Source organism: Acipenser ruthenus, chromosome 1 (genome assembly GCF_902713425.1).
Source record: "Acipenser ruthenus chromosome 1, fAciRut3.2 maternal haplotype, whole genome shotgun sequence".
Taxonomy (NCBI): Eukaryota; Metazoa; Chordata; class Actinopteri; order Acipenseriformes; family Acipenseridae; genus Acipenser; species Acipenser ruthenus.
In genome coordinates, this window is record NC_081189.1 from 98,015,373 (window position 1) to 98,137,268 (window position 121,896).

General features: G+C 38.3%; 2 protein-coding genes and 1 long non-coding RNA gene across 9 annotated transcripts; 2 read left to right on the forward strand and 1 right to left on the reverse strand.

Moving 5' to 3' along the window:
* The first annotated feature begins 11,360 nt into the window (after positions 1-11,360).
* Positions 11,361-18,384, forward strand: LOC117420414 (neuronal acetylcholine receptor subunit alpha-9-I-like). Its single transcript, XM_059032635.1, has 3 exons — positions 11,361-11,636; positions 15,975-16,507; positions 17,479-18,384. The coding sequence occupies exons 1-3, from the start codon at positions 11,497-11,499 to the stop codon at positions 18,042-18,044; spliced, it is 1,239 nt and encodes a 412-aa protein (XP_058888618.1). The 5' UTR covers positions 11,361-11,496; the 3' UTR covers positions 18,045-18,384.
* A 21,550-nt stretch (positions 18,385-39,934) lies between these two features.
* On the reverse strand, positions 39,935-92,874 carry LOC117420402 (RNA-binding protein 47-like). Of its 7 annotated transcripts, none has more exons than XM_059032637.1 (6): positions 92,793-92,873; positions 92,475-92,635; positions 45,802-46,958; positions 43,854-44,057; positions 42,600-42,787; positions 39,935-42,345 (listed from the first exon to the last, which is right to left on the reverse strand). In XM_059032637.1, the coding sequence occupies exons 2-6, from the start codon at positions 92,561-92,563 to the stop codon at positions 42,109-42,111; spliced, it is 1,875 nt and encodes a 624-aa protein (XP_058888620.1). In that variant the 5' UTR covers positions 92,564-92,635; positions 92,793-92,873; the 3' UTR covers positions 39,935-42,108. The 7 variants fall into 7 exon arrangements, with proteins under 7 accessions (XP_058888620.1, XP_058888619.1, XP_058888621.1 ...); XM_059032636.1 differs by having other exon boundaries at positions 43,854-44,060; positions 92,793-92,872; XM_059032638.1 differs by lacking the exons at positions 92,475-92,635; positions 92,793-92,873 and adding exons at positions 75,092-75,163; positions 91,347-92,033 and having other exon boundaries at positions 43,854-44,060.
* Positions 92,875-99,571: 6,697 nt separating this feature from the next.
* On the forward strand, positions 99,572-104,484 carry LOC131697470 (uncharacterized). Its single transcript, XR_009307330.1, has 4 exons — positions 99,572-99,629; positions 103,949-104,078; positions 104,212-104,249; positions 104,381-104,484. It is a non-coding gene; the product is annotated as an uncharacterized LOC131697470 (long non-coding RNA).
* Positions 104,485-121,896: the final 17,412 nt, after the last annotated feature.

A 121,896-nucleotide genomic window follows, 5' to 3' on the forward strand; every position in this document is an offset into this window, starting at 1 on the left:
ATCATAGTGCCCGACACCGAGAATAACCAGGACCGACTAAAAAAAACTCAGTTACCTGCTGGATCACCTCAAACAGACTTGCAAAAAACTGTATCAGCCAAATCAAAATTTAGCAGTCAATGAGCACATGGTAAAGTTGAAGGGTCGTTCAGGGTTTAGGCAACACAGGACACCCAGACAGTTACTTGCCTCTCATCTTTTCACAACTCAACCAAAGTATCAAGGCTGGTTAGGAAAGATATAGCTTGGAATAGACAGGTGGTGTGCCAGCCAGCCACCAATTTATGGGTGGGGATGATAAGTCCAACCAAAGAATTGGCACCTACCACGTTTTAATGAAGTCTATGAAGTGGTGGAAAATGCTTTTCTTCCACTTTTTAAACATTACGATTTTTAACAGTTTTCCGCTGTTCCAGGACTGGCGAAGTAGTCATCCAGAAGCTGGGAATCCACAGCGATGAAACACATATTCACACCTTAATTTCAGGGAAAACCTGTGTCAGCAGCTAGCAAGTATAAATATAGATGATGACATTCCACTTTACCACCTGGCCGTACACATCTCTAAACCCCTCTTGTCTTTCCACACTCTCCACGTGCCAGAACTGACAAGCTCTACTAAGAATTGCTGGCTTTGCTACCATAGAGATAATAGTAGAAAGGAACGAAAGACCCAATATGCTGGCATGGCACTAGAATGCAAAGGGAAACCACTTTGCTTAGTTAAGAATCGAAACTGTTTCCAAATTTGGCACTCACTCAAAGGTGATTTTTTTCTGTTCATAACAAAAAAGTAGGTATTTATATAAGTGAATAACAGGAACAGGAACAAGATTGTTGTTCAGTTTCACCATTTATCTTGCTCACCTTATTGCATGTTGCCTCAAAATTTAGACTTTTTTCCTATTGCATGTTTTCTCTTTCACCGTTCTACCCTACTGACATCACACTACATGGGCATTGTTTCTGTAAATGTTTACTGATCATTATCTTGTATATGTTATAAAATATAACGTTTTTTAAGTAAAACCTGACGATTTCATTCTGATTTATTTATTCTAGTTTTGAAAATAAAAATCTTGCTATCAAAGTTTTGTCGAAGACCAATACAGTAGAGTCAATTATCTGATCTTTGATGAACCGTACCATGTAATCCAGTTCTCAATTACTTAATTTAACCCTTAATTGAACTATTCATTAGCTTAATTGAACCTTTTTGATTGTTTTCAGCTCTTAGATTGTAGATTACAAGTTAACTATACCATATAAGTAACTTTAAATCTGCAACTTTCTAGGTCTAATTAAGCTTTGTAATGTTGTAAGTTTAATGTGATAGATAGGTTACTAGCTATATATCATCAGTAGGTACTTGTGTATGTTAACTTTATTTTATACATTATTAAAGGTACAGTAACTGTTATTAATACCTGTTCGACTATCCATACAAATTGATTATGCAAACTAGTATCGGTCCCAATTAGTTTGAATAATTGACTCTCAGTTTTTGGAAAGTCTTAGAGCTGGTCTACGTTTGCCATTTTGGAGGTTGTTTTTCATAAAATACCGGTACCATGCACCGTAAAACCTTGTGTATCTCTGCAACTGTACATGAAATTTAATTTCTGATTTCTTATTTGAAATCCTTGGAAAACTGTGCATCGCCTATGTGCGCAAAGGTTTTTTCTGTATAACTTGGAAAGGTTGAAATTGGCAGTTTTAAAAAATATTATTTGTTATTATACATTTTAAAAAAAATGTTGGGAGACGTGGTTTATATGAAAAAAAATATAATATATTCCACAACAAAATACATGATATCATTTGAAACAGCTACTTAATGCCTTTCTGTTGATATATCGGGTTTTAATTTCTGATTTAAGGTTACCAAACTACAAGCGCTAAAACACAAAGTAATCATATGCATGCCCATATATGGTCATTCTGCTTAGGCGTCAAAGGGTTTCTTTAAGTCCTTGGCTGTTCTTTTTTTTTTTTTTAGCTGCTCGGACAATTCTCCTACTTGTTGTACCCATAATTTTCTTTGGACGTGCAATTTTTGTCAAGCGTTTCAGTCGAATTTGTTTGGTGGTACTTCTTGTTTATTGTTCTGATTGTGGATTTTTGTATTCCATATTTCTTTGATACTGTTCTGTAGACATATATTTTGCTGTAGTTTGGCTTTTAAAGTGCTATGTGTAGATTACTAGGCTGGGTCGACTGCTTTTAACAGCAGCTGGTAGGAAGTTTTCATAACACCCTGACACCCTCACACACAAACACGTGCACATCTATTAAAGTTTACTGAAAACTGTTTTACTTGTTCTCTTATTAAGAACATAAGAAAGTTTACAAACGAGAGGAGGCCATTCAACCCATCTTGCTTGATTGGTCGTTAGTAGCTTATTGATCCCAGGATCTCATCAAGCAGTTTCTTGAAGGATCCCAGAGTATCAGCTTAAACAACATTATTGGAGAGTTGGTTTCAGACTCCCACAATTCTCTGTGTAATGCCTCCTATTTTCTGTTCTGAATGCCCCTTTATCTAATCTCCATTTGCCTTTTAAACCCGGGATCATTCTGGTTGATCTTCTTTGCACTCTTTCTAGAGCAGCAATATCCTTTTTGTTAAGAGCTGACCAGAACTGAACACAACATTCTAGATGAGGTCTTACTAATGCATTGTAAAGTTTTAACATTACTTCCCTTGATTTAAATTCAACACTTTTCACAATATATCCGAGCATCTTGTTGGCCTTTTTTATAGCTTCCCCACATTGTCTAGATGAAGACATTTCTAAGTCAACATAAACACCTAGGTCTTTTTCATAGATTGCTTCTTCAATTTCAACGCGCATTTTTATTGCCTGCGTGCAGTACCTTACACTTTTCTGTATTAAATGTCATTAGCCATGTGTCTGCCCAGTTCTGAATGCTGTCTAGATCATTTTGAATCTTTGTTGCTGCAAGTGTTTGCCACTCCTATTTTTGTGTTGTCTGCAGATTTTATAGGAGGCTGTGTGGTCCAGTGGTTAAAGGGCTTCTAACCAAGAGATCCCGGTTCAAATCCCACCTCAGCCACTGAATCATTGTGTGACCCTGAGCAAGTTACTTGACCTCCTTGTGCTCCGTCTTTCAGGTGAGACGTAATTGTAAGTGACCCTGCAGCTGATACATAGTTCACACACCCTAGTCTTTGTAAGTCGCCTTGGATGAAGGTGTCTGCTAAATAAACAAATAAAAAATAATTAATTTTAAGTTTGCTTACTATACCAGAATCTAAATCATTAATGTAGATTAGGAATAGCAGAGGACCTAATACTGATCCCTGTGGTACACTACTGGTTAACTCTTTCCATTTTGAGGTTTCTCCTCTAATCAGTACTTTTTGTTTTCTACACGTTAACCACTCCCTAATCAATGTGCATGCATCTCCATGAATCCCTACTGCGTTCAGTTTAAGAATGAATCTTTTATGTGGGACTTTGTCAAAAGCTTCTGGAAATCTAAATAAACCATGTCATATGCTTTGCAATTATCCATTGTCGATGTTGCATGCTCAAAAAAATCAAGCAGGTTAGTTAGACACGATCTCCCTTTCCTAAAACCATGCTGACTGTCTCCCAGGATACTGTTACCATATAGGTAATTAATTTTCCATTTTGGATCTTATAGTTTCCATAAGTTTACGTTTGCAATTCTCCAGTCTATCGGTATAACCTGTGTCAAGAGACTGTTGCATGATCTTGGTTAGCGGTTTGTAAATAACTTCTTTCATTTCTTTGAGTACTATTGGGAGGATCTCATCCTGTCCAGGGGATTTCTTTTAAGAGCTCCTAGTCCCTTTAATACTTCTGCCTGTTATGCTAAAGTTATTTAAAACTGGATAGGACCAGGTCGACATGTGGGCCATGTTGTCCGTATACTCCTTTGTAAAAACTTAAGTAATCATTTTATTTGCTATTTTATTTTTCTTCATCTATGATTTTGCCATTTGTAACTCTTAGACATTTAACCTCCTCTTTGAATGTTCTCTTGCTGTTATAATATTGGAAAAACATTTTGGAATTGGTTTTAGCCCCCTTAGCAATGTTCATTTCTATCTTTCTCTTGGCCTTTCTAACTTCCTTTTTGATATACTCTTTTATGCCTATTACAGAGCGAAAGTAGAAAAAACGGGATGTTATTGCTCACTGCTTTTATAAGGAACAGGGAAATTCAAGCAGAAACCCCCCAATTATTATAGATGTTCAAAACAACTCCTACACAGAAAATAAAAAGATTGTAAAGTGTGTTAACTAATAATGAAGTGAACCTTCCTACATGATGCTATATTCATTTATTTTACAAAACCATATCCTTCCACTTCCACGTACTTGACTCCCAACTACAGATCTTGCTCTTCAGCTGAATGCTGAGCCGTTTGTCTTTGAACATTATGGTTTGCAGTTCGTGTCCTGCACTCACCTTTCCATTCAGTTCACTGGGCTGAAATGCCGATTCATTACAGCAGCACTGTACTTCTTGGTAAGGCAAACCTTCAGGATTGGTGTACATGATTTTTGACAGATGCTGGATGTAAAAGTAACAAAGTGCTGGGAAGACAAAATAATGTTTTGCTGTTTTTGGGCAGCTTTGTGAAAAGCTGCTGCTTTGATAAAAATCCTTCATTTCAGAAAATACAAAAATTAAAAAGTATTACCACGTACATATTAATATTGTGGTGGTGGTGGTATTATCTCTGTTCAGATAAGACTCTTAGAAGCTAAATTCCTGAAGTCAGGTGGTTTGAAAAATCACAAGCTGTAATTTATGTCCCTCTTGATTTCAGAAATTCCGCTGTGGTGCTCAATAAAATAAATGTCTGAACATTGCAACATTAGCAGGGAAACACAGCCAGCTTTTAGACTCATAGCCTTAAATCTTTTTTCACCAGATCCTGTTCATTTTGATGCTTATCTATCGCTCACATATTGTTCATTCACACCCTACTGCAAGTGTGTTCTGTTAGTGTGTTCTGTTAGTGTGTTCATGTTCATGGGCTGTGCTTTGGTCTGTGTTAACAGCTTGCTTTATAATAGCATTTCAAAAAGTTGATAGATTTCATGGGCGTTTACTGCATTACACTGCCGTAAAAGAATAGTAAAATAAAGTAAACACATTTAATGATGATAAATCACAGAAGTATGGTATTCTAAAAATGTCAGAGTAAATACACAGTATAAGCTTGGCTTTGTGGAATTGTGTGAAATAAGAATAAAATTAAGGGTAAAAGGCACACATTTTCAAGTAATTTTCATTTTATTATTATTCATTCAATATATAAATTATTATTATTATTATTATTATTATTATTATTATTATTATTATTATTATTCGTGTATTTCAATTGTGAAATCCACAATATTGAGTTAAGTTTTTCTGTTGGTGTTTTACTATATAAGTTTTATTTTGGCCAAGGTGCATGACTAAATTTGTTTTTTGTAACACAAAACTGCAATTGTGAGACTGGTTTACCAGAAATTACATGTTCATAGCCAGAAAAATAGCAAGACAATTGCCAAAAAGATCTCTGTAAACCTGCCTGACACCTCATCAATATAGACAGGTAGTAACTTGTACCCAGTGGAATGCTAAACATAAAGTGCCTCAAATAAATATAAATATGAAGAAAAAAAATGAAATGCACATTGCATACCTTCTTTGACGTATAATTGCCAAAGCAATACAGAATCTTTGACAGTTCCCTCTGTGTTGGATATTATTGTTTTTTTAAAACTATCTATGTATAAATCTTCTTTAACTTTCGTTATGTCCATTCTCTTCCCTGTTCACGTTTTGTACACTTGGTTGCTTTTCTGCAAGGAGAATCCGCCCCTAACCAACACGTCATCAGCAAGCGCATAAAAGCTCTGTGTGTTATTCTTTCATGTCGCTTCTTTTTGTTTCGGCTGCTCAGTCAAGTGCTGGGAAGCTGGAACGGGAGTGACCGCTTAGAGCCTGGAGGAAGGGCTGCCCTCAGCCACGGATTCCCTAAGGTTTCCCCTAAAAAGTTTGGCGGCCTCGTCTTTTTGAGGGGAGGTGGCTCATAGCCACTTCCTATCTGCAGCACTGGGATGCATGTAACTGTTCATGTTTTTCCAGCCGGCCTCGCACAGGTAGCCGTTGGGCACCCACAGACGAGGCCTCTGGACAAATTTATCTTTCACTCGTGCCCTGAGCGCCCTCACAGTTCATAAATCATCTGCAATTGCAATCATCACTCATTTATTCATTGCGGATTCTCCGTGCTGAAAAAAAAATTAAATTGACATTTTTATAGTATCCCATTTGCGGTTGGTATTTCATGTTTCACATCTTACCAAGGACACCCACTTTCAATGGAAAAAGTGTATACAATACACACAAACACTGACACACATTCACACACACACAATACAACCATACCGAATGCAGTGATTCACACATTCACACACACAATACAACCATAATGAACACACAGTGATTCACACATTCACACACACAATACAACCATACTGAATACACACAGTGATTTACGCATTCACACACACAATACAACCATACTGAATACACACAGTGATTCATACACTCACACACTCACACACACAATACAACCATACCGAACACACAGTGATTCACACATTCACACACAATACAACCATACCGAACACACAGTGATTCACACATTCACTGACAACACCCAAACACTACAATCATACAGAACGCACACAGTGATTCACACACTCACAGGAGGGGACACCTACTCGAGGTCGCGAGTTGGTGGCCCACCTGCAGGGAGTGTGGGCACTTCCCAGACAACTGTCCCCTCCTCCAGCTACAGGCAGACACCTCACTGTCTCCAGCTTCAGAGGAAGAGCTGCACCAATTCCCAGCGACTGAAGGAGAGGCTCCCCAGTCCCCAGCGACTGAAAGAGAGCCTCCCCAGTCCCCAGTGACTGAAGGAGAGCTGAACCAGTCCCCAACAACTGAAGGAGAGCCGCACCAGTAGGTTGTTTGCTGCTGACAGCATTTCCTCTGTCAGCTAGGAAGCTGACGGCATTTCCTCTGTCAGCTGGGAAGCTGACGGCATTTCCTCTGTCAGCGTCTCCAGATTAATTGATTGATTGACTAATTTATTATTAATTTGGAGATGATCACATGTGAATAAACCTGCAGCTTTGGCTGATCGAGGGAGGTGTTCAGAGGTAGAACGATAAAGCGAGACAGTAAGAACTGAAGCTAAAAATAATATAACAATTGCAAGGTGCGCTGTCTTTTCACCAGCGCGTTTTATTTAGTGCTTGGTTTATTTTGTGTTTTGTCTGTTTGTTTTGGCCAATGAGACATTTTGTTTTATATCAGTGTTTTGTTCTGTTAAACCTTTTATTTTATTTAATAAATACCCGCATCAGGACGTTTCATACCCCAGTCTGCTTCTGTGTTGCATTCACATCAACACTGAATATTATTTTTTATCATTTAGTGCTCAAGTTTCAGAAAAATGTCTCTTGAACTTCGTCTAATTTGTTTTTAATATTCCAATTGTGATTTTGGGAGATAAATTTGATACAACAATCAGATTTAAATGAGAAGAAAACAAAATGCTCAAAGATTTCACAGAGAAGGGAAAACAACATTAATGAGCACACCTTCTCGCTGGGAAATGCAATTGGGCTTTCAAAAGCAGCATAAACATATTTAATAATTTTCAGCACTGATAGGATGCATAGATTTTGTGTGTTGATATACTGTGTTGTGTGTTGAGTAGCAGATTACTAGTTTGGGGGCTTGTTATTTTGGGGAGATTGAAATCCTTACATAAGGATAGCCTTGAAGTTGTCAGTTTAGAACCATGGCCTGCATTCTTAGCTCAAGAACCCGCTTACACCAAAGAAAAGCAAAAGCATGCCATCCAACCCTTGGCATCTTTGACACAATCAAAATGAAGCTTGGCTTTTTAAACTTGAGCCTGTATTGTTTAAAACACAAAACACATTGTTTTAAAGAAATCTACATTATCTAGTGCCCTCTTCAGGAAGAAAGAATTTTGTATGTTATGTGAATACAAAATGGAAATGCACATAGCAAAACATGTAAGGCCTTATTTCTAAAAGTCTTCTCACGTGCAAACAACCCCCCTACAAAATCTAGTTAAAACCCCATTTACTAGGGTTGAGGGAATGCTTTATTGTCACTTTTTTGAAGGATGGTAGCCAGTAAGTAGTTTTAGTGCAACCGGGCTATGCAATTATTTAACAGGTATCCATTCTACACCTTTTTCAGGAACACAGCTCATCAGTCTTCCACATCACAGTACAACGTTTCCAATTTCTCAAAGGGGCCCTATGTGACGTGATATCCCATCTCTCATTCCAAACCGCAACAGCATTTTACCCACCGAGAGTTTGGACAGCACTGTGCAACTCGAATCTAGTTGGTAATAGTCGTTTAAAAAATACTGGAAAGTAGTTATATATTTGACAATGCTGTTCCTATGAGACCTGTGATATAATAGAAGTCCCTGCATTTAGAACTCAATTCCATTCCTGCTCTTCTGTATTTTATGATGATATCAGCAAGAATGAAGAACAGGATTTTCAGCTACCTGTTGAAGTGCTTCAGCTTTTCTGTTCTGTCTCAAGGTAGGCAGTGAAACACTTCCTGTTACAGGATTTTAACTTTGCACAGCAAGTGTTTGATGTGGCTCAATTTAACTGTTATGTCTATTTTGGAAATGTTTCTTGTTGTAGTACTGCTATTGCTATCTCACTCTGACTTATACTTACTTATTTGGCTTCAGTGTGAGTATTTCATCAAAGTTTTCTAAATCTGGCACCTACAATTATTCAGACATTTATCATACATTGTATTAACTATGATTTTATACAGCTGTTTGATTGTGTAAAGAACAAGGTTTCCCCATTAACCTGCAGCCTTCTGCATGCTGCCTTCTTACCACAGTAATCCTAATACACACCTGATATTTGCCTTGACGAATAAATGTGAAGTTAGCACAGTGCTTTTGTATGGGTTTAGGTATGCCATCTAAACTGTCAGAATACTTTTTAATCCAAACAATTTTGTGTTTCTCTAAGCCATGTGTTCAAGGTAAATTACTTATTTAATTGATTTCCAGTCTTCAGAATTAGCCAAATGTTTTTCATTTGATTTGTAGTTATTAAAGACAGGTACTTTACTGGGAATTTTGTATTAAACACAAAATAAACTGTAACTATAGTTTATAAAACTATGGGTATTGAAACATACAGTATGGTAACAGTCTTAAATGGTTTTGGTCCTTGGACTCCCTCTATATGTCTGTGAAGAGACTGTGAAATAGAATTATAAAAGTGTCTGGATGTAGACTACCTTCAACAAGTATACATATTGAACTGTAGTGTGTATGTGTGTGTGTATATATATATATGTTCTTTATGTGTCATAACATCTGCATTACACATACAAAGTGTTAGAAATCAAGACAAGAGATACACTGGGCATTTATGACATTGAGAACACATTTTTAAATGTGCATACCTTCTATCGTATTCTAAGCTCAAAATTAAAAATTGAGCATGTGAACTATGTAATTATCTTTCCAACTCATAGTGTTGATACTACACTTATATTTGGTAGTAGTGGTATTGAAACAATTAGTTATTGTTGGTATGAAACCCTGATGAAACTTCCCCTGGTGGCTGATTAATGTAATGACTGATTCTGTATCCACCCTGTTTTTATGAAGCATACTCCTTGGGATAAATTGGGAGGTCTTTCGTTATTCTCACTGTGTTTTAATAACTGTTCACTGATGTCATAAATGTCTTAATGTCTTAGATCTCATAATGGTTTACATGATAATGCATGAAAAATATATCATAATTTCAGATGGTTGTTTTCGCTAAATCCACTGTAAATACTGTCAAAGAATACAATAAAGTAGGTGATACTACAGCTTGTATTCTTCAGTATTGTATATATTGAATTGTGCTGCACTGCCTTGTTGCATAATAATAAGAACCCAAGGGATACACACTGTTGTATTTTCTAGACTGTATTTTTTTATGTTTGCACAGTTGCAGATTCAGCACAAGGGAAATATGCTCAGATGCTGTTTCAGGATTTACTCCAGGACTACTCGAATGCTTTAAGGCCAGTGGAGGACACAGACAAAGCCTTAAATGTCACCCTTCAAATCACCCTCTCGCAGATTAAAGACATGGTGAGATAAAACTTCTGTTTGATGAAATGATGTGCATCAGTGTTTTCATACTCAAAATTCATAAGCAGAACTACAGGCAGTGCAAGTCTGGTGATTCAAGGGATTAAAATAATTTGGTCACACTTTATAAAAAAAAAAACTTGCATTAGTTTAACACCTAGCTCACAAATATCTTCACTTTTTGTCAGTTACTTAATGTATAGTAACCTATTTAGGAACTAATAAAAAAAGGCCATCTAAAAAAGGTACTTTTAAATGTTTTAAACTGTAGTAATGTTTAGCAAATGAGATATAATTTTGTATAAAATAATATGATCTATTAGTTTATAAATAGGTTACTTTATGATAACTAACTTTTAAGTCAAAATTAACAACATTTGGCAGTGTGTTGGTAAGCTGTTGGCTAAAAGATATAAACTTAAAGTTGGCACGGATAGACAATCTGGGTATGGAATAATAAGATGTTTTGATCTTTTATATGCATGATGAATGGTTAAATACTGTATATGGTACATAAGCCTTTCTCTGCAGATCTGTAGACTTGTACAGACTTTTAGTCCTTAAAACTATGAGATCATTTAAAAAATCATTCCAGATTGAATAAAGTTAATTGCAGAAATGCCTGCTGTGGGATTAGCGGCACAATAACTGCATTGTTGTCAAATGCTCATGTTTTCTGTACATTCTGCAGTGTATGATTCATAACTTGGTAGTAAAGAGAACTCGCAAGGTGTGGCCCAAAACAATACTTTATCTGCTCCTAGCTGCAATTTAAAATATAATAATGCAGTTGCTGGGTTTTTTTTTCATTTTATTTTATTTTTTTATTTTAATAATAGCAATGGTTGAAACAATGGCCTTTAATTAAGGGAACATGTACAGCATTATGATGTTTACATGGGTAGATTTTAATTTAAGTGGTGGTAAATAGAATTATTATGGCAGCAAAGCCGTTCATTAATTGCACAGGACACAGGTATAGGGATAGCAAAGATCTAAACGTCATGAGGCTTTAACACACCTTGACCAGTCTTGTCCTGACTTTGCTTGTGGTTATTACTTAAAAAGGAGAGATGAATAAATCATTCTTACTGTCTACCAAAACACAGTAGCTAGTACAGTGTCATCTCAGTTTAGCAGCCACAGTATTTCATTTGTATAGTGATTTGATTTCTGAATTACTAAAGCAGTATAATATAATTTTCATACATTATGACTGCAGTCTTTCCTTTTCCCCACAGGATGAAAGGAATCAGATGTTGACAGCGTACCTGTGGATACGGCAGACCTGGTATGATGCCCATCTCAAATGGGACAAAGATGAATATGATGGCCTTGATAGTATCTGGATCCCCAGCAATCTGGTATGGAGACCTGACATTGTCCTGTACAACAAGTAAGTAACATTCAATTTGAACTCCCTTTTTGTTGTTGCAGTAAGCAGACCATGAAGCCAGAATTAAACCTGTTTTAGGTGTGAATAAAGAGACTGTAATGCTGGTTCATGAATGTATTTGAACTGAGCTCTATTTTGAAGTGAGTGCAAAAACAAAGGGGCGTTTCTGAAAGCAAAAAAAAAAAAAAAAACCTACACTCGTAAGAAACAACTTTGGTTGTGGAAGTTGGAGAAGTTACTTGATTGTTCTGAGTGGTTTCTTTGAGGAGTCAGTGATTATAAAAAAAATATGTGCTTCACCGAAGAGGAGACAATGTGCATAATGAGTTACATATACCTGATGTATGAACTTTCTATTTGGGACAATGATAGGCAGATCATTTCAACACATTACTGTTTGTTTCTACTGAGAGTGTTGAATCAAATAACATGACCTTTTTGGTGTTGAGTAACAGTATGTTTATTGTAAACCCATGGAAAATAAGATTTTTTTCATCTGACTGAAGGGTTTCAACAACAATGGAAAATGAATTACCAAAAAGTAATAACATTGTGTTGTCATCTACACAGAGGTGAAGGATTAATAAAAATGAAAACGATGTGAGCACTATTAATAAAACCTTGAGGTGTCCTCAGCAGGTAGACAATACACCCGTGTTTACTAAGTCAGTGCTACTGTAGGGTCTACCGGTGAGCTGAGGATAGGCTAGTGGATTGACAACAGCCATCCTCAATAACCTAGTCCAGTACCTTCAAAAGTATGTAAATGAGTAAGTAGTGAAATTGTTATTGACAGAGAAAATAAAGACTTACTGTTATGACATTAGAACAGAAAATGATTATTCTTTTGCACGGACCAGGCTACTATTGGTGTCCATGTATGTTTCCATGTATTCACTTGTGATAAACATATTTCTTTCATAGATTTCTTTCATAGTGCTAGCAGTTTTCATGCTACTGGGCTTGTGTAATGGTGACATTGTCCTCAAGTCAAGACTAAAAACCCATTTCTATAGCCTGGCATTTTCATCCAGATGAGCTGATATCCTCTTGCCCCCATATTTTTCCCACTGTTTTTTATTTATTCATTTATTATCTAGATTAAAATCTTATTTTTATCATACAGCTCATACATATATATATATATATATATATATATATATATATATATATATATATATATATATATATATATATATATATGTTTTTATTCTGTTCTTTTTCTTTTTAATGCTTACTGTTGTTCAGTAATATGTATTGTTTTTGCCTTTGTAAAGCACTTTGTGGTGACCTGTTGCAAAAGGCGCTATATAAAAATAAAATTGAATTGAATTTAATTAAATTACCTTCCAAACTAAAGGGAAAGTTCTTGTCAGCAAGAGAAAAAATAAGTAACCAACTAGTGTTGCAATTTCCTTGGCTGCTGTTTTGATTGTGTCAACATGGCTGCCTGAGAAGCATTGAGTCTCCTGTTAACAGCAAGGACTCCATACATTTTGCCTGTCCTCCCCCCCACCCCCTTTGCTTTACATCACAGGTTGCCAAACTTGTTTTCTGCTCCCCAAGACTTAAAAATGTACTTGACCTCAGAAAGCAACCAAAGCAACAAAGCAACCAAAAAACACAGCAACCAACACATTAATATGTTATTTCAATGTACTCACCAAGTTTAATGTGACATGTGGGCAGCTTCACACAAATAAGTGCTGACAAATGGCACTATCAGTTTTACGGTGCATGTTTAGAGTGCAGGATGTTCACTCTTGATGCTGAATCAGAACTCCGGGACAGAAAGTTGGGCATATGTTCCTTGCAAGAGTCGAACACAGGAAATGTCAATTAGCTTTTCGATTTCAGCTGCTGGCAAGTCCATAGCATCAGGCATGCACTGAAAGGGGTTTTGCACCCAATCATATTTTGTCGTGTTTAAGTCGAGGGAAAAGGACACAAACTGTGTCTCCAGCTGGCTGAGATGGTCAGCCATGACCTGTGTGGTAGGCTGAATAATTTCATTGTCAGCCAGGACTTTGCAAAGCGGTAGGAAGGATTCATAGTTTGACTTCAATAGATTATTCTTCCAGAAAGCCATTTTTTTTCCATAAATGCTGTGATTCGATCACAGCTGAAAGATGATAGTGTCTTTTCCTTGCAAACCTGCATTCAATTCATTCAGTTTTGCAAATATGTCTGTGGCATAGGCAAGAAGGCACATCTTATTTTGATCACTGAGACAATCGACAAATTCCGTTTTTTTGCAGTCCATCGCATAGACAAGCACCTCTTCTCTCAGTTCAAAAAATCATTCTAGTACACTTCCTCTTAAGAACCAACAAACTTCAGTGTGGAACCCCATGTCTTCACACAGTTTTGAAAACAGACATGTGCGAAGAGGGTGAGGCTTGATATAGTTCACAATGAATGTGGCCTGCTGCAAGACTTCACCTAGCTCTGTGTATTTTAAGCAACTTTAGACCTATATCCAATTTACCTTTTGCCACTAAGGTTTTAGAGAAGGTGGTAGCTGACCAACTAAATATATTTCTTGGTGATAACCAAATACTTGAAAAGTTTCAATCGGGCTTTAGATCTGGTCACAGTACAGAGACTGTCCTAGTCAAAGTGCTGAATGATTTACTAATCAGCGCAGACTCCGGTAACATATCAATTCTGGTTCTGTTAGATCTAAGTGCAGCATTTGATACCATTGATCATGCTATTTTAACTGATTGCCTTGAAACTTGGATAGGGCTATCAGAAACTGTTTTAGTCTGGCTAGGTCATATCTTATGGACAGGCAAATTTTGTTTCAATAGCAGACTCTGTATCACAATTATCTACCATCTCCTGTGGTGTCCCCCAGGGCTCCATTCTTGGCCCTTTACTATTCTCCTTATACATGCTACCATTGGGCTTGATTATCCGTAAACACCATGTACATTTTCACTGTAATGCTGATGACACACAACTTTACATCTCTGTAAAACCTGGGGATGTCTGTCGGAGGTGGAAAGCTGGATGTCCCAAAATCTTTTGCATTTAAATTCAGGTAAGACTGAAGTCTTGCTGTTAGGTTCTCAGCAGAAATTGGAATTGGTAAATACTATAAAAATAAATTTAGGTAAATATAATTCAAATATAAATTGCAAGGCCAGAAACCTGGGATTTGTAATTGATTCTGATTTATGTTTCGACAATACCACTAAAGTGTCCTTTTATCGTCTACATAACATTGCCAAGATTAGGTCTTTTTTATCACTGCCTGATGCTGAGAAGCTAATTCATGCATTTGTTTCATACAGACTGGATTACTGCAATGCTCTGTTATCTGGGCTACCAAATCATGCCTTATTCCATTTGCAGCTTGTTCAAAATGCAGCTGCCAGGGTGCTAACTAGAACAAAGAAAAGAAAGCACATAACTCCCATATTGGCTGCACTTCACTGGCTTCCAGTACGTTTTAGAAAGGGTGAGAGAGCTTTTAGATACAACGCTCACTGTTCACTGTATTTCTGCATTTAAACCACATTGTTTTTGAAGTTGTTGCTTACTTTTTATTAATATTACCAATTTTGCTGTAAACATTGTGTTCTATTCTGTATTTTGTTGTTTTTTATTGTATTGTAAAGCACTTTGAGACACTTTATGTGAAAGGTGCTATATAAATAAATAAACAAACTTTAAACTTTTACACCAATTCTTCTCAGGCTTGCCAGGAAGACTGTAAAAAGCCTTAACAGGGTCTTATTACACAGCCGCTCCAAGATCTAATCATCTGATGTCCCGGTGTCAATTGAAGTTTAGTGACGAAAGGGAGAACTTGATTCAGTGCATGAATATTTTAGCTAGGCTAAGCATGTAGGCCTTTTACCAGTAAACTCCAGCCCACAAGTAACTTTGTCTTTGGAATCAACCAAAAAGCTATTTTGGGCAAGATTACTTTGTCCTCCAATTAGCTGTGGAAGTAATAATTGATTACTTGTGAATTACACTTGCTGTTCCAATATTTGACTTGAAAGTATCTGATTATCCTTCATACCATAACTATAAAAACACACAATGGGAGCACAATGTAGTGATTCAACAATAAGTCTTTTTCATTGTCTTCAAAATTATTTTATTAAGTTAATTTTAGTATCTGAGGCTAGCAAGCATATTTTTTTCAGAAATGCAGTTAACATTTACAATGTATTTCCATGCCTTTTACTTTTAGTAGCTTAGTGGCTCCTTTAGCAAAGCTACATGTAATAAGAATTCCATAGATTAGCTGGGTTGTTGTATTTCCCTTATCTTAATACAGCACTCGGTTACAAAGGTGGGGGGTTTTTTGCTTTTCTCTAGGGCAGACGACGAGTTCTCAGGACCAGTGGACACCAATGTTGTTTTGAGGTACGATGGTCAAATAACTTGGGATTCCCCAGCGATAACAAAGAGCTCCTGTGTTGTAGACGTGTCCTACTTCCCTTTTGACGATCAGCAGTGCAACCTTACCTTTGGCTCCTGGGGGTACAATGGTAATCAGATCGATATCGACATGGGAATGGACAGCGGGGATCTGTCGGACTTTGTGGAGAATGTGGAGTGGGAAGTCCACGGCATGCCGGCTGCTAAGAACGTCATCACATACGGCTGCTGTTCAGATCCATACCCAGACATCACTTACACATTGCTTCTCAAGCGGAGATCATCATTTTACATTTTTAACCTCCTTATTCCATGTGTAATGATATCTTTCCTGGCCCCTCTGGGTTTCTTCCTGCCTGCAGACTCAGGAGAGAAGGTTTCTCTGGGAGTGACTGTCCTTCTCGCCCTCACTGTGTTTCAACTGATGGTTGCTGAAAGCATGCCACCTTCTGAGAGTGTGCCCTTAATAGGTGAGTGTGCTTTCCCCAGCTGGGTCAAACAAAGGACCTTCAGAGAGTAAAACGCCATTTACAGCAGTGGTGCGCAAAATGTGTGATGCACCCCCCCGGGGGGTGGCACAGAGAGTCAGTAAGGGGGCACGACTATGAAAGGGGAACTTATTTTTTAACAGGTGTTTTTTTCCCCAGATTTAGCTAAATACATACCAGTAAATGTTAACAAACACATTCTTGAAAGTTTTGAAATGTGTAATTTTTTTTTGGCATTGTATGCAGAGGAGTTGGGGAAGTGGAGATATTGGCTCTCGGAGTGTAAGGGCAGCTCTGCAGCATACAATGCCAAATCAAATGCTTCAATGGGCGGGGGCTCATTTGCATGTTATCTTGATTTATCTGGCAAAATACATTTTTATTTTGTGAAAACCCAGATTTCTTTTTTCAGATTTATTTGCTGAACGATAATGTTTTTCAGATTTATCTGTTTGGTAAATGTTGAATCGCCAAGTGTAAAAAAAAGATTTAAATTCACAGATTTATTTGTTAGAAATCCAGATTTAACATGTCAGCTAAATGTTGACTCGCCAAGTGTCAAAAAAAAAATAAAAAAGATTTATATACTGATTTTAAATGTGGAATTTGTGATACGCATTTTCAACATTTATAAATTATATCTGAAAGTACAAATTTAAAAACTTTTAAGAATCATTTATGTATTTAGCTAAATCTGGACTAAATCTGTGGTTAAATCTAAGAAAAAATACACGATTTACATTAAATCCTGAAAAGAAAGACTTGTTAAAATAGAAAGTTAACTTCTAACGCTTTAATATGTATATTGTAGAGATGGCAGACTTTAAAATATGGGTTAGCGCTCCTTTAATTGTATTCACAAAATTTTTGTAGTGCGTTGATTGATATAATTGTTGACTGGTAATTATAATTATTCAGATATATGAATAATCTTTTTAATGTATTTTCCACAGGTAAATATTACATAGCAACAATGACAATGATTACAGCTTCCACTGCACTGACCATTTTTATCATGAATATCCACCACTGTGGAGCAGAAGCAAAACCAGTACCGGACTGGGCAAAAGTGTTCATACTTGACTACATGTCCAAAATATTCTTTGTCTACGAAGTGGGTGAGAACTGCACAACATCTCAGAAGGAAAAAAATAAAGAGGTCAAGCTACAGATGGAGGAAACTGTTAATGGAAAATGTAAGAAAAGGCAAAATGCAAAAGTACAGGCTGAAGCATCCAAGTGTAATAACAGGTACAACATGTCTGATGTGGAAGAAAATCCAAATGGGTGTTTGAAAGAGGAACTTTGCCCTGAGAAAATGAACATGTATGTGTGTACCTGTGCCCATCACGATAAAATTGCAAAGAATATTGCATATATTGCCAACTGCTTTAGGGAGCAGAAAGCAACTTGTGCAAAAGGAGCCGAGTGGAAGAAAGTGGCCAAAGTTACGGACAGGTTCTTCATGTGGGTTTTCTTCATCATGGTGTTCCTCATGAGCATTTCCATTACACGATAGGCAGCCTTATTACAGAGAATGTACTGCCACATGCACGCCACTAGAACATCCCTAGTACAGTGTTTGTTGTTACCTTTGAAAAGATGCTATTTAATGCTGCAATTTATCTATATGATACACCATCAACACCATATACTATATGATACACCATTAAAACAAAGCGCTAATAACTGAATATGCAATCGTGAAACCAGACAATAGTACCAACATCATATAATAATAATAATAATAATAATAATAATAATCATCCTACAGTACTATGCCTATTATATATAAAAAAAAAACAAAACAAGAGGACAATTATGATTAAAAATAAATAAATAAATAAATAAATAAATCAGTCTAATTCACTGCCAAACAACAAACTTACTCGTCATAAATAACACCATGGCAGTATCTATCAGACTTTAAACATTTGAAATAAAGCACTTTACGCATCTGTATGTTTGGTTATGGTTTTTGTTAACTTATTACAAAAAAACGAAAATAAGAGTTACCGGTATCGTTGTTCATTTCTTGTTCTCTCTGCTGCCGCCTTCCACACAAAGCAACGCACGCTGGAGTTCAGGCAGAGTGATACCAATGATTGGCAGACACAGTGGAAGGAGACCCGCCTCCTGCCTCCTTTTGCTGGGTTTTTTTTTTCATGTGTGTGACATTGCGAGATGAAAGTAGGAGGAATATGATTGGCTAAGCACTCTTCAGTAGTAGGCAAAATCTCCTTTGTCCTCCGCTCCTCCGGCGACTGTCTGGGAAGCAGTACAGCACAGAGAAGCTAGATTTTCCATAAAAACAGATATTGCTCTCGACCGCATGCGTGGAGCATCTTGCATGCAAAATAAGTAATATTTATGTAAATAAAAGTAAATGTATGTGATTTTTGTATTTATTTTTGTCTTAAATTGTCAAGGCGGCAGTGCCTCCCCTGCCTACCCCAAGGAGCCGCCACGGCTGTTATATAATATTTGGCAAGCATATTTCTGACAGTGGTTAGATGGTTAAAGGCTGTAAAAACATTCCCATTCAATGGATTAGCAGTTTCTCTCATGTATGTAACTGCTCTATACAGTCATGTAATATGTATACTGTACTGTATGTTTTTTGTTTGTTTGTTTGTGTTTGTTTTTTTAATGGTATGGGTTAATATAAGCAAAGGCCAAGGTAAACAGCCAGTTCAGTTTGCAGCCAGGAGATGCTTCCATCAGGAGCCTAGAACATTTTGTATTCCAAATTATACAGTGACTTTTTAATGAGCAGCTTTGTTTAATCAGGGTTGCAGCTGTAAGTCAATCCTCATTTGCTGTAAATTCACATAAATTATACATTTGAATATGATCCACGGGTAGTATGGCATATACACTAAGGCATGTTTATATACTGTATCTGTGCTTCACAATAGATCATCTTGAAACTGGATGACTAAATGAGCAACTTGAAACCTTGACCAGTATTATTATTGCAAGGCAAATGGGTTACGTCATCATGTGGTTGTTATTTTTAATATACACAGTAAAAAATAGTTGCCAGTGCATTCACCGTAGACCCCTTTATATTTGAAAACTTTAAAAAATCAAAATTTAGACATACAATATAGAGATTAATAGAATAATATATGCATAATATATAAATAACCCAGTCCTTACAAAAATAAATCATAAGTACTGAATGTTACATTCAAAAGTCATAATAAATCCTAGATTGTAATCCTCCAGTAATTGTGACCTTTCCAACATATTTTATAGGCTTCAGAATGCACTGTGGGCTATGGACTGGCTTGATAGTCCCACTCCTAGAACAGGTACAAGAAGCAAGAGGCTGTGCTTATGTTTTGTTTTATTTTACCAAAAGCAGTTCATTATATACAGTAATCCCGCGGTAGAACACGCTTAAAGCTGGCAGGGGAGCCTTATACTTAAAATCATATGCTTTTCATGTATAAATAAAACACAGTGCACATTGCGGTGTATCCTGATTTGAACACTGCAGAAAATAACCTGATATGAAATAAAACAAACAAACAAAAAAAATGATTGCACTGTATAACAATATTAAATGCAAAATCGTACAGTACATTGCATTGCCTGCTAGGGCTTATTTTTAAATGTATAATATATGCAGTGCTGTACTGTAGCAGTACAAACTTGTACATAATAATAATTAAAAAGGTGCGCCTGCCCTGTGTATGTGTACAGATGTTATTGTAGTTCTTTTGAGAAGAAGTCTGTGGTTTTCTTTTGTTTTTGTGTCATTGTTTTGATGCACTGCGAAGCCTCTGGGTTGTTGATGGAGCAAATGTAACTGAAGCTGTGTTTTTACTGTTATAAACTAGTAGTTTACATATAAACCAAAGTTGTTTACATTTTAGTTGAATAGTTATGTCACACCTTTAGATACGTTAGGTCTTTTAATTATTTATTTCTTAGCAGACGCCCTTATCTGGGGCGACTTACAATTGTTACAAGATATCACATTATTTTTATATACAATTACCCATTTAGACAGTTGGGTTTTTACTGGAGCAATCTAGGTAAAGTACCTTGCTCAAGGGTACAGCAGCAGTGCCCCCCACCTGGGATTGAACCCACGACCCTCCGGTCAAGAGTCCAAAGCCCTAACCACTACTCCACACTGCTGCCCTCTGGTTTGCTGTTTGCTTACTGCATCAGAAACCAGGCAATCAAATCAAATACGATCAAATCAAATATGAGAACCAGTAAGTGTGCACCTGCCTGTAGCCATTCGAGTAGGGTTTATCTGATTCCATTTTCAGGAACTTGTAACTGCAATGGCTCATTTTTCAGGCAGTTAATGCACTGTGGTAACAAATTACATTTTATGTGGTAAAACAACATAGTTACTTTTAGTTATATATATATTTTTTAAAAAGGACTACGGCTAATGCATAACATTGAAATCAGAAAGCAAAATTGCAAGTCAAACCTGACATGTCACATGAACGCGCTTTTCATATCACCTTGCAAGAAAATAGCATCAGTGGAGGGATTGAGTGGGTTCAATAGCTGGACCGTGAAATAATATTTCCTAACCAAACAGAAAAAATAAATATCTCTGTAAAATGTAAACTGTGCCTGAGAAGTAAGTATTTGTAACTGTAACATATTTTTTTTTTCAAAATAATATTATTGTAACTAGTTCCAGTTTTGTTTAAGTAACTTCTAACTGTAATGGATACGTTTTTAAAAGTAACTTCCCCAACACTGACTGCAGGCCATCAACTAGTCTACAGTATAGGTATTGTGTAGTATACAGTACACAGCACAATTACCAGCCCCTAGCAGTATGTACAAAGCCTAAACAAATGGCACGTACATAAAATGGGTTTAGGACAGTATGTTTTAAATGTTTAAGCTTGAAATCTTGGCAGGAAGACCTCCCACAATCTCTGCATAACTTGTTGCTATAAGTAAGTATCATTGACCACCAGAAGTATCACAGGATATCTGAGCAGGATGAGAAGCCCTGTAACTGGTGCTGAAAGAGGCTTCCAGGATGAATTAGCTCCATCGCACACAACTAAAGCAGTCCAATGACAGGAGACAAATAGTGGAAACATTTCTTCCCTTCTGTATTAGTAGGTTATGTTTTATTAAAGAGCAAGTTGGTAGGGTACAAAAACCCAGAGATATATTTAATGTATATTTTCTGTGGGTTTTTTGTCATTGGTTACATTTTTTTCATTGTTCTTCTTGCAGGATAAAAAGATTGCAAACTTGAGTGTGTTTGAAAAAAAGCTGGTCGGTTGTGGAAAGTAAAGGAGAATTGTTTCGTAGTTCAATTGGCTAAGCAATTCCTTACTCCTCCCACCTTAACTGCTATGGGATGAAAGGCGCTATATAAATCCAAAGTATTATCTTTCATTTAAATAAAGAGCTTTTTTATACTAGGGGTACGCCTGGTAATTTTGGGAGTTCAAAGTGTTTGAAGACCCTGGGTCAATCACCCTCAAAAGGGTGAGAAAGGGCAATCTGGTACGGTAAAGGGGATTCTAAACCACCCAGGCAGCATTAGTAGATCTCCCACTGCTGTGGGTACACAAAATGCAAGACAGGTTGTTTATAATTAGGCTTGCTACTCTGTACCTGCCTTTAAAGCTGTAATTAACATTGTTAAACCATCTAAATTTCTTAATTACATCACAGATATCTGACGATAATGAAACGAGCTGAAACATGTTTCTATCTATACATTCCTTGAACAAAACTGATTGCTTTACACTCACTGTAAGGAAGATGTAGTCACTACACTACACACCACTTCATAAAATACATACATTCTGCCTGGAGAAGCGCATAACAGATGCAGAAGTAGCAAGAAACAATAGGGGGATTCATTAAGTGTTTGAATTAAAAAGGGCTCAATATAAATTTGGTGATATGGAGCAATGAACCTGCTAGCAGGGGTCTCCAATCCTGGTTGTGGCGGGTGTCTGGTGTCCCTCCTGGTTTTTGTTCCAACTGTACCCTAAATTAATTAATTGGACCATTTAGGCTTCCAATAAGCACTAAATTGGTCTAATTAAGTAATTTAAGACCTAAATTACTTAATTGGACCAATTAAGTGCTTATTGGAAGCTTAATTGGTAATTGCAGAACAATGTTTTTCCATTATATTTGCATATTATATTTGCATAGTCCAACTTTTTAAACAGTATCTATAGCCTACAGTATAAACTATCAGGAATAGATAAGGAAAATGTTGACTAATATAATAAGATTTATTTGAAGTTGTTGAAGGGCACTGGTCTCTTGAACCCCAAAATGCGAGACTGTTATGCGGTTCCATCCGAAAAAACGGGCCTGTGTCATATGTCATTTTAACATTGTGATCGAAGAGAGATAGACCTGCTTTCCAGAACCTTCCAATTAAAATATGATATGGTATTTTGATGTACTAATATAACAAACTATGTATGGGTGACTATTACTTGATACACATTTTATTGTTGTGCACAAATATAAGAATTGGCTTTCCGTGATGATGTACTTTTTTCTTTCAAATAGCATATATCTATAACAAAGGTGTGTAACCAAACTTTTATCATGGGCTGCATATCCAAAATTTAACCTAATGTCTATAGCGGGCCGCAAATTACTAAAGAATAATCTGAGTTTAACCTTTAGCTGCAATATACATAGGCATATATATATATATATATATATATATATATATATATATATATATATATATATATATATATATATATATATACTGTATATATATATATATATATATATATATATATATATATATATATATATATATATATACAGTATATATATTATTTATACAGTGCCTATAGAAAGTCTACACCCCCTTGAACTTTTTTTCACATTTTGTTGTGTCAGTGCCTCAGAGTTTCATGCATTTAAATGAGGATTTTTTCCACTTATCTACACACCATGCTCCACACTGTTATGGGGAAAAAAAGTTTTTATTGAGAAAAAAATTATATATTAAAAATACAAAACTGAAAGATCATAATTGGATAAGTCTCCATTTTTGATTGGATTTAGGTCGGAGCTCTGACTGGGCCACTCAAGGACATTTACCTTTTTGTTCCTTAGCCACTCAAATGTAGCTTTGGCTGTGTGCTTTGGGTCATTGTCATGCTGAAAGGTGAACTTCTGTCCCAGTTTCATCTTTCTTGCAGAGGGCAGCAGGTTTTCCACAAGGACTTCTCTGTACTTTGCTCCCTTCATTTTCCCTTCTATCCTGACAAGTGATGAACATGATGCTGCCACCACCATGCTTCACAGTAGGGATGGTGTTCTTTGGGTGATGCGCTGTGTTGGGTTTGCGCCAAACATAACGCTTTGCATTTAGGCCAAAAAGTTCAATTTTAGTTTCGTCAGACCACAAAACTTTTTGCCACATGGCTACAGAATCTCCTGAGTGTTTTTTTTACATACTTCAAATGGGATTCAAGGTGGGCTTTCTTGAGTAATGGCTTCCTTCTTGCCACCCTACCATACAGGCCAGATTAGTGGAGTGCTTGGGATATTGTTGTCACATGCACACTTTGACCAGCCTTGGCCATAAAAGCCTGTAGCTTGCAAATTGGCCATTGGCCTCTTGGTAGCCTCTCTGATCAGTCTCCTTCTTGCTCGGTCATCCAGTTTGGAGGGAAGGCCTGATCTAGGCAGGATCTTGGTGGTGCCATACACCTTCCACTTCTTAATAATCATCTTGACCGTGCCCCAAGGGATATTCAAGGTCTTTGATTTTTTATACCCATCCCCTGATCTGTGCCTTTCAACAACTTTGTCCCAGAGTTCTTTTGAAAGCGCCTTGGTGCTCATGGTTGAGTCTTTGCTTCGAAATGCACTACCCAGCAGAGGGAACCTACAGGAACTGCTGAATTTATCCTGAAATCATGTGAATCACTACAATTTAACACAGGTGGAGGCCACTTAACTTAGTGTGTGATTATGAAGGCGATTGGTTACAGCTGAGCTAATTTAGGATTGCTATTACAAAGGGGGTAGACACTTATCCAACCAAGCTATTTCGGTTTTTATTTTTAATTAATTTTCTACACATTTCTAGAATATTTTTTTCACTTGGAAGTTGTGGGGTAGGATGTGTCGATCAATGAAAAAAAAACTATTTTAATGCATTTTAATTCCAGGCTATAAGGCAACAAAAGGTGAACATTTTGAAAGGGGGTGTAGTGGGTGTAGACTTTCTATAGGCACTATATATATACAGTATATGCAATTTCCCTTAGGATTACCGTTAATTGTATTTCGTACTGCTCGATACACATCACAAACATAAAAAATATACAAAACAATTAAAAACAAAGCATTAATATCGTACTGTTATATACACACGCATTGCACAACAATACCAAACAAATTAGATATCTACTTGCTGAAGCGGTTTTTATTTTAGCAGAATTAGTTGGCGACAAGCTGATGAGAAGCAATTACCCTCCACAGTACGAATTAAAATGGCGTGCTGCTTTTTAAACCAAAGTTTCAAAAAATATTTACTATTATTTTCATAAGATCCAGTTTATGGTAAACTGTACATGCATGACTTAGAAAACTCGGGTGTCAGCTGAGAAGAATATCCCAAAAGCTGGGCTGAATTAGAAAATGCAATGCAGTCCAGAATTTCAGACTTTATCTAAAAACCAGAGCGGCCCAGAATTTGGGACGTAAATGTAAACAGGGGCAGACTATATGTAAAACTGTGATTACATTAGAGATAAACTAATGTATCCTGTAACAAAACTGTAATAGTGTGGAAGATATATATTTGCAATTAAAATATATCGCGCAAATGATTATAGATATATGCTATTTGAAAGAAAAAGTGCATCACCACAGAAAGCCAATACTAAAATTTGTGCATAACATGATCATTTACATAAAGTAATAACCCATAGTCTGTTATATTAGTACAGCAAAATACCACATTATATTTTAAATGAAAGGTTGCGGAAAGCAGATCTCTCTCTCTCTGATCGCAATGTTAAAAATGCTAGCAAGCTTTCTCACTCGTTTGACGACATATTCCTCAGGGGCGTAGCTAGGATTAGATTTTTACTGAGGCAAAAAAAAAAAAAAAAAGTTGAACAAACCTCTTGCCGATCCTGTTCAAGTTACAAAGGTAAAAGTTACCATCTTATAAAGCCTGGCGACTTTTTGCAAACTGCAAAGCAATATTAAGCCCCTTGGATGTTAAAATTTGATGACCCATATTATTTCAAAGATTAAAACTAATTGTCTCCCAGCAAAACCACAGCAACCTAAAATGACCATATTCACACTGTCAGAAATATGTGATTTTAAAAGGACAAGAATATAACATCAATATTAATAAGTAGATGGGTTCATACCTTTATTAACTTTGCATTTGGTTCACTGCTTCTTAAGTTGCCTTACACTGCTGGGACTGGTATCTGCTGCTGACCGGTAAGACTGGTGCTGACACTGCTGGGACTGGTGCTGACACTGGTGGGACTGGTGCTGACACTGGTGGGACTTGTGCTGTTTGTGTACAATATTTGTATGACTCTATAGTACTTTGACAAGGTATTCACCAAAAATAACAACGATAATAATAATAATAATAATAATAATAATAATAATAATAATAATAATAATAATAATAATGTGATGTTCCCACCTCTGAACGCTAGATCTCCTCTGAACTTTTACACAGTTTCTCAATCAATTCTAATATTCTTTTGTCAATATAAATTGACGATAGGAAGTAGTACAGTGCTTCAGGCGGGGGAAACCGGTCGCTTAGGTACCGGTGCTGCCGAGCGCACAGGCCGGGTCAATACAGATGCAAATACACAGCCACTATGCTATAATAAAACGCTATGCTATAGCATGTAGGGTGATACTTGGACGAGCTGACTGTCAGGTTAAAGTGACGAGAAAAAAAAATACATACAGCGAGCTATCCCGCTTTAGCTACACATTTAGTGTGCTGGCGTTAAAACATTCTACATGGCAGAAAAAAAAAATTATCAAAACGTATTGCAGCTAAACATCACATTGCACAGGGGAAAAAAACAACACATATAAATGATAAATTCACTTAACGTTGATTCTTACCAAGAGTTGGCTTCTTTAGAAAGAAATGTGTAATTAGTTGTTTTTTTCTCCATTTCATGTTAGTGCTACACTGTAAACCAGAGTACAGAGTAACTTGGGAAACTGAGAAACGTCTTTGTGGCGCGAATTTGACATACCACTGTCTGTACAGCCCGAGATCACAGTAAAGCGAAGAAATTAAAAATAATATTTTATATATCTCAATTTTACACTCTTAAAAAAAAAGTGGGTACGTTTTTTTTTTTTTAATCTTTTTTTTTTCGTCTTCACAATTAAGAATTAAACCAATTTTTACCAAGGCGGCCGCCTCGACTGCCTCAATGGACGCTACGCGCCTGTTCCTGTGACAGACATGGACCAATCAAAACGCTAGACTGTTATGCGGTTCCATCCCAAAAACCGGGCCTGTGTCATACGTCGAAATGGTTAAGCAAGAAACGTGAAAAATGCAATATTCTGTTTATTTATTAGTATTTTATTATGATTTCTTCTTGTATTCTATGAACGTCTGTGAATTGGGCTACATAACAACTACTGCTCGAACAAAATAGAAAATGTGAAAATGTGTTTAAAACTTCAGAGGGCTTCATTATCAAGTAGAAAAAAAAATATATTTATTTACTGGTAGTATGTAAAAAATACAAACTACAAATTTATTTATCTTACTGTATTAATGTATTTAATTTAAAGGTATTTATAACAGATATAAGAGATTGATTTCTCCTGTCACAAGAGAACTCGGAAACGCTACAATATCTATCTATCTATCTATCTATCTATCTATCTATCTATCTAGATATCTATCTATCGGCAATTGCGGCACTTACAATTGCATCTATTTGTTAACAATTTTTTAAAGCATGTGTGAAGGGTAGCTGTGTGGGGACATCAGGCCCGATGCAGGAAGGACTCAGACAGAGACACTGCAGGTAAGGTGCAATGGCGCTTGCGCCGTTTTATTTTAACAAACGCAAAAATAAAGTAAAAGGTTTAACAAAAACACACTTGCTCACAGAGCGAAACAAAACAAATCCGGAACACAAAACAAAATAGCCAATACAGGTCAGGCTGGGCAAACGCTGTCACTGATCCTGTATGATTTTAATTTCTGTGCTCTCCTGTGTACTTCCATACCTCAAACTGAGAGCGCTGCCGTGACCGAGGGGTTTAACTAGCTAGTAATTATTCTATTACCCCTCGGCCACAATCTGCAAGAGTTTATTAATTGGGTGTGACTGCCAGCTAGTTTAACAAAGCACTAGCCGATAGCCACAAACTGCCTAATCTCGCCTCTGCCAGAAACAAAACAAATGGCTTTCGCCATCATTATATATATATATCTCATACTACAAAATAGTATGAGATATATAAAATAAAAAAATACATTTTAATTTAGCAGGGCTTTGCCCTGCCCCCTTTTCATGTGCAGGGCTTTCTACCGCCCTGCTACAGCGTGTTTTAATACAGTCGCAATTATTGCTGTCATTTCCCAGTCCACATTTTCTCGTACGTTCACAGTAGTCTTCAATGCATTTTTTGAGGCGAACACCCAAATACCTATTTTTCCCTAAAAGCAGGTTGTACTTAAAATCCTTGAAAACAAATTTCTATGATATTTCTGGTTTCCCCAACGTGTTGGGAGCAATAGACTGCACACATGTGCCGTTAACCCCTCCAGCTCATTCTGAACGTCTGTATAGGAATAGGAAACACACCTATTCTATTAATGTGCAGGTGGTTTGTAATTGTGCACATTTTAGCACTGCACCCCTGACTAACTTAAATAAAAACGGTCAGTATACATTTGGCTTATAGATACTGTATAATGCAAAATGTGTTGCTTGTCCCTTGAAATTTGTATTAACGAGAATTGACTGTCCTTCTGTAAGTATGTAACGGCGATTCAGTTTGGACTGCTTGGCACTGGACGCTGGGAGGGGAGCGGGAATGTTGGTGTGTGTGTGCTGTCCTGTCTTCCTGTCTTCCCCGCGGTTTGTGTGTGTCACCCTTCGTGAGTCTGTGAGTGGAAGCGTGTTTTGTGTCTAGCAATGCTGGCGTGCTGCCTAGGGTATCACGTGCACAGTGCAGCTGTATGTAGAGAGGGGTCTGTGTTTGCTGCGCTGTGATTTGTGTTCGGTTCCGCCGGTCAGTTGCTTGCGCGGGACCGAGGGTCTGAGCGATTGGTCAGTGTGTATGTAAATATGCCCATGTGTGTGTGAGCCAATAGGGCTCGAGGTGAATCCCTATTTAGGAGCCCCCTGCCCGCATCTCTGGTGTTGTGTTGTGGGTGTGTTGTTGATGTTGATTAACTGAGCTTTATCATTTTGCCTGCTGTACCAGTTCAATAAACATAGCGGTTTTAACTGCTTTGAACTACAACCTGTTTGTCTTCATTTATTCCTACTGTGGACCAGATATGCCTCAGCTACAGTATCATAACTTGTGAATGCAGCACTATGATCTATTTTGTATTAATTGACTAGGCTACTAAGTAGGCCAAGTTAATAATAATAATTAAAAAACGATAAAATAATTTAGTTTCTATTTAAAGTAATATTTTATTCACATTGTTCACCAATTTCTACAATGCAGCAGTGTGATTTATTTTGTGTTCCCGGTAGCCTACAGGCTAAAGTAAAAAGAAAGTGTGCTAGGTATTCATTTGATTTTACTACTGGACTCTACTGTGTAGGCCTACTGTCCAGATTTATATTTTTTCAAAATGTAATGGGAAGCCTAACCAAAACACATTAGTGTTATTTCAGCACAATGATTTATACATTTAAAATATATTGAGCACTATAAATGTATGTGTGTGCAATTTTATTGTATTTATTTAATCCCGACACCTCCTTATGTCAGGTAAACATATCTGGTTTAGTGAGGGGCTACTGTATGATTATGAAAAGCTTATTGCTAGAAACACATTTTTTATTTGGGGGTGAATAATAATTTATTCGAAAAAATGTTGCGCGACTCTCACAATGTTACAGATCTCACGAAGATGATGCAACAAATATTTAAATTAGTATGTTGCGGCTCTCTTTATTAACATATTTTCTCTCGGTACATACACAAAATGTATACTTTGCAAATTGTTGCAACAGAAATGCATATTGCGGTATGTTTGCGCTGCGTCTGGCCCATCTTAGTACATCTACCCCTTTATATGTAATGTCCAATGCGCCAAAACATATCAGAAAGCAATTTGGGATATTGGAGGATACACAACAAATGTAGTTCAGTATTACAGCATCCACACTTCTTAACTGATTTTGTATTGATTGAATGTCACAACCTTTTTTTAGAAATGGTTTAGTTACAGAATTCTAAACACTTATCTTCCCCTCTTCAGAGTGCCTTTTTTTACTGCAGTGCTTGTTTCTCTAGTATCCTCTAGTGGATAACTGAATGCATTGCATAGCATTTACAGGTATGGTTAGTATACAAGTAGACAAGAAATAAGTTAACCAAGATTAAAGATATGTAAGTGTATCAGGATTTAAAAACAGCAAATATATATCTCATATTGCCTTATGTTATATGTGCCATATGATGCCTTAGATTATTTATTAATTATATATTATTTGTATATTTGTAACTAATGTATCTGAACAACAAACTATAAATAAATATTCAGGTTGTTTGTGTAAGGGCCGTGACTTAAAGTCCTCAGGAATATGTGCATTGTATTCTTCATAAAAACAACTCAAAACAAACGTGCTTTAAAAGAAAAGTAAGCAATCAAATCAAACTTCAGTTCTCTGTAAACAGGCCGTCACTCACGGTCGTTCGTTTGTCCCCAATATGCAAGACCCACGACACAGAATGGAGTTTAAAGCGCTGACGCGCTATTTTTTATAAACAAAATAAACAAAAACAAACACCTAGCTCTATTCGAGCAATAACTAAAACACAAAACAGGAACCTAAACTATAAAACAGGACAGCTAAGCCGTTTACCTGTAACACAAACAAAAGATTCAAACAAAACCACACAGGTTTACACAGCACACACTTTTATCTTGATTGCTTGGAAACAGCACACCTTCTGTCTCCTACTCAGCAGCCTTGAGCAGACTGACTGTACCTCTTAAATACCCTGCACCTGGTTCTAATTTACAATTACTACCAGGTGCAGGGTATTTAACAAAATTAAACAAACTGTGCATAAGCACATGTTTTATGCAGGGATGATTTTAACCCCCTCCCTGCTGTGTTACATCTCATAATACAAGTAGATGTTGTTGGTCGTCTTCTCTTTCAGGGATCCAGGGTTACATCCGTAACCTAACGTTCCCTTTCAATTTGATGACAACCAACAACCATACTTTTGGGAAATTATATCAAAGCCGTCGCGAGGGAGTATGAGCGGACAGCATATGAAGGACGTCTCATTACTGCCATCTAGTGTTGGTGGTGTAAGCATGCAACTTCAAGGACACTTGTGCCCAGCTAGCCGCAGTACAAATATCAGTCAATGATGTAGCCACACCTCTGGTAGAGTGCGCAGCCACCCTCCCAGGTGGGGGTAGGCCGGCATTAGTATACACAGTCGAGTCTGTGTCCACAATCCAATGGGACAGCCGCTGCTTAGAGAGGGCTTGGCCTCGGGTCCTTTCACCATGACAGACGAAGAGCTGGTCAGACTGACGCAGCACTCTTGTTCTATCCACATAACCTCTCAATTCCCGAACAGGGCAGAGGGAATTCAATCTACTATCCGTCTCCTCCGCAAAGGGAGTAGGATGGCAAGCCTCTAGTTCCACTGACTGATTCAACTGAAAAGCTGTAATCACCTTAGGGAGGAAAGCAGGGTTTGTGCGCAACTATACCCTGTTGCCATTGTTACAAATACGCATACAGGAACTGTGCACTGACGATGCCTGTAGCTCACTGACCCGCTTAGTGGAGGTGATAGCTACCAGAAAGGCTGTCTTCATAGAGATATTTCAACTCTATGGAATGTATAGGCTCAAACGGGGCCTTAGTGAGAGCTCCATTCCGGGAGGACGTCCTTCCTAGAAGGACGTAACCGCCGAGCACCCTATAGAAAACGGGTCGCTGGTTTATGAGCGCCCGGGGATACTGAGTCAATGGGGACATGGCATGCAAATATAAGTACACTTTCAACGTAGAGGGGATTTACCCGCCTCTAACAGATCTTGCAGAAACTGTAAAATAATTGCTATAGGGCAATAGATGGGATCATGACCTCTGGTCATACACCAATTTTGAAAATGGTACCGATGCCAGGGGCACTTAAGCACCAAGGGCGTCGATGCACTGAGGCGTTGAGGCTGTAGGGCACCAGGGCACTGAGAGCACCAAGGTTTCGATGATACTGATGCCAGGGGCGCTTAAACACCAAGGGCATCGAGGCTCTGGGGCACTGGGGGTGTCAAGGCATCCATGCTCTAAGCACATTGGCCAAAAGGCACCGAGGCCACTGATGTATTGCGATCTGGAGACGCTAAGGTGTCGAGGCGCTGAGGTGTTAAGCCTTGGGGACCAGGGGTGCAGGAGCACCAAGGTACTGAGGCCCTGGAGCACCACGGCACTTAAGGCTGGGCACTGGGGAACAAAGCCACCTAGGCAGGAGAGCTCTAGAAATCGCCAAAGCACCAATGTACGGAGGCTCTGAGGCCCCGAGGACCCGAGGGTACCAAGGGTGTCAAGGCCGAGACACTGGGGTGCCACGGGCGTCCAGCACCAGGGTACTGAGCTATGTGTCTGGCTAAGGAATCACACAACCAAAGCAGTGCGTAGCCTACGACGGTGTGGTGCCTACAGACAGTACAGTGCATGCAGTCACACAACCAGTGCAGTGCATAGCTTACAGCAGAGTGGAGCACTGTATAATAGCGTCTGGGTAGAGTGCAGACACAGACGGTGCAGTGCGTAGCTTACAGTGGAGTGGAGCACTGTATAATAGCATCTGGGTAAAGTGCAGACACAGACAGTGCAGTGCGTAGCTTACAGCGGAGTGGAGCACTGTATAATAGCATCTGGGTAGAGTGCAGACACAGACAGTGCAGTGCGTAGCTTACAGTGGAGTGGAGCACTGTATAATAGCATCTGGGTAGAGTGCAGACACAGACGGTGCAGTGCGTAGCTTACAGTGGAGTGGAGCACTGTATAATAGCGTCTGGGTAGAATGCAGGCACAGCTGGTGCAGTGCGTAGCTTAGAGTGGGGTGGCACAGCCAGACGTGGAAAAAAGAAGACAGGGAAAGAAAAAACTACTTTTTTTTTATACCTACGCACCGCTTTTATGGGTGAGTGGTTCGAGTGTGCGTGGGGTCTACTCAACAGTAGGACCAGGTAATACCAGGCCTAATGGAGGAAGCACACTTTTTTTTTTTTTTTAAACTGCAGTGCAGTAACACACAGACACTCAACAGCAAGCTTTAGTGAGAGGGTTTTTTTTTCTTTTTTTTGGAAAGCAGTCATTCAATAGTAATCAGCAACCTCTAGGGGCAGACTAGGCCGAGCACAGCGAGTGTGCGCACCGAGGTAGCCCAGAGTCCTCGACTCCACAGCGGATGCAGCAGAGCTGGGTCTCACTGGAGGATAGCTCTCTCTCTGATTCTATTTTTTTTCGAAAGCTGCTCTAGGCAGAGAAAAAAGAAAACACATTTGGAATGCCCAATTGTTATTTGTATCCCGGCATCTCGGGAAATGGAGGCTGGAACACGTGTCCTCCAAAACATGCTCCCGCCAATCTGTCATTTTTCACACTGCAGATCCACAGCGAGGCCACCAGACCTATAGTGATGGAGGACAACACAGATCTGATGGCTCCACTGCAGAACCGCAGGCGCCCTATCGACCACCGGGATTGTTGGTGCGCGGTGAACAGTGGATTCCCCTGCCGACCTAAGCCCTTCCTACCTGGGCGGTGCTCGGCCAGTTGTGCGCTGCTCACCTAGGAACCCCCGGTGACATCCAGTGACATAGCCTGGATTCAAACCTGCTATCTCCAAGCTATAGGGTGCATCCTGCACTCCACGTGGAGCGCCTTTTTTATATTTTAAAACGGAGTGTCATTGCGTTAGCTCAGGCTTCAGCTGTCGAGTCCTGATTCTGGGGAAGTGGCAAGCCGACTTCCAGCAATAATTTGCCAGGGAACTACAGAAAGCTCTAAGAAAGTTTTTAAAAAAAAAGTCGATCACACAACTGGAGGAGGTTAGTTACACCTACCTTACTTACCTGGTTGTGAGAAGCAAAAGAGAGTGAGATCTCCGTGCAGCGACTGTTTATTACTTTCTCATTTACTTTATAATAGCAGCTATTTATTACTATCAGCAGCTTTGATATAAAATGCTCACTGAATGACAGTATGCTGTGGCAGGCAAATCCCAAAAGTATGGTTGTTGGTTGTCTTTGAATTGAAAGGGAACTGAGTTATATTTACCTTACAATTAAGGAAGCTGCATGATTACCAGTATTTTTTTTTTTTTTTTTTTTACTCTATAATTGGTGACTGATTTACATGAGGGAAGCAATCTTTTACTTAGTTTAGTCATTGACCCCACACTTTCTTATCGCACGTTTATACTTTTTTATTTAGCAAGCTGTTTTGGGTCATGCTTTAACAATTTAACAAATGTTGCTCAACTTTTGTTTATGGTTAGTTAATACATAGTAACACATTTACAAACTAATACAAAAATAAGGCCAGTCAAAAATGTTTACACCCCTAGGAATTATGAACTCTAAGTCAATCATATCTTTCAAATCGGTTACGTTTGTTTTAATGGCAGTTTTAAAGATGTTATTTAGGAATATTTTTAAAATAAGACCAGGTTTTTGTTTAACTTAAATCAGCAATTTATTTGTTAACTTAAGCAATCAACTTGAACTCATTCACAACCGTAAAAAATGAAGACAGGCATACATAACAAACAACAATAGCATTTGTCCAAATATTTGGACCAGTTCCAGAAGTTCTCGAGCTTTTGCACTGTTCTTAAAAAAAGACTTGTATGGAGCTAACATCTCAAATTTGAATATTAAGTTTGTCTGCTAAGAAATAAATAATAATATAAACTGCAAGCTCCTGCTACATTTTTTCTCTGCATCCTCATCTCGTCTGCATTTAAAAAGTTTGAGATGTACACAAGCGTGTTGCCATGACGACCGGCTTGTTTTGAGAGAGAGACGGGGATCAATAAAGTGGCGTTCTTCATAGAGTAGTACCCCAGAAAAGTTAGAAATATAAAAAAAAATTAAAATAAGAAAATGTCAGTCACCTTCTGCCACTAACAAAATAAATTTGTGTTTATTTTTGGTTCCTTGGATGGTGATGGTGAGGTGGCAAACGCTGTGTGTATTTTGTTTTATTTTGTGTGTTGTGCGGTGCTGTTATTTAAAGGTATGTATTTTGGCACAGGTGTTTAAAGTCGGCAGAAAATGGTTAATTATCTTCCTTGCCAAATCACTTCAAGTGCAGACTGACTGAATGATTTAACAAGCAATCAAGCCCAAGCACAGGTGTATAAAGGAGGCACAGATGTTTGTTTTGGCCATCGTGTCTTTTTGTTTCTGTAAATTGTTTTGTTTTTGCTGAACTGTTTTATTTAATAAATATGCACATCAGCGCTTCACTCACAGTATTATTGTCTTTCTCTTCCTGGTCTGACGTCACCACACGCCATCCTGGTTAGAGGATGGAGAATTGTTTCTCTAAAATACTGTAGTGAACCCGCTGTAATTGGACACATTTCAGGATCACACAACAACTGGACAGGACTGTTTGTCAGCATTTCTCTATACACCACCAATACACCCACATACACTTCACCATGCTCTACAAAGTATTAGCTTGCAGGCTCTCCTTAAGGCGTATCTTTTGGTCAGTGGCTTATTGTGAAAAGTGGAGATGGCTTACATTGACTCTACATTACATTGCTCTATATATATATATATATATATATAAAAAACTTTAAATGCAAGTAATGCCTCCACGATACCAGATTTCAGCCCAGAAAAATAGGTTTAAATAGTGCACCTGTCCGTGGTTAAAGCTTGTTTTCCAAACAAACTAATTATCGCTCACTTTAAGTGCCCACTACGATTATCGCCCTTTATTCAGAGCGGGGTGCCTCATTTAAATATATTATCATGCATTACCATACACACCACATATTCATTCTGATTAGTGTGGCACAATTAAATCAATGTGCGCCTGTAACAGGGCGAGGTGCCCTGTAAAAAGTATTTATTTTTAGAACGGGGTTTCCCCCTCCGCCCCTGTGTTATTTTGTATTATTATTATTATTATTATTATTATTATTATTATTATTATTATTATTATCATTGTGTTAATGACGGCGTGCGCCGTGTTTGTTATTGTTTTGTTTAAGGACGGCGTAGCCGAATGTTTGTTTATATTTGTTTAGTAGCGTGGATGGGTAGACCCATCCACAGTAATTTAAAAACTTGTGCAGATTGTGGCCGAGGGTAATAGAATAATTGCTAGCTAGTTAAACCCCTCGGCCACGGTATAAAAAACCTGCAGCTCTCTGCGCTCGGGGTGGGTGTACGAGAGGAGCGAAGAGAGCGAGGAGAGCGAGCGAAAAACAAAACAAAAAAAAAACAAACAAACAAAAAAACAAACAAACATAGGAACAGTGAAGGCAATCTGCCCAGCCTGACCTGTGTTTTATTTATTTGGTGTTCGAGATTTGTTTTTTTTTGACTGTTTTCTTTTGCTCTGTGAGCACAGTGTTTTGTGTTTAAAATATTAATTTCATTTTTTGTATTTAAATAAAACGGAGCGCCGTGTCATTTATTTTAATCTGCAGTACTGGTGTGTTTACCTTCCTGCTTCTGCCATGACGTCACCGCCCAGCCACCCTGTCACAGCGCCATTAAATGCCCACTATTTCACTCAATAATGAATACAATTGCAATAGTAAATACGGAAATCTAATCTCGTAAATGAGGCCCTTCAGGCTTTAAAGGCTGGTGATTTGCTTGGCAGTCCCAGTCAGTAAAACAAATATTAACAGCATAGTAAATGACGTAGTTGTCTTTGTACATCACTTAATTGACTGCATGCAATTTAGAAGTGTCTCATACTGTTACACAGCCTAAATGTGTAATCTGCATTTTAATAAATAGGACACTGAATGATCATTCGTGGTATATGGTTTTTATTCCCCGATGTCTGAAATAATTTCTATAGTTGTTTTGATTTAGAACCCCAAGTTTAGTCAAGAAATGCCAGCTACCGATCTGCCTGAGTGATTTATTCAGACAGCTTGTAGCCCCTTCATTAACATCGGAAACAACAGAGAGGCTGCAAATTGTCAGGGTTCAAAATGAATCTGCATCAAAGCATAGCCTGTTGACAATGAAAGTAAAGATCTGCCAGGTAGAACAATCCCTGAATTTAATTGATTTCATATAAAAATGATATTAATATGGCTGCGGGTGTAGAGTTACATTAAGGTATTAAGAAATCAAACATTCATTCCCTCAGCATGTACTGCCGATGTAATAAAGCCACACCCTCTAAACGTTAAACAAAGGTAGATCTTGCGAAACTGCTGCTACCTGAATGTCATGATGTCAGTTGCCAGAGAACTGTTTTTTGGCAAGTATGTGTGGATTCAGGTAAAACCTGAAACATATTAAGTTATCCTATATTTGTGCACTACAGCAGGGCAGTTCCTTGGCAGCTTACACACTACACTGGGATGGGGGAGAGGTTGAGTAACTTCAGGGTGTTTTGTTAATGTCTTTTTTTTATTTATTTTTTGCTTGTTTTTCTAAATTCAGTGTTTATTCAAGTGGTCAGAACATCATTTATATAGCAACTGCTGTCCTTGCTGACTTAATAAGTTCTATGCAGCAACTATAGTCTGAAACTAACACATTTGTGAACTGATAGTTCAGGGTTCAGGGGATTTAGTGTAAAAAACATTACACTGCACTGCATGCTTATTACCAATAGGTTCTAGCACTATACAAATTCCACAGGTTAACCTTTTATACACTGGTGTGTGTATTTACTTCTAGACAAATAAAGTGACAATACTTCACTCGTGCCACGTTTCAAGTACTGTTTCATTGTAAGGTCAAGATTGTTGCATTAAATTATGAACTGGCAAAACAAATGCAACGTACTGTTGCTGTTGTGAAGTCCTAACTGTAGAAGAGTGCATGCAAGTCACTGCGTAAAACTTTAAAAAACAACAACAACAAAAATAAACCTCATTATGGTCACAGGTTTAATATTCATCATTAAACAAGGAACGAAACCAGCTTAGTTTGGCAAGTGTCTCTGTTGCCTTGGGAACTCATGCCCCCTGTTGTTCTTTAACCAATCCTGCTCAGACAAGGTTGTCTTAAACATTTTTGTTTCAAATGTACTTTTCGCATGAACAGTTTCAGAACGACTCAGGCATGGTTTGACCTTGGAGCCCTAAAGTTAACCATTAGTGAAGGCAGTCGACTCAAATGATTGAAGATAAATGCTATCTATAAGAAAGCAAAGGTGGGCAGAAAATGTTTTGTAAAACAACACTAATCCTGGAAGAATACTGATTTCAATAACCTTGAAGCTCAGAACATTTCTCTATCAAACATTTTAAAACAATGGGATAAGCTACAAATAATGAAGTGTGTCACCCAGCCTGTTTGTTCTAGCAAAAGTTACATTTCACTTCATGACAAGATTGAATTAGTCTTTTTTAGCAATATATACATATGTGTATATGTGTATGTATAAGCTATATACAAAAGAAATATACACAGAGAATATAGTAGTACCTGATAAATATAATATAGTATATGTCATTCACAAACATTTTCTTTTAAAGGCAAACATACATTTTTCACCACATTACAGCTAGCAGGGAAGATGATATGTGTGCAGAACATTTGAGAACATGGCACTGCAAGTACTGAGAAAAAAAAGCAATTAAGTGGACAAAGGGTATTCACAGAAGAATGTTTTTTTTCTAGTATTAACAATAATGGTTTTTGAAACCTTAATACCCATGTAATCCCATCAAAGGAAACAATACATCAGAATTGATTTAATCACTCCCTATAAGGCCCTTATAATTACATTCCATCCACTAAAAACCTTGCCATTAATGTTCATATCACTAATCAGCTACTTGTGGAGTTGTGTTCATTTTCCAGAACAGCTTTTTAAATTTGAATGTCCCTTCATCTTGAGGAGTTTTGACTGACAAGTTACATGTTCTTCAATTAAAAATATATAATAGTTTAATTAATTTAAACCTAAAAAACAATATAAAACTGTGTATGGGTGAAAAATATTTATTCTTTTTGAAGGTATACAATAAATAACTATCTTTTAAAGGGGATAATTAATTTTATAATGTATATTTATACACTTTTACTAAATAATTAAATTAGAAGTAATTTACTGTATTTAGCTAAAAAACATTACTTTTACCAAGCTGGTACTTTTTTTTTTTTAGTAACCTTTACCTGTAATTAACTCTTTACCCCTCAACAAACTCTCAATGTGGTCATACACAAATCAGAAAAAGAGGATGCATAACTCTTCATCCCTAAACAAACTCTCAATGTGGTCATAAACAAATCAGAAAAAGAGGGTGCAGTAACAGGTGATGTCTACATAAAACAAACTGCCCAAACTGGAAATAGTGGAACAAACAGTTTTTCTGTGGAATCCTAAATGATTACAAGACAAGGTTTCATGATTCCATTGACATTTAAGACACCACACCTTCAAATGTAACCGCTTTGAAACCGGTTCTCTGTATAATAAAACCAGCAGTATTCTGTGAGCATTTTCTGAATTTTCCACAGCTATCTGGTAATGACAGCATTGGGTGGAGGAGGTTAAAACATTAACAGCATCTTTTCTGTTTAAGGGTGCTAATAAGAGGGCCATCAGAAGGATTAATACAGAAACAAAGGATTCAGAAGCAGATCTGATGTAAATCTGTTGTTATTTACATCTGTACATTTTGAACCCTTGTGTTTAGTACACTTAAGTTGTGCCTTCTTTCATGCAGTAAAAAAAACACTTGTTGGTATGAATATATCACTTAGATTATAGAGCACTTACATTACATGTTCTTATCACTAAAAAGTAGTTTTAGCCTTTGTGCGGTTCTGTAGGCAGTTTTTGTCCTCCGCCACCACATTAGCAACAGTATCCCATCCACCTTGTACACCAAACTGACCCTTCCCTCATTCATCACACATTTATTGAAGCAATAAGGCAGCACAAGCGCATCATTACAATACAAGCACATCTTGAAATAAAGAAATACAGAAGGCCTGGTTTTAAAATGCTTTATTCACTACTTTTGTGGAAATAGAGATGTAATAATTCTAAAAAAAAAACTTAGAAACTTTTAAAAACATAGAATAGAAAATATAGTTAAAAGACTGTTAATCCCTAACAGTAAAGCACATTTTTGGCAATAAGGCACACTAAACTTTTTTTTTTTTTAAAACTATGCACACTTTGTTCGTTTCAGTACCTAGGAACTCACATTTCGAGTTAAACTACTACTGTTGTGTAAATGACATGGTTTCTGGAAAATGAGGACTACAGTTCCCTAACAGACATTTCTCTCTAAATTAATCTACAGTATATATTATCTAAACAGCTCAATTTTACACATTTGCACACCAACTCTATGCAAAATACAGTAATACTTTCAACCGCTATGCATTTTAATTAAATTAATTAAAAAATATATGTGACATAGAAATTGGCTTTATGGTAGCGGCCTAATTTTGTTGAGACCTGCACATTGTATTCTTTAGTGTCTGTTTGAAAAAATACAAACCAAATAATCAGCATTGCTACCATGTTGAAGGTGTAATGCTTAGTTAGATTACTTCTTCATGCTCTGCATGTTGTGGGAAATATACCCAGAAATAACAACTATAAAGAGGGAAGGCCCCATTTTAATGTACTATGTTTTCCAAAATGAAGCCTTTAAACAGGCCACAGACGTTGCAATGATAATCTTCCTACTCTGACAATACCTTCTTAACATTGAAATAAATGGTCAAATGATGTGGTAAACCACATACTATGCATTACTGACACACTAAACAATGTTTTACTCAAAATGTATTTCAGAACAGAATATATTTACATACCACATTTTTGTACACAGCCCTCAATTGATTTTAGAATTTTTGCTTCAACATGATAGAGGCTATTGGTATACAGTAGAGCTCCTTCTGACAAGAGAGTTAGTCTTGTCCAAAAAATAAAATAAAATAATAAAAAAAAACACATGTATTCCCCACCACATTATACACATCTAAAATAAAAGTAAAATAAAGCATTTGCTCGTTACTTTTAAATGACGTCCACATGAACTGAAATACCCTAAACAGATATTTACATAACCTCATAAGAAGGTATTCAGAAATTAAACATGGAGGCTGTATTCCAGCAGCATATTGTTCGAAACTTCATGAAAAAGGTCAAATATTTTTCCCTGTGCATATCAATTAGGCAAAATTTTATTTGTAGCGGACGTGAGAATGTGATTATTTTACTTTCTTTACTGACATTACAGATTTAAATAATAATAAAAAAAAACAAAGGCAAATAAAAAAAGAGATTACATGACCTACTGTATAAATGTATATATAGAACACTGAAAAAAAGTTTTTTAGCTCTGTCTGTGCTGACAAAGAGCAGGGACTGCATGGTGTACAATGTTTTTTTTTAAAGGGCACTTTCTTTTTACAGTGTAATCTCCCTTAAACCTCGTTTCATCTTACCTGCAATATAAATCGTTCATTTCAAACCTAATACTTGCCTGAACTTAGATGTGTCTGTCTTAGGCGTTTTTACATTAATATTGCATTTAGTTATACAGGATGCAATGGTACCTGTCAGTGGTGTTATATCTAAAGCATGCCAAAATTAAAAAAAATAAAAAAGCTAAGAAGGAAAAAATGGGAAAATTATGTTGTCAATTAAGTGTTATATTGCTTTGAAGACAAAATAAAAAAGTTTGTTTGAACTGTTTTTTCAGAAGATGTTGTTTTATAAAAGGCACTATATATAATAGAAACAGTAGCTGGAGTGCAGATAACTTAAAACCTTCGTACCAAAGAAATTCAAATAAAATAAAATAAAAGAAACACCTTAAAATAATAAGAATAAACTAAAAGTGACATCTTTTAAACATCCACACTTACAGCTATGGACGGAAGATATCAATACCTATCAAATAAAATGCATTTCCGTTATAACAGTATGAATACGTTAACCTTAAGTATATCCTTAAAAATATGTATCTTCTATATATTTTCTATAGGAGTTCATGCAGATGCAATATTATTCAAAAGTCTTCACTTTTATTTCCAGTTGGAAGTTTCTCTGAGTCATTATTTAAAAAAAAAAAAAAAACATTCATCGTAGGATTCTCTCTTCATAAATACTAAAATGTTCCTTCAGTGTTTCTCGTGCGAGTGTTTAGTATGTCTGGTAGACATCGTGTATAGGGACCTGAAAGGTTGGGAATGCCTGTGGTACATAGCTGGCATAGCCTCCGTAGGTAGCGGCCGCAGCAGCTGCGTTCTTTTGTAGCGCTGCGAAGGTGGCTGACGCTGCATGGCCGGCTATGGGGATGTAGCTCGTACCATAGAGACTGGCAGCAGGAATTCTTTGAACATTGTGGGCCATCGTGTACACTGGAGTAATGGGCCGACCCTATAGAGAGGAAGGAAGGAAGAGCGTTCATTGACTACTTATATAATAATCAGGTGGTGCAGGGAATGGTACAGAACATCACAAAGGCTGTTTAAGGTTGCAGTGCTCGGTTAATTGTATCTTGAAACATCATCTATGTTCTTGCAAATTTAGCATTTCAGCAAAACGCTCTGAAAATCTGCGTGATATTATTTAATATTATTGATGACTGAGTGTTTAAAATGATGGATGAAATACTAGCAGTCATGATGTACCTGAAATGGAGGGGGTGTGGACACAGCAGGGATGACCGCTGTTGCCGTAGCAGCACCTGAGGGATCATGCTGGATTGCGAGGGGATTGATTAGGTGCTCCATTGCATGCATCTTGCCATCTTCCATTAGCTTAGTGGCTGGACCCGTTGAAAACACTGAATACTGGCCGCTCAACCCAGGGATGGACACTAAAAATAGAGAGAGGGATTGTCAGAACCAACTGAGGGAAATTTGGAAATCTTAATGCACCCACATTCATAAACTTTGACATTTACAAAGCAATAAAAAAGGAAAATGTTTTACAGAAATATGCATTAACTATATATATATATATATATATATATATATATATATATATATATATAGAGAGAGAGAGAGAGAGAGAGAGAGAGAGAGAGAGAGAATTAATCAATAAATGCACACTTTCAGACTTCCCAAACTGTGCCAAGTGCCCATTAAATGCCTGTTAAACATGCAGCTATTATGAAGACTTACAAGATGGTCTTCTTGGGACAAACTTTGGGATAATGTATTGAAAGATTTTCCACTTCACCTAAACATGCTGCACTTTTTTATGCGCTAAGATGTTGGTGGGCCCAATTCAATTTCATGTGAACATTTTTTATGTGGACAGTTTTCACTGGAACTCTCCCAGGTCACTTCAAACACTACCAATAAAGTTGCTTGAAAGAGTATTGTGATTTCAGCATTAACTAGGTCATGCCTTATCACAAGTAGTGCTGGGTCTTAAAATAAGACCCAGCACTACTTGATTATAACAATAACTTTACTTAAAGGAGGTCCTAACTAATTTACTAATGACTAAAACAAAAGACTTGAGCAAATATTAACTTTTGTTATCAATATGAATGCTATATGAAGTTATAATATTAACAAACACACAGAAAGAAGTACCTGTCTTTGTTTTTAAGAACAGAGGGATGATAATATATGTTGTTTGAGATGAGGAGATAAAAACCTTCTTAATGCTTCATAAATATTACCCTGATGGGTAATAATAAGTTAATGTGAGGCTAACGTTGTGAATAATGTCATATTATAGGGCTGAACCACCAATAGAAAATCATCCCATGTATAAATAAAAAAGTAAAATGTTAGCAAGATTATAGATCAGTATGAAACAGCAAAGAGATAAACAGTAAGAACAACAACACAATAGCCAATCAAAGTTGTCAGTGCAATCAGAGATGAAGAACGGAGGTGTTAACGGTCATATATATGGCTTGCACTAACTTGTGCCAGGTTTAATGCCCACTGGGTTGACAGCAGTCAACTCCAGGCTGGGTATGAGTTCATAGGCATTTTCCTGCTGCTTGGCCTTCCCTTCGTGGTATCTGCTGTAGATGCCACGGCCTGCAGAGTATCCCCCCAGGTAAGAGCCTCTGGGACCCGGGGGCCTATTCCCAGCCGCCCCTCGCCCTCTGCCCCTTACAGTACCTGCTTGAGATACAAATGAGAGAGGAATGTGTTCAGAACTTTGTTCAGCCGGTAGGTGTATCAAAATAATTCAGATTAAAAAATGCCCCTTTCTTTATGTAGTGTAAAGCTTTCTTCTTTTTAAAGCACAGCTTCTCTAAGGCTACCTACACACACACTGCAGTTGGTGCGAGAACAAACGGCAAACGGCACTCGCTGCGGTTGTTTGTTGTACACACACATCTTTCATTACTGAAGTGAGTGACTCCCTGTTTAAAGAAACCACTGAACTCGGGCCATCATTCATGCCAATCGTGAGGTTTTGTGTGAGAACATGGAGGCTGTGTTTTTGTTTATGCTTTTGGAAGAAAGTACTGTACGTACTCGATCGAGAGCTCGTCAAGCTCAGCTATGCTCTTTTCTGCAAAACCAGCGGAGACGCCGTTTTGCTTTTTCTGCACTGCTAAATACAGCGGTGACGATCTGCAGTACCATGACGGTAGAACGAAACATTTGGGTGATCTTCAGACCAGAAGGCTGGTGGGAACGACTTGAGTGGTTTCCAAATGACTGGATTAAAAATGTATGCATGTCTAAGGAGTTGTATATGCGTCTTTGTCATTTACTGAGACGTTTCCTGGAGTGCCAAAACACACAAATGAGACGTTCGGTATCGGTGGGAAAATGAGTTGCGGTCGCACTGTGGCATTTGGGGATACGAATTGTCCCATATTGTTTTATTTAAGTTGCAAAGCCAAAAATACATTTTTTTTCTTACAACAAAATATTATACTGTACTTTGTTTAAATAAAAAATTATATTATATGTATGTACCATTTACCATTGTATGAATTTACTATTCATCAATATTACAAAATCAACTTGGCTCATCAGGCACCTATATATATATATATATATATATATATATATATATATATATATATATATATATATATATATATATATATATTAGCCATGTTTATCACACGGAAATGTCTGATAAACAATGACATCATTAGTTGCGCAGAAATCCTCTGAGCACCAACTGCGGTTGTAATACACACACACAGTTAGTGCGCATTAACTAACCAAACTGAATTAATAACTCAATTTCATATAACTCAATTTCATATCAATACTTGCTCTGAAAAGGATTAACTAGTGTAGTTGTCGCTGCCCTTTGTAACCAAACTGTGTGTGTATACAAACTGTATTAAGAGTAAAAGGAGAACTCACAACCACATTTAGCCTGTGTGTGTACGTAGCCTAAGAACCATAATAGTTTAGGTATCAGAAGCAGTCTTTACGGACAACTCAGTTTTGAAGGCTAATTCATTGCTTAACCCATAGAGACATTTTTGTAGCCATCTTGTACCAGATGTTAAACGTGGCTAATTTCAGACTGTGACAATAACTGGCTGCGTTACAGTATGTAGAAAATAACTCCAGAAATTATTTTTTTTTAGCAAAGAACCTTTTACCAAATAGATACAGGATTACCCCGATAGGTAAACAGTCAAAACTGTAAGGATTACATAGATTTTAACGTTATATTATACCCAGGCCATTTACATGCACCAAATCAAGATTATGATTACAAGTCAGAAAACACTAAAGCAGAAAGCGAAGAAGTGGATTTCAACATGCCTTTGTGTGAGTAGAACTCATATATTTCTGTCTCCTAAAAGTGACAATTTTCAATTATTCATAAAAAACTATAATAGGTAGTCAGTTTTTAATGTTATGAAAAAAAATCAAGCCTAACCTTTAACAAAGTATTCTCTGTTGGGACCAATCAGTGCATTATAGGGATACCCATAATACGCCAATGTGTAGGGGTCGCATTGGTAAACATAGTTTGGCTGCGGTGTCTCTGGTGCTGGTGTTGGTGTTGCTCCTTTTGCTGCTTTCTGGTACCGCGTGTACTGCTCTTTGTCTACCGGCTTGGCTAAGGTAACCTCTATACAGGACCCTTCAAGATCAGTTCCATTCAGGTTATTCATAGCGTTAACTGCATCATCCCTGCTGGTGAAATGCACAAAGGCATAGTCTCTGATCTTTTTAACCCGCTCCACACAGCCTGGGTTGAACTGGCTAAAGATCTTCCTGATGGTCTCTTCTGGTGTTTCTATCATCAGGTTGCGGACGTAGAGGATCTTGACAGTTTCCATGACATCTTCGTCCACATCAATCTCAGGTTCAGCCCAGTCCACTGCAATCTGGTGCCCCCAGAGCTGGATCCTGCCAGGCATCAGCTTCCTCCTGGCCATGGCAGCGGCCCGATGGCTCTCGTACTCCACGAAAGCAAAGCCCCGGTTTTTCATTTTGTCAGCGGCACTGGCGTAAACAATAACGTCCAACACACCTTCTGTCACTTTAGAGATCTCTTCCAGGATCTCCTCGCGTTTTTTCATCTTGGGAATGCCTCCGATAAAGAGTCTGCAGTTGTCCACACTGCAGCAGACCCCGAGCAGCCGGCCTGGGCGGATCTCATAGTTGTTGAGCTCTCTGACTGCTCGCTTGGCCTCATGCTTCTTCGTGTACATGACAAAGGCATATCCCCGGTTCTTCCCGTCAAAGTCCATCATCAATCTCATTTCGTAGATGCGCCCCACAGTCTCAAACGCAGGGACCAGCTCATCCTCATATACATCTCGAGGGATCTTCCCCACAAAGATCTCACAACCACGAGGCGGTGAGGGGCCTTCCCAGCCTGGTGGTGGGCCGTACTTGCGCTGCCCGTTCTCTTGGATCATCCCGTATCCTGATTGATCCATCAGGGCCAGCAGTGCGGTCTCGTTGGGGGCTCCAGCCACTCCTTCTGGGACTTTGGATGCTGACATGTTGGAGGAACTGTTGCTCATAATGGCAATGGAATCTTCAGCTGTCATTATGTCAAAACCATTCAATTCGTGCTTAGACCTAAAGAATGAAAGACCAAAAAGAAAAGCAGGACAGTTTAGATAACTGCAACTCCTGGTCATAGCAGATTAATATTAATAAAAACAATTACCTTGGGAGTTTCAGCTGTTGAGTAAGTAAAATTTAAAGAATACTTATTAAAACAAGAGGATTGATTTAAATGAGTCATGTAGATACCTATCTAGGAGGGTAGTTAAAATGTGTTAACCTTCCATACTCATTTATAAACAGTATCTTAAACCCTAACATGAATTCTTCACAAACTTGCTTGCCATCATTATTCTTTCTCTTGGATTTCCCCATGGAAATGTACAGAACTACTCAACCACAAATGCATTACATATTTAATTTAACATGGACATAATTTATATTATCAGCTTTTATATTCTTTCTTATCTACCTTCTATTACAATACAGGGTTGTGTGTCTAACTAATTCCCATTCATTTTTAATATGCATGGTAACAAAACATTACAAAATAACACCAGGGAAGCTTTATTTCAATGATCCAGATTATACGTTTTAAACCTTAGCACGAGAACAAGTTTTAAAGCTGGCAAATCTCTGAAACCATGTGACTGCCACTACATGGCATATACAATCAGAAGCCTAATCCTAAACAAAACACAAGTATATTCAGTTAAATACTTTACTGTTGTTCTTTATGAAGAAACTCAACGTCACTTTGCAGTCTAACCCATGCTTTACCCATTATTATTCCTTTCAGTCCTTTATTCATTGAAATAGATACATAGAGGAGTGTATTGTTATGCTATTCATGTGTTTTTTTTAAATTATTTACCATATATCAATGCTTACTTATACTTTGCTTTCACTCAATGTGCAAGACTTTTACCGTGGTACCCTACAGTACAGCTTTACACTGTCACCTGCTTCCTGAAGATAACTGTCAATGAACAACTTCCAGAAAGTCTAAATGACTGCTGCACCACTGGGACCATGTATTGATGTGGAGGAGCAGGGCAAGATTTATCTTAAGTATAATAACATGTGACTCATATTGTGTGAAATCGGTGTGTGGAATGCTTTCCTGGAAACTAAATGAAATACCCTTGCAAAAAAACAAAGTAGCAAGAGTACACAATGGCTACAAAAGAATATTCATACGGAAAAACAGTGTTACAAAAATGTTCCTCAAAACACTAGATATGAAAGCATGTGATAGACTGCACTCCACTGCCTCATATTGTGCAATAAAGTCTTGCGGTTCAATGTCAAATAAGGAAGCTGGTTTATTTTGCAGAGTGTACAGTACTGTGTAACCAGGAAACAGTTCATATGTGTCAGAACATGAGATGATTTAATTTAGGTTATGTATTCCTAGTACAGTACAATAATTTAAAAATGGTTACCAGTAACTGTAACTTGATTCAGTCCCGCGTTTGGTGTTTCCCCTGAACAAAGGTTGGAATTGTATTCTTGTATTATTTTTGATAAAATTAAGTTTAGTTTTCACAGTCTAAAGGGCAGGAATGTACAAGGAAGCTGGAGTCAACCAACATGTTTGTTTATACTTTTATGTGTACTGTAAGCTGAATAATCTCTTTGTAAACATGATGAAGAACATTCCTAAGTTGCTACATGTGGTGGTTTGAGTGCTGCTGGAACTGTATATTGTTGAGTAGGATAAATATCAGGTCGAACTCCCAGGTTTCTGCAATGAAGCTTCATTTATTCAATGGCAGGAATTAAATGTTATTACCATTACAGTGCTCACACATCTATCATACGCCATGTTTAATCTCTCACTCTTACGTGAAATTTGTGGGAAAAAAACGACACATCCAGCATGGAGTGGCTAAGCATCAGAATGCTAATAAAGTAAACAAATATTTTAATTATATTGGACATTTTTATGACTGTTGCAATGTACAATAAATCAGGAAGAGCAGAAAAACATTTCACACGTTTGAATTTGAATTTAAATTTTTAACTTTTTCATTTAAAGAGTTCCGGACACTGCATTGCCAGTTTATATGAACAAAGGCCTAATGCAAGCCTAGCACATAGGCTGTTGTAGCATGATCTAAAAACAACTGTTGGGTGAGCCAATTGGAACATATTTCAATCTCCTCTCTTTGTAGAAATAACTCAAGGATTACCAGTTGTTAAAATTCACACTCTCTAATGGATTTTTAAGCACACATCGCTTAGCCAGTGTATCTGTGACCATTGTTTGTGCTGCAGCAGTATGTATAGTTCTTATACATTTAAATATTAAGACAGTAACGATAATGTTTCAAGTCCCTTTTATATTATCACTCTAGCTATTCCCTGCATTAGGGCAAAGTCCAACAGAAATACTGGACCAAATGTGCTTGCATTTATATAACTTTATAGACACTAGAATATATTTACTAAATTTACTTTTAAGTTTTCCACTTTTAGGGTGTGTCATCTGATTTTATTCTAAGATAGGCTGCAATTAGTAATCACGAACAGCAGAACAGTCATCCTCAGAAAAGATGAACAAATGCCAGGATGATGTTCCTTTTTAATGTATGATCTTTTAAAGGGGGTGACACACACACAAGATAAAAATGTATGGGCTACTGTATGGATTTTTTCCCCCTGAAAATAAATGTGCTGCCTTAATTTTCAACTACAATTGTCATAGTGTAAAACACAGCTACTGTATATGTCAATTCAGTGTTGTGAATGAAGAGGAAGGATGCCTAGTCCAAAAACTCTGGTTCATAGTTCACCTGTTCTGATCTACTGTATAGTGGCATGGCTTACACATTCATACATTATTCTGAACACTCATACACTCACAGGATGCACTGTGATTAAGTGATGACTTCAAAAGGTGGAGTAAAAAAAACAAAAAGGCTTTTGTGCCAAAAAACACTCGAAAATAAATAAGCAAATAAATAACACCTAGGAACTTTAATTGTATTAATACTTGTACTGTGATTCTTGAAATGTATTTTTGTTTACGACTGTAAGTCGCCCTGGATAAGGGTGTCTGCTAAGAAATAAATAAATAATAATAATAATAATAATAATAATAATAATAATAATAATAATAATAATAATAATAAACGTTAGACAGCTAACAACTGAAAATAAAAAGTACCAATATAAAAGAAAAAGAAAAAGAAGACATCTTGGATAAGGAAATTAACCAATCACGTTACAGATTTGACAACATTCCAGTTCATCCTGTGTACTGATGTCATCCCGTGTATATCACACAATTGAATCATGCCAGTAGAGAAGACTTTCTCTTCTTTGAAAAATGTAGTAAACAGGGGTGTCATTTGCTATAGGGCGGGGCGGGAGGGGGAGCGGGGGGCAGTTATTTGATTGATAGCTCATCGTTGTCCAGTGATTTTATTGACAACACAGAATTACATTGCATTATATTACTTACTATAATAATATCATATTATTGACATTATGATGAGACAATAGGAAATGTCGGATATGTTCATCACAGTAGGTGGAAAATGGAAGAAATTAAACACAGCGAGACAACAAGGAGTCACTTGCCGAATAAACTATTAATATTGCTTATGCTTGCTCTAAAGAAAAGGTACCATAGATTTGAAAACGAGATTTATGCTGAGATGTGTAGGGCTGTGCTGTGTGTTTTCAGGTTTAGGCTCATGTGTAGGGCTGTGCTGTGTGTTTTCAGATTTAGGCTCATGTGTAGGGCTGTGCTGTGCATTTTCAGATTTAGGCTAAAATGTGTAGGGCTGTGCTGTGTGTTTTCAGATTTAGGCTCATGTGTAGGGCTGTGCTGTGTGTTTTCAGATTTAGGCTAAGATGTGTAGGGCTGTGCTGTGTGTTTTCAGATTTAGGCTCATGTGTAGGTCTGTGCTGTGTGTTTTCAGATTTAGGCTCATGTGTAGGGCTGTGCTGTGTGTTTTCAGATTTAGGCTCATGTGTAGGGCTGTGCTGTGCATTTTCAGATTTATGCTGAGATGTGTAGGGCTGTGCTGTGTGTTTTTAGATTTAGGCTGAGATGTGTAGGGCTGTGCTGTGTGTTTTCAGATTTAGGCTCATGTGTAGGGCTGTGCTGTGCATTTTCAGATTTAGGCTGAGATGTGTAGGGCTGTGCTGTGTGTTTTTAGATTTAGGCTCATGTGTAGGGCTGTGCTGTGTGTTTTTAGATTTAGGCTGAGATGTGTAGGGCTGTGCTGTGTTGTGCGTTTTCAGGTTTGCATAGCTGCTCTATAAACTCATCGTTGTCTTTTTCACAGTGGAGCGGCAGAAAATAATATTTAAGGTGGTAAACTACAGTATTAGATACATTCTGGTAGGCAATGTTATACATGAAAATCAATGGAATTCATTACTTTTTTTTCAAGTTTGTTATAAAAACACTTGCATTGCACATTTTTTATAATTCATTTTAAGAATGAGGACAATGTTGACAAAATGCAGCACACTATCTCGTTGTAAACTAGCCTAATTACTGCCGTTTTTTCTCATTCATGATGCTATTTGGGACAGAGAATGTTCAATGTTAACACAACTTTGTCCCCCCTCCAGCACCCCCCACCCAGCACCCCCAAATTTTTCTGAAATGACGCCCCTGGTATTAAAGCAGCAAAGTCTGCCACCTAATAGTATTAATAACCTATACATATTTTCTATGACATTTAAAATTGACACCACTAACCATGCACACAGTTTAAAATCTCTAGTTACCATGTAGAGTTGTACATTTTTTAAAAAGATCAGGTTCTATCATATCCACAGTTAAATGTCAATTACAGATTACTACAATCTGAAAATGTGAATGCACTGAAATGCATTTAATTATGCAGTTACAATTTTAAAGGACATAAAGCTCAATAAATTAGACTTGCTACACAAATTATTATCAAATTATTATCAAACCTTTTTTTTATTCTTAAATATGGAGGCTGGCTACAGGTCATATGAAAATGACACTTCATCAGATAATGATTAGCTTCACCTGTCTTAGAAAATAGCTTTGTGACTTTAAAAAAAAGAGACTAATTTCCACATAATATACCAGAGACATATACTGAATAACATAACCTTAAATTTTCTTTTGTAAAATGCAAAAACTACACCAGGACTACCAATATATTCATAGCAAGCTTTAAAAGTCTAACACCCTTTTGTCTCTGTTTACCTTCATATGACCTTTATAAATGTGCACCTTGCACCGAGGAAACCTGAGGCAACAGTTAGTTACTCATTAACTGCAGGTACCACCATCTGACTTGAACAAATCACAGCCCTTAAATGCCATGGCTTTGCCAATACTAAGGCAAAAGACATGTGAATTTCTGTCATATCGGCAGAATAGGGCAGCAAAGTGACCAATTTGCTTCAACCTATGCTCCTCAATGCTTTCTGAGACCTTTGCACAGCTGAATTGGTGGGTTGAGAAATCTACATTTACTGCTGGGTAAGGAACAGCCAACACACACTGACCTCCCTGCAGAGTTAGTCATTTAATGATAAAAAAGTGATTTACAAGGGTATGCAGAGGACACAGTTATCCCACAGTATTAATTTACAGTTACAATATCTGTAAATCATTCCACAATATTAGTTTACAGTTACAGTATATGTAAGGTTCTAGATATAACTTTAACCAATAATAACTGGGATTAATTTCCCAGATGTAGAACTGAAGATGAACAAAGCATAAATACAACGTATAAACTGCCCCCAATCTACACAAGAACTGTAAGTACTTTGACACATTAAAACTAGTTTAAGACAGAGCAAATCTGATGCAAATTGATACACAGCAGTTCAATTTATTTTTTATTAAAGTCATGTTTATTACCTCGTTTGGATAACTTACTAAGCTAACATCTTGGAAACTTAACAATAGTAACCTGACTAAATACTATGCAGTGATGGAAAATCACATATTACAACAATGAAGCAACATACAGACTCAAGTCTGCACCTCTGCGCTCAAAAGACTCAAAACTGCTTTTCAGCACTCAGCTTTTTTAGTAACCCTAACACAACCTAAGTAAAGAAAGGCAACCGTTTCCACCTGTTGGATTTATCAATGTCTTTAGTGGTTCACCTGTGTTACTCCACCTTTAAACAACATCTCATTTTATTCAAAGTGCTCTCTAATTTGTGCTAAGAAAACCTAATGCTGGCAATAAGGGCTTGTAGTGCCTATACTGAATGCATCTGGGAAGTACTTGTACTGTTTCACGTCTGTTTTCAAATTTCAGTTTAATCTAGTTTAGCAATATCCATTTTGTTACAAGAATGAGTTAGTACACTTTGGCCAAAATGGTCAAATTGAGCTTCAAGCCTTTAAAAAAAAAAAAAAAAAAAGGAAATGGGGATCTGACCCGTTTTTCCGTGAGACATTAAGCACAGAATCTTCACTTGATGTTGCCAGGCCTCAATCCTTGATTACACATTAACTTCGCAAACCCAGCAGACTCTGTTGAACTAGTACCTGAAGATAGTTATCTAGACCGAAACATCTAAGCGGTGTTCAGTTACAGACATCTGTGCGAACATAAGAAAATCTTTCTTTTACCTTCCTTTTCACAAAGAACTTTAGAACCTAACATGGAACCACAATTCAACAATTGTTTTTTGATGTTTGAAAACTCTCAACATGTATTTGCCCTGAAAAATGCTAAGCGAACAACATACAGAGTTTAGAGCATTTCATGCTGTGTATCTAGTAATAATATAGCAATTATTAACAATACCTCAAAGTAATGAGAGAACATCAGAAACTTACAAAATGTACAGGTCAAATGTTTTCGCCAGATCAGCTTTTTAGTAAGAACTCCCACTGTACCTTCAGCAAGAAGTCCTCAGAAATGAGTGTGACAGCCTCACATTGACACCTTTCCCAAACAGCAAACTTTTTCTTCCTCATCACAAGAACAGTAAAACTCTATTATACTTCACATATGCTTCTTCATTGGTCAGGAGTATATGGTCACTGTATTTCAAGGCAAGCCATTTGCTGGGAGAACCTGGGAGAGACATGGTGGTGGGTGGAGTCAGCCAGGAGGGGGATGTTAAACTACCTGCTGCAAAAATCTATGACCGCTTAGATCATTACAGGTAACCCAAGTGTAACTAATGGATTTTCAGAAGGCAGAATCAAAAAACCAAGGCGAGCTGGCATGACTTTTTTTTTATTTAACAGAAATGTTTCATTCAGAGTTGCTGAAAAAAGGGTACTGATTCATAATCAAATACTCCCTAGCACAGTGGTACTCAACTCTGGCTCTCAAGATCCATTCCAGTCCTGGTCTTTATTCCAACAGGTCCTAAATTAGTAAATTGCCTCTTAACAGCTTCAATTAACTACATTAGAACATGCTTGGAGTAAAAATCTGGACTGGATTACATCTCAAAGGCCAGAGTTGAGTACCACTGCCCTAGCATATCATGTGTTGTGCAAAACAGACTTTTATTTAAGGAAACAGATATCATAACAAAACCTATGACACTAACCAGAAAATATGTTTGCGAGACATGGGTATCAGCTATTAGTGTGGTTGTTTTTACCAGTGGTGGGAAATGGCTTAGCTGTTGCTTGCCAGTTTGGAGTTAAAAACAGAATACATTTACCAGCAAACACCCTTTAGAAAGGCCAAGGACTGATGAAAACATGATTCACAACAGTAAAAATGCTGTGTACATAACAACGATAAACTGGGTCCCAGGAGTACCTAAGCTAGGTAAATAACACACCTTTTCAAGCAGTTAAGGACAGGAACGAAATGCGTAATTTACAGTATGCTGTGTGGGGGTTGCAGCAGCCTATGCAAACTCAACAGCTAAAGAGCTTCTCACTTCACTGGGCAGAGCAATAGACCAGCGGGAACAGAAAAGAAAATGTGGGTGTGTTTGAAAATGCTTGGTCCCATCAGTGCTTTGAAGGCAAATGCAAACACCCCAAATGTATATGCAGTAGTTAGAGCAGAAGGATAGGTTCCTGTAGATAGATCCTCTAACTCAACTGTGTCACCCAGGAAGAACATAATAAAATTCACCTGCTCAAGCACAAATCTGACCAGGGGAATTATATGTTTGCTGCTATCTTTAGTGTTGATTGACATGCAGGCATGTATCTAATGAACCATTTATTATTATTATTATTATTATTATTATTATTATTATTATTATTATTATTATTATTATTATTATTATTATTATTAATTAATCATCATTTACAATCAGCTTCTAAGAATCTCGCTGCAACTGGTTTGTCCAGATACCAAAACACAGGGAACTATTTTGAAGCAAGTAAGTGCAAACACAAAGGCATTTTTTTTAGCAATACAAAAGTAGAACAACTAAACCTAGGATCACACTTTAACTATGGTGCAGATATTCAGTATACAGTAGCAGCTTTTAAAATGAACCAAATAACAGAAGTCACTGTAAATAAAGTGGCACTGTAATTAAATTAAGCTGCACTGTAAAGGCCTTTATTTAACATTTGCCAATTCTTTAAATATATACATTTCAGTAGATACAGGATATTGTTCATTCTAGCAGTAAGAGACAACAAGTCCGTTTTTTTACCAGTGGGTTAATGACGGTCTAGTGCATTAAGGGATTTACTGCCAAGTAAAAAAAAAACAATCCACTGCACTTTACTGCTTAACTAAGAGATCACTGGATAGTTCCGTAGCTGAAGTGACCAGAGTACTAAAAACATGGTAAGGGAAGTGAAGAGTGGCATCAACCATTTGAACCAGACAGCATTCTTTTCCTTTTTTTCTAGCTCATCCACATGAAACCGGCTCATTTTCATTTGCACTACAGGTGTTCTGCTTAAAACAACATTGCATTTGTTACTCTTCCTAAGCAATTATCCACTGTGGTGATCAGACTTCCCCTTTATTTTTAATTAACCTCCAATTAAAGTGTCAGTTACTTATGTATCTGTTATCCCATTACCAGTGTATTGGCTTTAAGGAAGTAAACGTTATTCACTCTTCTGTTCAGTAACAACCAAAGCTGCCGAATACACACAGAAACGCGCAACTCCCGTTCATTCATGTGCTCCACATTACTAGACATATATTCTAGAAAACCCTGGAGGACATTACATTTTTAGTCCATGCTAAAGCGCCTGCTTTTTACATATTGAATGCCTAAGGCAAGTCAGGTTACAGAGCCGCCATCCTAAAATTAAGGCAAATGTGTTTTGGGCTACCGCTTTAAAATATTTTGTTACTGTAAAACTTATGGCTATGATTTATTCTATAAACCAGTATTAGTTACTAGTATAAGTTTGATTAAAAAAATGTTTAACCCTTTGTATTGTGGATACCCCAGCAATCACACAAACAAAATGTAACAACAATCACAGCTAGAGCAGTATTCAAACAAAACCATTCAAGAGGTGTTACTATTGTCAAGCAAGCAACCCATGCTGGGAAAATGTTAATTTTAGAGTTTACCTTAAGGCATTTACTTATTTGGAACACTGCAGCTGTATCATCCAACTGCTATTCTCGTTCATGTTTGTCACCTTGTATTGATGGTTGCTTCAGGTTAATCTTATGATTTCCATTACACGAGAGTAGATGTTAAAACTTCATGCTGATTTGAACTCGGCTCTCGCCAAGATAAGCACCAACTAAGACGTAGCTTTACAGTAAACTAATGTGATCCATATGTGTCTCCATCCATTTACGTTTCCTTCCATATGATGATGTAGATATCCTTCTGTCTGGTGTTAATGGCTGAAGTGTAATGCTGGCTCCAGGGATCAGCTTATTTTGCCTCCCTGGCGCATCAGCACACACAACGGCTGCGATGCTGGCTCCGGGGATCAACCAAAGTGCGGCCTCCCCAGCGCATCAGCATGACAACCGTCTGGATTGAGCTAAGTAGGGTACATCTCTGGGGTTTTCAAGTGGGCACCTTCCATCCTCAGTGTTTCGTCGACTAGCCCACGACACCTCAAGAGGGCTCGACGGTGATTCTGGCGTCCCAGCATCACCCCCCTCCGTCCCCCACTCAACTCAGCCCAGCTTACTTACCTGTCCCCAGCCAGAATCTTTCCGTCTCAACCACAGCCAGTTGCTGCTCCTCTCTGCTGCTTCAGATAAGTTCTTCACTGTGCGACGCAACTCTTGGCCACTGAATCCGACGTCTCTGAGAAACCGGGTTGTAGAGTGTGCCACAAATCCTCGACAACCCACTTCCACTGGGTAAACCCGAACTCTCCATCCTCGCTGTTCCGCTTCAGTGGCTAGTTGAGCATACCGCAGTTTCTTCCTCTCATACGCCTCATCTACAGCATCCTCCCATGGCACTGTTAACTCTACCAGGTGAACAAGGCGTGCTGATCCAGACCACAAGACAATATCTGGTCGAAGGTTAGTGGTGGCAATCTCAGGTGGAAAAATAAGCCGTTGACCAACATCTGCCAGCATATTCCAGTCTCTAGCAGCTTCCAGTTGTCCTGGGCGAGGATTGGTTTTAACACCTTTTCTTGGTGGTTGCTCTCCTGGGCGGAGGAATGTTGTCTTTTGTGTGTAATGTTTTGATGGAACAGGTGGCAACTTATTGGTCTTGTTACGCTTGTCTTCCAATGCTAAGGCCAAACATCGCAGCACCTGGTCATGGCGCCAAGTAAACCGTCCTTGGCTAAGAGCCACCTTACATCCTGTCAAAATGTGCCTTAATGTTGCAGGTGATGAACACAAAGGACATGAGGGATCCTCTCCTACCCAGAGGTTTAGGTTCTGTGGTGATGGGAGAACATCATATGTTGACCTGATGAGGAAACTGATCCTGCTCTGTTCCATTGACCATAGGTCTTGCCAGCCAATCTTGCGTTGTTCCACACTCTCCCATCTCATCCATTCTCCCTGTTTGGCCTGGGAAATGGCCTTTATACACCTCATCCTCTCCTCCTGCTTTTGCACCTCGTTGACTACCAGCTTCCTCCTTTGAGCTGGGGCCGCCTTGTGCCATGTAGGAGGAGTTGAACTGAAACCAAGACCCCCTCTTCCATGCTGAACTTGCCCCATGATATCACCAATTCGAAGGGCAGCCTTTGCATCTTCCACAGCTTTCTTTGCCGCCCACTTTCTTCCAGTTTTCAACACAGGTGCTGCCTCCCTTACGCATTTATCGCGTGACTCTACTAATGTCATTTCCAGTCTGACCTTGGCGCACTTAAACTCCTCGGTTAGAGCAGAGACTGGTAGCTGCAGTATTCCTTTACCATAAAGTCCCACTCTGCTGAGGCAGCGTGGAACTCCCAACCACTTCCTGATGTATGAACTGATTAAAGCTTCCAGCTTCTCTACTGTTGTCAAAGAAACCTCGTACACAGTCAGTGGCCACAGCAACCTCGGCAGTAGACCAAACTGAAAGCACCAGAGTTTTAGTTTACCTGGTAGAGCGCAGCTGTCTATGCTCTTCAACCCTTCCACTGCTTGTTGTCTAACTTCTCCCACACGAACTGTGTCCTTTAGATCCCCGTCGTACCATCTCCCAAGACTCTTCACTGGCTTCTCAGACACTGTTGGTATTGCCTCACCATTAATGAAGAATGTTTTATCTACTACTTTGCCTTTAATTATAGAGATGCTCCTTGATTTAGTGGGCTTGAATTGCATTTGTGCCCATTCAATGTTATTGGTTAATTTGCCCAATAATCGATTAGTGCAGGCTACTGTTGTAGTCATGGTTGTCATGTCATCCATATTTGCTCGAATTGGTGGTAGTCGCATTCCAGAAGCCAAGCGCTCTCCTCCTACTACCCATTTTGATGCCCTAATGATTACTTCCATTGCCATGGTAAAAGCCAGTGGAGAAATGGTGCATCCTGCCATTATTCCAACCTCTAGGCATTGCCATGTAGTGCTGAATTCTGAAGTTGAAAAACTGAATTGCAAATCTCCAAAATAGGCTTTCACTAAATTTGTTATTGTCATCGGTACACTGAAAAAATCAAATGCTGCCCAAAGTAGTTCATGTGGCACTGAACCATATGCATTAGCCAAATCCAGGAATGTCACATGGAGCTCCTTCCTCTCCTTTTTAGCTGATTGAATTTGTTGCCAGATCACATTGATGTGTTCTAAGCAACCTGGGAAACCTGGAATGCCCGCTTTTTGTATTGAAGTGTCAATGAAGCAGTTCTTTAATAGGTAAGCTGACAATCTCTGAGCAATAATGCTGAAGAAATTCTTGCCTTCTACGTTTAATAGGGAAATGGGACGAAACTGACTGATGCTTGTAGAATCTTTTTCTTTAGGTATAAAGACTCCACCTGCTCGGCGCCATGCTCTTGGTACAACCTGTTTTTCCCATGCCACTTTCATCAATTTCCACAGAATTCGTAGAACTCCTGAAGCACTCTTGTACACTCTGTACGGAACTCCATTAGGCCCTGGAGATGATGAAGCCCTTGCTTTTTTCACAGCTTGCTCTATTTCTTTCCACTTAGGTGCACAGTCCTCCATTTGGTATTCTGGTGGATTGATAGGTGGGATGTCTGACGGAATTGACATAGGCTCCTGCCTTTTTGAATCTGTATGTGTTTCCTCCAAATATCTCTCCAGCTCAACCTTAGATGCTTTTAGTGTGCCATTCTTCTCACTGGTGAATAACTTCTTTACAAATTTGAATGGGTCTTTATAAAAGTTAGCTCTCGCACGCTCCTTCTTTTTGTAGCGTTTCCGTAGGCGCTCAGCTCTGCGCAATGTTGCAAGCTTATCTTTTATGACCTTTTGTAAGAGATTGAGTCCCTCCTTCTGACTTTGTTCTGCTCTTCTCCATTGGTTCCTCAGCTGTCTCCTTTCTCTAACTAAGCGTTCAATCTCCTGCTGCCGTCTAGACTTTCCAGGAATAGTTTGTACTTTTTCCTTCCTTTTTTCAACTCCAAACCTCTCACTTCCATATGCGTAGATGATGTCCCCAAATTTATCCAGCTTCTTTTCAACTGTTCCACTTAATCTTTCCAATGCAACGCAGAGATCTGTGTTTACTGTGTCCCATGCAGTTTTCTCACAAGCTCTTGGCCATTTAACTCCAGGCTTGTGCCCGTTGAGGTTCTTTTCTCTCTTATGCTGGTTTGTCTGACCGGGTTCACAAGGATCATTAGGTTCATCACTAACTGTGGGACATTCCTTGTTTGGTAAATTATTCCAAATAAATATTGCTTCAATATTGCATGCAATACACAACTGAATTGAATTGAGTCCATACCTGTTAACTCTCCCTTATTTGCTGGGACTCTTCCATTTTTTGGACACTTCTCCCAGACAACTCCTAGGACAGATTTTCTCCCGTATTTTGCTCAAAACTCTATGTTAAATTAGGTCAGCAAACCTTTAATTTCTGCAAAAGTCAATTTCTTGTTAACATTTCAGATACTAAAATCATGGATACCGTGTCATGTACTGTCTGTGGTTACTGCAATCTCCACCTGTACTTTGTAGGGTTTAGGACCCAGGGGAGCCCTGTGGCAGGCATGCATTCAGTGCATGAGGCAAGCTCATACTTCTTGACCATCTACAATGGCTTTGCGTGCGATAAGCCATCCTGGTAAAAAAAAATATATATATATATATTGATGCAAATTTCAAGCTTCTTGGACCACAACATATTCTCACTTAATCCTAACAACGTTGGGAAAAGGCATACTTTCTGTAAACTATGCAGGACTGGTTTTAACGGTGGGACATGGGAGCAAGAATGATCTGTGTGGTAAGCACTAGAGATCACAAAAACACCAAAAAGCCAGTGGCGCTCAGAAAACTAGCGCTTCAATAACATCTTTCATTGCAAAAGGAAAAACGGAGATCATGACAGTTACATATGCAGAGACCTTCACATGCTGTGACTAGTTCAGCAAATCTGTAGTAGACATGTTCCCAGACTCACAAATTGCAAAATATTCTGCAGGAAAGTCTAAAGGCAAATAGTGAAAGGCGTTTCTAGCATCAACATTACTTTAGAAATTCAGATTGATTGATATACCTGTACATCAATAGTGTGTTCATTTAAAATAGAAGATAGTTATGATGGACTTAGAGTTTTTCTTCTTGTTATAAAGTAGGTGCCATAGAGCGTCCTTTGATGACGAGGTCAATGTACAGTACCAAGCTCAGCTTTTAGGTTTGTTGTTGTGTAATGAAAGTAACAATGCCAACTATGTATGCTTTGCTGTCGTGCAAAATCAGCCACCTACAACTACAGTACAATAAGAACCACAGGGGCCAAGAGAGAATTTGATTGTGAAGCATCTCATGGTTGTTTTGTTTGATATTTTTCCTTTTTAAAAGCAATTAGAAGGAGCACCGTATTACAGTCTATCATTCTACAAAGTAATAAAGTGGAATAGTTGTATGCCCTTGTCTTATCAAGCTATTCACTTCAATTCAGGCCACTAAGATTTCAGTTTACAAAAGCTCCCTTATTTTGAAAACTCAATGTTGACAGGTATGTGAGTCCCATACTGGGGTTGAGGAGAATGACAAAGTGCATCATTGACTAAGACACATGTAATATTCAAATCCAGGATCTCCTGGCTTATACCACAACATAAAAGTATGAATATATATATATATATATATATATATATATATATATATATATATATATATATATATATATATATATATAGATATATATATAGATATATATATATATATATATATATATATATATATATATATATATATATATATGAGAACAGATTATAGTTACTCTGGGTAAGTAAACAGCCCAAGGTCAGAGGAAGAGAGAGATCAAGACAATTTAACAAAGTTTCCCTTTATTAAAATGAACTATTGTACCCATTCTATTTCTGTACAGAGAGATGTAGTTTAAAGGAACCGGTTGTTGCTATGCTTGATTGGTTTCAATATACCCTGTAGCTTGTGCTTGCAAAGGTTTTTTTTTTGTTTTTTTGTTTTTGGACACCTTAATATGGGGCACATGCAAGATTACTTTCTATTTCCATGCTGTTACAGTTTCAGGAAATGGAAGTTTGTCAGGTGACTGGTCAATGGACTGATCACTCCATCATCTGACAGGTACTCCTCCTAGGAAGCCCCTTATTATTACATTTCTCACAACCCCCTGGAGCTCACCTCGATTTCAAAGGACTGGCTGAAGACAAACAAGAACCTTTCTGAAAGATGTGTTTATCCAACCACCTCTTACAATAGTATATAATCCTGGATGAGTAATCCAGAATCTATATATTTGTCAGGGTTTTGGCAGACCACCTCAGATCTGTAGATTTATTTGCATGCAACCTTAAATAAACCAGTGCTTGGCCTAATATGGAAAATATATGGGTGCAATATACATGCTCTAATGCAATATGTACAGAAACTCATTCTCTATTTCCACGGTGTGATTGACACATTTTTGCAAGAAGGCTGCTTGTGATTATGTGCCTTTAATTTTGGACTGGAGTATCCAAACAATGAAGCTTGTGTCCTGCTGAACTGTTATATTCTGTAAGAAACCAATCATTTTTGGAAATGAGATCAAAATAAATTACTTATCTTAGCAACATGAACAAAACACAATTGATCCATTCATAAAATCAGGCCACGTCTTGCTAATATCTGCAATGTCTAACATACCATCCAGTAAGTCAAGAGTGCCCTGCTTATTTCTGGATAACACCAGACTAATGAAAGTACGCCAACCCACAGCTTGGGCAGACCACAGTACAGGCGTGTGCTGGTCCCCTCTGTGCTGAAAAGCTCGAGCTCTTGTATCTTGCGACCTTGTACAATGAGACACAAAGCAGACCAAAGGACATCCAAAGCTACATGTATTTTACAATAATACTTCATGAAAAAAATAGCTTTTGTTTTCAATTTACAATGGGCACCAGAAATAGAACAACTAAGTACCTTTATAGTAAAATGAGCTTATTATCTTTCATTTTGTAAACCTGACTTTAAAATATAATCCAAATGTTATGCTCAAGCAAATAAGGCTCCTATTTGCCCAAGCTTTAGGGAAGCTACTTTGTCAGTATAGAAAGGAAAGGATGTTGATACTGAAAAATGACAGCACTGATAGTCCCTAACTGCACGCCAGGGTCGTTGTGAAGGTATGCAGCTTATCTTAGTTTCTCCCTAATAGCATTGTTGTTCAACTGTAACTGTATAACTGCTACGAAGTAAATCAAACAGCCAAACCCTGCATAGAATATGTTTTTGTACAGTTTTGCGAACTAAAAGCTAATTTCAAAATGGACTGTGGAGTTCATTATTTCTACAAAACATACTGGTATTTATAAATTGCCTGATACCTACTTTATTTCTGGTACAATTAGTTTACTTTTTTTATTTATTTATTTATTTTTTATCTCAAGCAGCATTTGCGACCTGCATTTCTGGCATTACAAGCTTGTGTAAAACATTACTTTTCTAATATCACATCACAACTCCACATTCTGATGGGAAATACTGTATCTAACCCTTATCCTTTCCCTACATCCAAACACTAAACCTAACCCCAAGCACCTTTTTATACTCACTACTGAATTATAGCTTGTGTTACTACATAACCCATCATCCTGCCCCTAATTCAAACATGGGCTATATGACTAATGATTTATTCATTCTAAATATTGTTCATTTAAAATATTACTGTGCCTGTTATTTAGTAGTTATTGACAGAACATTTTGGAAGTTAAAGATGTTTGCATGTATGTATAGTACTGTATTTATGTACATTATTAATGTATATATGTGTTTGTTTGTTTGTTTATTTGCCCATATCAATGAACCGCAACATACAGTATGTGTCCTAAATTAATCTAAACTTCCCAACATACGTCTTTTTCAGTTGAAAAAATCTGATAGCAAGTTTCAGCACAATTGCTGAGTCATCTTGTGTCCTGACATTTACTCCTGCTGTTCTCTAGCAATCATCACATGTCTTGTATCCATTTTCCCTATTATTGCTGCTAGGGGTCAAAGATTGCCACAGTCATTTGTTCTTGATGGGCAAAGTTCTGCTGAGGATGGGCACAAACTTAAGTTAGGGGCCAGGTTAAATTCTTTATCTTGGGACTATTAACTCGACTAGTAAATCTTTAAACTGGATAGTTGAAATAACCTAACCTTGAAATAACCAGTCTTCCCATTTTTATTGTCAACATAAACAATCACTGTGTTTTGCAGTTCTCTTGTTTTCCCATTTCGAAAAGACCATCCTCCTGCTGGGTTAACTGAGCAAATCCTTTGTGTATTTTCGATTCCAGCCATCAAAGTGCTACTTCAAAATAACACCAAATTGTTTTTTCGAAAGACTGCAGGAATCAAGATTTACCTGCTCAGAGCAATAGAAGTAAATATGGGTTAAGCTTTTTTTTCTAAAAGGACTAGTAACGATCTAAGTTATTAAGGGGAAGGATTAATTAATTTATCTAGGGTAGCAAAAAGAAAACTAGGATTATTTTTATTTGTTTTAATTAAATTAGAGCCTTCCTATATTTAACCAGGTGGCCCTTCCATGCAATGTAATGTGCCACCCCCTCCCCTTCCTTTTATCATTTTACTCCTCGTTCAACTTCTCCTTGTCCCTGGCAACCGGAGTCACTTTGATCACTACTCCTCCTCCGTCCTTACCCCAGACCCCTGCATGCCTCCCAGTACCCCCCTTACATTTCACATCCCCCTCCTTCCAATCTCTCCCCGCCACAAAGTGATCAACCTCCGTCGCTCCATTCCCTCCAACCTGATTCACCTTTCCCCTTCAGCAAAACCTCCCCTTCCTCATCATCACCTGACCTCCCAAATCCCTGAACCACCCCCCATCCCTCCCTAATCAAACTGGGCCTCTGAAACGCACGCTCAGTTTGCAACAAACCCGCAGCTACCTAAGATGCCTTCCTCTCCCTCCACCTTGATGTCCTTGCGCTCACTGAAACTTGGATCTCACCACACAATACGGCCACCCCTGCTGCCCTCATCTCCTCAGTCACCACTTTCTACCATACCCCGCGCCCGGCTGGTAAAGGCGGCGGTACTGGTCTTCTTACACCCTCCTCCTGGACCCCTGCAACTTCTCCCCCAAATATTACCACCTTCCCCTCTTTTGAGTACCAACTTACCTCCTTTACCTCCCCCACCGCATTACCTTCCTTGTCATCTATCGTCCCCCTGGCCCTTCTTCCGCATTCTTCGACCATCTTGACTGCCTCCTCTCCTCCCTTCTACCCCTCCCTCACCCATTCATTCTCCTAGGAGATTTCAACCTCCACCTACATTGCACCCCCATTGCTTCTCCCCTTCTCCCCCCTCACCAACTCATTTAACCTCTCGCTTCTCCCTTCGCCCCCTACTCACACCTCTGGTAATACCCTCAACCTTATCTTCCTCTCTGGCTGTAAGGCAACATCATCCACCATAACTGCCCCCCGACCCCCCTCTGATCATCTCCTTCTTTCTCTCACCCTCTCCCTACCCTCCCCCTCTCCCTCCACTCTGCTACCCTTGCTCCCTGTCCTCTGTCGTAATCTCCATACTATTGACACCAGTTCCCTGATCTCCCTCTCCTCTTCGCTGCTTCCCTCCATTTCTGACTTCTCTTCCCTTCACCCGGACTTAGCCTCTGCCACCCTATCTAGTGCGCTATCCTCTTCCCTCAACTCCCTAGCCCCCTTATGTCCTTATTCTCCTTCACATAGGTCTCCCCAACCATGGCTCACTCTTTCCCTTAAATCAGACCGATGTTCTTTGCGCCGGGCTGAGCGACTCTGGAAGTCCTCTCCCTCACCTTTGAACCTCCAAACCTAACATTCCCTCCTTTCTAATTTCCTCTCTGCTTTGGAACTAGCCAAACATGACTACTTCCAAACTCTCATCACTGCTTTGGCTCCCCATCCCCATCAGCTTTTCTTAACCCTCAATAAACTAATCCGTCACCCTTCTTCACCCCAATCTTCAGTCCTCCCAACCCTCACTGCTAGTGATTTCTCTCACTATTTCACAACCAAAATCAGTACTATTCGTCTACACCTCCGGACTCTCCCCCAGACTAGCCCCCACTTACTATGTTCCCTCCCATCCCTTACGCTCTCAAACTCTGTTGTCCCTCTCGGTCCCACCCTTGCCATGTGCCCAATCCCGTTTCCTTTCCTTCTCCCTCCTGGCTTCCCTTCATTGGAATAAACTCCCACTCAATATAAAACAGTCCCCTACACTACGCAGTTTTCGCTCCTCCCTTAAAACACATCTTTTCACCCTAGCCCATCCCACTGCGTGCCCTAGCCCCTAACCCCCAGTCAGGACCCTGCTTGCTTGCCCAACCCTGCCCTAGCCTCTGTTCTCACTGTAGCAACACCCTCTACTTCCTCACCCTTGCCCAAAAAACAAACCTTCTTCCTTCAGCCATTTTCTCTTGATTGTACCGTTTAGTTTAACAATTGTTAAGCGCCTTGGTTAAAGGCGCAATATAAATCTAAATAAATAAATAAATAAATAAATAAATAAATGTACATGCAATTTAGATTCCCGCCAAGTTTCAGTTAAAGAGAGAACATCAATGTTATATCCTGAATAAAATAACTAATTAACGGAGCCTCATTAGACAGAGACCTGACATTAAATAAACCTAGGCGTAAATTGGTCCAATCAAGAGCATGTGATTGAGCACGGGTAATAGGTATTTGACGAAGGTTACTGTAGCATACACCTCTGTGTTTATTCAGCGGGTAGCAGGAAAGGCAGGATACTTTAACCTGAATTTTACATGCCTCTTTAGATTCCATCTCCTCCCCAGCTCTTAGTTTAAATACCTTTCTAGGTGATGTTTGATGTTATCAGCTAGCCTGCTTGCCCCTGACCTATTTAGGTGCAGTCCATCTTTCCTATAATATCTATTTATTTTCCAAAAGCCATCCCAGTTGTTTATAAATCCCAGCCCTTCTTGCACACGCCAACCAGCCAGCCAAGTATTTAAGCCTCTAATTCTACTGAATACTTCATCCCCACCACCACCAACAAGTAGTAGATCTGAGGGAATAATTCTGTATCCTAACTTTTTCAGCTGTCTTGTTAATGATTTGAAATCCACTTTCAGAATCTCTGATTTTCTGTTCCTTATGCAATTTGTACCAGCATGTACAATGACCACACACTTTTTTTTGTGATTTAATCTGTGCACTCTTGATTTAATATGATTCAATATCCTTTACTTCATACATTATATATATACACACACACACATATATATAAACACACACATATATACACACACATATACACACACACACACACACACACACACACACACACACACACACACACATATATACAGACGTGCTCAAATTTGTTGGTACCCTTACAGCTCATTGAAATAATGCTTCATTCCTCCTGAAAAGTGATGAAATTAAAAGCTATTTTATCATGTATACTTACATGCCTTTGGTATGTCATAGAATAAAGCAAAGAAGCTGTGAAAAGAGATGAATTATTGCTTATTCTACAAAGATATTCTAAAATGGCCTGGACACATTTGTTGGTACCCCTTAGAAAAGATAATAAATAATTGGATTATAGTGATATTTCAAACTAATTAGTTTCTTTAATTAGTATCACACATGTCTCCAATCTTGTAATCAGTCATTCAGCCTATTTAAATGGAGAAAAGTAGTCACTGTGCTGTTTGGTATCATTGTGTGCACCACACTGAACATGGACCGGAGAAAGCAAAGGAGAGAGTTGTCCGAGGAGATCAGAAAGAAAATAATAGACAAGCATGGTAAAGGTAAAGGCTACAAGACCATCTCCAAGCAGCTTGATGTTCCTGTGACAACAGTTGCAAATATTATTAAGAAGTTTAAGGTCCATGGAACTGTAGCCAACCTCCCTGGGCGCGGCCGCAAGAGGAAAATCGACCCCAGATTGAACAGAAGGATAGTGCGAATGGTAGAAAAAGAACCAAGGATAACTGCCAAAGAGATACAAGCTGAACTCCAAGGTGAAGGTACGTCAGTTTCTGATCGCACCATCCGTCGCTTTTTGAGCGAAAGTGGGCTCCATGGAAGAAGACCCAGGAGGACTCCACTTTTGACAGAAAAACATAAAAAAGCCAGACTGGAATTTGCTAAAATGCATATTGACAAGCCACAATCCTTCTGGGAGAATGTCCTTTGGACAGCTCTATGTTCACAGACGAAAAAATGAAGCTTTCAAAGAAAAGAACATCATACCTACAGTGAAACATGGAGGAGGCTCGGTTATGTTTTGGGGCTGCTTTGCTGCGCATGGCACAGGGTGCCTTGAATCTGTGCAGGGCACAATGAAATCTCAAGACTATCAAGGCATTCTGGAGCGAAACGTACTGCCCAGTGTCAGAAAGCTCTGTCTCAGTCGCAGGTCATGGGTCCTCCAACAGGATAATGACCCAAAACACACAGCTAAAAGCACCCAAGAATGGATAAGAACAAAACATTGGACTATTCTGAAGTGGCCTTCTATGGGTCCTGATCTGAATCCTATCGAACATCTATGGAAAGAGCTGAAACTTGCAGTCTGGAGAAGGCACCCATCAAACCTGAGACAGCTGGAGCAGTTTGCTCAGGAAGAGTGGGCCAAACTACCTGTTAACAGGTGCAGAAGTCTCATTGAGAGCTACAGAAAACGTTTGATTGCAGTGATTGCCTCTAAAGGTTGTGCAACAAAATATTAGGTTAGCGGTCTCATCATTTTTGTCCATGCCATTTTCATTTGTTTTATTATTTACAATATTATGTTGAATAAAAAATCAAAAGCAAAGTCTGATTTCTATTAAATATGGAATAAACAATGGTGGATGCCAAGTTATTTCAGAGAAAATTGTGCATTCTTCGTTTCTTGTGGAGGGGTACCAACAAATTTGAGCACGTCTATATATATACATATATATATATATATATATATATATATATATATATATATATATATATATATATATATTGTAAACGAACCTTGCGGCTCGGGTTCATTTCGCCCTTTAAAATACTGACCCAGACACAGAAATAGAGGGTTTTGAAAGCGCTTTTGAACTATTTTTTTAATAAACAAAAAAAAAAACTAAATAAACACCTAGCTCTATTGAGCACTAAATAAACACAATACAGGAACCTCACTACAAAACAGGACAGCTAAGCTGTTTACCTGTAACACACCAACAAAATAAACAATTTTTAAACCACTAACACCAAAAAGGTTTTACACAGTACCTTTGTACGCTTGAACACACTAACAAGCAGGCTTTCTATACACACCAGCCCTGAACAGACTGACTGCTTCCTTTATGTACCCTGCACTTGGCTCTAATTTACAATGATCACCAGGTGCAGGGGATGATTAATAATATGAATCAGTGGTTGGAAATCCTGGCCTGTGATTGGTTAAAACCTCATCATAGGAGGAAAAATAGACTGAACTACTGCCCTAACATCCTTACACCACTGGGCAATAGTCTGTCATGTGATTGGTTCACATCACTGTCAGTCCAGCCCCTTTTCAAAGGAACGCCTTTCATTTTACCCCTCACAACAAGAGAAAATGGCTGAACACCGATTCTGTGACTTAAAAGAAAATGAATTAAAAAACATACTACAAAAAAAAGATGCTCCAAACACTAAAATGTTGATTAAAACGTCACTGTCACTGTTTTGTCACGATGTAAAGAAATATGACGGCTGGGATATAAACTGGATTATGCAACAGTCGCATGGAGAGCTGATAACTATGCGGTATGAACTTCAAAAACATTTTCTGTTATTTATTTCTGTTTATTTATTTACTTATGCTGTATCAGCTATATTTAAACAACATATATACAGTCGTATTTGCTATCCAACCTTGCCTCACTTATTTTCTTGACTGTTTCATATGTTAAATATGTACTGCAGATTCAGCCGTAGTAGAAAATTAAATGCCCCTCTGGAAGACTATTGTTACCTTCAGGGTGCAATGCCCTCAGCCTGCGGCTGCAGCTTCAGGCATTTTAGTCCCCTGTCGGTAACAATATTCTTCCCTCGGGTCAATAATTGAGGAAGTATTTATTCTTATTCTCATTCTTATTATTATTCTTATAGATTGAGTATATCCACCTGGGGCAAATACCAGGAATTCACAATTATTTCCATCTTAAACCTTGGTTTTGGGTTGCTTTGATAGGCTTTCCCATTAAAATGTGGAGACTGGGGTATAGTTAGTGAGGGCCTTGTGGAATGTGAACAAATAGGCTTACAATGTTTTTAAAAATATTTGTACAAAATATAGCAGTCTGATGAATGAATGAATGAATTTGCAGATTTTGGTTTTATGTAATCATAAAAATACTTATTTATGAAACTATGTTGTATAGTTTTATAGAAACAGTATTAAAAGTGTTTTGTATCTAACTGATATATCATTAATACATTTTGACACCAAAAGCTGCAACATATTGTATTGTAAAACTGTAATAAGTTTCATTTCCCAGGCATGGAGTTTCATTTCTGATTGGGGATCTCTGTGGCCTACCTCAGACTTGACAAGCTTTCATTATTTTTTGTTGAGTTGCATATTAAAGTTTAACATTATCTTTCTTAATACTGTAATGACTGATACAAACTAGATATAACAATTATTTAATAATGATAGTGCTATTGTTAAAAATCTTCTTTTACCGTATAGATTTTTGAAATGTGCTGATTCTTTAAACTGGTCTCAGTGGGACTTGTTCAGATTTAACAAATAAACTTTATTTTATTCATCAAAACAGAGATTGAGCAACACATTCTTTAAATACAAACTTTTAAATCTCTTATTTCAGCTCCTGTGAAATGACACTGTTGAAAAGAAAAAGGAGCATTTCACACATATTGTCAACCTTCTTTTAATATCAGCGAAACTGATCAAAACATCATGAGGTCAGGTGCTGTTTTCTAACACAGAATTCTGGCAGCAGCGCGACTTCTCTCCACTCCCTACATTCTTTATTTGAATGCATCATGAATTCCACCCCTTACACACCTTCCAGTTCAACCTGGGATCTCATCTATTCACTCTCTTTTACTACGGGGTGTGGGTGGCTGAAGTGAGACAGAGAAAGTTATTTAGGTAGAACTCAAACACAGGATATGCTGGCTATTAGCCATTAGCCCATATAATAGCAATGGGTGTTCCCTAATTCTGGTACCAGTAGTCATTTAAGGTAGCTGCAGTCTCTGCAGTACTCAATCTTAAAAAAATGCTTCTCTCTTAATTTACACCATGGTTAAATATATCCCTTGTTTAAAGAATATATCCTATAGTTATTCCCTTTTAAATTCACCTGTTTGAAGTTATAGAGGGTATACATTCCCCTGCTGGCTGCTGGCTCATCCCCTTTTCTTGCTGTTTAGTTTATTACATGCTAATTTATCTACAAAGTTCTGGAGGTGTACATTACGCATCAAAAAATAGCTGCAAATGTATTTAAAGCACTGTATTTTACCAGCTTTATATGTCGTTCCTGCTACAGTCAATTTGTTTGTGATCAGTCCTCCTTCTGGATACACACTGATCCATGCTTTGCCAACTATACTAGTGTATAAGAATAATATCAATATGATACTCATTTTCTCCCAATACCAACTTATTTTACTGAATATTTCCTGCAAAAGTGCAGTACTGTAATCAGGTTATTCCGTCATCATTTGCATTATGAAACTCAACTGTGGTATAGATGACAATAAAAATTGACACGACAAGTTACACACTGTGATGCAGCAAGGCTATCAGTTGACTTTTTCCGGTTCAGTTTCCTCCTTTTCATTCAGCGTTAACGTGCACACACCTTTATAATCTTTATACAACGTTTTTTTGCCTTTACCACAGGCTGGTACAATACAGCGTGCAATGTAAATAATTACTCTCATTAGGGATTATGTTTTGTAACTTTATCAAAGACGAGCCCAACTCCCACATAATGAGACAATTTGTCAGCTCCCTGATGGGCTGATGTTACTGCCAGGTCAGCTGACTAAATCATCGTGTCTCTAGGTCATAGATGGTTCTACTTAATTAACTTTGTACATATATCAACTGGCCAAAAAATGACAGTGACCAGCTACCAGCACATTGTCTGTAAAAACTGGTGCCTTGTCCAGTGTTGACGGTTCCTGTGATTTTGGCCAGTGGAGCATGTCTCTTGCTTGTCACAATAAACCTCAATCCGTCATCACACACTCACCACCAGGGCTGTGCTTTCCAGTGGAGATTTTCTTCAAACGCTGACATTCTTTTTTTTGTTGTCTTTTTTTTTTTAATATAATTTAGAGTGCACAATTATTTTACCCCTGAATTTCTCCCCAATTTAGAATTATATTTTTCCCAGCAATTCCCTCACACAGCTTAGGAGAACTGAAGGTTCAGAGGGCATCCTCCGATCCCACGACCAAGCCAGTTTCCTCTTTTACACCCAGGAACTCAAGAGCAGATGTCAGCGAGCTACCGACCTCTGGAGGACAAAGGCCAGCCCTGCAGGCATCCACCTGATCTGCCGTAGCGTGATGAGGAGTAACAGTCCCTACAGGCATTGCTTTCCTAACCCGCGGGAGCGCCAGAGCCAATGTGACACTCCCTCTGGAATCCCCAGCGAAGACTGACAATGTTGCACAGCCAGGATGCGAACCTGCATCCCCCTGACTGTATGACTCACCCTGCACACCACCTGGCCGTGCTTTTACTAGGTGAGCCACTCAGGGACCACCTGGGAACTGTCTTGATAGACACGTTGGTCAATTTGTTTCTTTATCATGTAACATATGAAATTATTGTATACATATATTAATTGAACTCCCTTGTGAGTTTCTTATTGTACCTTGCACTCCTGGCTTTCAGAGTGAATTACACTTTGTAAATCAAATGAGTTGAAATGTAACCTGGTTTATCCTTTTGAAACTGAAAAAGTAAATGTACTTTGATAAGTCTGTAAATGTCATACAAGAGGGTTAATTTTGGAAATCAAAATCACTTTGATGCAATCCATTGTTATGCATGTCAAAAATGACAGCAACCAATGCAGAGAGACACCCGACATTCATGCAATACTACGCTTTTTTAAAACAGTCATCTTTGTGCTGAATGTATGAGTACAAGGTCATATTGTGTGTGCGTTTAAATTACACAGGGAAGATGAAAATAAATGACAGGATGGATCTGATGTCTATACTTGAAAGAGATATGAGTTAACAGCTGGGACATTTCCATTTCACCACAAAAAAAAAATCATGCAGTTCAGTTTGCTCAGGGAACATTTTGGTCGACCTCAGTTGGCAGCATTGTAAGCTTCTACAGTATGTTCAGATTTCCAGGTCTACAGGCTCTCATATAAGTACCCTTTGAATATCTGTGCTATGTGAATACGTTTGTTCTTCGGCCGAAGTAAACACAAATTAGGTGCACAAACTGTGAGAATATGTTCACCTCACCACACCTACTTTTCAATGCAATTTAACATTTCTTGAAATAATAACTTTGGCTCTCAAAAGTGATACAACTTTTCCATAGATAAAATGTTTGTTATTCAACTCTGGTGAACCCTAGTAATTAATAGCCTATTGTATGTAACCTCTATCTGTTAAACCATAGTAACTAGCAAGATAAGATCTGTAATCTTGTGTAATTGTACCTAAGGGTTGCAATCACCTACTATATCACTACAACTTTGATAAGTCTACTTGGGGACTTGCTGAATTAAATTCACAAAATACACCTTTCTTGAGAGATTTGAATGAAATGAATTGCCAATGAGTCGTCAATGGCCCTGCAATGATTAAAAACATAAGTGCTGATATTTTTACACAATTACAGTCTCCCTGGTTTTGAGACCCAGTAGTCTATTGTTTTGGGATCCAGGGATTACAAAGCCTGGTACTATGTGAAAACATCCTTGGCAAAAAAAATAAAAAATCCCTATTATTTTAGATTCCTTTGGAAAATGGGGGGAAGAAATGGTAACACTTTCATGGGGCTATTCACTTGCACTACATATCTCCACCAAGATAATTCAAATATGGCTAAGATCTAACAGTGCACAGTTTCTTAAGGGTATTTACATCTGTAAAAACATGTACCATTTAAAGGATTGCACTTTCTCCTTCCCCTAACCATATAAACAAATGCCCTTCAAACTCATGGCTGCTTTCTTCTGGTAAATGTTTTACAAGACATAAACCAATTCCCAGTCCCACCCTCAGAGCAAACACAAGGTGCACACAGACACACATGGTACACCGGTATACCGTGACCTGAAAAGTCAGTGTAAAGATACCAACTTTATTCAACAAATCTAGCTTGTTACACACCTGATGATCTAAAAATGCATATGATTTTGAATGTCAAAAAAGGGACGAAGTTACACTACTTTAAAAATCTTAAGTGTGTTTTTTTATATTTTACTGAACATAAAAAACACATCTTCTAAATCAGATTAAAAGATGAGGTTATAATTTGAGTTTATAAACAGATGCCTCCTGGAATTATATTAAGTGATAATAATGAAACTCATTGTAACGTTTCTTTCTTTATATTGCATGCATTTTGAAATGATATCATAAAAAACGTACAAAATCTGCAAGACTTCCAAACTCATCTTATATTGTCTTTAAATTCAAGATGGCGATGTCCATATCTCTAACAGGACTTGTATTTTAAAAACTTCTTTAAATTGAAATAAAACACAGTATTTATTAGAGAGCAGATGCATGTTTAGCAAGTAATGTACCAATGATCTTCAGAGTCTATTGCTGAATGCCAAGAATAAACATGCATACAGTCTTCCACGTTTAAAACTTAAAGATGTCATCAAGAGCGACTGGCATTTCATCCATCTCAATGACTTCATCAAACCTTTCCTGTGCAGTATGTTTATTCTATCATTTTTGTTAGCATTAACCAGTGAAATCATATGAAGATATATACTATGTACTGTACATCCAGTATACAACAGAGAGGCAGCATAAATATTACCCCATGTTCATTTCTATGTCTACCCCTATCCAATCATCAATCCTAAGAAACAACTGAAATTGGAAAATGTGCCTGTGCTGACAGGGCTGTGATCTGCTGGGAAATCTCCACTTACTGTTTCACCTTCCTCTCAGTCTCTACAACCAACCACAAGTTCCAGGGTGTTACGGTACTAACCTGTTTACACAGTGTGAAGGGGGTGGTGCTCTTTCCTTGTGACAATCCCCTTACCTCATATCTGTGAGGGGGCTAAGACAAACAAAAACAGGCCAGGCTTCAGACTCTTAATAGGAAAGCAGTGAAAATCTTCTAGTTAAGTATTGAGCATTGTATTCCAATTACCTTATACATTTCCCCCTTACAAAGAGGCCCAGGGGTGGGGTTTCAGAAAATATTAGTGACCCCAAACAGTCCCAGGGGAAACCCACTGTGATCGAGCCAATGAATGAATACAACCATACAGGTAAACATTTAGAAACTTAGGAAAAGGCATCCGTCAATACTCTAAGTACTTTAAAGCAACCGAACAAGGCCCAATAATTAACTTTTACTTGCTGCTTTCTTGCTTTCTCTTCTCCCTAATTATTTCTGTGCTGTAACAAGAGCCATGTGAAAGTGAAAGAGAAGGTAGAGGAATGCGGCTTTTTATATGAAATCAATACTTTTAACTGTTGGGTGGCGACTACTTCGTAAATTAATAAAAAACAGATTTCCCTGTTAAGAATAGACAAGTGTAATCAACCACAAATATGTAAAAACAAAATACAAAAATTAAATCAGTTCTGCTCACTGCAACATCTTTAACCAAACCTTTCTGTTAGCTTTGTGTCTCACAATAGCAGTAGTTTTTAGACTATTTAAGGTAAAATATGCTAAATATTGATTTGATAGTATAAAAACATGTGTACATGGTAATCTACAAGTAAAATTTTTGGAGTGGGCAGCAGTGTGGAGTAGTGGAGTAGTGGTTAGGGCAGTGTGGAGTAGTGGTTAGGGCTCTGGACTCTTGACCGGAGGGTCGTGGGTTCAATCCCAGGTTGGGGGACACTGCTGCTGTACCCTTGAGCAAGGTACTTTACCTAGATTGCTCCAGTAAAAACCCAAGTGTATAAATGGGTAATTGTATGTAAAAATAATGTGATATCTTGTAACAATTGTAAGTCGTCCTGGATAAGGGTGTCTGCTAAGAAATAAATAAATAAATAATAATAATAATAATAATAATAATAATAATAAGAATAATAAAATGTAGCTTTACCTTAAAAATGCTCAATTGACACCAGGGGAAAACCTTATTCCTCTAGAATAATGTCTGTTTGCGATTTGAAATGCTCAATGTGAATGTCAGCACATTGTGAATTCATCAGAAGTCAAATGGTCCAGGCGCATCCACGATTCCCAGAGAATTTATGCAAAAACCCAATCCTAACCTTAAATCACTATCAGATTGCTAAATTGTGATCTGGTCCCCCAGTGGGGCATATCATTCTCTGTACAACAGATACTATTCAGTGTTGAGGTGTCCGGAACATTATGTAGCAGGAAAAGATCAACATGCCTCCTCCATTAAGCCAATACAAAATCCTGGATCCAGTCTGGCTAGTCTTCTTCTGGCCTTGTCAAAGGCAAATGGAGCTCTCCCAAGCCAAGGTGTCCCAAGCCAAGGTGAGTAATTCAGTGCAAACTGGATTTAAACCTGAACACGCTGTGCTGCTGTATTTGGTGAAACACTGTGGACCTTAAAATAATGGAATTCAGAGATTGCTGTTGTACTAAATGGGTGGAAATAAAATAAAATAAAATATTGGTGTTGGTGTAAGTACCATAGCAGGAAAAGGGACTAAAAGAGGTTATTTATACTGGTACATACTGGATACTGTTTATAAATTACTGAAAACAAAACAAACAAAACAGAACTCTCTTGCATCGGTATTCACTGAAGCAGAAAAGCAATGTAGAGGAAGGCACACTGTAATGAACTGTAGATTTCAATAACAACCTACAGTAATTTGCTGTTTGGGATGTAGTGTACTGTAATAATAATTTCATACTATCTTCATATCAATTTGCCATTTCAGACTGATGAATAGGCATCTGGCTTCTCGGTTTATTAATAATCATTATTGCTGTACAGTAAATAAAAGAGTTCCAAATGTTTGCCAATTGTACAGTACAGTGAAATACAACAATATAGATGATAGATGTTGGGGGATTTCCATAAGATTGTCCATTAAACACATGTATTCATCTTTATTAGCAAAAATAGTTATGAAACTGCAATGGAAATAAAAGGAACCATAGTTTGATTTTTGTCTCAATCAGCAAGTTTAAGTTTCTATATAATGCAGTGTGGTGGGATTTTGTTTAAAGTGAACACTAGTTCAGTACTCTGCATATTATCTCTTTACTTTTAAATGCAGGGGTCAATGTTATAGTCAATGTTAGGCATTTCTCCATTTGTGAACATACACACACATTCACTCTTTTACTATCTGAGCCAGTGGAAAATATTAACAGTGCAAAAACAGTGTTACACTTATCTTAAACACATACATTTAAATGACTGAAAAAAGTTTTGGCTGCAGTTCAAGCGCTAGAGTTTCACTACACATTACACACAGTACGAATGTGTGTTGAGACTTAGCCACCTGACATTCAGTCCTGGGACTTTCTCAAGCTCAGAATCTGGAACTGATTTTAAACTCAATCTCCTTACGATTGAAAAGGCATGAACGGTTAATAAATGATGACTCTACAATACTCTGCCCCCTATCTCGGATATCTTATATAAAGGGTTGTAACTGTGTATTCTTTTTGAGACTTCATAGAGGGGTTCTATTTTAAGTCCTGTCCCACTGGTATACAGGCTAACCTCCACACTGGTTCTAATTTTGTGAGAGATTCACATGTTTTTGTTTCTCTCACACCCATAGTACCTTAACATTTTTTATGACACCTACAACCCCAACCTACAATTACACCTATCACAAAACCATATATTTAACTGCATTATAACAAAAAGCCAAATTTCCGCTTGGACCTTTGTACTGAAATCCTGTTTTTTTGTCTCTGTTTGTCACACACACCACTGTTCACTGTGTACAACAGTGGAGGGTGTGGTAGGGAGGATTTACAGAAGGTAAAATGCATGCTTCTTAAGACTCAGCATTGAAACTGGAATCCTAGTACAAATGAATAACCAGATTGAATACCAGATTGAAATATTTAAAAATGTAAAATCGGTACTATTAATTAAAGCTGAAGTGTCCTATAATCATGTAACATTTTCAGTAATATGTATTCTGTGATTTCTAATACAGGATTGCACATTTTAGCCTACTATGCTCTTCATATTATCAAAGACCTTGAAAGTCCATTTGGTTCAAATTCCCCTAAGGTACTGTAGTAGTGTCAACTTCTGACTTGATGAGGCATTACTGCATTAATCAATTTTGTACAATGAATGGCCAACATAATTTGAAATTCATCAGAATGACAAGGCAATATTCATGACGGAACCAAATAAAAATGTGGTTTCGGGTTCAACCCTTGCCACACACTTTAATAAGCTTTTAATAGCCAGACAATGGGTGTAAAACCTTACCTGAAGATTTTTGCCGTATGGCATTGTGGTTATTATTGACCATTGCTTGGCTACAGCTACAACATTACAAAACATTTTTTTTTTTTTATCAGTTTATGATCATGTGCTCCTTTGCTTGTCTTAGTTGCACAATTCACTGCACCCAAGAGTTCGAAGTCGTAAAGGTTTTGCTCACCTCTCAATATTCAAAGTCCGTTTGTACTCAGCATTTCCTCAAATCAGCACTGTTGTAAATACCAGGTTAGAAAATGTAAAAGACAGGTCTGAAGCGAGTAATAAATTAGGCTTAATCTTTAGCGTTTTATCTCAATTTTTATGCCTTGATGACAACAACTAAACAAATCTCACAACATGTCATGTAAAAACTTTCACACAATCACACACTTTCAGATGAATAGATTCCTGCTTTGTGCTATTGTCAAAAAACTATTTTTTGGAAAATGAAAACAGATGTGCTAAAAAAAAAGAAGTCTGATAACCCTAAAACATTTTAATTTTCTAAAATAAATATTTTTGCTTGGTATTATGAAGAAAAAAATCAAGTTGCTGTTAAAGGGAAGTAATTATTTGTCATGTTTTAGAAAATGGTGGCAGTTGATCTTAGTAGTTTTTCATAAGATACAGTATATTGTAATTAAACACTTTAGCTGCATGTAAAATATTATTCAAAGTCTAGTGGAATTATATATAACGCCTTTGTAAGCTGAGCCTCTGATATCAGTAATGACTGAAATTTAAGCAAATCATTTTGAGCTGAAAGACAAACCGTACTATCAGTTTTGCTTTCATTACTGGCCGCAGCTAAACTAGACCACATTGGAAGTATATACAGGTAGATTCAATCCTTTGGTGTATCAGCTGCACTTGTAACAGGCAGTGTTAAGTGATACACTGCTATAATAAGGGTTCTGACCCCAGCTGGTGAAATTCGGATATATAATGCCCAGGTGAAAATAAACCACAATTATAATTCTTTAGAATTAAGCTTTTTAAAACCCTACAATGAGTTGACAGATTTAACCTTTGCACTATTTCAAGCTGGAAAATAATGTGGAGCTCAATGAGCCATATATGGTTTAAGAGCCGTGACAGCCATGCTTCACACTGACATTTACTTTTAGTCTGTGTCTTTCACACCATGCCTCTCAATTCACAGATTTCTAAACAGAAATATATCAAAATAGCTTAGTATATTGAAAGAGAAATCTATGCTGTGCCTAAACTTTATATTTGTTTAATTAGTTTTTTCCACTTATTTTATTACACAAAAGATCAGGAGGATATATATGTGAAACATACACAAATACAAATGCATATTTACATATTGAAATGATATATAAAGGCTATGAACAAATATCTACGTGGACACAAAACCTGATATACAAGCATAAAAAAAACAGCCCTAGTTCCTTAATTGCTAAAAGGTCGCACAGAGAAGTGAACTGAAACTGTCATTTGAGCTGGCTTCTCCAGCCACAGAGCAATTTGTCATCCATCTGCTGACAACAGCTACACTTGATACAATGTTATCTACTGATAGAAGGCGTTCCCCATCATTTTAATAGAATCTGGGGCATTCTTTTTCCCCCCCAGTTAATTAAGACATATAAAACCGTTTGGCTTCTTGTAAAGTTTCCAGGCACTGAGTCTTTATTACAGTTAGTACTAAACGAGTTTCAGTTCAGTGAAAGCCATGTCTAACTTGCAGTTCGATAGCAGGTGTCTAGTAACCTGAAAACCTCCTGATTACAGGGGCACTGTCACCTTTTCTGAGAGTTTCATGCCAACACTTGGAAGATGACCTAACAGTTTCCAACCCTCATCTCCCAGGTCTCTGAAAGGCTGAAGGAATGACAGAAGAGTCCATTATAAAAGAAGGAAAAAAGAACAAACATGTCTTATTCTTGCACGGGACTGCTTTACAGGAGATGGGCTTGTCCCATTAACATGCCAGTTAATTTCACCACTGTTTTAGATTAGGCTTGTCTTTCACTTTCTTTGCCTCCTTTCCTCTTCGACATTTGTCTCATTATGTTACAGATTTGGAAAAGAGTTTACTTCTTCAAGAGGCATCGAGACAAAGATTCTTATCATTATGTAACATGCAAGCACTTTATAGCCAATTTTGCTACAATATTAAATGCTTGTTAGGGTGGTTATCATATCAGCAGACTTTACAATGCTGATATTATTAAAACTAAAATCTTCCACCAGTAGTAAATTGGGTAACTGACATCCATTTCTTTATTGCATTAGCTGCTTAATAAAGGCACACTGTTTCTCAAAGATGAGTCAATATAACACAGAAAGCCACACAATTTGTATTTTAGAGAGGCAACACATAAACGCACACCATTATCTTAGCAAGCATATAAACGCCACCTAACTGTTGATTGTTGTCTTTAAAAATTTAAGCTATTGTGAGTCAAATAGTCAAGGTAAATATAGTTGACTAGTCACCATTTTAAAAATATATATGAATAAATCATATATTTGATAATGTCTGGTGTTTTATTTGTGAATCTACTGCTTTTTACGCATTGCTGTTTATGCACTAGATTTTAAAACTGCTTTGAATTTTTAAAAAGTATTTATAAATCTTCTAAAATGTGGTTTTGTATCACTTGCCAATCCAGTCCATCAAACAGCTGAAAATGTTTAAAATAATGACATTGCTAATTCGCTACTAGTATACACTTAAATAAACTAAAACATTACAAGTGTGTAGTTTTGCTGGTAGTAAAATGCTGTGCTGCTGCTGCTGCTGCTGCTGCTTCTTTGAATTAGTCAATCACGAGTTTCTGAGGTCAACTGTCGCTTTTCTAGTCAATTAGTCGACTATTCATTGCTACCCCTATTTGCTTCTGTGCGTGGTAGTGACTTGTCCTTAACAGACTTTCTCCAGTGAGTAAAACCATAGGTGTAATTTACACGGGGGACGTGTCCCCCTCACTTTTTCAATGCTGGGGACATGCCCCCCTCGATAATTTATTGGTATAATCACTAGTCAGTATAGAAGTCAATGGGAAGAAAAATGGGATCGGATCCGGGATCACTGGAGCCGGAACATGAGATGGTGTTTTATTACGAGAATGTGGTTCAGGCTCCACTGATCCGTAACGTTGATCCGATCCTGGAGCTGCACACACCTTAACTACGGAAACTGACCAATGAGAAGTGAATATACATGGTGTGTAGTTTAAAGGCCCCGGCTGGCAAATTTGAGAGAGCCTGAGATAAACAGTAATGTTGGGGAGAAATGGCAAAAGGATGGACATAGAGGAGGATGCACTACATTGCTGTATCCAAAGCACAGGAAAATGGTTTAAGTTTGTAATTCACCATAGCTTGTGTTATTTACTTATGTTATTACACTGAAGTTTCTGTCTACTTACACTTTAACTTTCCATTTTATATTGAAACAGTAAACTTAAAACAGCAAAATTACCTTTGTGCCTTGAGCTAATAAATATAGACATCAATAAAAACTAAATACATACTAATAACTTTTTACACAATTGGTCACATTTTACTAAACATTTTTTAACTAATAAATAAACAATTACCATAACAAAACATTATTGTATTCATAGTAAAGCTGAGTTCTTACCTGTAAACAAGAACATGTTTAAAGTTTGAAACTGTCTGGAAACACCCTTTCCTTATACCAATACAGTATTAGCATCATTTAAATAGCAAAACTGTATTTATCTTAAGTATTTCAATTGTGGGGAAACCTCAACATTTCTAGAAATATATTTCAAGGGCAATTCTCATCCCTCTCATTAAACCTGCATTATGCCACACTCGCTCTAGCGCTCAATGCTGCTTCAGGGGCTGGTTTTAAGGGATCTGATCCTGGATCAAGGCTCCGATTTGAGCGGAGCTTCAGCGCTCTTCAAAGACTAAAGTCTTGGCTTCGTAATTCCATGACTCAGAAGCAACTGAATAGTATAGCTATTTGCCACACTCATCACTCATGACAACATTGTGCCAACAATATATTGTTTTGAATGATTTGTTGCAGGAATGTCTTTGGATCTTTTGATTAGACATACAAGGGATGCAATGTTTTTTTATGCTTGTTTGCAACATATTTTATTATTTCAGAATAATCTTCATGCATGCCCCAGCTACAGAAACTGCAATCCCCCCCCCCCCAACACACACTTTTGAAACCAAAGTTACGCCACTGAGATTTCTCAGAAACATGTTTCGCCTCCATGCTTCATGTAGAGCTAGATCTTTATTAGGTATCCACACTTTTACAGGACTTTACTATCTTGGCTAGCCACACTTCTTCGACCTCTCTCTGAAAAAATAAGGAACCTGGATTGCTGGTGTGAACTCCCAATTGCGGACCCTGGGATAGCACTGCACAAAGAATTTGACTAAAACCAAGCTACACATCTGACTTAGCTTTAAGAAAACCCCTAGTCTCTGTTTCTTTTAGTATTATTACATACAGTATCCTACCATTGGGTGTTTTATAGTTATGATAAGAGACACAGAACAAAGTCCTGTTCGGACCTGCATGACACAATACACACTCTGCTTCCCTATCAGCTGAAAGGACTGGTCGAGTAAACACAGGTCACTTTCCTTTCATTGAAAGTAATATGGTATTTTTAATAAAGTCATTGCATGGGCAAAACACCAAAACAGTACTGTTAAGATAGCAACTGATAAACTAATATTAACAAGATTTGCACAATCATTTGCACAATCAGCTTTTACGTGCTGATTGGGAACAGGAACTGCCCTTGACGAATAGCACTGAAGGATAGATAATAAAGCCACCTTTTAAAAGCAGTTTAATTTTGTCTACACTATGTACAGAAAATAGATCCAACTAACTAACTAAAAATATACATTATGGCCGACAAAAAGCTATTTTATTCAAACACACTAGAAGAGCATGTGGAAAAAATAAGACAACCACATCTTTCAATAAGGAAACCATGAAATGCATCTCTTCAGTAAAAAGAAGGAACAAAGAACAACATCTAGCTAGTGCTGAAACTGAACTGATAAAAGACTGTAAATAAAAGCAAAAATGTGACTACTTTTTTAATATAAAAGTGTAAGATTGTATTCTGCCTCTGCATATCAGGGAGACCTGGGTAACTGTCAGGTATACAAAACTTGGATCAAACGATAAAGTAATATAATTCAAGGTCTCTTAAAAACTGTTAGGTCTGGTCACTTAACACAAACTAGCACTAATAACCACTTCACCAATCACTAACAGTCAAGTGAAATTATTCAAATTTGTGAAATCTGTAGAGTCATAATTCTTCTTATCAACTTATCAAGGCTTTTGCCTGCAAACGATGCATACCTTTTGCTTCTGCCACCATTCAATGAAGTGATAATTTTGCTCCAGCTAATTCATACATTACAGTATTATTCACGTGACTGGACTAATTAAAACGTTTAGGTCAAAAGTGCCTGTCTGTAAAAACCTTGACGGCTACGAGGATTAGTAGTTTCCACAACAGTGAAAGAATGTATAGCTAATGAGTATAGCTGCTGAGAACAAAACTGAATGTATCCCACACCGGGGGGGCACTGGCAGACTTCCTTGACCCACAAGGAAAAAGAGCACAAGTCTGGAAAAGCTGAAAAATACATTATTAAAATACAATGAAGACGTTGGGGACTGAAAGCTAGTGCTAAGTAACTGCAACTAAAGAAAAACAAATGACTGATTACAATATTTTTTGATGTTCTTCAAAAACCTATAGTCCAACAATTTTCACTTCACTGATTCTCAGAAAACATTTCAGTGCTTCGGTTTTTGACATTCTTTACATTTGAATCCAGGGCTTTAAGCACATACCCACTAAGGATCAAATCAAATGTTAGCCTTTAGGCGTAATTCGGGGGATGCCGTAGAGGGCGCTCTCCCGCTTTGCGCTCCTTTTTTCTTCTTATCCTATTTCCTTTTCTTTAGCCTGTCTTACCTTCCCTCCGTGGCATCCTGCCCGGTAGCGTCCGTGATCTCTTCCGGGTGGAAGCTGATCCCAGTTCAGCCTCATTTAGTATTTCCAGCCAATCGCACAATGCAGCGCTCGCCACGTCAATTATTAGGGCATGGCCAGCACTGCTCCACCTATGTGTTATTGGCTGCCCCTCCTGTCTATCTCGCTCTCTTTTTCTACTTTAACCCAGCACTATTTCCGCTTCCTTGTCTGTGTTTGTTTTTTGTTCCTCCTCCTCCCCACCTCTGCTCCTTTCCATATCACACTGTCCGCACAGGGCTCCCTCAGGGGGGGAAGTGAGTCTCACTCCCGGGTCGGCCTCTCGTCTCAACCACTGCCGCCCGGCTGTTCCTCGCTGGCCTGAGGGGACCCCCGGGCACATCCTATTCTTCTGCTGCTTATGCGCTAAGCCTTCCAGGCCTCAACCTTGCTGTCCCATCTCCTCTCTTCTATTTCAGGTCCAGGACCATTTCAGCCCCCACATGCAGTAGGCCGTGCCTCCACCTGCCGAGCGGGCCCCGACCGGGGGGGGGGGGTTCTCTGTTTTCGTCTCTCCTAAACGGACCCGAGACACTTTTTCCTAAGCTCTCCACGCCGCCCAGCTGCCAGCTTAGCTGCCTGAGGATGCTGCACTGAGTTGCGAAGGATCTGTCCTTTTGTCCTGTTCGTCCCCTTCCTGTCTCTTGCTCCACTAAACGCCCAGCAGCCAGAGGATGCTGCCTGACCCGTCGGGAGCGAGAGTCAGTTTGTTGTATGTTATATGTCTAAACTTTGCTCTCTCTCTCACTTTTACGTCACCCAGCAGTCGGAGGATGCTGTCTGACCCGGCGGAAAGTGTTTATATCTAATCCTTTGCTCTTCTCATGTCTCCCTCTCTACGTCGCCCAGCAGCCAGAGGATGCTGCCTGACCCGACGAGAAGGGAAAACTCTTCGTCCCCCCTATCTCGTCCTGCTATCAGTATCTAACCTCAATGTTACTAAGCACCATTCCCAAACTCCAGCCCTCAATCTCGCCATCCCTCAAACTCGTCTCACTCTTAAACTCTCAAATGTCTCACCCCTCTCAAGCCTCCTAAGCAACCGGAGAAATCCTCTCATCTGGTCTCATTCTTAATATCTCACTCCCAATTTCGCCTCCTCTCAAGCCCTCGTAGGCAACCAGTGAATTGTAAGTGCAGGAACATTTGAATTAATTAAATCAATAAAACATTTAAAAAACCCTGTTTTGTTTTACAAATGAATGATGATATTAATTTATAAATATTCCTATTTCATTCACCCTTACAATTAGACTCAATTCACATGTAACATAAAAGTACTGTATGGTACCTATGAAAAATGTTTGTACCCTACCATAAGATGCTTACTTTCACTACAAAAAAAAAAAAAACCTTTCTGTCCTGATTCCACTTTTGCCCACTTCTAACAGCATTGGAATGGTGCAGTAAAATATTCAGTAAAAAAATGCATTACAAAACTCTACAATATAGTAACAAAGCTATACCTCTTTATTTCAAGACTATGTTCATGAATTAAATAACTTTTTTTTTGCTCATGAAAGTGTTCTAAACCATTGTTGGCTTCTTTATCTACTATCCAGAAAAGTCAAAACAGACTTTGAAAAAAGTATTTAATAATTTGCGAGTTGAAGCTTTCTGAACACCTTCAAAAAGTTTACCATAACAAAATCATGTCAAAGTGTAATAAAGCATAGTGAAAGAATGGTATAAAACATAGGTAAGCGTTGTAACCCAGAGAGGTATGGTAAAGTATATTAGAAAAACATGGCAAACCTACATGTGCAAAGTTATCATTGTAAACTTTTATGAGGGAAAAGACTGATATCTTTTATTGGAACAAACACAATGTGGATTCCTGTGAAAAAAAAAGTTAAAATGTGGTGAGCTGTCTATTAAGAAACTACATTCTGTTGACAATGTACCCTGATGAAGAATCTTATAATTTTAAAATTCAATCATGTTTTTGGCCACCTGTTTCTAAGAGCAAGCCTCTGCTCTTAGTCCCCAATATGGATGAAATTCCCCTGTGTATTACGCATAGCAGAGTGGTGTGACAGGGATAAAGAGATTAGAACCAATTTCACCTAACTCCTTCAAAAACTGTAAGAAGAACATTGAATACACAGCTTTTAAATTTTGACAGTTCAAATATTTCATTGAAGAAAAAGGAAAAAATGCCTCCGATCGTCTCTAATGTTCTTTGCTGTCTCTAACTTTGCTGTCTCTTAGTCTGTCCCGATCCCACATAAGACTCTGATAGAAATGTACCATAACGTCTGCCGCATGTGACCCCAGCCTGTCAATAAATCACTTTCCTTGTTTTTTTTTTTTCAATAAGTGCTCCTTAAGTGTTCAAAGGTCAAGTTCAGTCTCACACGGGACAAGCATTGATATCAGTCATTTACTATAGTTTGAATGCTTTCATTCAAGGGAACTCTTTATTTAAAGACATTTTAATCTTGTTTGCTTAAATAAAACAAGCAGTGGCCCTTACCGAAGCCTATTCACTATTACCTATTACCAATTCACTTCAGTTTTGCAGCAGTTTAAAGCTATACCAATCATTGTGAATCTTAAAAATTATAAAGTTGTTACTTTTTACGTCACTGCTTTACGTAGTCTGTTGTATCTTTGCAATTAAGTTTTAAAATATGGATGAGTTATGGATCTGTAACAATTGACCATTCAGATGTGGAATTCACTAAGAATTTATTCAGACTGCTGGAAGACTACCCAACATTCGGTCAAGAGAATGTTTTTTCTATGAAACAAAAGAACAGATGAACTTTAACTTATTTATCTTTCTTTTTATTATTTTGATACATTGCAGTTCACAAGCATCAAGGTTTTATGCAAAGATGAAAGCCTGGTTCATTCATACCCTACATTCCTGTGTAATAAAGTAATAATCTGAAGTAATAAGGTCATCTGCAATGTAAAAGGAATTCAATAATGTTCCTCAGGAGAAAAAATGTAAAAAGTTTCGGCTGTGGCACTTTACAGCTTAATAAGGAAGGGTTATACCCCATAGAGTTCGCTGTGTGTCACTGAACCCTCCCCTGTCTTAGGTGTACAAAGACGCATTGTTTCGCATGGCTACTGAAAGATGTTGCTAATCTTTGCTAGTTTTAGGTGTATGTTCTTTCGGTGACTACATCAAGTGCGATTAAACCCATTAGAAAGCCATCCTTTCTCAGGGGGTGTCATTACCCCAGCTCCAGTGTAGATTGTTTCATCTTCTTATCAACATTTGCTGGCTGATTTCTCTGACGCTGTCAGTAACGACAGAGCTGAAACTGCAAACACTTTCTAACATAGTATTAATGAATGCAATTAATGGTTCTCAACTTTTACTTAAAAAAGAAACAATGTGATTCCAAAGCAAAAAAAGGCAGAAGGGAAGTGAAATCAAGCATTATAACAGCATTAGTAATCAGTCTGGTGTACAAGTGGGCCTTAAATACTCTCATTAAAGTGGATAGCCCTGGGGGCAGTTTTGAATTATAAACTTTTTCTTATGCTCAGAACCCTGTTTCCCTTAGCACCTCATATTTATGCCACATCTTTGTGTGTGCATGCTGTTAACAGTATTTACCTTGGGCTGCACTTATTTAGATCTCTGTCGGGAATCCTGGCAAATTGGTCTTTAGTCTCAGTGGATATAAACAATATTACAAAGTTATCTCTTTTAACAATAATACTGTACTGTCTAGGGGTCCCACTAAAAGAGGTACAGTGAGAGTCATTGGTCACAACCACCACCAGACCTAGAGGAATCAGATGTTAACAAGTACATTTGAATTACCCCTTTGATCAAGTGAAAGAGGTGGTAGTGTTGCTTTCATTCATTCACAGCACCCTTGTCCACAAGATGATTCACATGAATGGGTCATTGCTAGTATTTCTTGGAAATAATGACAATTAGACTATATTATAACAATATCTATAGTCTTTACAACAAAACCGCTCTTGGTCTTTGTTCCAACCCTGTTGTAAATTGTTTAATTGAACCGAATAAACCTCCATAAGCCAGTCCCTGAAGTATTTAATTATATAATTGTACCTGTTAAACCTGGAGTGGAATGGCCCTCCAGGACCGTGATTGGACACCCCTGAACCATACTAAGACATAGCAAAGACATACAGTACAGGATCTGTGTGGTCTTAGTGGAGCATTTATCCAACGCAGGAGGTAATCCTGCTTTATAATGGATCGCAGCGACAGCTAAGGATACCCAGGAGAGTGCACTTAATCAAAGACAAAGTCAATTATCTAGCATGAGTACTATTATTGATGTTATAAGCAGAAAAAAAATCCCCCAAAACAATGTGTTTTTACAGATCTATCAAGATTTTTTACAAATCTAAATAACTGAGATAATCTGTAAGGTTTAATTATTATTATTGCTTGTCTATCAACCAGACCCCAGCTAGTGAACGTTCCTTGGGCTGATACAAACATCCATACTTCACTGTATCAAAGTCTGAGGAACCACACTGGCACTCAGGTGAGTTCAGATTAGTTCAGATTAGACGCAGCTGCAGCACAAAGTTATTGATGGTCATTTTCTTATATTTTTAAACTTGTAAGTCTCCTACGTGAAACTAAAGGTTACCAGAGTTCCACTTTCTCTAATAGAGTCTGTTTCCATGACAATAGGATTAAATGTCATGTAATTATGTAATTTACAAAATCCTTAAGCTATTTATTTACATATTTGTATTAACCGAATAAAAGAATATCACTCTAAAAGAACAACTTAGAACTACAGAGTTCAATTTTAATGTCACCCAACAATTACACAACAAGACCTTTAAAACTCAATGTCGTTGCCATAGAAAACTGCCTTATAGAAATCCCAAGGACCAGAGGCCTGTAAAAAAATTAACTTCAACAATGATAAAGATAAGCCCTTCTACAGTGCAAAAAAAAAGACAGCAAAGCTCCTAATTACTTGTTACTCTCGGTGACACATCATTCTATCAAGTTCTGGTTTCCATTAGCTTACTTAATCTCTCATTGTGGCACACAGACAGTATATAAAAATTGAAAGCCCTGAAAAAAAAAAAAAAGATTTACATAAAAATAAACGCAGAAAAATGAAATGAATAAAAACCAAAAAACAGAAGCCCTAAATATAATGTAAAAAAAAAAAGTTGTTACTTATGTCTGCATGAAAGACAAAAGAAAATTAATTCTCAGTGCATTATATTTTGCTATTGAACTCTTTCATGGATTGATGTTGATGTTGTTCTGTGAAAATGTGTTACATTATAATAAAAATAATAAAAATAATAAACAATGCTTTTAAAAAGACCAAATTCCCATTTGGCTTTAAAAAAAAAAAATGTATAGATTCTATTGATTTTTTAACTATTACTATGCAGGACAGCCACTATAAGATCATTACCTTTATTGAAAATGTGCAGGGATGAATCTACCGATTAATCAACTAATGCTCATATATATATATATATATATATATATATATATATATATATAAACATATTGAATTACATACCATTTTGTCGTTTTGTAGTTTTCCATAGACTTTTACCATATGATTTTGTAGTTTCTTTGATTACATGATGTTAAATAAAATATCTAAATTATGTTCATACAGTTTTTTTTTTTAGTTTTTTTATTATTATATCTCAATTCTAAAATTCTAGGTGATGCAAAACTTTTGGCCATAGCTGTGCGTGTGTGTGTGTGTGTATGTGTGTGTGTATGTGTGTATATATATATATAACACTGGCTCCCTTGAGAAAGATATGTACAACATATCGAAACGTTGGGCAGCTGGCTCTTTGAGCTAAAATATAATCTGCATTGGTAATATAAATCCTTGTGTCAGTTCTTCTCCTCGATCTCCTGCTTTTCTAAAAACACAAGCTGGTATTTGCTGTAATTAAACAAAACCTGCTAACATTCCTGTATCAACACCAGTCTCTGCATAACACAAGTGCTGCCCTTTCACCTTTGAGATCTGGTACCTGCTGCCAACATAACCTAACTTACACTCTCCTAAATTATTATTAAAGGAGTACAACCAGCAAACCACTTACTGTGTGCTAAAAACAAGAGCATAAACTATTTTAACAAAGAATGACGTTCTTTAACTTGTTGTACTGTATTTACACAAAGAGAGCATTATTTAGGCATATAAACAATGAATAGAAATCCAAACCTCACTCCGGTAGTGCACTAAATCCTTTACTCTCCCTACTCTTGACTAAACCGTTTTGAGTACAGTAATTAGCCCTTTGGTTTAGCTGCTTTACAGGACCTTGAAGCACATTAAAGCTTGTACTTATTGCGACAGATTGTCTAACACATTCCTTTATAGATGTTCTGTGTATTTTGAGTGTTGGTTGCAAAAGAAAATCTGATTAGTTGCTATATACTGGATACATGATTGTGAATAGAAGTAGAAAAGTAGCAAGTTGTTGTTTTCAAAAAAAGAGTTACCCACCTGTTCATGACAGGCAAACCAAGAAATGTATTTGTCAACAAGTATGTAAATCATATTTTGTACTTCTGAGATTAAAGAATTTGTTGTCAGGTGCAGTCTGATGATTACTTGCCAAAAATTAACAAATGGTTGAACTGCAGGTAATTTGTATTTTACTGTCTTATCTGTTATACAGTAAATTACTCACTAATCACCCGGTCAGTTAAACTGATAAAAAATGTACCTAGAGCTGTTACTCTTTAAATATAGTAATTGCTTTGTAGTCATTCCTTAAACACACACGGAATACTGCATTTAAAAAAGATCAACAAGGTAAGACACTTATTAAAATAAAAAAATGAACTTACCATTAAGTTTCTGTACTCTGACGTGGATTCGCAGGGCTTCTGACACCATTTACTGAGCAAAGCTGAGGCTTTTGGGATCACACAATTGCATCTTCTTATTTTATCAAGGTTAAACTTGACAAGGAGTGTCCAGCAACTCCCTTAAATGCTATTTACAGCAGGAGACCTCACAAGACTTTTAGACACAGTCGCTTCTGGTTCTCGCACTCACCCAAGCAATGCAGAAAAAAAATGGCTTGGGGAAAAGCTGGTAATTGGTTTTAGTTGAGCTAAAATACCTGACTCTCACTGACATAAGCTGCACATTCCACTGTGCTGAAAATTTGTTTTTAAGGCACACTGGCAGAGAGGAGAGAAAACTAATAAGCTCGCCTTTTAAAACCTGATGTATTACTCTCCTCAAAATCTGAATGAAGTACACACATCTGCTTGGTCATAAGAAAGAAAAAGCAATAATGACAACGACAAACAAAACAAAAAACAAACAAACAAAAAAAAACCAGCCAGGTTAAAGTAACCCAAACTGTAATTGTAAATGTATGTGTGGGAAATCTTGTTTAGTCTCCTCTCTGTCCTTCTGCTTCCTTGTGTTTGCCTCACAAGGTTGTCTCTTTGTAAACTCCCTGCCCCTAAACTCACCAAACCAGAATTTTACTCCCAGCACCAGCAACTTCCCATAATTCTAAATTGAAATGTTATCCTGTTCGCTGAGGCTTGCCTGGCACTGGGCCAGTCCAGCATTCCTGTTGTTTAAAGACTGCATATACCTTTTTGCTGTAATACACAGAGATTAAAAAGGACAGGATGAAGGAAACACTGTATGCTGGAATGAATGAAAGAAAGAAAGAGAGAAAGCGAGAGAAAGGAAGAAAGAGAAATAATTCTTAATATTAGCTCATCTCAGCAGCACCTTTCTATAACAAAAGCACCTGCTTGCTTGAGGAGGAATCAATGACACATTCTTTTTTTACACAGAAGGAAGGCAAAATATTCCATTGAGTTACGAAAATAGCATGAATCACTGATATGATAGTACGGGCAGGTTCTGAAGTATCAGGTTAAACCTGGCACTGAACAGTTTCTAGATTAGGAAAGCAAGAAGAAAAAAGCACTGAAATCCTCTCTCACCTGAAGCAGAACAGGGGCTCGGCATGCAAAAGGTGGGTCGCTATTGGCAACACCTGACCTTTCTGGCTACGGCACTCATGACATGACATCAGCAGTGCGGCTAACCCAGGAGTACAAGATGGGTTTGAATTGCACTCTTAACCTCGTGTTTCAGCAGGATTCTGAAAAAAACACAGAAGTGACAAATCATTTTCTGTTTTAAACAAGAGCCCAGTGCTGCAATCTAAAAACGAAAACACAAGTTGTCTTTCATCTCTCCAGGACTCAATAACCCAACACAGACTTCCTAGAAACTGGCTTTAGCATTCCATTCATTACCTGATTGTCAAGCCCAGGGCATGTCAAATTTGTACAGTAAAAGCCAATAGACAGAAAGCTAAATCTAGCTATACTAGTTTTCATAGTAGTGTCCAAAACCCTTTGAAACAGGAAGCTGACTAATTCCTATTTGTGGTGTCATGCAACAGAAAATATGACTTTTCTTCTATATTTAACCCTTAAGACGGCTGATGTCAAGAGGCAATACAATTATGCCGTTGTAACAATAACTGTTGCTTCCAATACCAAATCGCGTACTTTATTATTGAACAACAGGGGGTTTGCAACTTAAAGGCCATTGCAGCAACTTCTGGTTTACCAGTGAAAAAAACTGGGAATTGCAACTCATTTTACTGTAAAGTGGAAAATTACTGGACATTCCTGAACCAGAAAAGCCAGCTCCTCCACCTCTTGGACTACCCTAGCCAGCTGAAAAACCTGAATGACCTGCTCTGTCCACCAGTCTAAAAGCAGTGTTTCAGTCCATTGCAAGCATTTCAATTAGGACAGTCAACTTTCCAATCCCTTTTCTGCGATCAACAATCAACAAGTCTGACTCATTTATTTATTTATTTATTTATATGTTGCTTACCTGCAAGTACGGTATCACCTAGTAGATTCAGTATTACCATGAGTAGGCAATTCTAGAGACAGACAGGTCATGCTGCTGCTCTTTGTAAAACTGAGAAGTGGTCTCTTGAAATAGTAGTGTTTTGGAAAATCAACTTTGCATTTCAAGAATGGTTGAAAAAATATTTTGGCATGCAATATTTGCTCTGGGATAACAGGAGAATGAAATGAACTACACACAGAGCGTAATGAAGTAAGTGCGGCCTAGTGCATCAGTAGATAACTCCAGTCTAGGAACTGCATTCATATAATCTATGTAGCCCCTGTGGGTTTTAACAGGGGCTTTTTACACACTATTTACAGTAAAGTTAAGGTGCAGAGGTCAAATGTTTAGTTTGCCAGCAAATCAGGAGAGTGATATAGGCTGGGGGAGGCGGGGTAAAAGTGAGGAAGGAGAGAGAAGCTAATGGCGGACGGTATGCTGGTGATAGCTACGCTTGTGGTATCCCAGAAATTTCCTTTATTATAGAAAGCGTATTGTTGTCTGCAAATATAACCTGCACGGTTATAAGCCAAAGCAATTGTAACTCACCTGTAGACGTGTGTTTCTCTGAACGAGAGACAAGAAAGCAAAAGACTCCTCTCTGTAGTAAACACGTTTATTTGTTGTGTGCCCTGTTTTGAAAGAACAAGAAAGAAAAAACTGCGCCACAAGTGTATTTTCAGTCAGCTTTCGGATAGTGCTTAGAGTGACCGGCAAGCTCTAAGTTCCTTCGAATTGAAGCTTTCACCCCATCAGAGGGAGGGATAGACAGGCTGCCGAGAGCCCTTTATTCCCCAGCGTTTCACTGCTCGTGGATCTGAACTCTGAAAAAAGACGCATATGTATGTAAACAACACTTGGATTTCTAAATGGGACACATCATTAATTTGCTGACTCAGGACGTGTGTGTTGCGATGAGGTTAATTCCTCCTGTCCCTGCCAAAAACACATGAGAATGTGGCTGCACGTGGTGGGTCACAAACCCACCACGTGTGCCCTGGACCCCCTCCCCACTCACCTCTTTCAAGCTGCTGCTCCTGCTCTACTTCCCTTCATCTCCTCCCTTCTCAACACATCTCTCCTTTCTGGTCTCTTTCCCTCTGCCTTCAAAAAAGCCTCTATCACTCCCCTCCTCAAAAAACCTACCCTCGACCCCACCTCCCTCCAGAGCTACCGTCCTGTCTCCCTCCTACCCTTCCTCTCCAAAACCCTCGAGCAGACTGTACACCGCCAGCTCTCTGCTTTCCTGTCCAACCACTCTCTGCTCGACCCTCTCCAATCTGGCTTCCGCTCTGCTCACTCCACTGAAACCGCCCTCCTGTCTGTCACCAACTCACTTAAGTCTGCCCAAGCTGCCTCTCTCTCCTCTGTCCTAATTCTCCTCGACCTCTCTGCTGCCTTTGACACTGTTGATCACTCTATTCTACTATCATCTCTTGCTGACCTGGGGATCTCTGGCACTGCTCTGGCCTGGTTCTCCTCCTACCTCTCCAACCGCACTTACCAGGTAACCTGGCGTGGAGAAACCTCCACACCTCACCCTCTCTTAACTGGAGTCCCCCAAGGGTCAGTCTTGGGTCCTCTCCTGTTCTCTCTCTACACCCGCTCCCTGGGCCCCCTCATCGCATCCTATGGTTTCTCATACCATTTCTATGCTGATGATGCTCAGATTTTCCTCTCCTTCCCCACCTCTGACTCCACCATCTCCTCCCGTATCTCTACCTGTCTGTCTGCTATTTCCTCCTGGATGCACTCGCATCACCTCAAACTCAACCTCTCTAAATCTGACCTCCTTTTCTTTCCCTCCTCCCCCTCCTCTGATCTCTCTATCTCTGTTCCTCTGGAATCTACCACACTCTCTCCCTCTTCCTCCGCTAAGAACCTTGGAGTCACCTTGGACCCCTGCCTCTCTTATTCCCAGCACATCTCCACTCTGGCACGCACTTGCCGATTCTTCCTGAGCAACATCAGAAGAATCCGACACTTCCTCACCAACTACCCCACCCAGGTCCTGGTCCAGGCCTTGGTACTCTCCTGCCTAGACTACTGCAACTCCCTCCTGGCTGGCCTCCCTGCGTCCACCACCCGTCTGCTCCAGCTCATCCAGAACTCCGCTGCCCGCCTGGTGTTCTCTCTGCCTCGCTTCTCCCATGCAACTCCACTACTCCGCTTACTCCACTGGCTCCCGATCACTGCTCGCATCCAGTTCAAGACTCTTGTACTAGCCTACAGATGCATTGACCAGACTGCACCCAGCTACCTCCAGACCCTCATCTCTCCCTACACCCCCACTCAACCTCTCCGCTCCGCCTGCACTAGAAGACTGGCTCTACCTCCTCTACGCTCCCCTGCCTCCAGAGCCCGCTCCTTCTCCACCCTCGCTCTGCATTGGTGTAATGACCTTCCTACAGATGTCAGGACTGCCCAGTCCCTGACCACATTCCTCCTTAAGACTCACCTCTTCAGACAGCACCTGTAGAACTCCTCTGTTATTCCCCTGGGACACTTTATCACCCTTCCTTAAACGCGCTTTACTTGCTCTATTCTGCCCCCTATTTTACTGCATTTAATCCTATACTTCAGAGTACTGTAATCTGCCAAGTGTTTAATCTGTAGTATTTTGTTTTTAATCATATCCTGATTTAACTATCACTGACACTGTTATCTGCTGTATTATTGAATTGTATTTTGTCACACTTGTACATGCTTGAACCAAAGTCATTGTATTATTACTTGTACTGTGATACTTGAAATGTATTTGCTTACGATTGTAAGTCGCCCTGGATAAGGGCGTCTGCTAATAAATAAATAAATAAATAAATAAATAAATAATAATAATAATAATAATAATATAAAAAGAGAGCTGAAAGCTCCATTTAGAGAGAGGACTACCAGGGAGCTGGAACCAGAGAGAAGGTACAGTGTTTTGGATTCATTTATGGGATTTTTGTCACTGGTAAACAGCTCAGCTGTCTGTCTGTCTGTCTGGCTCAGGGATGCCTGCACGTCACTGTCCGGGGATGCCTGCACATCACCGCCCGGGGATGCCTGCTCATCATTGCCTGGAGATTTGTTGTTACTACAAGCAGCAGTTTCTCTGAAGGGTGTTTTGTTTCCTGAGGCCAAGGGGAGGGAGCCACCGGCTACAGAGAAGGTGGGGGGGGGGGGGGGGGGTTGGGGGGTGGTAAAGACCACCTCCACCCATAACTGTTTCACTGCTGGAGTCTAGCAGTGCCGCTGCCACTACCGGAGTGTCCCATGCTGAGGGCAGCATTACTGCTGCCAATGCCACTGCCACGACTGGAGGAGCCAGCATCCGCTGACAGCATTTCCTTTGTTGGAGGAGCCAGCATGGTCACTATCAGCATTTCAGCTGTCAGCGGCACCCCTAGTAGCACTGCCACTGCTGCCAGTGTTGTCATTGAAGGAGGACCTCACACTGTGGCCACCACCCATAAACCATTTTTTGCCTCTGTTTCTGGGTAGGAACTGCGAAAGAAACTTTTGGGACTTTAAGGGGGGAGGTGGCCGTGGAATCGCCGGGTGTGCTTTGTACAAGGCGGGTGGGATATGTGGCAGAGACTGTAAATAGTGTTGGTGTTTTGTTTGTGTTTTGGTGGTGGTTGGCAGGGATGGGGTTAATTCCTGTCCCTGCCAAAAACATGAGAGAATGTGGCTGCTCCAAATAGAATAATTGGTGATAATTGGGAGCAATCACATTCTATAAAAGGAGAGCTCAAAGCTCTATTTAGAAAGAGACTACCAGGGAGCTAGAACTGCAGGGAAGGTACAGTGTGTTGGATTAATTTATGGTTTTTTGTGATCGGTAAACAGCTTAGCTGTCGGTATAGTTTAGTTCTGAAATGTTTAGTTAGCACACCTGGAAGAAGTTAGGTTTTGGTTTATTTGATTTGATTTTTAAAACAGATCCAGGCCTGCCCTGTTTAAAAAAAAAAAAACAAAAAAAAAAACTGTGCTTGTTGGAGTGCTGTTCTTTTACACAAAGACAACTGAAGATGGTCCTGCATGTGGCAAGCTCAACCCAGTTTGTCACAATGTATATTAGTCCTACTGGCCAGTACAGTATTTATCAGTAGTGCACTGCATACAAGTATCACATTTTTTTTTTGTTTAGCTGTAGCACCTTGCCTAGCCCATAACATAGTTTTAGGGTACACTGTACTTGATCTGTGATGTCTGGAAGAGTGTGGAGCTGGTTTAGTATTTTGATTGTGTAACTATACCAAATTAATTTGGGCATTTAATTGCCTATTTTTATGTCTTAAGAAAAACAAAGAACTTGGAGTGTGGTGGAATTGTTTTATAAGTTTCCTTTTATTGTCTGATTTACTTATTCATCCTGAAATGCTTATTTTTCCATTTTAAAGCTCAGTAAATGTACTTGATTTAATACCGTGGTGAAGTGTTTAATTTGGTTTTTGAAGACGGGATATATGGGTATATATTGAAATGTTCTAGCTGTTGTGATTCAGTATTCAGTTACCCCACACCAGCTAGGTGGAGGTATTGCACACTTTAAAATTATTCAGCCCCTGGGATTCTGGAAGATGAGGCCTGAACCGGTATTCACCCATTTGGATCAAGAAATCCAGACTCTCCTCCTGTGGTATAAATTAAACAGTTGTGCATTCACACTTATCATATTCTGTACTGTGGAGAGGGCGCTACATATAATTGACATATAATGTGATAAAATAAGTGCTTCTCGAGTGATCAGAGGTTTATTGTTTGATTTAGGGCCTGGTTAACAAATACCTGATATTTGTTAAGCCTGGATAATGTCAATGATTTGAGACGGGAGATAACGGTGAGAGCCATTGACTTACTATTTGATGTACTGATAAATATCATTGCTCTAGTTACCATAGTCAGACAACAATTCCCAGCTCCTCCGCGCAGGGTTAAACATTTAGCATGTTGGCTTGTGATTTTACAAATCTGCCAAATGAAATCCCCTATTAGAGTGCAATGAGATTGTCATGGCTGTGAAGAGCAACATTCTTTTCAGACAGAACATCTGCCATGCCTTGGAAGTATGTCTCTTGCTCTGGTTTGTGGTTTAAGCCCATATGAGAAAAAAGTGCCACGAAGTGAGGTGCATGTGGTACACCTCAGGGAGCCTCTAGGAATTTAACAGGTTCCGTGATAATTCAAATCCAATATGATTCTCTAAAACAGACGTTCCCAGCTAGTGTGCTGCCAGGGCTGCTCAAGTGTGCCGCGAAATTTCAGAGGCCAACGGTATAATACCAAGTCAAGGCTACTGAAAAGTAAACAAGCTGTATTCAGTTAAACTTTATTTAAGCAAGTCTAAAAAATGATTACAAATATATTAAAAGCTGTTCAAATGTCATAAAAGTGACTGTTTTAAAAGGTACCAAAAAAGTACTGTACCTTATTTCTGTTTCCAGCAAAGAACTCTAAACTCGTCAACATAATACCGCTTCAATGCCGGACTAACCATATTACGTTTTGCGTGGTTGCCCATGGCAACCCGAGTCAGCACACGGGGTGATTTTTGGGTGTGTTTGTAAATTCAATTTGATGCTCTGAAAGAGCGTCCGAGAAATCTCTTCTAAAAATACATTTCTAAAACTGCATTCTTGAAAAATACGTAATTTTAATTTTGAGTTTACTGAAAATAATAATAATGTTACATGTTACTGCCTGTTTAGGGTAATCGGTTATTAAATATACCATACAGTATAATTGTATTTATGTAATTTATATATATATATATATATTTTTTAATCTTGTTGATAGCCGCGTCAGGCTGGACAGTGCTTCTACCACTGAGGTTGGCCCCCTGGAGCCCACCCCCTCAACTGCATTTGAGGTATGAACACCCAAAAATTCTGGCCACCAGCCGCCACTGGGAAACGCATAATAATGTTTTTGTGTAAAAGAGAAAAAAAAGCACAATCTCATAAATGCATCACTGTATTACAGACTTAATAAAAGTGCAAATGCAATGAAAGTCAAACATAACTATAACTATTTAAGAACACAGTATATACAGTTCTGGCAATGTCTAAGTCAGATTGGCAGATTTTACCTGAATTGAAGTCAAAGTAGATGCCACAGTCAGAGGTGAAAGTAACTTTAATTTCTTACCTGTGTAGTGGTACTCGACACACTGCGCTTGCTCACGTATGCCTAAACAACTTCTGCTAAGAAAGCAGGGAAGCGCCCATTCAAATATGGTACGTTATGCTGTTTTCAGTCTTTTACATTTTTTTATTGAACTTTATCATATTTTCCAGTCTTTCATGTCGTTTTTAATGTAATTTATCATTTTTCCACCACTAAGAAAATAGTATACAAATATTTCATATGCAGTACATTGGGTCTTGTACATTTTCTTTTGTTTCGGTGGACTTCCCGTGAATTGTTTTCTCTTTTTAGAGAAATTAATTGTCTGTTGCCAGTTTGCAAAAAAATAATGTATATTCAATGGTAAATGTACCTCTTTAAATAATAGGAAAATACTCATCAGATCACAATTGATTGCACATGTACTAAAATATGACAGCGCACAACTTGCAATCGGACATCGTACCACTTTCTGCCATTACATGAGTCAAGTTGTGGTATGCATACCACATTCTGATGATGTACCACTTTCTAACACTACACCGGCTCTAGAGTCCAGATCACGGCTTCTATCAAATGGAAAAACAACGTCTACAAACTTGAACTTAAAGCTTATCTATAAACTTCAGGTACATTCAAACAGTATTCCAAGTCCAAAAGAAAAGGTCATGACAGAGAAGTTGAAAGGCATGCGAATAGAATAATCTAGCTAGAAAAAATAAATCAAATAATTTTTTGTATATTTATTTTATTATTTGTGCCTTTTACTGAGGGATATCATACACCATCTGTTAGGTAAACTGTTCCCCCACTATTACCACTAGTTGAATGAAAATTGATTTGAGTTTGTTTCAAGGACTCTGACTTTAAGTCAAGGACTCGTGACTCAGACTCGAGGTTTGAGGACTCAACTACAAGTCTGTAATACAAAACAAATATTCTTTCATTTAATCATGTTGAAAACATCATGATTATTAGCAAAAAACACAAGAAAATCATTACTTTGATTCTATTTCAATTTTAACAGAACAATGTTACTCCTGGTTAGGAATATGAATTATATTATTGGCTGTCTTTTCAATAAAACTATTCAATCCAGTCTATTCTTGAAGGCTCCAATAGCCTCTGCTTCAACAACTCTGTCCGGCAGCCGGTTCACCACACTTTCCGTGAAAAAGCTCCTTCTCCCCTCGGTTCTGACCCTTCAGCTTCCACCCATGGCCCCTGGTTCTGCTCTCTGTGACCTGTGAAGAATAATTCTCAGCAGTTATAAAGTAAACCCCTTGACATTTTTTTTTTAATGTCGCCTAAGTCGCCTCTGGCTCTCCTCCGTTCTAGGCTATACAGATTCAGCTCTTTCAGTCTATCTTCATATGACATACTATGGCAAAGTGGTTTGCAGTGCTCAAGACAAACAACCAAGTACTGGTGAAATGATGAAGTTTATTTATAATACAAATGTCACTTGACAACATCAGTAATAAAGGAGGACTGGCAATACACAATGTGGTTATTTCACTGAGCAATACACAACGATGTTCATTGCTCAGTGAAATAACCACAGGGTTCAGTCCCAAAATAATAAACACAGTATGAACACACACAGAACACAAACACGATCACAAGTCCAGAGTGAGTACTGAAGTGCAAGTGGTGAAATACAATTTATTAGTGAACACGAGTGCAGTGAAGTCTGGGTTGGGTGTTGGCCTTAAGCGACTGCACCCGGATTGTGTTGGCCATCTATCAAGAACAAACAGAAACAGTTAGACTGACAAACAAAACACGATAACACTCACGATTATTAATTACATCCGTTGTCCCACGGGTCCTTTCAGTAACCAACCAAAGGAACAGATGGCTGGTCCACTTCCCCTAAATACCCTCAGTCACGCCCTCTTTTGGTGGCGCGGCCAATCACGTGTCCTCCAATCCGTGACTGACACATCGCCTACCGCATTAAGGCGATGACTTCTGGTATCGTGGCCCTGCCCCCTTCCTGGATGGCTGGCTTCCGACTGACCCTGGAATGAACTGCCAAACCAACCATTACGGGGCGCTCTGCTCTGGTTATACCGTGCCCTCACAGGTCAGGAGGGAGATTGTTGTCTAGGATTAATTCGCTCTCTGTCACACATACCCTTCAATCCTGGAATTCATCATGTTGCTCTTCTCTGTACTCTCTCCAATGCCTCAATGTCTTTATTATGAAATAACATGGATAATAATAATAATAATAATAATAATAATAGTTGCGCTTTAAAATACTTAAAGTTAATAAACAAAAAGGATCAAAGAAGGAATTTGTAAAGAAACATAATTGAGATTGCAGAAAGAGTACTTGGAACTGCAAACACAAGTCAAAAAGGAAGTTAGAAAGGCCAAGAGAGAGATAGAAATCAATATTGCTAAGGGGGCTAAAACCAATTCCAAAATATTTTTCCAATATTATAACAGCAAGAGAACATTCAAAGAGGAGGTTAAATGTCTAAGGGACACAAATGGCAAAATCATAGATGAAGAAAAAAAAATAGCAAATATATTAAATGATTACTTTTCACAGGTTTTTACAAAGGAGGACACGGACAACATGCCCGACATGTCGACCTGTTCCTATCCAATTTTAAATAACTTTAGTGTTAAAGGGACTAGGAGCTCTTAAAATAAACAAATCCCCTGGGCCAGATGAGATCCTCCCAATAGTACTCAAAGAAATGAAAGAAGTTATTTACAAACCGCTAACCAAGATCATGCAACAGTCTCTTGACACAGGGGTTGTACCGACAGACTGGAAAATAGCAAACGTAATACCGATCCACAAAAAGGGAGACAAAACCGAACCAGGTAACTACAGACCAATAAGCCTGACTTCTATTATATGTAAACTTATGGAAACTATAATAAGATCCAAAATGGAAAATTACCTATATGGTAACAATATCCTGGGAGACAGTCAGCATGGTTTTAGGAAAGGGACATCGTGTCAAACTAACCTACTTGACTTTTTTGAGGATGCAACATTGAAAATGGATAATTGCAAAGCATACGACATGGTTTATTTAGATTTCCAGAAAGCTTTTGAAAAAGTCCCGCATAAAAGATTAATTCTCAAACTGAACGCAGTAGGGATTCAAGGAAATACATGGATTAGGGAGTGGTTAACATGTAGAAAACAGAAAGTACTGATTAGAGGAGAAACCTCAAAATGGAGTGAGGTAACCAGTGGTGTACCACAGGGATCAGTATTAGGTCCTCTGCTATTCCTAATCTACATTAATGATTTAGACTCTGATATAGTAAGCAAACTCGTTAAATTTGCAGACGACACAAAAATAGGAGGAGTGGCAGACACTGTTGAAGCAGCAAAGGTCATTCAAAATGATCTAGACAGCATTCAAAATTGGGCAGACACATGGCAAATGAAATTTAATAGAGAAAAGTGTAAAGTATTGCATGCGGGCAATAAAAATGTGCATTATAAATATCATATGGGAGATACTGAAATTGAAGAAGGGAACTATGAAAAAGACCTAGGAGTTTATGTTGACTCAGAAATGTCTTCATCTAGACAATGTGGGGAAGCTATAAAAAAAGGCCAACAAGATGCTCGGATATATTGTGAGGTGTGTTGAATTTAAATCAAGGGAAGTAATGTTAAAACTTTACAATGCATTAGTAAGACCTCACCTAGAATATTGTGTTCAGTTCTTGTCACCTCGTTACAAAAAGGATATTGCTGCTCTAGAAAGAGTGCAAAGAAGAGCAACCAGAATTATCCCGGGTTTAAAAGGCATGTCGTATGCAGACAGGCTAAAAGAATTGAATCTATTCAGTCTTGAACAAAGAAGACTACGCGGCGATCTGATTCAAACATTCAAAATCCTAAAAGGTATAGACAATGTCGACCCAGGGGACGACTTTGACCTGAAAAAAGAAACAAGGACCAGGGGTCACAAATGGAGATTAGATAAAGGGGCATTCAGAACAGAAAATAGGAGGCACTTTTACACAGAGAATTATGAGGGTCTGGAACCAACTCCCCAGTAATGTTGTTGAAGCTGACACCCTGGGATCCTTCAAGAAGCTGCTTGATGAGATTCTGGGATCAATAAGCTACTAACAACCAAACGAGCAAGATGGGCTGAATGGCCTCCTCTCGTTTGTAAACTTTCTTATGTTCTTATATATAAATGTATAACAATAAAACAATTTTGTTGAAAATATGAGTTCAACTATACTACTATTTTCCAGCTGTCTGCTGACAGCTGCAGATGTACCAGGCTTCAAATCAGACTACTACTACTGGTACCACAAAGAAAAAGAGTACAACTGTACAATTACTACTAATACATGATAAAAATAAACTGTTGGATATAAGGATGTTCAGTAACTCTGATTTATTTTACAAGTCCAACCTTTATTTTACAAGGGAGTTGCCACAGATGCGGGAACCACCACCCCCTGCTGGATCTCTCCACTGCCAATCGGCTGCTGCTTCCGAAGGACCTGAGACAGGAGAGCAGGGAAAAGAAAAAGGGCCGTCAGGAACTGACACACAGGTAAGTAAACTACACCTTCCACCTAAAGGTTCTGGTCACTTCCCTTCGACCGGTCTCTAACCCCGTGTTTCTCTCTCCTCTCTCTCTCACCACGCTCCCTGGACCTCGCCCCGATTCCATCTGCCACCACCAGACCCGACCTGGAAGCTGGACTCCAGACCTAAAGGCAAGGTAGGTGAACCACTGGAGGCCTCAAGCACACTAACAGGGGTGCAGGGGGCCAGCCAGTACAGGTAAGCAGTATAGACAAAACGATTAGCATGGAAATTGACAATTAAATTGTCCTTTCCCCTCTTCCAAAGATCAAGGAAAACGATTTGCCACCTATCAAGGATCCGCGGAGGGCCCCAAAACGTCCTGGACTAAACACTGGGACCCCAAGCAGTTACACCCATCCCTTGCTCCACCAAGGAGAACAAAACAAAAAAAAAGAAACAAGTGTCCAAAAAATAAATCGCTATTTGTTGTAAATCCAAAAAAATGTGTTTGTGAAATCCTTGAATGATAAAGTTATCACCCGCCAATAGTAGTGTATAGTAACTACACAAAAAAAGGAAAAAAACAAGTCAAAAAAATACAACCAACCACCCTATATTGTCCCGATACAACAAAAAGAAACAAGAAAAAAAGTTTTTTTGCCAAATTATCGTTTTTCCCAAAGTATTCCAAAACAGTAAACTTCCACAGTATATCTCCCCATGGCTGCGCTCTGCCTGCACACACTCCTCCTCACTCCTCACTCCTCACTCCTCACTCCTCACTCCTCACTCCTCACTCCTCACTCCTCACTCCTCACTCCTCACTCCCATGTTCCTCCTCTGCTTTTAAATCCAGCCCCTTATATAGTCCTGCCTGGACCGCCATTGGCTGTGGCGCTGACCAGGCGGGACTTCAGTTGCTGGAGCAAAGTACTCAACCCCGCAGTCAGCCACACATAAAACCAACTGGGGGTTGAGATGAGCAGATTCCAGAAAAAATAAAAACAATCCACAAAAACCCATTAAAATTCGTCACTTGTGACACATATACCCCATGTCCACTGATACAAGTGGATCAATGAGGGCCCCTGGTTTGGTGTTTGGGTGAAAATGGGACTAATGAGGTTTTTTTTTTTTTTTTTTTGCAGTGGATTTAAAGCCGCTCGCTGTTGGAATGTCAATCTGTCTAAACCTATTCAACTCATTACTGAAGTCAATTAGCTGGTGTTTTCATTTCAAAAAAGTGTTTGTTAATAGTATCGGAGCAGATGAGATATTATTGGCCAACTACCGCAGTTCTGGGTACACAGCAAGACAAAGAGATCCCTGCTGTGATGCCGAAGACTGGAACTAAACCAGTACAGGTTAATTTATTAGAATATACAAAACAAGTTATTTGATGATCTCTATAAAGGATAGAGATCATCTGATTTGTTTTTGTATTATGATCTCACTAATATTATTCTATTGATATAATATATTATCATTTAAAGGAAATATGTATTTAAGTGAATGATTGGGACTGCTATCTGTTTTTGTAGATATAAATTGAGGAGGACATGGAAGAAGAGCTTCTTCAAACTGTTAAACCTCTACAACTATAAGAAAGTACTGTACGTCTGCTGTACATGGGATGGCCAGTGGGGTAACCTAATGCTGGTTTGAGGTGGGTTTTCAGAAAATAACATCAATGTTTTTTTCCCCCTTCTTACCTTTTACAATTAAAAGGGATTTTAGTACAAACTACAGTTGGACTGATATCTGTGGGTTCGATGGTGCTGCACTAATTATGTTTGATGAGATTAATGTACTGTGCAATACCCATATTATAGAGAGTTAAAGTTTTTTCTATTTAAATAAGTTCCTGTTGATTTGTGTGTTTCTATTAAACTGAGTATTTATCGGTTTGCCATGTTCATACAAATACAGCTTTTTTAACTTATTTATTTTTAACACTTTTTTTAAATGTGCAACACTGTGCAATTGGAAGTATACAGTGGTGGGAATGTTGTAACATAGCCACACATCTAGACAATTAAAAATAACAACTTTTGAAATTTGAAAATAAATGTGATTTTAATGTCGTAAACCCTATTAGTCACTAAGCTGTTTTTTTGTTTTTAGTATGCAGCAATATGTAGGTTTTAATTAATGAAAAACACTTTTATATATGTACAGGGCATGCAGTGGATATTATACTGTTGTTTATTTTAATAAAGCATTACTGAAAGGATTTGTCTTAACTTGCTGATATCTGACAGGTATTTATTCTTATTGTATGGACTTGACAATATTTGTTTTTATGCCTTACAGTGAATTTGATACAACTTAATATTGTGCAACATTGCTTTGTGTTTGTAGCGAAGGGATTTTACTGCCAGCACCCCATGCTATTATGCATTAGCACATAAGTGGCAGAACTGCCAGAATGGTATCCGAGATGATACTGAAACTGTTTTGTGGTTTCTGAAAACATTGCTTATGGTGAAACTTGTAAGACGGCATGCATCATGTTCCACCAATTAGAGGTAGAGAGTTAGATTGCTTTCATTTGTTAACATTTGTCAAAAGAACAGTCCTTAAAAATGAAGTCTGTATGGATATTAAATATCATTGTTAACAAATGTATTCTTGGTGTTGTTTAGATTCCCTTTATCTGTTTAAGTCACCACACCCTTTAAAACTAAAGATTTAAAGCAATCTTCAGTAGAACTCTGAGAATCCTGTCTAAGGTACATCTGGTACACCAGAATATAACCAATCACCTGCTCCCCTGCAACACTCGTCCCTGGTATTTCTTATAGATGCATGTCTTTTACCCACTAGAGGCAGGGTGTTGCAGGGGAACAGGCTAACTGTTGCACTGGTGTACCTGTTGTACTGGAAGGTTATACATGATTGAAGCCAAATGGGTGCTTTTTAAAGTATTAAAGTCAACAGGACTTAACTGAAAGAGAAACTGATACAAAGTGATACCCATAACAAGTGTACGTTTTATTTAGAGGCAGCTTAAGCCATGTAAGTGTCTATTATGCTGCGTTTACACTGCCAACTTGGACCTAAGCCGACTGAGGTCCAACTGATCGCGGAGATTCTTATCATTTTCACGTAGCGTTTACACTGCGGTTGCGCCGTGCCGGTTTAGTTCCGAATGCGCGCACATACCTTCTAAATTACAATACGTGCTCGGTGATGTCATAACGACCACTGAAGGGATGACGAGTTTCCCCTCCCCAAACCACAAAAGCAGAAGAGACAGAGTGGTATTACAAACAGACAACACAGTGTTGTGTTCATATTGCGGGGACTCATATTAAAATATATATATATATATATATATATATATATATATATATATTAAGTAAATTTGCTGTTTATTATTGTAATAATAAAAAAACTTTTGTTTTCAAAATAACTCTTCTGTTTCTTCACCAATATTTATATATGTATATATATATACATAATTGTATGATGCATAAGTCCTTTATTTTTAGTTAAAATAGGCTAAGCAGTCACAGGAATACCGATAATAATAATAATACTGTATACAATTGCAGTTAACAAAATTTATTTTTTCAAATTAGCCTTGTTACAAATACTACTACTGAAAATGAATAAAGAATAATTTGTTATATAAGTACAGTATCTAAATTTTTTGTAATTATTCAAAACATTGTTTCTTTAAAAAAAAAAAAAAAACAGGGACAGCAAATTATTAAAACAATCTTTATTTGGATTTGAGTTTCGCCCCAGCTCTGCTTTCTTGCTCCCCCCAGTTCACGCCGCGGTTGTCAGAAAATGAACAAACAAACATTTGTGGGAAAGAAAAAAAAAAACCCTGTTCAGTGATTTCAAGCTAATTGTTGGTACAATCAAAATATTTATTTAAATAACAATAAAAAACCAACAAAAAGACCGTGTGTTAAAGCGTGTTGGAAACAAAACCAATAACTAAGTGATTTGCAATAAAATAACTGGGGGAAAACACAATCCAGGATAGTTTTTGTATAAAATTATTTTTGATAGCATTTTTTTTTTTTTTTTTAATTCTCATCGATATACACAAATATTACACTTTTATTTCTTTGACGTCCACCGGCATCTGCACCTGTTCAACAAAGCAAAAGAGTTAGCGTCAAAAGTTTAAATAGCCCATTGTAATAAGAAAACGTATATATTTACTAATACTCCCCAATATAAACAGTTAATAAATTCAAATATTCAGGACACTTGTATCTCAAGTCGTTCTTCTCTTTTTGTGACGCTGCAACGGTACTGCAGCTTCTTCCTGTTTAGATTCCGTGGGGGAGGAACCTAGCGGCACTCACGTCATGCGTGAGACGTTCTAAAGTCGGGTGAGTTTACACTGCCTTTTGGACAGACTTAAGCTGGCGCTGGGACATGTCTTTAGTTGGCCATTTTATTGGACAGCTGAGAGTCGGCCATGTGCGTTTACCCTATAGAAGAAAGACCTGAGACGACCCAAAGCCGTCCTAAAAACGGCCATTAATGTAAACGCACCATTAATGACCCTGCAAAGATGACACTCTTAGTCGTCAAGATAAGCTGTGCTATCAATACTTGCATAAACTAGGAAGCAACAATAGAAGATGGAATTGGAGAAACACTTCCCTATTTCTAGAAGCAAAAAGGACTTGAAAGAATGGATCTGAACTAGTTTCAGAGACAAGGGGAATCAAATCTAATTTAGGGTCCAAGAATTTCTCACTTGTAAAACATCAATTAAACATAGCATAACAAAATAATAGAACAAACGATAAATTACGGACAACAACTTGTCCAGCAGACAGGTGGTTTCCAGGAAATGGTCATCAGTAGCTCAGCAAGTCAGGCAGTGTTAAAGAGTACTTGGATAACTTGCAATTAAAATCAATGTTGTGAACTTTACAGGACCGATTCAAAGGTTTACCTTATAGAAGAGGACTGTGTCGTACACAAATTATTATTAAGCTATCACGGTTTTATCATGATTAACCAATAGTTCCCTATGCCTTCGACATGCTTGGTTATGCAATCATGAGAAGAACATTAATTAAACGAGCAGAACCGGGTATAACTCCGGCAAACAAAGTTACTGAGAATAATAATTTAATTACTCCTTCCTGCAACTTAATTGTCATGTTAGTATCATACAATTGCAGTTGCTTTATATCTGTAAGAAAATTTGCCTTTTTTTACAGGCTTAAAACTAAGGCACTTTTAAGTTAATTACATTCGTTAATGAATTGACAAATGTAATTGTAGAGGCAAGTGAGTAGATTAGTGACATCTGCTGGAAGAGCTGTGTTATGCTGAAATGTATGATCTCTAGGCAGGAGATTTCAAACAATGCATATGCGAGCAGGAGAATGATGGGAAATGTAGTTCTGAGAGGTCCATGCGGGTACATGTGAAGCCATCTTGAGGTAGGGAATGCAATTTAAAAGTTTAAAAAAGTGGTCACAATGTAAAAAAAAAAAAGTTTTTTTACATACACCGTTTACATACAACTTGCTACAACTGTTTACATACACCGTACATAAACAGTTGTAGCAACACATGGGAACATGTAACACAATAAAATAAAAAGGTCCTTATGTACCCTTTAAGAGACCAAGCAATAGGATCTGCTACAAGAGAAATGGGGTTTGTAATGTATTGCAGCTTTTGATTTCTCACAGACCTTGTCAGGGACATATCCACACATCCTCTTTCAGTTCTTTGCAAAGGGTTTTGTGGTTTAAAGAGGTCATTTACTGTAGAGACGGACAAAAGGGGTGCTTACCCCTTTAAGTTCCTGATTTAAAGAACACAGTAACAGGTCTTACTCAGCAGCTTCCTGTAAAGATTAGCACTTTATTGAACAAATTCCATATCAGCTTACAGCCTGCGGCCATTTCTTTGACAGCTATCACTAACACAAAACTATAACTACAGGGCTAAGCGGGAACCAAAAACCCTTCCTATAAGAGTATTGCCTAATTCTTGAATATTCTCTGGCAATCAGGGTTAACTGACAAACAACAAGATGTAATATTTGTTGACTAACTGGAACCTTGTATTGCTGTGTAACCCTTTTACAGTGGCACATATTGACATTGTTTGACAGTGTTGGCTGTTCCAGGTTATTAGTTATTGTGAATGTCATTTTTTTTTGTTTCATTGGGTTGTTTTGCTAACGTGTAAGGTTAAGCACATGGCTTTTCTATGTGCAGTGGTATTCACCACCAAGCCATTCCTGACATCAACACCCTGCCCTATTTAAATGGATAAGCTGGTCATACTTTAGTGTTTCTGACAATTAATAAACAAACCCCATGGCGCCTCCAGAGCCTGCTCCTTCTCCTCCCTTGCCCCCTTAGTGGTGGAACGACCTACCCACGGATATCAGGACTGCTCAGTCCCTGACCACTTTCCGGCACTTCCTCAGGACACACCTGTTCAGACAGCATCTGTAAACCTCACAACTCTCGACTATACTGGACTATATGGCACCCAATGGTACCAGTACTTGCATCAGCTTGTACTTGCACTGAACTGCTCCATACCTTACCGTATTCAACCACTGCTCCTAACTATAACTACTTACTGTATTTTGTATTTGATTTTACTCTTATAGGTATCTGTACTCACGTTTTTTGTAATTGCTCTTATTTGAAATCATTCTTATCCATTGATCATACTTACTATGTGTTCTTACTGGACTTTACTCATATAAGCAAATATTTACTATAAGTTTTAGCTGCTCTTAGTCGAACTCGCTCTTACTTATAATTTACTGTATTCTTTATTTTGCTCTTACTTGAATTTGATCTTATTGTACTTTCATAACTGCTCTTACCTGTATTATAATATTCTGTAATGTGATATTTTATACTGTGATAACTTCTAATGTGATATTTTATAATGCAATACTTTGTACTGTGATATTTTGTAACAATTGTAAGTCACACTGGATAATGGTGTCTGCTAAGAAATAATAAATAATAATAGAAAAATAATATTATGTCCTTTTCCTGATTCAGCTCATGTTGAAGGACAAGTTTCATTGTCTTCTGATACTGTGTCATCTGCATCAGATACAGCTTGCAGTGAAGGAACAAAACTGTGGTCCTCATCTTCATTGTCACTGATTTCTAGATATGAATCATGGCTGCTTATTTATGATTCCAACATGTCTTCAGCTGTCAGGCCTGAACTGTAAATCAATGAAAAGCACCAAAAAGAGGGACAGGAACTCAAATGTAAAAAATAAAACAAAGCAAAAAAAAATATTTACTATAAATACATAAATACATTAATAAAGTAAAAAAAACACCAATTAATAATTTGTATTTAATACAAAAAAAAAAATCCAATTAAATTATCTGAAATTAGTACTGTTATCTATTTTGATGGATGGTTTTAAAAAACAAAAATATTCCAGTCAAAAGTATCAAAACTAATCATAAGATATTCATTCATGTTTGGTAACTTTTAATTAAAACGATTAAAAGAAAATCATACCTTTACTTTTTTGATTTTTCACGAGCCTGGAAACAGCCATCTTTCGTCTGTAAAAATATATATTGTACCAAAAGCTGCCACATAAAGTTTCAACAAAGTCCCATAAAGTTTCAATGTATTCTTGGTTTCAGCACCCAAAAACCTTTAGGATTTATACTGAAAATCCATACATCTATTTAAATGTATACAGGGACCGAGGAGGATATGTACAGTATCTAATTAGGACTCATTTTTTTAGATGCGAGAAAGCTTATTTGACAGGGAAATATAACTCTTAATGAGCACCATGTTATATGAACTTTAATATTGAATCTTGTTTTGTAACAAGAGACCTTGTCTCATCTATTCCTGTTACTCAGCCTGTAGCAGTTCTTCTGTGAAAAGGGCATCCTGCCCTGGAACATGTTCTCAGCATACCAGCAGGTGCATCTCCAACTCCAGCATTATTTAAATAAGCAACTATGCCAGCAGTACAGACTCAAGAGGAAAAATTAACACTAGGACTGCTGGGGGCAATTCACATTACAAATGGATTAGAATTATGAAAAATGACCTTAAAATGGACGAAATTGTACATGTGGACCTACATAGGATTTGATACAAATATAAAATAAAAAATATGGCAATAGACAAGTACACAGTAGCAAATATACAGTACTTTATGGGTGTTCCATTAAGGGTGAAACAACTTCTATTGTAAATATTTCGTTTTTGGACATCACATATAGGCAAAATTCCCTTCCTATAGACTCTTGTCCTTTATCTGTCTATTTATTTGATTTAATTTAGTGTTGTATATTTTTTCTTTATCCTGAATGATTGCTGATCACCCAATTTAACAATTAATAAAACAATATAGAATCGGACAAGAACACAGCAGGTATGCATTTTCAGGTTTTAAGGTGCAGTATCTGGGCTTGCTTCACAAATCCACTGAGCAACCTATATGGATAACCTTGCTAAAGGACCAGGATTAGATACATTAAGCTTACTGTGCCTTTTAATGGGATAGTAGTGACCATTAACATTACTGTTTTTATTGCTGCCTTGCCAGTGGTAATGGTTTTATTGTGGTCACTACCTTTAAAAAGTCTATTGTAAACGTGTTTACACAGTTCTTAAAGCTTTGGTTGTCTAATACGGCCTTATTAAAGGTGTGAAATCCATTTTTCTACTATCCTTATAACACTACCACTGGTGCTCATATCTTTGCAGACAGGCAGATGTTTCAAATACAGCACTCTGCTGTAGATTGTAAAGCGTTTTATTAATGTGTTTTTACTGAACTTCAGTACTATATGAACCACTATACAAGTAATTGAGGTTTATGTTATTTGTGATCCCAACCTTAAAGAGTTCCAAAAAAACAGAATTACACATTTAACATACCTGTAATTTTTCTTTTCATTGTTAACATTGTGAAAACCTTTTACACTTATAACTTTAAAGTATGTTTCAAAACTCTTTTCAAAATGGTCACCCAGTAACTAGCAGTATTATTATATGTACTAGTGCTATTACAGCAACACGTATGGAATATCTGTAACAAAGTTCATAATATATATTTTTAATGCTATTAGCATGACATTACTTGATACTGGGTCAAACTTAAACAGCATTCCATGTTAATCTTCTTTCTGAGCATGTACCGACAGACAGAGATATTTTTAATAAACAATTAACTTTTTACTTAATGTACTGCCTTGGTGAGGACTGGATCTGCCATTTATGTACACCTTTTATTTATTTTAACCAATTATTTATAAAGTATTATGTTGTACGTCCCTTTGTATCCCATTGATTTCAGGTCATACATACAGCTGTCCAACCATTTTAGCCATAACAGCCATGCAGATGTGGGTTCTTAAAAAGACACAAATTGAAAGATTTTGAAAGACGCAGCTAAGACACTGTTTAAGTATTTTTTGTTCTTAACATGTTAGTTTTGTTGCTTTTTGACTGCACCTAACTAAAGACTACCATCTGTCCTTGAAGTCTTTTTAAACCCATAAACAGCCTTAAAGTTATTGGAGCTAATAAAATAACTCCACAAATTGCTATATAGCTCTTGAATGTGCAGTTTTAAAACTTACATTTTGCAAACATTTTCATCTGAAAGCATACCGTACTAAACAACTGTAGGCTGTAGGTTGTAGGAAGCAAAACAGTAACAGACTTCCTAAAACATGTGTTTCTTTCAACTACACAAGCTTACTGTCTTCCTCATATACTTATAATATTTTATCTGTAAAATATGCAGCTAAATTAGAAGTAAACTCACATATCAACTGTGACGTGAGGCTGGAATCACTAATCACTTTACCACAGTTTCTACAGTAGTTCCTAAAACACAAAGACATTTTACATCTTACAAATTCTGATATTTCCTGTTGAAACCCTCATAACCCTGATGGAATCCCTCCTGAACACAAGCAAAACTTCCTTGTGATTTTACTGCCCCAGGTTACTGTGCACAGACTTGTAGAAATGGATTCTGGCGTGGGGTTTACATTAGACAGAGCAAATTTGAAACACAGTGTCATAGAAGAAAAAGGAGTCATAACCACTGTTTTAAAATGAATCTTTTTAGCTTCAGAAACTTTTTTCTGTTTCTATAAAAAAAAATGAACAGCTGCTTCCTGGTACCTGTGCTACAGGTGACAGCACAGGAAGTGATTAGGTACCAGGAAGTGCTGTACTTGCAACGTTTAATTTGTAGTGTGGTTGACCAAGTACAACCAAGCTATTCATTTCCAGCTGGACAAGTTTCACCACTATGCCCACATGATACCACTGTAGTAGAGATTTCTATATAGTACTGCTGTAGAAAACATCTTGAGCCCTATTTTCAAGCGAGTGAAAAAGCAAATGTGACTGCTCCTTTCTGCAACTAACTTGTTCCTTGCATTATTAAAACTTTTGCAATTGTTTTTAGTTTTCCTCTGAACTTTAGACTCATAAGACATGGAATAGCAGTTTAATAAATGTAGTTTTCGGAGACACATCACTAGTTGGAACGCTTCATAATTTCCATACATTTTTTTTTTCTTCATATTTGCAAATAAACCAAATTTAGGCAGTCTTGACATCATGTGGATTAAGATAATTAAACATTAAGATATGGCGTGAAGAGGTCAGCATTAGAGTGGGGTTATCACAGTCATTTAAATAGAGCCCAATGCCTTATTTATTATTATTATTATTATTATTATTATTATTATTATTATTATTATTATTATTAGTTATTTCTTAGCAGACTCCCTTTTCCAGGGCGACTTACAGTCGTAAACAAAAATACATTTCAATAATTGAATACTGTATTGTTACATTCTGTTTTTTAAATAACTGAGTACTATTACAAGTTTTAAGATTCCTGAATACCTGCTGTTATAAGGATAACTTGATTCTTGATGTTGGCACCTTTTCTTTAACTCCAAAGATTTAGAACAGAGGACTGTATTATATTTCAAATCAGTCAATTGCTTATTTTTAGAATGCATTAAAGCCCTGTATTTTCTGAGAGAATGACAAACAGCTAAACACTGTAATTGACTGTACTGCATATACTGTACTTCATCAGCTCATGCTTTCTTAGGAGCTCATTGCTATGGCTTCTACAGTAAACATGTATGATAAAGTCAAAGGAAAGATACCAGGTTATTTTAGAAATAAATAATGTATTAGGCAGATCATCTTTAATTATGAGTTTAAGTAAATGCTTTGAAAATATAGCCTCTGATGTCATTGGATTACCACATTTTTGTTTCAAAACAGCATGCTTGGAGTTGGTCTATACTGACACAATAGCATTCCTCTAAATACAGTAATACTGACCATTCAAAAAGAGTGCATGTGCATTCAATAAACAGACAATGCACAATAGATACATGTTGGATATACTGTAAATCCAAGTCTACAAATGACAGAAAGGTTTAGATCAATATGTTAGCAATAAAAATTGTGTTCAACGATAAATATGGGCTGTTGTTTCTGTGTTTACTTTGCCCTGACATTAACAGCTTGCAAATAAGCATTTACTTCAAAAAAGAAAAATAACTTCCAGCACTATACATTTCTGAGCATAACTGTATTTTACATGACTTTTTTAATACAACTTTTAGATTGTTTTTTAAAACTACTTCTGTGATATGGAATATGAGAAGTTCCATTGCATCATAAAGCATAGCACAGACAGGAAACTTAACATAGTGCAATTATACATCCAGAGGCCGAAGGGCTGCGAGGCCTATCACAAAATGAGGTAAATACAGAAATAATATCTTATCATGCAATCCATACATTTTTATATTCATTTATTAATTAAGAATGGCTAAAAGTCAACAGCAAAGTACAAATCATTTATATACTTTATAATATGTGCTGTCATGGTTTCTATGGTGATAAATCATAGCAAGCTTTAAAAGCACCAAATAAAAAAATTAATAAAACATGTTTCAATGCCAGGCTGAAACTGCAGTTTGAACATTAAAGATTGCTTTAAAAATTTAAATCTGTCATATAATACTGTATTCCACAAATCCTGTACCATAAACATGTTTAAAAAAAATGAAGCCTGGTATTTAATACCATCTTACTCTATATTTTAATAATTTAGTTGCTAAACCACTGTACATAATATTTTCTGTACATTTTCAGATGGAAGATGTTCTTAACAAAATTGTTAATGTTTACTCTATGTTTAAAAATAGTTAAACTTTGCGGAAACACTCATAACATAAATTTCATACGCTTTCTTTTGCTTTTTTTCTGCCATTTTAGTGCTTAAAGAATAAAATAAAAATGAATAGTAAAGTGCAATCCATTTTATTCCGCTACCAAAATAATGACATATAGGGATAGATGTAAGTATAGGAGCAGTGCAAATAATTGTAGATGCAAAATTCAATATAATTTTAATGGATTAATGATGGCAAAGTGCAAATTTGATAGCTGATGCAGAACACCAGGTGAACACATGTGACATAGGACACATTTTTGGGGGTTTTGCACCCGCAAATCACTTTGCGAATATCCTTACATCTTTATTATTATTATTATTATTTATTTCTTAGCAGACGCCCTTATCCAGGGCGTCTTACAATCGTAAGCAAATACATTTCAAGTGTTACAACACAAGTAATACAATAAGAGCAAGAAGTACAATAACTTTTGTTCAAGCAAAGTACAAGTGTGACAAACCACAATTCAATAATACAGCAGATAATAGTGATAGTGACATTAGGATATGATTAAATAGTGATAGTTACATCAGGATATAATTAAATACAAAGTACTACATCTAACCCATAATATGCATTCAGATCAACGACCCATATAGAGTACAGGGGTGAAAATCGTTTTGAAAATTGGTGCTAAACTGTTTTGAAAGTTTAGAAAAACTAAAAAATGTAACATGTCTACTGGCGTCAGAATTTAATGTTGCTGGCACTGTATGAGGTACCCTGGCGCTAGAATCAAGCGCCATAGCGCAAAAATGCACCCCTGGAGTAACAGAACAAAGCATGTACAAGCCAGGGGTAATTCTGTTAGATTGAGGGTCATTGCTTTGCATGCAACCAAACAAACCCATGTCATCCTCTCTTCCACAACTCCATTTCTAATTCATATTGGAGGAAGGTTAACCTTATCACCATTACACAACTTCCTCTCAATGAATACCAGGGTGAGTCTAGATGAGTCTAGAATACTGAGGATCAACAGGTCTTTTCGCAGTTTATCGCTGGATTATTGTGAGAATGTTTTCAGTGATTTTAACACTATAGTTGCCCCTGTAGGAAAAAAAAAAGAAAATTTAATAAAAAGCTTAATTTACATTTTTAAAGATATGTAACCATTTGCATTTCTTTTGGTTACACTGCCCTCTGGTGACCCCCTGTACTCAGAATGAAATTCAACTTATACTGTTTAAAAACAGGAAAAGTGAAGTACCTTTTGCAAGTAATAATTAATTATAATTAAATAACAATAGGAAATCATACAGAACACAAAATAAGATATTAAACAAAACATTTCTATTGTAAAGCATCCCTTTAAAATACTGAATTTACATTAAGATACAAAAAAAGCAAAAAAATAAAAATAAAAAGGTCTGATGGTTAAACGAAGCTATTATTTAATGCTATGCAATGCCCCTGCCAAGTGTTGATGCTTAATTGTTAGCGGTGCTCCTGTACTTTTGATGAGAAATAATCCATGTTTCCTTCTGCTTTCAACACATAAATGCCCCCTCAAAAAAAGAAAACAAAACAAAACAAAAACAGAAATACAGGGTCGGCATTTCAGGGTCCATAAAAAATGAATCTGTCTTTTTTAAAAACACACACACATATGAACTGCACAAGTGTATTTAATTGTTATGAATACAATTAAGTTACAGACTGTTTGTAGCCAGTACATATCATCAACCTTTCTGTACATTTGTTTCAGTTTATGGTCAGACAGTCGGACTGAGATTGTGATTATGATATGATATTTATTTCCCAGGGCACCGTGGCAGTCCAAGATGTATTCATATGCACTATGACCTTTCTCATTGCTGACACTGCCAACCTTTGTGTTTGGCTTTTTCCATCAGTTAAACTGATCTTTGACAATCATTTGCATCCTCCCCCTGGGATCAAAGGAAGGTTATGTTGAGGCTGTTTTATGCATTGGTGAGACCACCTGTAGAATACTGGGATCTACTAAATTGATTAGTAATTTGCACACCGTCCTACCAAAAGATTTGGTATGGAAATAAGTAGCAGAATTATATATCATTCGATTTGGTACCAAGATAAATCAACTACTAGGAAACGGACAAGCACCGATGGCCAGACTGGTCTCCTCTCATTCTGAACTTTTCATATGACATAAATCATATAATCATGCATTTATAATTAGCTAGTTTCCTGCAAGTCTCTGACACAGGATGAAGAATTGATGCAGATGAATGTTTTTTTCATGAGTTTGTTTATTTGTAATACTAGAATACTAAATTATAAAGTGAGCAATGTATACAAGCAGGCAGAGGCTCCAGAAGACTGGCATCAAGATTCTAGAACTCTATCAGGGTAATGGGTGTTATTGCAATAACTGCTCAATATGAATGCTATTTGTCTTGAAGAGGGGTTCTATCCATTTCAAAGGGGCATGATGGATGGTGTCCTTCATCGTTGACCCTTCGTGGTCACACATAAGTTCAGATGTAGCCTTATAGCCAGTACTTCGTACCTCCACCTTTCAAGATATTTCCCCCTACTTCTGTGTCCTCTGTCATAGAAGATAAGTGCTGTAGCAGGGAAAGACTAAACATGTTAGTTCCTGGCATTATTTGGGAAATGTGTGAGTTCACCATTTTGAGAGCCAAAATAACGTAATAAGGCCTTCAATGTATCCTGCCTCTGGCAATTAATTTGTTACTGACTGTGGCAAAGTGCCCCGCCCCTGTGTGCATTTGTGTGTTCTGTGTATGTATGTATGCGTGCGTGTGTTAATGTTGGTGTATAGATTGGTACACGGGATATAAACGGGTCTGTGTTTCACGTGTGTTTAAAAAGTGTAGATTTGTATTTAGGCACGAGGAGAGCACAAATCACTTCACGTGCTGGTTAAATGTAATATGTGAGCACGGGGTTGCACAGAATTAATTCACGTGCTGGGATTCAAGTGAATAATTAATTTAGTAATTGAATCCCAGCACAACAGTGTATATAGAGACACGTAGCACTCAGTCGGGGGGGTGGGGTGTTCGGAAGAGGAGAACGGGTGAGAGAGAGAGCGCGGAGAGTTAAAATCATTAGAAGTAAAGCTAAGTGTTTGTTCTCACCGTGTTTGTTTGTCTCCGTGCACCGTTTGTTAAGTGTCAGTCGTTTTGTCTGTCTGTTTATTTTGGCGTCAAGTGCCGTGTCCAGTGTTTTTGTCTGTTTACAACCCTTTTATTTGTTAATAAACGCTGAGTGCAGCCATTGCACTCAGCTCATCACAACCACTGTCTCTGTATTCCTTCCTGCTTCCGGTCTGACGCCACCCACTCTGGCCGTCTTTGTGACACGTGGTGTCATCGTGGGATAGCCACGCCTCCAAGCGTCAGACCAGGAGGGGTCTGGATTAAAAAAAAAAAAAAAAAAAAAAGTCAATGGCAGAAGACGCCATCAAACTGCGGGGCTGGTTCCTAGAGAATGCTGGGCTGGAGGCCCAGTCTCTGCCCATAGTCGTCCGGGTCCTGTGGATGATGGACAGTGAGAGATGGGAGGCATATCAGCAGGAACACACCCCAAACACCTTGGAGGAGGGTGTGGAGTTTGTCCTCAACTACCTGGAGGCAACCATAAATGGAACAGCAGCCCAGGTAGCAGGACCACCAGCAGAGGAGTACCTGCTGTCCCCATCTCCACCAGCAGAGGGTGAGTACCTGCTGTCCCCATCTCCACCAGCAGAGGGTGAGTACCTGCTGTCCCCATCTCCACCAGCAGAGGGTGAATGCCTGCTGGTTTTGCCTCCACAGCCCAAGCGGGAGGAGCCTGAGCGTCCACAGCCCAAGCGGGAGGAGCCTGAGCGTCCACAGCCCAAGTGGGAGGAGCCTGAGCGTCCACAGCCCAAGTGGGAGGAGCCTGAGCGTCCACAGCCCAAGTGGGAGGAGCCCAAGCGGAAGGAGCCCGAATGTCCTACGCCTGAGTGGGAGGAGCCCGAATGTCCTACGCCTGAGTAGGAGGAGCCCGAACGTCCTACGCCTAAGTGGGAGGAGCCCGAACGTCCTACGCCTGAGTGGGAGGAGCCCGAACGTCCTACGCCTGAGTGGGAGGAGCCCGAACGTCCTACGCCTGAGTGGGAGGAGCCCGAACGTCCACAGCCCAACAGGGAGGAGTCGGGGCGTCCACAGCCCAACAGGGAGGAGTCGGGGCGTCCACAGCCCAACAGGGAGGAGTCGGGGCGTCCACAGCCCAACAGGGAGGAGTCGGGGCGTCCACAGCCCAACAGGGAGGAGTCGGTGCGTCCACAGCCCAAAGGGAGGCAAGTCGGGGCTTCCACAGCCCTGGGACCCAAGCCACCAGCAGAGGGAAAATGCCTGCTGGTTCAGCCCCAAGAGCCAGAAGGGGAGGAGTTACAGGCTCAACCCCCTGAAAATTTTTGGGGGGGAGAAGGGCAGGATGCTGGTGTCCCCCAGCAGCCTCTCGCTATGCTGCTGAAGGCAGCACGGCGTGCACATGCCCAGCCGCCACAGCAGAGGGAGCCAGCACCGCCAGGAGCAGAGGAGCTGGAGCTGCCTCTACCTCCACCACCTCCAGGAGCAGAGGAGCAGGAGCTGCCTCTGCCTCCACCACCTCCAGGAGCAGAGGAGCAGGAGCTGCCTCTGCCTCCGCCACCACCACCGCAAGGAGCAGAGGAGCAGGAGCTGCCTCTGCCTCCGCCACCACCACCGCAAGGAGCAGAGGAGCAGGAGCTGCCTCTGCCTCCGCCACCACCACCGCAAGGAGCAGAGGAGCAGGAGCTGCCTCTGCCTCCACCACCTCCAGGAGCAGAGGAGCAGGAGCTGCCTCTGCCTCCGCCACCACCACCGCAAGGAGCAGAGGAGCAGGAGCTGCCTCTGCCTCCGCCACCTCCAGGAGCAGAGGAGCAGGAGCTGCCTCTGCCTCCGCCACCACCACCGCAAGGAGCAGAGGAGCAGGAGCTGCCTCTGCCTCCACCACCACCAGGAGCAGAGGAGCTGGAGCTGCCTCTGCCTCCACCACCGCCAGGAGCAGAGGAGCTGGCGCTGCCTCTGCCTCCACCACCGCTTGGAGCAGAGGAGCAGGAGCTGCCTCTGCTGCCCGTACCTCCGCAGGGAGTACGGTGGCCGGAGCCCCAGAAAGGGGAGCTGCCGGCCACGAAGAAGGGGGAGGAGGTCTGGAGACCACTTTCCCCAGCAGCTTTTTCGCTGCAGGACGGGACCAACAGGCTGTCAGCCGTGCCACTACCGGCAGGGGTGCTGACAGCATTGCCAGCCAAGGGCCCACTGAAGCCTCCCTTCCCAGCCCGAGACTTTGTTCTGGACTGCTGGGTTTTTAAGGGGGGAGGTGGCCGTTGAGGCCATGTGTGCTGCGCACAAGGGGGGGTATATGTGGCAAAGTGCCCCGCCCCTGTGTGCATTTGTGTGTTCTGTGTATGTATGTATGCGTGCGTGTGTTAATGTTGGTGTATAGATTGGTACACGGGATATAAACGGGTCTGTGTTTCACGTGTGTTTAAAAAGTGTAGATTTGTATTTAGGCACGAGGAGAGCACAAATCACTTCACGTGCTGGTTAAATGTAATATGTGAGCACGGGGTTGCACAGAATTAATTCACGTGCTGGG

What these genes read in the sequence shown, in the direction of transcription:
- LOC117420414 (XM_059032635.1), top strand. Translation starts at nt 11,497, where the DNA reads ATGTTGACAGCGTACCTGTGGATACGGCAGACCTGGTATGATGCCCAT. An exon ending in GACATTGTCCTGTACAACAA is followed by an intron (nt 11,637 to 15,974) that starts GTAAGTAACATT and finishes GCTTTTCTCTAG; the next exon opens with GGCAGACGACGAGTTCTCAG. An exon ending in TGAGAGTGTGCCCTTAATAG is followed by an intron (nt 16,508 to 17,478) that starts GTGAGTGTGCTT and finishes TATTTTCCACAG; the next exon opens with GTAAATATTACATAGCAACA.
- LOC117420402 (XM_059032636.1), bottom strand. Translation starts at nt 92,563, where the DNA reads ATGTCATGTCATGAGTGCCGTAGCCAGAAAGGTCAGGTGTTGCCAATA. An exon ending in GAGCCCCTGTTCTGCTTCAG is followed by an intron (nt 46,959 to 92,474) that starts GTGAGAGAGGAT and finishes TTCATTCTTTAG; the next exon opens with GTCTAAGCACGAATTGAATG. An exon ending in CCACACCCCCTCCATTTCAG is followed by an intron (nt 42,346 to 42,599) that starts GTACATCATGAC and finishes TCCTCTCTATAG; the next exon opens with GGTCGGCCCATTACTCCAGT.